Source organism: Salvia splendens, chromosome 17 (assembly GCF_004379255.2).
Source record: "Salvia splendens isolate huo1 chromosome 17, SspV2, whole genome shotgun sequence".
NCBI lineage: Eukaryota > Viridiplantae > Streptophyta > Magnoliopsida > Lamiales > Lamiaceae > Salvia > Salvia splendens.
This window is the reverse complement of record NC_056048.1, coordinates 19,714,120-19,858,298: the sequence shown is the minus strand read 5'-3', so window position 1 is coordinate 19,858,298 and position 144,179 is coordinate 19,714,120. Positions and strand designations below refer to the sequence as shown.

At 37.7% G+C, this 144,179-nt stretch overlaps 10 protein-coding genes and 1 long non-coding RNA gene across 17 annotated transcripts in view; 5 read left to right on the top strand and 6 right to left on the bottom strand.

Annotated features, from left to right (window-relative positions):
- LOC121773694 (8-hydroxyquercetin 8-O-methyltransferase-like) overlaps positions 1-300 on the top strand; it is a 1,265-nt gene extending 965 nt beyond the window's left edge. The window contains exon 2 of the mRNA XM_042170599.1: positions 1-300. This exon is cut by the window's left edge and continues 98 nt beyond it. Coding sequence (XP_042026533.1) covers positions 1-211 — 211 coding nt within the window. The 3' untranslated portion in view covers positions 212-300.
- Positions 301-468: 168 nt separating this feature from the next.
- Positions 469-1,929, bottom strand: LOC121773695. Of its 2 annotated transcripts, none has more exons than XM_042170600.1 (4): positions 1,380-1,929; positions 1,087-1,299; positions 837-995; positions 469-753 (listed from the first exon to the last, which is right to left on the bottom strand). In XM_042170600.1, exons 1-4 carry the CDS (start codon positions 1,902-1,904, stop codon positions 673-675), a joined length of 978 nt encoding a protein of 325 aa, XP_042026534.1. In that variant the 5' UTR covers positions 1,905-1,929; the 3' UTR covers positions 469-672. The 2 variants fall into 2 exon arrangements, with proteins under 2 accessions (XP_042026534.1, XP_042026535.1); XM_042170601.1 differs by having other exon boundaries at positions 1,087-1,296.
- Positions 1,930-18,592: 16,663 nt separating this feature from the next.
- Positions 18,593-19,421, top strand: LOC121774439. Its single transcript, XM_042171316.1, has 3 exons — positions 18,593-18,844; positions 18,965-19,289; positions 19,402-19,421. The coding sequence occupies exons 1-3, from the start codon at positions 18,593-18,595 to the stop codon at positions 19,419-19,421; spliced, it is 597 nt and encodes a 198-aa protein (XP_042027250.1).
- Positions 19,422-55,457: 36,036 nt separating this feature from the next.
- LOC121774041 lies at positions 55,458-57,354 on the top strand. The gene is made up of 3 exons (XM_042170958.1): positions 55,458-55,902; positions 56,005-56,118; positions 57,020-57,354. The coding sequence occupies exons 1-3, from the start codon at positions 55,474-55,476 to the stop codon at positions 57,185-57,187; spliced, it is 711 nt and encodes a 236-aa protein (XP_042026892.1). The 5' UTR covers positions 55,458-55,473; the 3' UTR covers positions 57,188-57,354.
- Positions 57,355-58,096: 742 nt separating this feature from the next.
- LOC121774678 lies at positions 58,097-59,299 on the bottom strand. The gene is made up of 2 exons (XM_042171531.1): positions 58,817-59,299; positions 58,097-58,328 (listed from the first exon to the last, which is right to left on the bottom strand). Exons 1-2 carry the CDS (start codon positions 59,281-59,283, stop codon positions 58,172-58,174), a joined length of 624 nt encoding a protein of 207 aa, XP_042027465.1. The 5' UTR covers positions 59,284-59,299; the 3' UTR covers positions 58,097-58,171.
- Positions 59,300-60,689: 1,390 nt separating this feature from the next.
- On the top strand, positions 60,690-63,125 carry LOC121774438. The gene is made up of 5 exons (XM_042171315.1): positions 60,690-61,265; positions 61,452-61,752; positions 61,921-62,033; positions 62,583-62,767; positions 62,825-63,125. Exons 1-5 carry the CDS (start codon positions 60,690-60,692, stop codon positions 63,123-63,125), a joined length of 1,476 nt encoding a protein of 491 aa, XP_042027249.1.
- A 10,843-nt stretch (positions 63,126-73,968) lies between these two features.
- Positions 73,969-80,561, bottom strand: LOC121773545. Of its 6 annotated transcripts, none has more exons than XM_042170424.1 (15): positions 80,187-80,561; positions 78,830-78,988; positions 78,576-78,692; positions 78,379-78,463; positions 78,000-78,111; positions 77,828-77,895; positions 77,628-77,753; positions 76,639-77,561; positions 76,355-76,555; positions 76,196-76,256; positions 75,295-75,408; positions 74,939-75,052; positions 74,767-74,856; positions 74,536-74,600; positions 73,969-74,443 (listed from the first exon to the last, which is right to left on the bottom strand). In XM_042170424.1, exons 1-14 carry the CDS (start codon positions 80,306-80,308, stop codon positions 74,574-74,576), a joined length of 2,319 nt encoding a protein of 772 aa, XP_042026358.1. In that variant the 5' UTR covers positions 80,309-80,561; the 3' UTR covers positions 73,969-74,443; positions 74,536-74,573. The 6 variants fall into 6 exon arrangements, with proteins under 6 accessions (XP_042026358.1, XP_042026359.1, XP_042026357.1 ...); XM_042170425.1 differs by having other exon boundaries at positions 73,969-74,436; XM_042170423.1 differs by having other exon boundaries at positions 73,969-74,364.
- Positions 80,562-100,023: 19,462 nt separating this feature from the next.
- On the bottom strand, positions 100,024-102,237 carry LOC121774436. Its single transcript, XM_042171314.1, has one exon. The coding sequence runs from the start codon at positions 102,235-102,237 to the stop codon at positions 100,024-100,026; it is 2,214 nt and encodes a 737-aa protein (XP_042027248.1).
- Positions 102,238-107,261: 5,024 nt separating this feature from the next.
- LOC121774435 (glycine-rich protein 5-like) lies at positions 107,262-107,645 on the bottom strand. The gene has a single exon (XM_042171313.1). The coding sequence runs from the start codon at positions 107,643-107,645 to the stop codon at positions 107,262-107,264; it is 384 nt and encodes a 127-aa protein (XP_042027247.1).
- Positions 107,646-122,024: 14,379 nt separating this feature from the next.
- LOC121774817 lies at positions 122,025-126,284 on the bottom strand. The gene is made up of 4 exons (XR_006045031.1): positions 126,178-126,284; positions 126,007-126,089; positions 125,553-125,608; positions 122,025-122,041 (listed from the first exon to the last, which is right to left on the bottom strand). It is a non-coding gene; the product is annotated as an uncharacterized LOC121774817 (long non-coding RNA).
- An 11,688-nt stretch (positions 126,285-137,972) lies between these two features.
- Positions 137,973-141,778, top strand: LOC121774434. The gene is made up of 5 exons (XM_042171312.1): positions 137,973-138,154; positions 138,234-139,129; positions 139,259-140,353; positions 140,578-141,666; positions 141,765-141,778. Exons 1-5 carry the CDS (start codon positions 137,973-137,975, stop codon positions 141,776-141,778), a joined length of 3,276 nt encoding a protein of 1,091 aa, XP_042027246.1.
- Positions 141,779-144,179: the final 2,401 nt, after the last annotated feature.

The following is a 144,179-nucleotide window of genomic DNA, read 5'->3' as shown; positions in this document are numbered from 1 at the left end:
GATTATTGTGGATATGGTTGTGGATGTGGAGAAGGAAGAAGAGAAGGGAACTGGAACTCAGCTGTTTATGGATATGGTGATGATGGCTCATTTTACTGGGAAAGAAAGAAGTGAGAAAGAGTGGGCTAAGGTGTTTGAAGCTGCTGGCTTCAAAGATTATAAGATAACTCCTGTTTTGGGAACAAGGTCTGTCATTGAGGTGTTTCCCTAATTGTGTTGGGCTAAGGAGAGTATATTTTACAAGTTTCGCATTAATGTATTTTTATCATAAGGCATACATTAAATAAAGTTATTGACTAAGATATTTCTTCTTTGGAAACCCTAATCTAACTAATATACCTAATCACAGATAAAAATGATAGTATAAATATCATGAAGATTAATTCAATAAATTCTATATATATCATGAATCTTAATATAAAGAAACAGAACCAAATTAGATCGGAGAAATTTAGAAATCAAACAAACAATAAAATCGAGCCTCCTCTCGAAGCAGTTCATCAATATAATAAGGTCATGACATGAAAATTATGAAGCACACAAAACATCGAGCCTCATTAAAACCTCTCAAAGCAGCTCAACATAAAGATGATCGAGTAGGAAAAAGAGTACTCGTCAACATAATAAACATCCAAAAATAAGAAATGACATTACATTACAATCCAACTATAGTCACATGATAGTGCACATGCTGGAAAGGCTGGCTATGGTGAGGGCCATTTCCACTATTTTGAATGTGGTAGTCACCATTTTCTGGGGGAAAAAAACAAGAAATTAAACATGCATATTTTTATAATATATAAGAAAAACAAAACAAACAGCAACATAACGCTAACCAGTGGAGATATTGTTCCACTTGAAGAAGTCTGCATGTTCGGACCATAACTCGAAGGAATATGAATAGGATGATTCGCGTAATATGTGTGGGGAGTTGAAGGTGAAGCTGTATGATACGCAGTTGCTGTTTCTCGGGTTTGTCTCATTTTCATTGCCAACTGCGCCACATAATTATTAAGCTAATCGTAATATCCTGAAACTAGATTGCAAATCAACTTTTGTGCTAGTTTAAGTATTACTAATACCGACCGTGTTCTTCATATAATTAGTTTCCGGCTCAGAATCTGGTCTGGGAGTAAGGAATTTCTCTTGCTGTTTGGTGAGAGTCGATGAAAACTTTTTAATATCGATGCGATTGTTGGATCCCATGGATTTGAAGTAGTTATCTGCCATGCCCTCCACGGCCGGGGAGGCTGTTCCAGCTTGGCACTTGGCTTCCTCCCACATTTTTTCCAACTCCTTCTACATATATACATAAATCTTCAATATATTAATTAGCCATAACAAAAATGTAGATATTGATATTAATGAAAAATGATGACCTTGGATGGAAAGGTTGATGGATGAGCAGAGATGAGGTCGCTAAACTTAATAAGAAGAGCTTGGTCGCGCGACAAAGAGGAGGAAGATGAGGATGAGGATGAGGATGAGGACGAGGAGATCAAGGGATGTCCGTGTGGGACCTTTCCTGTGGAATTACAATCATGGCAAAGGGAGAACCTGTGATCAGCAGTGTTGAAGAAGCATTGGAAGCATGAATGAGCAGTGCCATAAATAAGTATGGAACAGCCGCGACAACGGAGGATGGTGATGGCCTTTTTGATGCTGTGGTAGAAGAGCAGCAGAACATCGTCGAAGTCGAGGAATCCGTCTCCGTCCAAATCAAGTTGCTTGAAAATTTTTTCCTTGGAAAGACTAGATTCAACACCCTTGTTAAAGTCTAACGCCCTTATTTTTCCATCTCTTTTCGACTTTAGTTTCTCATAAAACTCACTCGCTTCTCTTTTTTCACTTTGGCTTGCTCTCTCATACAAACCTCTCGCAATTCTTCTATTCCCTTCCCCCATCTGTGTGTGTGTGTGTGTGTGTGTGTGTGTGTGTTTAGTTATATGTTACTTGCAATGATACGTATGGGTATGTCATGCTTTTATAGTAACGTTGAAAAGGTTTGGTATAGCATGCATTTATTATTATAGAATGATTTTTTTTCTTTGATTTGGTTTCGTAAGCCTGCTTTTATATTTTGTTATGAACTAAGCCTTTCTTAACGTGATAATTTCCCTAAAAATAATGGAAAGGTCAACTGTGGAAGTTAAACTGCTCATTTAAAAAAAATAAATAAATAAAAATGTTCAACTGCTCAAATTATTAAAACCCAGTTCTAAGTCTTTCTTTACATTTTTCCAATTTTCATGTTTATTTACGATTGAAGAGACTATGTCCGTATAGAAAGTAATAGTGGTCATATGTAACTGTAATTGCAATTCCGGTGAAATTACTTGTAATTAAGTCAATACACAAATACTCCATGTTTAATACTACCCGGTTCCTTCCTAGTTTAGAGTCTTCTTTTTTGGTAAAGAGTTTAGTGAATTGAAAAAGTTATTTTTATATATTAAGTAGTTTTATACCATCTGTCCGTTATTAGGAGTCCTATTTTTTTGCAGCACGAGTTTTTAGAAATGTTAAGAAAAGTGGGTGGAAAAAATATTAGTGAAATAGGGGTACCACTTGTATATATTAGTTTTAAATGAAAAGTGAGTGTAAAGAGTTAGTTGAAAATGAGACCCTATTACCATTTAGGGTAAAAGTGAACTGGGACTCCTATTCGTGGACGAATTAAAATGGAAAAATTAGACTCATATTCGCGGAGGGGGGAGTAATAAAATATGAATGATAATGAATTAGTGAAATTTGACATCCCTAACCCGAAACATGCATTATTTTGCATATTATCATATTATATTGTCATTGCATATTAAATTGTCATTTTTACTATAGTATATTAAGTGTGTCCCATAGAAGATGTATTTAGTGTTACGATCAATCAGTATAGTCGAATAAATAGATAGTTCCTTTCACGAGAATTTTTATGTAAGTGTATATAATATATAATTAGTATCGATTATTTCATTTGTATTAAATGATTAATATAAATGTGTATGCATGTGTTATAACGTGTGCATATGTAAATGGGATTATAGTACTATTCATGTATGTAATTTACATATATACATATTAATAATTTTAGTTTGTGGATAGACAAAGATTACATACATTAAAAAAATAAATAAATGTGTGTACGTGGCGTAGCAAATGCATTACTATGTATTATTTTGTAGTCTAATTTTTTTCAAAGTTACACGTTTCTACATTTTCCTTTTATACGTGTTTTTAGTATAAATATAAAGTACTATGATACTAAGTGACTCACCTAGTTTTGCAGTTGACTGTATTAGGACTATATAGTATATTCTTTTTTTTCATGAGAAGGGAAAAAAGAGGAGATTGGAGGAAGTTACAGTATACATGTATTAAAAGGGACGAAAGTTAGGAGAAAAAAAAAAGAGAGAAGAACAGCAGAAGTAGAAAATAATAAGGAGAAGAATATTTAGAATTTAGACGTAACAACTATGTACAATTTGTGAGTGGAAAACGAAGAGAAGGGGGTCGAGTTTTTGAGTAATTTATCTATCGTGATAAGGTATGTATAAATCACACTTTTAATTCTACATGTTTTATTTGCTTCTTTGCTAGATGTTAAACAAAATGAATGATTTGATTATATGATGGGATCCAATATGATTATGTGTTATTTGATATAGATGGTGGAATATGACATGGATATGTTATTGGTGCAAATGATATGTTTATGATACTGATTATGTGAATCATTGGATTAAAGAGGATCTGTGACAGCCTTGTACTGGATCTGAAATTTTAGAGGGACCTATGAGTCCAAATACAGAGGGACCTTCGGGTCAAATACAGAGAGACCTTAGGGTCATATAGGAATCCCGGGCAGATACCAGGCTTGACTGGTACAGAATAATAAAATGAATAGAGTGACATATGCATATGAATATGAAATGGTTTGTTTTTAAATTATGTTATATATTGTTTCTGATTATATGTATTGATAAAATAATATGCTTGATGTTTGTATCATGTGAGACTAAAGGTGGAAATTTATATATACTGAGTTGTGGCTCATATAAACCACTAAATTTTTCAGGAATAAGATAGCAGTAAAGTTTTGAGTGACGTGGGTCATAGGAACTCCACGTGTTATCAGGTTCGGCGGCTGACGCATATTGGCAACCTTCTCATCCTCATCATTTTGCATGTAGATAAATGTATAGTATATAGAGTGGTGAGAGAGTTCCACTGCTTTACAGGATATTTTGAAATATGTATCGGATAAGTGTTTGCTTGAACTTATATAATATGAGTGTTCTATGAATTAGACTTGTGTATTGATTGATTTTATGTTAAGGGATTTATTTATTAAAAGAGTATACGTCAGAGGGGTTGAGGTGTGACAGTTTAGGTGGTATCAGACCAGGGATAAGGATCCCGCTGGGACATTGCATCCATGCATTGCATATGATACGTATTGGTTATAAGTTGCATTTGCATTTGAATTATCAGGAACATGGATATTCCTGAACATATGTCATCGAGGAGAGAAGGGTCAGCCGCCCCGCATAATTCATTAACTGCAGAAGCATCTCATTCACCTGTTGCATCATCTGGGGGTAGCCAGCCAATACATAGGCGGGTTGAACAAGAAGTACAGGGACTAGAAATGAGACCAAGGGGTAGAAATTTAAAGAACTACGAAAGATGGGAGCCGTTGACTTTGTTGGGACTACTGATCCTGCCGAGGCTGAGATATGGTTGAAGAGGACAGAGCGTGTGTTTAATCAGATGGGTTGTATTGCAGAAGAACATTTTGATTACGCAGTGTCTCTTCTTCAGGGCGATGCTTACTATTGGTGGGAGACTGTCCCACGAGCTATGATACATCCTCCAGTACTCAGTTGGGATGACTTCTTGAGAGAGTTCAGTGATAAGTATATGCCACCAGTGTATCGTGATGAGAAGCAAAGAGAGTTTTTGTCCCTTAAACAAGGATCTATGTCAGTTGCAGATTATGAAGTGAAGTTTACTCAGCTTTCTCGTTATGCATCGACATTGCTACCTACAGAACAAGATAAGTGTAGACGTTTTGAAGAAGGATTGATATATGAGATAAGAAGCAAAATCACACCTTTAGACCTTCGTACTTATAATGATCTACGTGCAGCAGCTATACGAGCAGAGAGACTAGTGAAAGAAAGACATGTGTATATTCAAAGACAAAAGAGGGGGTCACAAGAGTATAGGGGTGAATCAAGCTCGAGCATTTCAAAAAGGCCTAGTTCTTTTTCTTCGGCATCGAGTTTCAGTAGAGGAGGTCCATTGGGTCAAAGAGGCGGACGTGCACCACCTTTCAGTTATGAGTGGGGACGTGGATCTGGTATGACAGCACGTGCACGACCTTTATGCGTGCACTGTGGACGACCACATACAGGGGAATGTCGAATAATTACAGGAGGTTGTTTTCACTGCGGACAGCAAGGACACTATTATAGGGAATGCACACTGGGGTCTAACATAATATCAAGTGGAAGAGCAGCAACGGAACCAACAGTACATAATGTGCGACCTTCAGCATCGAGTGCAAGTATTAATCGAGGTCGTGGAAGAGGACAAACTATGAGTGCACCTATGGGTCGAGGGCGAGGACAGTCAGAGGCACATGGATCTACACCCCAGGGACATGCTCGTGTGTTTGCTATGACACAGGAGGAGGCATCTAGAGCACCAGAGGTCATTACTGGTCCACTTTATTTAGTTGATGCAATGATATATACATTGATAGATCCAGGATCTACTCATTCATTTATATCACCTGTCATCACACCACATATGCATAAAGAACCTGAACCTCTAGATCACAGACTAGGTGTACACACACCCTTGGGTTAAGTTTTTCAGTATATACAGTATATCGAGATTGTGCTGTGAGAATCAATTCAGTAGAACTATTGGCAGATTTGATTCCCTTGTTCATACATGAGTTTGATATTATCTTGGGTATGGATTGGTTGTCACGTCACCGGGCTAAGATAGATTGTTATGCTAAAGAAGTGGTAATAGAGTCACCAGGACGAGATCGAGTGATATTCTACGGCAATTGACAGATTGTTCCCTCCTGTCTTATATCTGCTACAACGGCTTTTCAACTGATTCAAAGTGGATGTGAAGCATATCTTGCCCATGTTGTAGATTGTGCTACGGTTAATGATCAAGTTAAAGACATTTCCGTTGTTAAAGAATTTCCTGATGTTTTTCCTGAAGATTTACCTGGATTGCCACCTGATCGAGAAACAGAGTTCACTATTGAGTTGTTACCAGGTACTGCACCTATTTCAATTCCTCCTTATCGAATATCGCCGATGGAGTTACAGGAGTTGAAGAAACAGTTACAAGAGTTGTTGGATAAAGGATTCATACGGCCCAGTGTTTCACCTTGGGGAGCGCCAGTGTTGTTTGTGAAAAAGAAAGACGGTACATTGCGACTTTGTATAGACTATCGGAAATTGAATCAAGCGACGGTGAAGAATAAATATCCATTGCCGAGAATAGAAGATTTGTTTGACAAACTTCAGGGGGCACAAGTGTTTTCAAAAATAAATCTCCGATCAGGGTACCATCAGTTGAAGATTGCTAAAGATGATATTCCGAAAACAGCTTTTCGAACTCGATACGACCATTATGAGTTTTTGGTTATGCCTTTCGGACTGACGAATGCACCTGCAGATTTTATGGCACTGATGAATAAAGTATTTCAACCATTTCTGGATCAGTTTGTGATTGTTTTTATCGACGACATATTGGTCTACTCGCGAAGTACAGGGGATCATGTTAATCACTTGCAGTCAGTATTACAAGTTCTACGAGATAAACAACTTTATGCAAAGTTGAGTAAATGTGAGTTTTGGTTAGATCATGTGGTATTTTTGGGACACGTGGTGTCAGGTCGAGGAATAGAAGTGGATCCACAGAAAATTGAAGCAATTGTCATCTGGAAAGTGCCAACTACAGTTACAGAGGTTCGAAGCTTCCTGGGTATGGCTGGATACTATAGACGTTTTGTGGAAGGATTCTCGATTATTGCGGGATCAATGACAAAATTGTTACGGAAGAATGCCCCTTTCATATGGAGTGAAGAATGTCAGAAGAGTTTTGATGAGTTGAAGCATCGATTGACTACAACACCTATATTGACTATTCCGACAGGTATAGGAGGATTCATTGTGTACAGTGATGCTTCTCGGCAGGGACTTGGTTGTGTTTTGATGAAAAATGGAAAGGTTGTTGCTTATGCGTCACGACAACTAAGAGTACATGAAGTTTCATATCCTGTTCATGATCTGGAATTGGCCGCTGTTGTTTTTGCTTTGAAGATTTGGCGTCATCATTTATATGGAGAAACTTTTCGAATCTTGACAGATCACAAGAGTTTAAAATATTTAATGCGTCAGAAGGAGTTGAATATGAGACAAAGACGGTGGATGAAGTTGCTTAAAGATTATGATTGTACCATTGAATACCATCCGGGGAAGGCAAACGTTGTTGCAGATGCGTTAAGTCGGAAGTCAAGCAGTATGGTAGCACACATGCAGATGACCCCATTGTCAGAATTGATTGCTCTTCGAAGTTTGAATGTAAGATTACAACTAGATACCAGTGAAGGGTTAATAGCCACTCTTGAAATCCGACCAGTGTTGAGACAACGAATTCAAGATGCGCAAATGAAAGATGAAAAGTTTGTAGAGTTTATTAATGAGGTACGAAAAGGTAAAGACACACCGTTCATTCTACAAGATGATACATTGATGTTTGGCACTAGACTGTATGTACCAGATGTCGATAATCTTCGGCGAGAGATTCTAGATGAGGCACATAATGCTCCTTATGCAATGCACCCAGGAACAACAAAGATGTATCATACTATGAGGCAACATTATTGGTGGCCAAAGATGAAGAAAGAAGTGGCAGAATTTGTTTCAAAGTGTTTGACGTGTCAACAGGTAAAAGCAGAACATCAAGCACCTGCCGGTTTATTGAAACCTTTATCTATTCCAGTTTGGAAATGGGAGCGTATCACGATGAATTTTATAACGGGTTTACCGAGGACACAGAAAGGGAATGATGCTAGTTGGATTATTGTAGACAGATTAACTAAATCAGCACATTTCTTGCCTATACGATGGGGTTGTTCGTTAGACCAGTTGGCTGAAATGTACGTGAGGGAAGTAGTACGCTTGCATCGTATTCCGATATCCATTGTATCAGACAGATATCCGCGATTCACATCCCGATTTTGGGAAAGTTTTCAGATAGCCATGAGAACCCGACTACATTTTAGTATTGTTTTTCATCCCCAGACAGATGGTCAGTCAGAAAGAACTATTCAGACATTAGAAGAAATGCTTCGTGCTTGTGTTATTGACTTTTAGGGTTCATGGGATAAGTATATTCCGCTAATGGAGTTTGCTTACAACAACCAATATCACAACAGTATTGGAATGGCACCGTATGAAGCATTGTATGGCAGAAAATGCAGAAGTCCGGTATATTGGGACAAAGAAGGCTTGGAGATTCTAGAAGGACCAGAAATTATCCAGGAAACTGTTTCTAAGATTGATATCATTAAAAGCAGACTGAAGGCGACACAAGACAGACAGAAGAGTTTTTATGATCAGCATCGGAAAGAGATGGAATATGAGGTTGGAGATAAAGTTTTCTTGCGAGTCTCACCTTGGAAAGGAGTAATGCGATTTGGACATAAAGGTAAGCTGAATCCTCGTTATATTGAGCCATATGATATTGTCGAAAGAGTTGGACCGTTAGCGTACATGTTAGCATTACCTCCAGACTTAGAGCAGATTCATAATGTTTTCCACGTCAGTATGCTTCGACGTGTCGATCTGGTCCTTCCCATGTTCTGAAAGATCCTGATATACAGATTTATGAGAATCTAAGTTACATAGAGGATCCAGTTAATATTGTAGACTGACAGGTTAAACAATTGCGAAGAAAAGAGATCCCAATGGTAAAAGTTATTTGGCAAAATCACGGAGTCGAAGAAGCGACTTGAGAAACTGAAGAAAAAATGAGAAAGAACTATCCACAACTGTTTACGGGTTAGTGATTTTATTGGATGCATTAACTCATGGGGAAAGTGAATTTTGCGGACAAAATTCTTAAAGAGGGGAAGAATTGTGACATCCCTAACCCGAAACATGCATTATTTTGCATATTATCATATTATATTGTCATTGCATATTAAATTGTCATTTTTACTATAGTATATTAAGTGTGTCCCATAGAAGATGTATTTAGTGTTACGATCAATCAGTATAGTCGAATAAATAGATAGTTCCTTTCACGAGAATTTTTATGTAAGTGTATATAATATATAATTAGTATCGATTATTTCATTTGTATTAAATGATTAATATAAATGTGTATGCATGTGTTGTAACGTGTGCATATGTAAATGGGAATATAGTACTATTCATGTATGTAATTTACATATATACATATTAATAATTTTAGTTTGTGGATAGACAAAGATTACATACATTAAAAAAAAATAAATGTGTGTACGTAGCGTAGCAAATGCATTACTATGTATTATTTTGTAGTCTAATTTTTTTCAAAGTTACACGTTTCTAAATTTTCCTTTTATACGTGTTTTTAGTATAAATATAAAGTACTATGATACTAAGTGACTCACCTAGTTATGCAGCTGACTGTATTAGGACTATATAGTATATTCTTTTTTTTCATGAGAAGGGAAAACAGAGGAGATTGGAGGAAGTTACAGTATACATGTATTAAAATGGACGAAAGTTAGGAGAAAAAAAAAGAGAGAGAAGAACAACAAAAGTAGAAAATAATAAGGAGAAGAATATTTAGAATTTAGACGTAACAACTATATACAATTTGTGAGTGGAAAACGAATAGAAGGGGGTCGAGTTTTTGAGTAATTTATCTATCGTGATAAGGTATGTATAAATCACACTTTTAATTCTACATGTTTTATTTGCTTCTTTGCTAGGTGTTAAACAAAATGAATGATTTGATTATATGATGGGATCCAATATGATTATGTGTTATTTGATATAGATGATGGAATATGACATGGATATGTTATTGGTGCATATGATATGTTTATGATACTGATTATGTGAATCATTGGATTAAAGAGGATCTGTGACAACCTTGTACTGGATCTGAAATTTTAGAGGGACCTATGAGTCCAAATACAGCGGGACCTTCGGGTCAAATACAGAGAGACCTATGAGTCCAAATACAGAGGGACCTTCGGGTCAAATACAGAGAGATCTTCGGGTCATAGAGGAATCCCGGACAGATACCAGGCTTGACTGTTACAGAATAATAAAATGAATAGAGTGACATATGCATATGAATATGAAATGGTTTGTTTTTAAATTATATTATATTTTGTTTCTGATTATATGTATTGATAAAAGAATATGCTTGATGTTTGTATCATGTGAGACTAAAGGTGGAAATTTATATATACTGAGTTGTGACTCATATAAACCACTAAATTTTTCAGGAATAAGATAGCAGTAAAGTTTTGAGTGACGTGGGTCATAGGAACTCCACGTGTTATCAAGTTCGGCGGTTGACGCATATTGGCAACCTTCTCCTCCTCATCATTTTGCATGTAGATAAATGTATAGTATATAGAGTGGTGAGAGGGTTCCACTGCTTTACAGGATATTTTGAAATATGTATCGGATAAATGTTTGCTTGAACTTATATAATATGAGTGTTCTATGAATTAGACTTGTGCATTGATTGCTTTTATGTTAAGGGATTTATTTATTAAAAGAGTATACGTCAGAGGGGTTGAGATGTGACATGAAATGTGGGGTTCACTATTAAAAATGGTAAAAGTGAAAGGTGACAGATTTTTAGGGACAAACGAAAATGAAAATAAGTGATAAATTTTCAGGGACGAAGGAAATAGATGTTTAGTCTTAAGTAGGAAGGTAATAAAGATAAAAGTAAGAAAAAGAAAAAATAGAGAGAATAAAGTGTAGAAAAATTAATAAAGTATGAGAGAGAATGAAGAAGGATATAAAAAGTGAGTTCATTATTATCATATATGGAAATGAGTCAATTATAAAGGAGTTTCTTAAAATGAAAAAGTGACTCGACTATAAAGGAACGGATTATGTACCATATTAATAAACAAATAATGGGAACTTCATTATAGATTAAAAATTAGATCTACATCGAATTGTACGTTATATATTTTGATTTAAAATGTTCAATTCATTGGAGTTTTCTCACCATTAATTATTTAATATTCATTATGTATAATTAAAAATGAAATGTTTTTCTTTTAAATTCTCTCATTAAAAATGAAACATTTCTTAATATTAAACTAACATCATCTTTATTTTTTCTTCTTTTTTACTTTATTCTCTCTTCGTTAACTCACAAAATAACGCGACATAAAATTTTGTGTCAAAAACTAAATTTTACATTTACTCCATCTGTCACATAGAAATATGTCATATTTCTTTTTTCAACCGTCCCTTACAAATAGTCCATATCCATTTATTGCAACCCTTTCATCATTATCTTTTACTTTAGAGTGAATTACATTTTTAGGCTCTATACTTTCAGCGACGAACATTTGCGGTCCCTATACTTACAAAATATCATTTGCGGTCCCAATACTATACCAATTGCTAGTTTCAGGTGTTTTTTTTTCACTTTTTGATCCAATTTTTAGATAAAAACACCCCTAAAAGTCTAAATGATATTTTTGTACATTCACTCTCCAAAAGTAGATACTTATTTTGATATTTATGTTAATTTAGGTACTTTCCATGTGATTTATATTTTATTCGAATAATTTTTTGTTTGGATCGATAGTATAAATATGCATAGTTTTAATCCTGGGTTTTAACTAAATAAAAAGATTTTTACTATAAAGCACATATTCTATTTCCTCAAACTAAGATGAATCAATTAAAATGATGATTTATAAGGAAAAAAGGGGTTCACATTTTAAAAGTCTTTAGAAATCTTTAAAATATTGTGGCTTTTAAGGATAAATAATTTAATATTTTAATATTTCAAAAGTAGAGTGATAGCAATTAAAAATATTATACTGCTATTACTTTATTTTTATTGCCAACTAGGCAGCTTCTTCATAAAGCTCTCGGAAATTATTTTTAATCTCTGTAAGTTTATACTCTCACAGATTCAGCCCTTCTCATTTATTCAACAATGACCATTCTGCAGCAGAATTTCTATAAGGGATAAACATAATTTATAAAAATCAAGAAAATTTTTGAAGAAGAAAAACTAGAAAAAAATTTGGTAGAGGCTTAAGCCACACCCTTCTTTTTACTAGTTCCGCCCTTGTGCACACATTAACCAATGCAAACAAAAATTATTCGACGAATAAAACAAAAATCATAGTTAAAGTACCCAAACTAACGTAAATATCAAAATAAGTACCTACTTTTGGAGAGTGGGTGCACAAAAATACCCTTTAGGCTTTTGGGGGCGTTTTTGACTGAAAATATGGTCAAAAAGTGAAAAAGCACTTGAAACAAGCAAGTAGTATAGTCTAGGGACACCAAATGATATTTTGCAAGTATAGGGACATCAAATGTTCGTCGCTGAAAGTATAGAGCCTAAAAATGTAATTCACTCTTTACTTTATTGTTTATGGGTCTCATTATTCACTTCAAAATTTCAACTATTTTTTTTCTTCTTCTCCTTCTCTTTTACTTTATCAATTACGCATTAAAATCCGTGTCAACTCCAAATGATCTATTTCTATGAAATAAATGAAATATAATGAAACAGTGAGAGTACATTATTTATTTTGGGCAGCAAATTATTTAATAAAGGAGTATGCAAGATATATGCTACTCCCTCCATTTTTTAAAAATAGTAATTATTTCTATTTTGGGCCGTTTCTTAAAAATATAAACTTTCGAATGTTTCTATTTTAGGACATGAACCCTACAATCCACTAACTCTACTTTCATTACTTTTTCTCTTCATCTCTCTTACTTTACTTATTTTTCTTTTTCCTCTCTCTTACTTTACCAATTCTTCTCACTTATTTACCAATCGTGCATTAAAACCCGTGCCGTTTCAAATGTTTCTATTTTTTTAATACGGAGGGAGTATAAATAAAATACCAGGAAATTACGATGCAAAGCCTTACAATCCCGCGCATTTTCTAAAAACTATACCTCAAATTCTCCATTCTGTACCCAACTATAAAAAAAAATTAAAAGATCACTATCTATTGGACTAAACGGCTGACTAGTTCATATAAATATTGATGCAATATATGTTTATACAAGAAAAAATAAATCAATCTGGGCCTTTCGTCTACTAAGGTGCCTTGTTAACTAGATAATTTGACTACGAGAATTTGAGACAAACATATTCCAACGCAATCCATACTGAAAGGAACGGGGTTTCGCACGCGTGTCGTAGGCGCGTGTCCCTTCCTATTCAACAAGATTTATAAGTTCCCACTTTCCAAAATACTATTAATTAGCATATGGTAAGTTAGGGTGTCGAACCCACGAGGAACGGTAGCATCCGTTATGTATTTCCACACTTAGAAGCTTATTTTGGCGATGCCGCCACGCTCTAAATTGGGGGTGGGAACTAACTACGAAATATAAACAACACTTAAGCTAAGGTGGGAACTAAAAGTACAAATAAAATGCAATTAGAAGAAAACTTTTAAACTGGAACGCAGACTGGGCAATCTGATAAACTGGGCAACTTAGCAGAGAAATAGAGCAGTAACGAGAAAATTACAACGCTTAGCGAAAATAAGACCATTCGGAAATAAAAACAGAGCAGCTACATGTTAGAGTTTAGTATATTGAAAGCATCTTTCGAATGCTTGTATATGTAATAACTCTTTTATCCATCCATTTGTTACCATTTTATGAGAAAGAATATTTTGTTACAATGTATTTTGCTTATGTATTGCTTATGTATTTATGAGATGTTGAAATGTGTTTTCCATTTAAATACATAGTTTAAGCAAAATGAGTCTAAGTCTTCTGCATAGTAGACGAGTTGTGAGCAGCGTTCACAGTAGGTAACTTGTCGGTTCTTGCAGAAGGAAAATTGTTTCACAACCTAGATAGGCTTTGACCACCTATCGTGAAAGGTTGCGACGTCAGTCCGAAAGTTTCCTTACCTAAGGAAATGAACGACGTCAGTGTGGTATAGCACTGAAAGGATCAAACAGTGAGATAAGTCTTTCTTGGCTATTTACTGAAAGACGAGGTCTCGGTGATTGTCGTTTCTTAATCATTGTTGACATAACATTGAGCATACGATATTAATTGAAAACTACTTTGACTTATCAAATGGTGAGGGAATTTCGTTGCCCAAGAATCCTGATATATTGGGTAATGATCATTAATGTCTAAGTGGTGCTAGTATTGTTATTGCAATGAATCGTGTGTTGGGATAGGCCAATATGATAATATCCTCAAGAGGTGTTTAGAAAATGGTTTTATTATTCAGAAAACTGGTCAGTTGGAATTTATTCCATGAATAATAAATAATATTTCTAAACTAGACCACTCTTGGAAAAAAAATAATTAATAATAGTCAGATAGCAGACTTGGTATTAATTAATGGATATTTATATCTTTAACACGGGAAATGATTTAATTAAAGAGGAAGTCCCCGGAATACTCGTAATTTCGGTTTTGGACGGGCAGTCAGTATTATATCTATAGTGGATGATAATAATATTTAAGTTTGGCCTTGAATTAAATTGATTTTAATTTAATTAGTGAAAGCCTGAACTGTGGCCCAATCCAATCCTCCACAGATCCCTGGTCTGGCCCAAAAATAATTAACTTAATATAAAAAGGGAGAAGAAGAGAAGAAAGATTAATTTTTTTTAGCGTAAAAAATTCGTTCTCTGCGATTTCTTCCGTAGAGATTTCTGTCTTCAAATTCTTCTCCAGCTTTTGAGAGTTTGACAAGCTTTGCCCACACAAAGGTCAATTCCGAGTTAAAGGGAACAGATCAGAAGATCCGTGGTAGAGACGATTGAAGAAGGAGTTCGAATTCAGTTACTTGAATTCATACGGTAAATCATTGTATTTAATTGCAAATATATTCAGTATGATCTGAGATTATATGTTTATAAACATGTTTCTAGTTTACAATTGAAAAAAAACACATGTTTAGATGTAAATCGTTCAATCAAACTAAATTGATTTCCGCTGCAAAACCAACAATTGGTATCATAGCCAGTTTTTAGGCTCTGATTATTTGATTTACTACGTGCTTTGATTGTATGAATAGCATGTTTATTGTTTTCGATGCATGTTTTAGTGTTCAATTAATTTTTTGTTGAATCTAGAACTTTCGAAAAGAAGTCAATTGATCGTGCCCTAGGGTAAGACGATTAATTATGCATTGATCGAGGTCATGGCATGACAACCATGACCTAAGTGATCGTCATGGCTGAAAGCAGCCCCATGCCATGGAAATTCAGTGGGAGCTGTCGGTAAAAAGCCTAGGGCAGTTCCAGATCACACACGTTTTGTTGACGGGAAGCAGGCGCCGATGGTCGACAAGTTTCGACCATGTTACGAGGCTGGCTGGTCGACAAGGAAGCGGAATCAGTTGGAGATGAACGGCGTTGCTGGCTGATTTTCAGGCCGAGAGCGGCGCCGCCGATTCCCGTGGTGTGTAGCTGACGGAGGAAGTTGCTGGTCATTATTTCTGGCCGAGAGCAGCCTCTTGCGGCAGACACGGGTCGATTGGTGGTTGGTGCTGCTGACTGAGTCTTCTCGGGCGAGAGCAGTGTAGAAATCATGGTATTAAATATGCCCGGTCAATGGATTTTGACCAAATAATAAATGTGACGAGACATTTAATTTTGTGAAATTAAATGACATAGCGTCGATCTACATTTTACGTAGATAAATGTAGTATATTCACTTTCTCAAATCCGATTTCCGGTGAGTGAGAAATAGTGGATTAAAGTTGGGCATAATTAGCTTTTAATTAAAAGCTTGGAGTTGGAGCTTAGGGAATAATTAACTAGTGTTAATTATCCCACATTGGAGGATTAACACATCTTTTAATGTGTATAAATTAAGTGACTTTATGTTACTTAATAATTAAAGTTGGACTTGGACTTGGATCTTGGCAATTGGTCTTTGGGCTTGGGGCTTGGCCCAAACTATTCTTTTTGGACCACCGCCGAGTCAGCAATCCAAGTGGCTTGACACGTCGTCAAGCGAGGCACAGTCACGGCTGCCACGTGAGAAATCCACACGCTCCACATGCGAAAGGCACACGCCTGCCACACGCTCGTAACCGACGTCGGTTACAAATCTGCCATGATGAGCCTTCATGGCTCGGTTGACCCTGCATGGTGGCTTGGCCTATAAATAGGCTAGCCATACCACTGCATTAGGACACACGATTCCAAGCATTCTCTGCATCATAAGCTCTCTCCCTCTCTGCATTGTCTTTCTGTCGAAGCTCTGCCCTCTCCTCCATCCAGTTCGCCGGAGTTCTACTGATTGCGGTGCTGCATCAAAAGAGACGTAGTCGTTTTACCTTTGGGGACGAAACGCCAAACCGAAGAGCACTACCGGGGCGTATCTCGTCTTGCGGGAAGAGGCCTCCTCGACTCGGCTAAACATTCACAGTTTATTTGTTTCATTGTAATTCAGTTCAGTTTCGTTTCTTGTATTCCTTCTTTTGGGTTGTATTACGCCCGGCTTTTATCTCTTGTAATCAGTAGAATCAACAAGCAGCGCCAAGGCTGCCTGAACGACGATCATTTTCAAACTCCGACGGAAGCTACTGCTGGACGTGCTTGACACATCAGAGAGCAGCGCTGAGCATTGCCGCAAGATCCGGAATTCTTTGAAACAGATGAAACTGATTCAGTTTCTGGTTTTACTAGAATTAAGGATTACGTGAATTAATGGTGGTATTTGTTTGCATGTTTTGTGAACAAGTGCGTTTATTGCGCGAATTTGAATCTGACTACGTGTTTAACTGAATGAGACTATTTTGTTTCATGTTTTTTTAAATAATGGGATTAGGGTATCATTATTTGTGTGTTTACTGAGTGTAGCCGCAAGATCCGTAATCTGTTTGTGTGTTTACGTGAATTATGGTATCATTATTTGAATAATGGGATTGCACATTTTATATCATTATTCAAGTAATGGAATTATGTTTATTCAATTGATTTCTTGCGTAAACAATGATTGAGACGTAAATTAATTTTAGAAATTTTGGATTCCTATCCAAAATTAAAATTAATTATATGGAATATCATTAAATTAATTTATTAAGATTTACATGTGTTTGAATTTTTAATCTATATCTTATGGATCTTGATAGATTATATCTATCTAGATATATTCTAGTTAGATTAGATTTGGTTATTCAAATAAATCCTATAAATCTAGGATTCCATATTTTTTATGGAAGAAATAAATTGAAATTTAATGTAGATTATATCCATAATATATACTTATCATGATATAGATAGGTTTAAATTATAATCCTTATCTATAAGATATTGATAAATTTCATTTATCTAGAATATATCTTAAGATGATTTGGATAAGTATTTTTCAATTAAATCATATTATATCTAGGTTTCCTAAGCCTAATGGAAAAGGATAAGTATTATAATAATTATTATTATTTAATAATAATCGATTAATATTAATTAAAGAAAATGTTTGATTAATTATTTATAATTTATTAATTATTAATTAATCAAATTATTTAATTATCTTAGTTTAATTTCATGGATTTAATAGAACTACCTATTAATTTGAAATTAATATAAGTGAACTTTCTGCCTAATTCACTTAAGTGATAATTAAAAGAAAAACCATACCTTAAAATAACTAAGCGATAATTACGATCCCTGTCGTATATGGTCTCCAAAGAATTAGTCTATGTATGAAGCAGTTTCTAATATTAACGCGACTCACCTTAGTGGGAGCCTTAATCCTAAGAAATAGCAAGTTAATTGGTTAGACTTCTCAAAATAAAGTTCAATATTATCTAGACGTGATTTCCAATATTATCGCGACCCACCTTAGTTGGAGCTTTAATCCTAAGAAATTGCAGAGTTCAGAAGATTAAATTAACTTGTGAGATAACTGTAGAATTTTGTTTGTGGCGTGCGACCTTCCCTAGAAGGAGTATTAATACGGAAATGAAACCCTTGGGGTGAATATTCAATGGTACAGGCTTAGGCAACGTTTGGTGGCCATGTCACCTTAGTGGTCTCTGGACTATTCGTCGATGTTGTGACCAGAATTTTGTTAAATATGAATCGTTTACTTGACCTCCCTAGAGGCGTACTTAATTCTATTTAACTGTTGTGAGAATCTAAACTTTTTTTAATGGTTTTTACTCTTTAGAATCTTACATAGTTTGTAACAATAAGCTATTCATTTTCTCAGCTAAATCCAAATCAAGATGTCGTTCAATCCTCTTTCCGCTATTCTCAAAGAACACAAACTCGAAGATCATAACTATATCGTATGGAAACAAAACTTGGATATCGTTCTCACTGCCAAGGAGCACAAATATGTGCTTCACTACTGAATTTCCACCTGAACCTGCTGCAAATGCTTCTGCAGCAGTGAAAGAAACATACAGAAAGTGGTGTAAAGCCAATGAGATGGCGAAGTGCTACATGTTGGCTTCTATGTCAACAGTACTTCAACATCAGCATCAAGGCATGAACACTGCTACTGAGATTATGAACAATCTTAATAACCTTTTTGGTACCCAGAATCGAGCGGCTAAATCTTTAGCCTTTCGGAGCATCATGACTAAGGTTATGAAGGAGGGCACATCTGTGAGGGACCATGTCCTCGAGATGATGAGCCACCTCAATCAAATTGAGGTTTTGGGAGGGATCATTGATCCCGAGTCCCAAGTAACTATAATCCTTCAGAGTTTACCGGCTAGCTATCAGCAGTTCAAGCTCAATTTCGAGATGAACAAGAGGGCTTACACCCTAGCTGAACTGTTGACTGAGTTGCAGTCAGCGGAGGATCTTATGGTCCAGACAAAGGCTGCTATGATGAGTTCTAGGTCGTCTTCCTCAGGCTCTAAGCCAGGTAAGAGGAAGAAGAAAGCCCAGAATGTTGTAGCACTAAAGACAGCTAAGGGAAAAAAGAAATGGGTGAACACGAACAAGAAGCAAAGTGGCAAGTGTTTCAAATGCGGCGAAAAGGGGCATTGGAAGCCGGATTGTCCTAAAAAGGCCAATGGCTCAGGTATGCACCAAGCTTTCGTTGTTGAATCATGTTTAGCAGTTGTATCTACTAGTAATGGATGGTTGATACTGGAGCTATTGATCATGTTTGCTTTGATCCTGATTTAATGCAGGTAACAAGACAGTTGAATGAAACAGAGATCGAGATCCAGCTGGGCGATGCTACGAGAGTGGCAACCTTTGCAGTGAGAGACGTTTATTTACGTTTTTCTAGTGATAGAGATTTAGTGTTGAACAATGTTTTGTTGATACCTTCGTTTAGAAGAAATTTAATTTCAGTTTCTAAACTTGTTTCTGATGGATATTCGATTACATTTGATGATTCATGCATTATCAAGAAATGTGGTTCTTATATCTGTCGTGGTATCACGGAAAACAACCTTTACACTATAATGTCTACACAGTATATGCAACATAAAACTGAATCTAACTCAACATAGAAAGTTTCTCGAAAAAGAAAATCTCCTTCTGTTTCAATGAACGAAACGTACTTATGGCACCTTAGACTTGGTCATGCTAACCCTACTAGGATTCAAGCGTTGGTAGACCAAGGTCTACTTAAGGATCTAGAAATAGAACCTTATACAACTTGTGAATCATGTTTGGAAGGCAATATGACTAAGAGACCATTTAGGTCAAGGGTAATAGGGCCAAGGAAGTACTTGAGCTCGTTCATTCTGATGTGTGTAGTCCAATGACTACTCAAGCTAGAGGCGGCTTTCAGTATTTCATCACCTTCATTGATAACTACTCGAAAGTTGGATACGTCTATTTGATGAGTCACAAGTCGGAATCTTTTGAAAAGTTCAAAGAATTCAGGGCACTTGTGGAGACGCGACATGGTAAGACAATCAAGGCTACGGTCTGACCGTGGAGGCGAGTACCTTAGTAGTGAGTTCTTGGACTACTTATCAGAAGCGGGAATTGAATCCCAATTGACTGCGCCTGGCACACCCCAGCAGAACGGCGTAGCTGAACGAAGGAATAGGACCCTCTTAGAAATGGTTCGATCGATGATGAGTTATGCTAAGTTACCTATTTCGTTCTAGGGACACGCGTTGCTCACAGCAAGCTATACCTTGAACAACTTACCATCCAAATCAGTACCTACAACACCACATGAGTTGTAGACTGGACGAAAATCTAGTCTAAGATATCTTAGAGTGTGGGGTTGTCTAGCACACGTGTTGGAGAAAGATCCAACGAAGTTGGAATCTCGTACTGAGGTATGTTTGTTTGTAGGGTATCCCAGTGGAACGAAAGACTATGAATTCTATACTCTACGAGATAAGAAGGTATTTGTTAGCACAAACGCTAAGTTCTTAGAAGAAGACTACGTGATGAATCATAAGCCCAGCAGTGAAGTAGCTCTTGAGGAACTAAGAGATACTTCAGTTTCCACAGGCAAAGAACCAATAACACAAGTACAATCTATACCTGAGATATCAACTTATGTACCACAAATTGTAGAGCCTCGTCGTAGTGGAAGGGTTCTTAGTGAACCAGAAAGGTACATTGGTTTGGGTGAGTCATCTGACTTAGACCCAGACAGCAATGTATCAGACCCATGGAACTTTAAAGAGGTGATGGCAGATTCAGATAGTCATTCCTAGAAAGAAGGAATGGATTCTGAACTACAATAAATGATAGACAAAGACGTTTATGATTTATTAGTCCTACCTGAAGGTTGTACTGCCATTGGGAGCAAATGTATTTACAAACGCAAATGAGGACCTGTCGGACGAGTTAAAGTCTTCAAAGCAAGACTAGTAGCTAAGGGTTATGCCTAGAGAGAAGGTATCGATTACGATGAGACCTTTTTGCCAGTAGCTATGCTCAAGTCAATCCGAATTCTTTTGTCTATCACAGCCTACATGGATTGGGAGGTATGGCAGATGGACGTCAAGACAGTTTTCCTAAATGGAAGTCTTGAGGAGACCATCTACATGGAACAACCCGAGGGATATGTAGCCAAGATCAAAGAACACATGGTGTGGAAGCTTAAGGAGGCCATTTCTGGCCTCAAGCAAGCATCCCGATCATGGAATATGTGTTTTGACCAAACTGTTAAGTCTTTTGGCTTTGAGCAGTGCCTGGATGAGAGCTGCGTGTACAAGAAAGTTGAAGGTAAGAATGTAGTGTTCATGGTACTCTACGTAGATGGCATACTGTTGATTGGAAACAGTAAGAAAATGTTGTCAGCCGTAAGAGATTGGCTTTCAAGTCAATTTGAGATGAAAGATATGGGAGAAGCTGGATACATCCTAGGCATTAAAAGTTCTTAGGAACCGCCAGAAAAGGATGTTGTGCCTATCTCAAGAATCTTATATGGATACGATAGTTAAACGTTTTAGTATGCAAGATTCCAAGAAAGGTTTTCTACCTTTTAGCCATGGAATCACCCTGTCTCAGGATATGTGTCCCAAAACACCTATTGAGATAGAAGCTATGAGAAGGATCCTTTATGCATCAGCTGTTGGGAGTCTCATGTATGCTATGTTATGCACAAGGCCTGATATTTGCTTTGCTGTTGGCATGGTAGCAAGGTATCAGTCAAACCCTGGTCAATGAGACTGGATTGCGGTAAAGAAAATACTCAAGTATCTGAGAAGAACTAAGGAGTATTCTCTAGTTTACCAGGCATCCGAGATATATCCTTTGGGTTACACTGATTCAGACTTTCAGTCGACTTTCAGTCTGATCGGGATTCAAGAAAATCAACCTCTGGTTATGTGTTTACTTTAGGAGGTGGAGTCGTAATTTGGAAGAGTGTGAAGCAGAAATGCATCGCAGACTCTACCATGGAAGCTGAATATGTGGCAGCATCAGAAGCCGCAAAGGAAGCAGTATGGTTCAGAAACTTTCTTATTGATTTGAATGTGATTCCGAGAATGCCCAAGAGCATCACTGTGTATTGTGATAATTCTGGTGTTATGGTAAACTCAAGGGAACCACGAGCCCACAAGGAAAGCAAACACATAGAAAGGAAATATCACATTATTCGTGATATAGTACGGAGATGAGACATTAAAGTGGTCAAGATCGCATCAGAAAACAACTTGGCAGATTCATTCACAAAGGCACTTCCAGCCAGGACGTTTGAACGTCATGTGAAAGGATTAGGTGTTCAATTGACCTAGACCCGCTTTCAGTATAAGTGGGAGGATTTTGCAGTTTTGGTATACTCGAAAGCTGTTTTGAGTATAAGTGGGAGATTGTTAGAGTATAGTATACTGAAAGCATCTTTCGAATGCTTGTATATGTGAAAGCATCTTTCGAATGCTTGTATATGTAATAACTCTTTTATCCATCCATTTGTTACCATTTTATGAGAAAGAATATGTTGTTACAATGTATTTTGCTTATGTATTGCTTATGTATTTATGAGATGTTGAAATGTGTTTTTCATTTAAATACATAGTTTAAGCAAAATGAGTCTAAGTCTTCTGCATAGTAGACGAGTTGTGAGCAGCGTTGATAGAGGGAAAAGATGAGACAATGACTTTTTGTGTGTGTGTCAACTGGCTAGGAGGGTACCTAGACCTAGTGTGTCGTTGGGTCTGTGTCTATCTTCCCTATCAATAAAAAAATACCTCAACCCACTTCTACTGGCTAGTATAGTGGAGTAAGGGTCGAATCCCACAGAGATGGACGTAGGCGAGATACACTTGCGATGACATTCTGGGAGCGGTTGGTTAGCAACCACGCTTTTTTGGGATTGAGTTTTACCTAGTCGGAAAATGAAATGGAACCTATACCCCTCCTGACCAGTAGGTCAGGGTGGGCTCTAAATGCTGCATGCTAAAAGAAATTAAAATGCGTGTGTAAACTAAGGTGCGAGTGTGCATGTGAGAAGCTACTAGACGAAACTTACTAAAAATGGCTAGACAAAAGGTAAAGGGAATCAAAGGACATGCTGGCAGACTGTCTGCTGGGAATCAAAGGACATGCTGGCAGACATTCTGTGAGGGACCATGTCCTCGAGATGATGAGCCACCTCAATCAAATTGAGGTTTTGGGAGGGATCATTGATCCCGAGTCCCAAGTAACTATAATCCTTCAGAGTTTACCGGCTAGCTATCAGCAGTTCAAGCTCAATTTCGAGATGAACAAGAGGGCTTACACCCTAGCTGAACTGTTGACTGAGTTGCAGTCAGCGGAGGATCTTATGGTCCAGACAAAGGCTGCTATGATGAGTTCTAGGTCGTCTTCCTCAGGCTCTAAGCCAGGTAAGAGGAAGAAGAAAGCCCAGAATGTTGTAGCACCAAAGACAGCTAAGGGAAAAAAGAAATGGGTGAACACGAACAAGAAGCAAAGTGGCAAGTGTTTCAAATGCGGCGAAAAGGGGCATTGGAAGCCGGATTGTCCTAAAAAGGCCAATGGCTCAGGTATGCACCAAGCTTTCGTTGTTGAATCATGTTTAGCAGTTGTATCTACTAGTAATGGATGGTTGATACTGGAGCTATTGATCATGTTTGCTTTGATCCTGATTTAATGCAGGTAACAAGACAGTTGAATGAAACAGAGATCGAGATCCAGCTGGGCGATGCTACGAGAGTGGCAACCTTTGCAGTGAGAGACGTTTATTTACGTTTTTCTAGTGATAGAGATTTAGTGTTGAACAATGTTTTGTTGATACCTTCGTTTAGAAGAAATTTAATTTCAGTTTCTAAACTTGTTTCTGATGGATATTCCATTACATTTGATGATTCATGCATTATCAAGAAATGTGGTTCTTATATCTGTCGTGGTATCACGGAAAACAACGTTTACACTATAATGTCTACACAGTATATGCAACATAAAACTGAATCTAACTCAACATAGAAAGTTTCTCGAAAAAGAAAATCTCCTTCTGTTTCAATGAACGAAACGTACTTATGGCACCTTAGACTTGGTCATGCTAACCCTACTAGGATTCAAGCGTTGGTAGACCAAGGTCTACTTAAGGATCTAGAAATAGAACCTTATACAACTTGTGAATCATGTTTGGAAGGCAATATGACTAAGAGACCATTTAGGTCAAGGGTAATAGGGCCAAGGAAGTACTTGAGCTCGTTCATTCTGATGTGTGTAGTCCAATGACTACTCAAGCTAGAGGCGGCTTTCAGTATTTCATCACCTTCATTGATAACTACTCGAAAGTTGGATACGTCTATTTGATGAGTCACAAGTCGGAATCTTTTGAAAAGTTCAAAGAATTCAGGGCACTTGTGGAGACGCGACATGGTAAGACAATCAAGGCTACGGTCTGACCGTGGAGGCGAGTACCTTAGTAGTGAGTTCTTGGACTACTTATCAGAAGCGGGAATTGAATCCCAATTGACTGCGCCTGGCACACCCCAGCAGAACGGCGTAGCTGAACGAAGGAATAGGACCCTCTTAGAAATGGTTCGATCGATGATGAGTTATGCTAAGTTACCTATTTCGTTCTAGGGACACGCGTTGCTCACAGCAAGCTATACCTTGAACAACTTACCATCCAAATCAGTACCTACAACACCACATGAGTTGTAGACTGGACGAAAATCTAGTCTAAGATATCTTAGAGTGTGGGGTTGTCTAGCACACATGTTGGAGAAAGATCCAACGAAGTTGGAATCTCGCACTGAGGTATGTTTGTTTGTAGGGTATCCCAGTGGAACGAAAGACTATGAATTCTATACTCTACGAGATAAGAAGGTATTTGTTAGCACAAACGCTAAGTTCTTAGAAGAAGACTACGTGATGAATCATAAGCCCAGCAGTGAAGTAGCTCTTGAGGAACTAAGAGATACTTCAGTTTCCACAAGCAAAGAACCAATAACACAAGTACAATCTATACCTGAGATATCAACTTATGTACCACAAATTGTAGAGCCTCGTCGTAGTGGAAGGGTTCCTCGTGAACCAGAAAGGTACATTGGTTTGGGTGAGTCATCTGACTTAGACCCAGACAGCAATGTATCAGACCCATGGAACTTTAAAGAGGTGATGGCAGATTCAGATAGTCATTCCTGGAAAGAAGGAATGGATTCTGAACTACAATAAATGATAAACAAAGACGTTTATGATTTATTAGTCCTACCTGAAGGTTGTACTGCCATTGTGAGCAAATGGATTTACAAACGCAAATGAGGACCTGCCGGACGAGTTAAAGTCTTCAAAGCAAGACTAGTAGCTAAGGGTTATACCTAGAGAGAAGGTATCGATTACGATGAGACCTTTTTGCCAGTAGCTATGCTCAAGTCAATCCGAATTCTTTTGTCTATCGCAGCCTACATGGATTGGGAGGTATGGCAGATGGACGTCAAGACAGTTTTCCTAAATGGAAGTCTTGAGGAGACCATCTACATGGAACAACCCGAGGGATATGTAGTCAAGATCAAAGAACACATGGTGTGGAAGCTTAAGGAGGCCATTTCTGGCCTCAAGCAAGCATCCCGATCATGGAATATGTGTTTTGACCAAACTGTTAAGTCTTTTGGCTTTGAGCAGTGCCTGGATGAGAGCTGCGTGTACAAGAAAGTTGAAGGTAAGAATGTAGTGTTCATGGTACTCTACGTAGATGACATACTGTTGATTGGAAATAGTAAGAAAATGTTGTCAGCCGTAAGAGATTGGCTTTCAAGTCAATTTGAGATGAAAGATATGGGAGAAGCTGGACACATCCTAGGCATTAAAAGTTCTTAGGAACCGCCAGAAAAGGATGTTGTGCCTATCTCAAGAATCTTATATGGATACGATAGTTAAACGTTTTAGTATGCAAGATTCCAAGAAAGGTTTTCTACCTTTTAGCCATGGAATCACCCTGTCTCAGGATATGTGTCCCAAAACACCTATTGAGATAGAAGCTATGAGAAGGATCCTTTATGCATCAGCTGTTGGGAGTCTCATGTATGCTATGTTATGCACAAGGCCTGATATTTGCTTTGCTGTTGGCATGGTAGCAAGGTATCAGTCAAATCCTGGTCAATGAGACTAGATTGCGGTAAAGAAAATACTCAAGTATCTGAGAAGAACTAAGGAGTATTCTCTAGTTTACCAGGCATCCGAGATATATCCTTTGGGTTACACTGATTCAGACTTTCAGTCTGATCGGGATTCAAGAAAATCAACCTCTGGTTATGTGTTTACTTTAGGAGGTGGAGTCGTAATTTGGAAGAGTGTGAAGCAGAAATGCATCGCAGACTCTACCATGGAAGCTGAATATGTGGCAGCATCAGAAGCCGCAAAGGAAGCAGTATGGTTCAGAAACTTTCTTATTGATTTGAATGTGATTCCGAGAATGCCCAAGAGCATCACTGTTTATTGTGATAATTCTGGTGCCGTGGTAAACTCAAGGGAACCACGAGCCCACAAGGAAAGCAAACACATAGAAAGGAAATATCACATTATTCGTGATATAGTACGGAGAGGAGACATTAAAGTGGTCAAGATCGCATCAGAAAACAACTTGGCAGATTCATTCACAAAGGCACTTCCAGCCAGGACGTTTGAACGTCATGTGAAAGGATTAGGTGTTCAATTGACCTAGACCCGCTTTCAGTATAAGTGGGAGGATTTTGCAGTTTTGGTATACTCGAAAGCTGTTTTGAGTATAAGTGGGAGATTGTTAGAGTATAGTATACTGAAAGCATCTTTCGAATGCTTGTATATGTGAAAGCATCTTTCGAATGCTTGTATATGTAATAACTCTTTTATCCATCCATTTGTTACCATTTTATGAGAAAGAATATTTTGTTACAATGTATTTTGCTTATGTATTGCTTATGTATTTATGAGATGTTGAAATGTGTTTTTCATTTAAATACATAGTTTAAGCAAAATGAGTCTAAGTCTTCTGCATAGTAGACGAGTTGTGAGCAGCGTTGATAGAGGGAAAAGATGAGACAATGACTTTTTGTGTGTGTGTCAACTGGCCAGGAGGGTACCTAGACCTAGTGTGTCGTTGGGTCTGTGTCTATCTTCCCTATCAATAAAAAAATACTTCAACCCACTTCTACTGGCTAGTATAGTGGAGTAAGGGTCGAATCCCACAGAGATGGACGTAGGCGAGATACACTTGCGATGACATTCTGGGAGCGGTTGGTTAGCTACCACGCTTTTTTGGGATTGACTTTTACCTAGTCTGAAATGAAATGGAACCTATACCCCTCCTGACCAGTAGGTCAGGGTGGGCTCTAAATGCTGCATGCTAAAAGAAATTAAAATGCGTGTGTAAACTAAGGTGCGAGTGTGCATGTGAGAAGCTACTAGACGAAACTTACTAAAAATGGCTAGACAAAAGGTAAAGGGAATCAAAGGACATGCTGGCAGACTGTCTGCTGGGTGTGCAGAAAAGCAGAAAAAGTGCAAGTACAAAAGCATAAAGCAACAAAAGCAACACAAGTGGTCCCATTCTTTGATTGTGACATTTTCTTCTTCACCAAGCTAAATTAACAAGATCTGACAAACTCCATTGATGAAAGCTCAAGCTTGAAAATTCGTGAATGCAATATTTAACTTGAAATCAAGAACGAAAGCTAAGAAAATTGAGATCTACGCAAACTGGTCAGCTGAACAGGGTGACAGAAACAAGCAGAAACGAATTCCATGCATTTTTTAGGAACTTAACCTAATTAAAACTTGTAAGCACTTGAGGAAAAACTAGATCTAACTAAGCAAATCAGATTCAAGCACTTAAACAACAGAAATCAACGTAAAACTACCAGATCTAGCTACTAGGCAGAAAGAGATAATAAGCAAGCTGAAACACAAAATAAAACCACAATAAACTTCATTGCATTCAAGATTATCACCCAAAAGATGTTCCAACTAAGTAGCTACTGGAATCCAAGTCAAAGGCAAGCAAAAACAAGTACTTAAACTAAGAAATCTTAAAAACAAAGCAAGTAAAAGATTGTTTGGCTCATCGGAAACTGAAACTGGAGGAATTTCTGGAACTGTGGTGGCTGGAATGAATCAGGCATGATGCTCCTCGCCGGCAGGTGGCCGGAATCTTCAAGTCAGGCTGCTGGATTTAGATGGAACTAAGAGTTAGTGGAGCTATTCTCCTCAAAAGTGATGTAGTAGTGATGATAAGTCCTAAGTGAAGTGGTGTCAAAATTCTCTCTTTTCTTTATGTTCAGCTCCTATATATAGGGTGTCTTGCCCTAATTTCTAGGGCTTTCTCTTCATGTGGAATGACAATTTTGCCCTTCTTTAGATAGGTGATTATTCCAAGCAAGTCCTTCCTTCTCGTGTCCAGTACTGTAGCATCCATCCTGGCCAGTTTGCGTATTTTCTGCTCATACTAACCAGTTTGCACACTTTTCGCAGCTTTTTCACTCGAATTCCTTCTGAACCCTTCCTCCTGATTTAGTACTTCAACCTGCACACTTTAACAACTATTTTGCAGATATTATCCAATAAAGCACCTTATACTGACCAGTAACTAAGGCCGAGAACGAGATTCATCAAGCGTTCACAGTAGGTAACTTGTCGGTTCTTTCAGAAGGAAAATTGTTTCACAACCTAGATAGGCTTTGACTACCTATCGTGAAAGGTTGTGACGTCAGTCCGAAAGTTTCCTTACCCAAGGAAATGAACGACGTATGTGTGGTATAGTACTGAAAGGATCAAACAATGAGATAAGTCTTTCTTGGCTATTTACTGAAAGACGAGGTCTCGGTGATTGTTGTTTCTTAATCATTGTTGACATAACATTGAGCATACGATATTAATTGAAAACTACTTTGACTTATCAAATGGTGAGGGAATTTCGTTGCCCAAGAATCCTGATAGATTGGGTAATGATCATTAATGTCTAAGTGGTGCTAGTATTGTTATTGCAATGAATCGTGTGTTGGGAGAGGCCAGTATGATAATATCCTCAAGAGGTGTTTAGAAAAATGTTTTATTATTCAGAAAACTGGCCAGTTGGAATTTATTCCATGAATAATAAATAATGTTTCTAAACTAGACCACTCTTGGAAAAAGAAATTAATTAATAATAGTCAGATAGCAGACTTGATATTAATTAATGGATATTTATATCTTTAACACGGGAAATGATTTAATTAAAGAGGAAGTCCCGGAATACTCGTAATTTCGGTTTTGGACGGGCAGTCTATATTATATCTATAGTGGATGATAATAATATTTAAGTTTGGACTTGAATTAAATTGATTTTAATTTAATTAGTGAAAGCCTGAACTGTGGCCCAATCTAATCCTCCACAGATCCCTGGTCTGGCCCAAAAATAATTTACTTAATATAAAAAGGGAGAAGAAGAGAAGAAAGATTAATTTTTTTTAGCGTAAAAAATTCGTTCTCTACGATTTCTTTCGTAGAGATTTCTGTCTTCAAATTCTTCTCCAGCTTTTGAGGGTTTGACAAGCTTTGCCCACACAAAGGTCAATTCCGAGTTAAAGGGAACAGATAAGAAGATCCATGGTAGAGACGATTGAAGAAGGAGTTCGAATTCAATTAATTTAATTCATACGGTAAATCGTTGTATTTAATTTCAAATATATTCAGTATGATCTGAGATTATATGTTTATAAACATGTTTCTAGTTTACAATTGGATGTAAATCGTTCAATCAAACTAAATTGATTTCCGCTGCAAAACCAACAACACTACATGCATGAACATTCCTAACATTAGAAAGCAAAAGAGACTAAGCAAAAAGGCTAAGGAAAATAAACTAAGTGTTAACTACTAAAGAAATCTAGAAACTAGGATAGTAACATGCAAAATGTTGTCAAAAGCAAGCTAAACTAAATTAGATGTAAATGGAAGGTGGAGTGCAGAACTTAACTAAACTAAAAGGACCAAAAGTGAAAAGGAATCATGTACTTGTTGTCTCCTTAACCTTATTACCCAAGGTGTAACACCATTGGATAAAAGATTACAACTAATGGTTCTTTCTCTTACTTCTAAAAGCTGATTTTAACTACTAATCCTACACTAAAGGCACATAAATTAAGGAGGAGAAAGAGAGTAGATGGCTGCTACATAATTAAAAATGCTAGAGAAACACAAGATCAACAATTAAACTACCTAAACATGCATTGAAAACATCAAACTAAAAGCTGAAACATAAAGACTCATTGAAGAAGATAAAGAAAGCTTAAGAACACTTAAACATGGTCCAAGAACAACCAAGAACCGAGTTCATCAAACTCATGCCAAATCATACGAAAATGACACCCGACGAGGCACCGAAAACACACAATAACCATGGCTGATTTTTTTGAAACTTTGCCAACTCTTTCTCCACGTTTTTAACTACAAACTAAGAAAATGTTTGAGAAACTGATTTTAAAAGCTTGAAAGAAGTTTTAACTAAACAAGAACATCACCAACACTAGAACCAAGCAACAAGCTAAAACCAAAAATCAAACAAGAACTAAACTTGAAAACATATTAAATACACCAACACTTAGAGCAATTACTACATGACATAAGCTTTTAAAACAAGAACAACAATAATAACTAAGAGTGAGATTGATGCAAAAGAACTCCAAAAGTTAAGAACAAACAACTAGAGAAAATAAACACTACAACTAAATTACTACTACTTCAACCCATGGAGAACAAAGATTTTGGCAGCCTTGAAGTTGAAATCTCTCTTCTTAAGGAAGAGAGGAAAGTTTCCTAGAGAGAGAATAATTAAAACTAAACTAAAGCTAAGTGATAAAGTGGTTGGTGGTTCTTGGGAAGTTAAGTACTTTTAATACATACATCAAATAAAACATATTTTCCTTTCTTTTTTACTTCCCAAGGGCAGAATGGGCGTGTGTAGCAAGTGAGAGTTGTCATTGATAAGTGTGTGGGAGTGGCTTTAATCATTTTCCTGTCGGGTTCAAACTGGCCAGTCCAACAGCTTGGGCAGTTTGAGTCTTCTTTGCCTTCTTCCTTCACTTTCCTCCATTTCTTCTCATTTTGCCCTCTTTCTTGCATGTTTTCCTTTTCATGCCTTCATTAAGCAGCTTCCAAACTTAATGATCCATTCCCTGCCAAAATAGCATCTTCTCATGCAAATATTCAACTAATAAGTGCGAAATGTGATCAAATCCGAGTGATGAAAACTAGCCTATCAAACCTCCTCACACTTGGATCATACTTGTCCCAAGTATGTGGTTTGACTTTTCACTTAATTGCTAGTTTAAGTCACTCCCATGTACTTTCTACACACACACACTAAATTAAGCAAACACAAAACACAAAGACATTTATAAGACAACACACAACGACTCAAGAAACACACGAAACATACCAAGCAAGTTGTATGAAAAGCGTAATGATACCCCCAAGAACCAAGCTCAAAACAGATTTTTAAAACATAATTTTCTTCATCAAACAATGTGGTTCCAACCGTCGGTCTCATCAAGATAGTTAGGCACATATCACAGGCAAAAGATTCACTCCCTATCCCTCTCTAATTGTAAGGACAATTCTCTCAAGAATAATGATTAAAATGCAATCAAGGAAATATCACTTTATCACATGTAGCTCAAGAGGGTCTTTTACGGGATGTAATGGGGCTTTGGACCATTTAAATATTGTCGGTTAGATCCTAGGGGTCCTAAGCTAGTGAGTATAGTACAACAAAAAACACTTGTGCTTATTCTCCAAAGAGGTACTTAGAAACTCCAAACACAATCACCCACGATCAAACCAACACTAGAGAAGCACTTCATTTTCTTCTTTGTCTTCTTCTTCTTTTTTTTTCTTTTTCTTCTTCAATCTGTATCTACCTTCCCACATATTCCTTGCCTTTTTCTCTTTGTTTTGCTTCCTTTCTCTTTTTCCATCTTTTTCTGTTTCTTTTTTTTTCTTTTGTTGTTTCTTTTTCTTCTCTTCTTTTTTCTTTTTCTTCTTTTTTTTTGGTAGCCACTGTTTTTTTTTCTTTTTTCTTGGTGGGAGGTGGCAGATTTTTTTGAAGTTCACAACTACTATCTCTTTCCCAAAAGGTGGTGATTATGTAGGAGCAACTAAGCACATTTATTTTGCACAAGAGGAAAACCATTTTCTAACTTGGAAACAAATGTAGGCTCAAGGTTTCAAAGTGGCAACTAGGGGTAGCTCTTTTTGGTTGATGTAATCACAAAGAATAAGGCTCAATTTGGCTTTTCCTAGTGCCCTCTATCTATGCCATAGTGACCAAGCGATATCAACTATCATGCAAGGCAATGTCATTTCACACTCGAGTACATGTAGAAAGTGTTCTACTTTGAGGCTTTGAACCATACCATTTATGGGGTTTTATGCAAGTGATAGTACTTCACATTTCCATCATAATCAACTTCATTCAATCAAAACCACAAGTTCATGATATTTCAAAACAAAGCAAGCCTCTCTCTTTTTTTTGCTACGATTCAATAGGGGGATCATTACCAAATCATGCATCAAGGCTTGGGAAAAAGATGAAGCACAACACTTTACAAAACGACACATGACAACACGACCGAACAACAAAACAAACCCCCGCCTCACACTTAGACCCTGCTTGCCCTCAAGCAAGTTTGGTTAAAATGTTGGAAAAGGAAACACATCACATAAAACTTAGAAAACCAAGAACAACACAAAAGAATCCCGCCTCCTCACACTTGGGAATTGCTTGCTCGAGAGCAAGTAGACCAAGTGTTTAGAGAGAGATCACTAATAACACGAAACAGTCACAAAGGTCGGCAAGGCCACAAAACATGCAAAGCAAGGCCGACAAGGCCACAACAACAAAAAACTTTAAGTAAACACATACATCACACATACAAAATATATACACAACATATAAAAGAGAGGGTTGGATAGAAATCACCTGCCCCGCCATTTGCGGGGGGTACGGGCTGTTGCGGCAGGTGGTGGCGGAGCTGGTGCAGCTGCCTCCTTGGGTTTCGATCCCAGCCTCATGTGCTGGCTTGGCGGCTCCTTCGCATTCAACTACTTTATCCACTGTGGCATCCAGATTGCCTTGTTCAACAAACTGGGCAGGATACACGTGTTCTTCCAAAAAAACATCATCAAATCTTGCTTTCCAATCCTTCCAAGTAGATGCATTCAACTTTCTTTTAGGATCCCTGTAGAGTTTGGAACCCTTCTCTGAACTCATGTAAAACATGCACACATGGGGACTTATAAACAATATATTATCGACCGAGGTCCAATCGGTCACCTCCTTATGCCTCTTCAAAGCTTTGATTAGCTTGTCCTCTCGACTCTTGTCCAGGCTACTATTGCTGATCATGTGAATGATCTCCTTTTCTTCCAAATATTTGAGGTTGGAAGGAAATGCGTTTGGCTTCAATTTAGGTGGATGCATCTCCAACGGTAGCAACTCTTCTTCCACTTTTGGACTGGGTAGCACATTCTGACTCGGCAGTTCAATAGAATCGGACAGTTTACATCTCTCAGGCGGGTTTGTGTGATTCCTCTTCTTGCACCAAGTCATTATTTCAGCCTCTATCTCCTCATCACTAAGACATTGAGTGTTGAAAAATTTGCATTCACTAAGTTCTTTGAGCTCAGCTTGTTCTTTAATAGAGGGCAATGGATACATATCTTGCAAAAACTCGGCATCAAGAAAGACGGGACCTTTCAACTCTTTGATCAACTTCCCACCTTAGCCATTTTCCAACTCACTATTGATAATGATTGGAAGAGTCTCATTTCTCCCCAAGTAGGCAAACTTGAGGTTGTCGGGTGACTTCAACTGCAATTTTAGTGGTTGAACTTCCGATGGCACCAATTCCTCATCTGCCCTCAAACTAGGCAGTTTGCCTGGATCGGGCAGCTTGCTGGCAGACTTTGCATGCTCTAATTTTTTGCACCCCTTCATGATGGCCGCTTTTGGTCCCAAAGGTATGGGTGTAGGCCTATCGGGTTGAATGATGACATTCTCTTCAATCTCCTCATCACTATCCTCTTCATCTTCAAACCAAGTAGTCTTCTGACTTGGGCAGTGTGCTGCACTGGGCAATCTGGGCCCCTGTTCCAATGTTTCCCTTGGTCCGCTGTTTGAGTTATTGTCGAATGAAGCTTTCAACTCTTTCTCGGACCCTAAGGTAATCTGATTAAGAAGCTCCTTCCTTGGTGGTTGCACTTGAGCCGAAATTCCTCCACCATTCCCACGCATATCATTGATGGATGTCGCCAATTGTGCCATTTGGCATGCAAGATGATCAAGACTAATCATTTGCTCGTATTGTTCCTCTTGCATCTCATGCACCACATTGTAGTTCACTTGTAAATTGTTTTGCATGAGTTGTTGGGATGTGATTAGATTCTCCATCATATCTTCTAAGCACATGGACGGCATTGGCGGATGATTTGATTGATATTGGCCGAATTCTTGTGGCTGGAAACACGAAGGGAATCCACTTTGATCCAGAGGCCAATAAACATGATTTCCGTCTGACCCTTGGAAAGCTTGGTGATATACTTGTTGTGGTGAACCTTGATATTGTTGATTCAGATTGGTCCATAAAAAATCAGAGTGATCACCCCATCCAAGATCGTATGGGTCTGTGAAATAATCCATGCTGCCCTTCAATGGTGCACCACTTTTCTCATTGCCTCTTGAATTGGTTTCCACGTCGGTTAACTCCGAACCTTCTGACTCTTCAAACTGGACAGTCTGGTGAACTGGGCAAGTCGATGGACTGCCCAGGCCAGAAAGCCTAGCTTCAGCTTGTTTTGTCAAACGTGCATCCTTGTGCAACCTCTTCGTCGTTTTCTCGATTTCAATATCGAACAACAGCCTTGGAGAAGAGGACCTGCTCATAAACTAAAAATAAAATAAAGAGAAAAAAGAAAAACAACAAAAAACAAGTCAAAAACTATATACAATAAATGTAGGAATACATAACGAGACAAAAACACCTTTCCCCGGCAACGGCGCCATTTGAAAGGAACAGGGTTTCGCACGCGTATCGTAGGCGCGTGTCCCTTCCTATTCAACAAGATTTATAAGTTCCCACTTTCCAAAATACTACTCCCTCCGTCCCGCATTACTCGCACCTTTCCTTTTGGGCACGGAGATTAAGGAATGAGTGATAGACAAAGTCAACAATTACGGCTGTAGGTATAAATTGTTACTAAAAATGGAAAGAGTGCAAATAACTTGGGACGCCCAGAAAGGAAATAAGTACAAGTAGTGCGGGACGGAGGGAGTATTACTTAGCATATGGTAAGTTAGGGTGTCGAACCCACGAGGAACGGTAGCATCCGTTATGTATTTCCACACTTAGAAGCTTATTTTGGCGATGCCGCCACGCTCTAAATTGGGGGTGAGAACTAACTACGAAATATAAACAAGACTTAAGCTAAGGTGGGAACTAAAAGTGCAAATAAAATGCAATTAGAAGAAAGCATTTAAACTGGAACGCAGACTAGGTAATCTGATAAACTGGGCAACTTAGCAGAGAAATAGAGCAGTAACGAGAAAATTACAACACTTGCGAAAATAAGACCATTCGGAAATAAAAACAGAGCAGCTACATGCATGAACATTCCTAACATTAGAAAGCAAAAGAGACTAAGCTAAAAGGCTAAGGAAAATAAACTAAGTGTTAAGTACTAAAGAAATCTGGAAACTAGGATAGTAATATGCAAAATGTTGTCAAAAGCAAGCTAAACTAAATTAGATGTAAATGGAAGGTGGAGTGCAGAACTTAACTAAACTAAAAGGGCTGCCAAAAGTAAAAAAGGAATCATGCACTTGTTGTCTCCTTAACCTTATTACCCAAGGTGTAAAACCATTGGATAAAAGATTACAACTAATGGTTCTTTCACTTACTTCTAAAAGCTGATTTTAACTACTAATCCTACACTAAAGGCACATAAATTAAGGAGGAGAAAGAGAGTAGATAGCTGCTACATAATTAAAAATGCTAAAGAAACACAAGATCAACAATTAAACTACCTAAACATGCATTGAAAACATCAAACTAAAAGCTGAAACATAAAGACTCATTGAAGAAGATAAAGAAAGCTTAAGAACACTTAAACATGGTGCAAAAACAACCAAGAACCGAGTTCATCAAACTCATTCCAAATCATACGAAAATGACACCCGACGAGGCACAGAAAACACACAATAACCATGGCTGATTTTTTAAAACTTTGCCAACTCTTTCTCCACGTTTTTAACTACAAACTAACTAAGAAAATGTTTGAGAAACTGATTTTAAAAGCTTGAAAGAAGTTTTAACTAAACAAGAACATAACCAACACTAGAACTAAGCAACAAGCTAAAACCGGAAATCAAACAAGAACTAAACTTGAAAACATATTAAATACACAAACACTTAGAGCAATTACTACATGAAATAAGCTTTTAAAACAAGAACAACAACAATAACTAAGAGTGAGATTGATGCAAAAGAACTCCAAGAGTTAAGAACAAGTAACTAGAGAAAATAAACACTACAACTAAATTACTACTACTTCAACCCATGGTGAACAAAGATTTTGGCAGCCTTGAAGTTGAAATCTCTCTTCTTAAGGAAGAGAGGAAAGTTTCCTAGAGAGAGAATAATTAAAACTAAACTAAAGCTAAGTGATAAAGTGGTTGGTGGTTCTTGGGAAGTTAAGTACTTTTAATACATACATCAAATAAAACATATTTTCCTTTCTTTTTTACTCCCCAAGGGCAGAATGGGCGTGTGTAGCAAGTGAGAGTTGTCATTGATAAGTGTGCGGAAGTGGCTTTAATCATTTTCCCGTCGGGTTCAAACTGGACAGTCCAACAGCTTGGGCAGTTTGAGTCTTCTTTGCCTTCCATTTCTTCTCATTTTGCCCTCTTTCTTGCATGTTTTCCTTTTCATGCCTTCATTAAGCAGCTTCCAAACTTAATGATCCATTCCCTGCCAAAATAACATCTTCTCATGCAAATATTCAACTAATAAGTGCGAAAAGTGTCCGAGTGACGAAAACTAGCCTATCACATACATATATCATCACACACCCATAAATTAATGTTTGGTCAGGGTTGAGTACAATAGTACTTACATGCCCCAAACTACCTATATATACTTCGAAATATTTTCAAATCATCATATAGCGTTTTTCTCTAAAACGTTTGAGCTTATTGAATTCTTTTGTTAGTTAAAGTTCGACTAATTAGTCTAATTTCTTTCTATTTTCTTGACATGTTAATCATCGTAACACACGAGGATTTTCTTTTAATTGGGAGATTAATAACTTGCGACTTCAAATTAAGTCCGAAGATTTACTTATTCTTAAACCTTCTTCAGTTAGTAGATTCGATCACTTTAAATTAATTAAGTTAGAAGATTTAATCACTCAAAATTAATTAATCTAGGGATTGTTTTTTCTTAAATTAAATTATGAGATTTAATTTCATGTTACTTGAATTATCCCAAAGATTAATTACTTAAAAAATCTAAAGGTTTAAAATGATGTCATATAAGTTAATCTGGAGATTAATTTCATACCTCTCCGCTTAACTATCCGTTAATGACGGAAATATTAGGCATCGTTTGGTAGTTATTTTATGTTTCGACTAGACATGACACAATTATAGATAATTATTATAATTTCAGTAAGTTAACATATCTTAATTTTGTGTTTAGTAGCTAAAGAAAATTGTTAGTTATCACATTCATGTGTTTTGTACAATAAGTTACAAGTAAGGAAAATATTGGTAATTATTAAAATTAACCTCATTAATTTAATTTAATGACAAAAAATGAGTATATTCTTAAGCATTTTAATTGCGTCATCTAACTGGAAAATAAATCCTAAAACTTTGATTTATAATAGGAACTCCACAATTTAATTTATAAAATTTGCTCATTTTGGCTTGGGGAGTATATACTTTTATTGAAAATTAAGTTATGAATTTAAATTTTACTTTTGCAATTTATATGGATCCTTTTAAATGCAGAATTTTTAATATAAACAAGAAGTTATAATTTTAAAATATTATAGCAGTTCGATAATTTAAACAAGAACTAATACTTTTAAAAAGATTATAGCAGTTCTATTTGATATCAATAATGAAATTTCGCTCAGTTTTTAATGCAAACAACTCGGATATTTTTAAAAGGAGTTTTCATTTAATAATATTACTACTCTATCATTAACAATTTTTTGATGTACTCTTCTTCTTCCAGGACACCGCGACCACCATTGTTATTCATTTTTTTCTGCAATTTTTTATTTTCAGATGAGGTTCAGCCTCCAATCAATCAATTTTCATTAATTTAGTCTTCAACAATAGTCATATGGTAAGGGCTTACGCCAATTTTAGACTATTTTCAGAAAAACTAGAATGAGAAAGAAAAAAAAATCAAATTGGGTAAGGGCTTAAGCCCTCCCCTCTCCTTCACTGTGTCCGCCCCTGGGAGTAAAGGAATAGCAGCCAAAAATTGAATCAGTCGAATAAATAGAAAAATATTTGGTATTCTTTTGGGTATTGCAGAAGAGAAATTGTAATGAGTTTGAGAAGAAGAAGAGAAATTGCAAATAAATGAACATCCGAACCTTCATAGATGGAGATATGGAGTCGTCGGATATTGGAGAAGCAGTTTTCTGTCGGCTAGCTCTCTGTCGCCAAGGGGGAGAGTTTGAGGAGAAGAAGAAAGCTTCGTTTGTATTAAGAGCATCCACAGTGGTCGGCGGACAAGCAAGAGCCTAGCCATAGCCCAGTCATGCCACATCAGCAGCACTAACTTCCTCCTGCCACGTCAGCTGGACAAGCAATAGCTCTGCCACAGCCTTGCCACATCATCAGCACTAAAAATAAATAATTACCAATCACACAAAATACAGAATTAAATTTACGACACATATACGAGAAAATTCTCTAATAATATTAAAATTTTAAAAATACATTAATTAAAAAAAAGTAAAAAAAAAAATACATTACTTAAAAAAAACCTAATGCATGCACGGGCCCACCCCTTCCGGCGCCGCCTCACTCCTCGCCGTCGTCGCCACTATCCGGGACCCCCAAATCTGCGGCATCTGAGCCCGCGTCAGAGCCCCCCACCTGTGCCGCGCCGGGATTCAAATCCTGTCGCATACTCACGAGCACGGCGTGAAAAAAACTCTTCTACTCGGGGTCAGTTGCATTCTTCCATTGATCTAAGACCTTGATCATCTGAGCCCGTGCTGTTGACGCGCCAAGAAGACGAGGTCGGCTGTCGAGCTGCCAACAGGGGGGATGCCGACTGGACCTCCTAGGACCTCTGGCGAGGGCGTTGCGCCCGTCTTTGACCAACCGGGCGAGTGCGGCGAGTAAACGAGGGAGGGGACGGGGTCTCCTGAGCATCTTTGGGGAGGTCGTGGGAACCGCCGCTGCTACCTCCGGCGTAATCACCTGAATAGTTCAGGCGCTGCTTCTTCGGCCAGCCCACGTTGATACCTGCCCGAAACTTCTCGGAGTCCATTAGCACCTCGTAGCAGTTCCAGTAGGTGAAGTCCTTGTAAAGCTCGGGCACGGGGAACTCTTTCTCCGCCAGCCTCCTGCAGTCGTCGTCAGTTTGACTGCTGGACTTCATTCGGAGGGCGTTGGTGTACAAGCTCAAAAATCGGGACACCCCAGCCCGGATTCGGTCCCACCCCTTCCGGCACTCCTCCCCGCTGCGTGGCCTCCCCTCTGGGAAAAATGCCTTGTAGGTTGCTGCTATTTTAGCCCACAAGTTAACGATCCTCTGATTGTTCGAGGCGAGAGGGTCATCGCAAACACTCACCCATTCCTTGGACAGCGTGACGTTCTCCGCGTCTGTCCACTTCCTTCGTACCTCCATCTGCGACGACTCGCCGACCACCTTCGTCCCCTTCTTCTTCTTGGGCGCGCCCCGACCCCGCCCCACGGGAGTGTCCGGTGCCTCGAGATCTATACCCAACTTCTCTAAGGAGAAGGACTCAATCCCCTGAACTGCGTATCCGCTGGGGTCGATGTGTGCGAAGCAGCAGTACCAAAATCAAAGCTGGGGCGATAGACGTCAGAGCCCCCCGGCGTCCCCTGCCCCCACGGTGTACCCTGCGTCTCCTGCATCCCCGCCATCCCCGGCGTCCCCTGCATCCCCGGGTACCCCGGCGTCCCCTGCATCCCGGGTGCCCACCCCTGCCATCTCGGCATACCACCACCAGATGCCATCCCGGGCATCATCCCGGGCATCTGATTCCATCCACCTCCCACGGGGACCGCGGGAGTTTGAGACCCACTCGACCCTGAAGTTGGCTAGTAGTTGAGATCCATTTCGCGTTGTTGATCTTGTACAGAAATTAAGATAGAGAGAGTACTCGTTAAAACAAGTGGTGCGAATGAAAATGTCGTGCAAATCGCGTATATATAGTGTTTCGAAATTTAAAAAAAAAATCACTCGCCGGTTCCTTGCCGATCTGGAGGCTGCAATAGCGGCGAGCCGATTGGCGAGAGAATCGGCGAGCGCCTGGGAATCGGCGTACCCTCGCCGAAATTCTCGCCGATTTGGCGCTCGCCGGCTGCAATAGTTCGGCGAGCGCCAAAAATCGGCGAGCCGCTTGCTCGCCGACCACTGGAGATGCTCTAAGGCTAGGAAAGTGGAGGGTGAAAATGTAATTTTCTATTGCTATCTGGATACAATAATCGACACTTAGAACATCTCCAATAAGAATAGCCCCGCCATAGCCTAGCCACAAACTCCTCCTGCCACATCAGCAGCACTAAAAACTCTTCCTGTCACATCATCAGGACAAGCAACTGGACAAGCAATAGGGTCCAGAGCCTTTGTCTTAGTGACAAGGAGCTTAGACATTATTGTATGAGGCGCCGAGTTCGAGCCCTCTTGACATCAATTGTAATTTCCTCCTATCTATAGTATAGGAGTTTATTTGTAATTTCCTCTCTTATATAGGAGTTAATTTTAAAAAAAAACTGGACAAGCAATAAGCCAGCGATAGCCTAACCACAATAAAAAAATTATAAAAATAAATAATTAACAATCACACAAAATACGAAATTAAATTTACGACACAGATGCGAGAAAACTCAATGATAATATTGACATTAAAAAAAGTACATTAATTAATAAAAAATACATTAATCTAAAAAAAGTACATTAATTAAAAACTCCTCTGCCGAAAATTAAATAAAAAAAATCCGCTGGCCGATCGGGAGCCTGCAATGGCGGCCAGTCGATAGCGCATCGGCCAGCGCTCGGGAATCGGCTTGCGCTCGCCATTTTTCTCGCCGATTTGGCGCTCGCCGGCTGCAATGGATCGGCGAGCGGACCGGCGAGCGCCAGGGATCGGCTAGCCGGTCCGCTCGCCGCCATTGTGGATACTCTTAGATATGTAACTTAGGCAAAAGTAGTGTTACGTAGCTGATTGAAATATAGGCTTTGAAGTGGGTTTTATGTTTCGACATAGGCCAACCAGAAACATAACATATCTATCAAACACACAATTTAACCTTGATAACTAACACTATCTTAATAGCTACCAAACTATACCTTAGATTATATGCCTAAAAGAAATGTGCTAAAACCGTTAGAATGGAGTGATTATTCTACATCATAATTTCCTAGTTTTATAAGAAGAAGTTTATTTATCACATGTTTTGTCCATTCATTATAGTTTATAGATTTAATTAGTAGAAAATAATATACTCTCTCCGTCCCATTAAATTTAAAATATTTGCTTTCAGCACGAGATTTTATACATTACTATTTTCTGAGTTAATGAAAAGAGACTAAAGTAGCACATAGGGAAAAGTAGAGATGACATTGTTTCTATTTTAGAAAATGTTTCATTTTTAATGAGACAACTTAAAAATGAGACAACCCAAAAAAGGACAGATGGAGTATAATGGAATAAATGCTCATTCTTCTACATTGTAGACTGGTCGGTAGATTCATGGTTATAGAAGATCTTTCAGTTGGTATCTTGTTGAAGAAAGAACTCCCCCGTCCTACAATATGAGTCACTCTTATTGTGGGTACGAATATTAAGAAATGCAAAGAATAGTGGGTTGGAAAAGTTAGTGGAATATGTGACCCACTTTTTTATATTGTTTTTATAATAAAATGTGAGTGAAGTGAGTTAGTGGAATGTGAGACCTACTTATCATTTATGGTAAAAATGAAGTGTGACTCTTATTGTTGGACAGACAAAAATGGTAAAGCGCGACTTTTATTGTGGGACGAAGGTAGTAATTAAAATTCAACCTAGACAGACATGGATAATTTATTATGAACAGTTGCTAGTGTTGATCCGAAGTCACTTCCTATCTTTGATGACTAATGATTCTAGAGTGTGGTATATATATCACTGAATGAATCACATTGAGATATATACTTCTTGTTGTTTATCCTAAGTACAAGATCTCGGTGACCCTATATTTCTTAATTTATACAAGTAACATTGATTCTACGATATAGATCCTACACTACTTTGATTTCTCAATATATATACGGTGATCATATTGTAAATTGCTTTTATAATCACAATTTTGTTGGTGGGGGCGCCAATAACAAAAATATATTTTTGTAAGTAACAAATGGTGATAATACTGATTAAATACAAAATTTTGTGCTATAATATTATATGAGTGCATATGTGCTTATAATCATCTTCATAAAAAAATTTCTTGTTAACATTTTGAAGCCCAATATTCATATTGTGTTTGACATTTTCTTTATTTGTATTGGGCTTGACATCAATCTTGCCTCTCTCTCAATATCAACATTCATTTGAAACATGTACTCTCTTTATATTATCTGAACCCTTGCTAACAAGAATAGTTTTTCATTATATGTAAATGAATATAAACTTAAAGGTCGTGCCATAGTAGATTCGAATATGAAACCTTTAATTTCAGACATTACTACTTTACTGTTCGGCCAACTCACACACACTAATAACTTTTTCTATTCCTTCGTCATGGCATCTTAGTACTTGGAGGTAGAAAACATTATAAAAGTATGGAAAGTGGACGTGTATGTAACGATCATGTTGTGAACTGCTTTTCTAATCGCAATTTTGCTGGTGAATGGGCTGCCATAATTACGATAGGTTTTTGTAAGTAAATAAATGGAAATAATACTGATTAAAAACAAAACTTTGTGCCATTATATTTATATGGGCTGAATACTGATTAAAAACAAAACTTTGTGCCATTATATTTATATGGGCTGATAATCTTCATAAAAAAGTTTTTGTTAACATTAGGAAGCCCAATATGAACATAAATATTTTTTGTCAACCTCCGTCCAGTGCCGAACGCAAAAATATTTATCAATAGGGGCTGAAATTTCTAAATTTTATTTTAAAGTATACTTTTATGTAATTTAGATTATTTGTAGGGGCTTTTCCATTATAATTTACACTAAACTTGATTAAATTTTTTAAAAAAACTAGGCAAATGATAAAAAAACAATATCAATGAGGGCTTTAGCCCCTCCCTCCTCTTACTTGGGTTCGCCCATGCTTCCATCTGAAATATATACTCTCTTTGTACTGAACACTTGCTAACAAAAATAGTCTTTTTCTATGGTCAAATGAATATAAATTTTAAGGTCATGCCATAGTTGACTCAACCGAAACCTTTAACCCTAGGCATTACCACTTTACCGTTGGGCCAACGCACAAACATAAGAAATTTCTATTCCTTCATCATGGCATCTTAAAAATAATTTGATTATAGAATTTTTTACATAATGAAATCTCATGTACTCCCTCCGTTCCACTCAAGATGTCCATATTCTTGAGTGACACGAGATTTTATAAGAAGTTGTTAGGTGACAAAAGTAAAAAGAATAAAATAGTTGTAGATTTTAGTGAAAAAAGACGATATGCGTTTATTTCAAAATATAAAAAGTGGACATCTTGAGTATGATAAACTAAAAGAAAAATGCGGACATATTAAATAACATTGGGGGGAGTATTTCGTATTAGTGTAATAATCTCGTAGTGTTGAAGAATTATTTTAATATGCATAATATTTGGAGGTAGAAAACCTTATAAAAGTGTAGAAAGTGGACGTGTTGTTGTAGGTAATGGGATGAGAATATTCTTCCCATCTACGAAAAAATTAAGTTTTTCATTTTAGTGTGTCCATGAAAATTAGTTTTCGTACTTTGCACATTTTTCTTAATTATTTATAGTATTTTATTAATTGCACATTAAAATTATACTATCCATATTGAAACTATATTTTTGGACGAATATATGAATAGAGTTCAAACCTTAAGTATTATATTAATGAATTGTATTAGATCTCTCTAGCATATCGAGATTCAAGAGGTGTTTTAAACTAATAGTTTAAAATTTGATTTACCTAAAGACAATTCAATCTAATATCAACTACTCCCTCCTCCCTCCCTCCGCGAATAGGAGTCTCACTTCTTCCGGCACAGATTCTAAGAAATATTAAGAAAAGTTGGTGGAAAAAAGTTAGTGGACTATGAGCCCCACCAATATATACTAATTTTAAATAATATGTGAACGGAAGAAAGTTGGTGGAATATGGGGCCACTTTACCATTTATGGTAATTATGAACTAGGACACTTAATCGCAGACGAACCAAAATGGAAAAATGGAACTCATATTCGCAAACAGAGGAAGTACTAACTAAAAATAGACTCGATTACCTATGGCATCTCTATGTCCATAGCTCCCACTACTAAATACTACTTCCACCGTCTCATTATAAGCGAGACGTATTCCTTTTTAGTAGGGGTGAGCAAAAAAACCGGAAACCGAATATCCGAACCGAACCAAACCGAAATTTTGAAATTCGGTTCGGTTTTTCGGTTCGGTTCGGTTTTAAAAATAAAAAAAAAATTGGTTTTTCGGTTCGGTTCGGTTCGGGCGAAGAAAAAAACCGAAAAACCGAATTATATATATTCTATTAATTTAATATATTATATTATATATAATATATATATTCTTTTAATATATTCTACTATATAATATATATTATACTCCCTCCGTCCCGGACTAGTTGCACTTATTTCCTTTCTGGGCGTCCCAAGTTATTTGCACTCTTTCCATTTTTAGTAAAAATTATCACCTACAACCGCAATTGTTGACTTTGCTATACACTCATTCCTTAATCTACGTGCCGAAAAGGAAATGTGCGAGTAGTCCGGGACGGAGGGAGTATGTATTATTAATTTTATATTATATAAATATTCTATTAGTATATATAAAATAAAATAAAATAAAATACACATATATAAATATATATTTATATTATATTTATTTTTTTCTGGTTTTTTCGGTTTTTTTTCGGGTTTTTTCGGTTTTGTTCGGGTTTTTTCGATTTTTAAGTTCGGTTTTCGGTTTTTCGGTTTCGGTTTTTCGGGTTCGGTTCGGTTCGGATTTTGAACTAAATTCGGTTTTTCGGTTTTGGTTCGGTTTTGGCAAAAAGCCGAACCGAAATCCGAATGCACACCCCTACTTTTTAGGTAGTCCCACTAAAAATGAGACATTTTTTTTGCCAAAAAAATACTCCCTTCGTCCCATAATAGATGTCACGCTTTCTTTTTTAGTTTGTCCCACAAAAGATGTCGCATTTTCTTTTTTGGAAAAATCAATCCCTCACATTAATATAAATATACTATTTTTTCTCTCCACCTAACACACACAACAACATCACCTAAAATCCCGTGTCAATTCCCAAGTGTGCCATCTATTATGGGACGGAGGGAGTAACACTATATCTCTCTTACTTTTTCTCTCTACTTTTTTTCACTCATAAAAACCTGTGCCCAAAAGAAATAATTCACATAAAATGGGACGGAGGGAGTACTCCATATAGGCATAATTAAATAAGTTTGAAAGATATTCCCTTCGTTCAACCTTAAATGACACATTTCTTTTTTCGCACGTGTTTTGGCAATACGATAATTAATAGTTAAAGCGGAGAACATGTAAAATAATAGAAAATAATATAGAGGAATGGTATATAATGATAGAAGCACACAAAGAAGCAAGCAAGAGACCAGGGCTGGGTAAATATACCGAAAAAACGGAATATCGATCTATTGTACTGAAAAATATCAAAAAATATCGAATTTTTGGTATACCGAAATTTTCGGCACGATATAATACTGTATCGTAAGTTTTCGATACGATAATGATATGGATTTTTTATACTGAGGTATATCGTTTTATATCGAATATACGATATATATAGATATTATCGGTATACCAAAATATATCGAAAATTAATACGTAATGAATTATCGAAAATCGTAAACGGTATATATCGATAATTCAATATAAACGGTATGTATCGATAAATCAATATAAACGGTATGTATCGATAATTCAATACGTATTGATTATATCGAAAATCAATACGTATTGAATTATATCGAAAATCAATACGTATTAAAAGTTTAAAATCATAAATAGATATCCATTTAATTTATATATATATATTCAAAAAATATTTATTGGAAACTCTAAAATCATAAATAGATATCTATTTAATTTATTTATATATTCAAAAAATATTTATTGGAAACCCTAAAATCATAAATAGATATCCATTTAATTTCGATATACCGTTCAGAACGGTATACCGAAATTCGGTATGATATACTGAAATTTCGATACGGTAACGGTATAGATATTATCCATACCGAAATTTCGTTATACCGAAATCCGGTATACCGAAACTTTCGATACGGTAACAATATGAAATTCTTTTATATCGATATTTTCGATACGATAACGATACAAAATTTTCGGTATAATATACCGTATCGACCCAACCCTAAGCAAGACAATAGCCTAATAGATTACAAACATTGATCCATCCCCATCTCTTGAATAAAAATTTGATACAAATAAATTGAAATGTGATAAACCGGAAGATACCTCAAGTCTTGAACTTGAGCCTTCAACTCGTCACTCCAACTCCACTTTGTTTCTCACAAGTTAGAACCTGAAATGAGGCCAACTTTATAGACGTATGTATACGGAGGAGTAACAAAACATAACCAGTTAAGTAGCTTCACCTCCAGATGATGATGTGTTTGGGCAGATGATCAGTACCCATCAGATCTGGGCACTCACAAATCCGAATTTGTTCAAGGCACGACATTCCACCTTTTGCTACGCTGATACTTTTCAGACCAATCATATTTTTGAGGGAAATGGCCTTGAGGCAGGGGAACCCGTCATGCAATATCTTCATCTAGTATATCTTGTGAGAAGTTCTCAAACGCTTTAAGGTGAGATATTGTAGCTTTGGTAGCATACCCAACTCTTCCATCGAAACATCTTTCATGCTGGAAAATGTTAGGTTACATAGATTGGGAGGGAACACACTAGCAGCGGAACATGTGAAGTTGGAAAAATACGAAATAAGCTTAAGTAATGTTAGACTCTCGAGATTCAGAATTAATTTTTACAATGTATCTTGGCTACAGCCACTCCAACTTTGAAACTTTAGGTGTAGTTTCACAAGATTCGTCATCTTTTGTAGCAACGCTCTTCCCCTTCTTACCATATCATCACAATCATCATCACCAATGACAGAACCCTCTAAAATTATGTGCAATTCACAAAGATGAGAATTAGGCATTAGTCCTGAGCTCATCTCCACCCAATCCTCTAGTCTGATACCCTTCAAACTCTCTATACTTTTCCACTACGAGACTTTCATGGCTCTGCCTCTTGCATAACATGTGCCGAACTCACGCAAGCTTTCCATTTTCAGTGCAACACCTGTGAACTCTGCATATTCAACGTAAAGAAACTCGAGCCTTTAAAAGTCACTAAACCAACTTGGGAGTTTCAAATAAACCCCACTCCGATGTGTATTTATTTTCATGTACTTCAATCCAACCAAGCACAAAAAAGAGTTTGGCAATTTCTTAAACCAAAAACCATCAAGATAGAGTATCTTAAGGAGTTCAAAGTTCTTCTAGTAACGAGATGAAATATCTACACTAAAATACCCTATATTAAAGAGGAAAACAGATCGAAGATACTTATTCTGATTTGAGGAGAAGCTTTCAAAAGATGTGTTGTAGACAACATGATGAAGAGGTTTCAGATGAACATCCTCCCTCCTCTCCCTTTATAATCTTCACAACCATTTCCTCCTCTGTTTTGCGTAAGTATACTGATACGATCATATCTATCATATCTCTTAGGATCTTCTAATTATTTAGTTTTCCCTTATTCACCATATCTTTCCCATATTTATTTAGATATTTGTTTCTTATTCATTAAGTCAGTAGCATTATAAATAGGATAGACTGTTATCTTTTTTAAACACTCAATGAATATATTATTTTCCACAAACTTGTCTTGAGTAACAAGAATATCATATTTCGTTTCCAAATTGTTGTTCATCGGAGAACGTCCGAAAATCAGCAATTCGTGAGCTTTCCTTCGAGCACGTCGAAGGTTCGATCACCTTATCTCTCCGAGAAGTTAGTTAACCGGCCGCGTTACGGAGAACGTCCGTAACAACTGGTGCTTTCATCCCGTGCTCATTCCCCGTCTTAGTTCATCCATATTCCCAAAAAAAAAAAAACAGTCACAGGACCTGCCCCGATCACCTCCCACTACCGAGCTTCACCGCCGCCGTTCAACGTCATCATGTCACGCAACTACACCGGATTGGGGCGTTATGAACACCTATTCGATCAATTGGATGCCGCTATCACCAGGTTGGAAACACGTTGTGACAAAATCGAACGGCGTAGGACAAACTTGCTTGCGTCTAAAGCAACGTATGCACAGCAGACGTCCTACGATTTTTGCAGAGAGATTCGCACTCGTCCGCGGCCGGAGCCACCTCCACAGCCGGCTCAAGACCTGCCGTACTATTCGCTGCCTCCCTGGGACCCTCCGCGCCATCGGCAACAGTTCGGCCGGGCCGCATATGAGCCGCTACCTGCTCGCCGGATGTCGCACCACCCTGGTCGCCGAAACCCAATGAGATTTCCCCCCTATGAACAGCCGGATCCCTACCGACGACAGCACAACACATGTGCGTCCATTCAGCCTACCTGTCGGGAGACACAGGGACAACACACTCTCCGTGGGTACTCGGCATATGAACAGCCCCTACCTAATTGCTGGGATCCGCCGAGAAGGTGGCAGCCGCAGCGGGAATCAACCACACCCTACGGGGCACCGACTTACGGTCAGCCCAACTGTTGGGACCCGCCGAAACAGCAGGAATACTCGTCACATGAACCACCAACACATGTGGATCCCCTTGACCGTGGGTTTGTAAACTTCCGACCTTTGCCACAGCCACCACTGCCGCATCGCTTGCGGAGTGAGGTAGATGATGGCAGATGTTATGGAGAGGTCGTTACTCACACGCATTCGCCAACACTAGACGGCGACGAGAGGCTTTGTGATTCAAAGGACTCCATATTAGATGCAGAGCCTTGTGATTTAGAGAACTCCATATTAGAGGAGGAGCATTGTGATTCAGAGAACTCCATATTAGAGACTGTAGCAAGGAAACTCATGGATCGTTGCTTGCCTAGTGAGAATCGGGGATCTAGGGAAGGTAGAGATGGCAGACTCGACGACCAACAAGTTTCATCTTTTGCGGAAATCTACCCACCGCGCAGCCCCGATATGAGTAAAGAGAAGGAGGAAGAGGCATTGTTAGACGATGTAGAGGAGGACGATTCCACTGATGAAGTTAAGAAGGTCGTCGCATCTCTCGATGCTGCTCGAATGACATCTCACGATGTTGTTGAGAATTGTTTTAGTGAAAATGGTGGTGCTTATCTGTGTGCATTAGTTGGAAATAAAGTTGCACCGTCCTTTCCAATACATTTGAAAGAGATTGCCTTTATCTATGGGGATTTGCATGTTAGGGATGCTACAAGTCTGAATCCTCGATCAACATCGCTCGACACCGATGCGAGGTTGATCCCTCCGCGCAATGACACGTCATGTTTGAGCATTCTTGGAAGCGTTGACAAGCTTTTTGTTTTGGCATGGAATTTTTCTAGCCACATTGGGTCTCCGTTGTTGATTTTTGATGGAGGTGATAAAGGGAGATATTCAGTTGCTCGATATGTGTTTGATCCAGGAGGAGACGCCTCGTAAAAGCTTTTGCTTTCAACTCTCGTCAATGGTTCATGGTTCCCACCTTGAGGACAAGGTGAATTTTAACCGTGGGGGAGTTGATACGATCATATCTATCATATCTCTTAGGATCTTCTAATTATTTAGTTTTCCCTTATTCACCATATCTTTCCCATATTTATTTAGATATTTGTTTCTTATTCATTAAGTCAGTAGCATTATAAATAAGATAGACTGTTATCTTTTTTAAGCACTCAATGAATATATTATTTTCCACAAACTTGTCTTGAGTAACAAGAATATCATATTTCGTTTCCAAATTGTTGTTCATCGGAGAACGTCCGAAAATCAGCAATTCGTGAGCTTTCCTTCGAGCACGTCGAAGGTTCGATCACCTTATCTCTCCGAGAAGTTAGTTAACCGGCCGCGTTACGGAGAACGTCCGTAACATATACATCGCGAAGAAGATCATGGAGGCGAAAACTATTGACTCGACCATCGATGGTTAGATCCTGAATTTGCAGCAGGCTTCGATTAACCAACTCATTTAAATAACCTCTTCCCATGTCTTCAATACTTCTACTTCCTCTCTCTTGGATCAAACCTCGTGCATACCATATGCTTATTAACTCATTTGAATAGATAGTTTGTCTTCCTTGAAAAAGGCTAGACATAAGAAGCATGCTTTCAGTTGGGGATATAAATTATGATAACTCAACCCAAAAATATTTGTTACGTTGTTTTCCAGGATATTGGAATCTATTTGGTCGAGAACTTGCTGCCATCTACTCTTGTTTTGAGTATCCACAAGTAAGCCTCCTACCACACTTATTACTAATGGCAGACCATAGCATTTTTTCACGATTTGTCTGCCTATACTCTCTAATTCTTCTAGACATGTGATATTGGTGTTGTTAATGAATGCTTCCCAACTTTTGTTGGGGTCTTAAAGCTTCATCTTATGCTCATATTGATCGTGCTTTGCAATAATTTTGTTGCGGGTTGTGAGAATTACTCTACTTGTTTTATCTGTAAGGATAGAACTTAAGTTTTAGAAACACTCTTAACTCTACTATGTCGTCATTTGAGAAGTCAATGATCATTGTTCCAGAATATTTGGGGGAAATAGATGAGGTAAATAATATCGATATGTTGCAATACGATTGAATTGTTTGGATTATTTAGTTTTGAATTTAGAAAAATTGATTATGGTGTATGATAAATGAAGGATTACGATTAAGGGTAATGTGAAATGCATATAGTATCCAATCCATAACTAAGACCAATTTCACACTATTAGATCTTAAAATGAGTGGATAAGATTAAGGCTCGCGGATTTCAATAAATACTCCCTCAATTCCCTTATAGTTGAAGCGAAACTTTTTGGCACGAAGTTTAAGACAACTGTATGTCAAACTCTAAATTTTTCAACACAGTGTTAACACAACGTCAACACAATATCAACACTGTGTAAAATTTTAAGATTTCGATGTCAGCACAATGTCAATATAGTGTCAACACAATATCAACACAATGTCAACACGGTGTTAATATTTTCTGTTGCTGTTATTTTGTAATTTGTTGATATTTTCTAACGGTTCAAATCATAGTTTTGAATTTGTACAATGTTTAGAATTTGCATTTGTTTACATCCCTCTTAATGTAAATATTAACTCCTTAACCCCCTCTATACTAAGTTACTCCTTTCATCCCCTAAAAATAAAAAATTTATAAATAATACTCTCTCAGTCCCGCACTACTCGCACTTATTTCCTTATTGGGCGTCCCAAGTTACTTGCACTCTTTCCATTTTTAGTAAAAATTTTCACCTACAGCCGTAATTTTTTACTTTCCTATACACTCATTCCTTAATCTCCGTGCCGAAAAGGAAAGGAGCGAGTAGCCCGGGACGGAGGGAGTATGAGTTTTAATGTAAAATCAGTAAAGCAAGAGAGAAATAAAAAGTGTTAATGAAAAACCGGAAAAATGAGTTTCACTTCATCAGAAAGAAAGAAATTTCTTTAAATAGAAAATTTCTATTTTTAAAGAATGGACGAAAAATGAAAGATTTTTTTATTTCTAGAGGACATGAGTAAGTAAAATATAGACGTAATAATCTAAAGTCTCGAAATTACTCCTTGTAGGCAACAATCCTGAAAAACTCTTAAGATTGAATAAGTTTAAAAGAGGTAAATAGTCATTGAAGCAGCAACACAATAGCATATTGATTAGTACAAACAAAGATTCAGCACTATCTCTAGAATAAATAGCATTAGATATTACTCCCTAACAGGAGTCCAATGTGATTATGACCTGAGATTGAATAAATTAATAGAATATGAGTCCCACGGTTATGTACTCTCTCCGTCCAACTTTAGAGCATCCACAACCGTGCTCTTGCCAGCGGCACGGTTGTGGGCCCGGGCGGTACTATTCATGCCTGCTCTCTGGCAAGAGCACAACACCCACAACTGTGCTCTTCCGCAAGGACGAGCACAATTAATTTAAAATTCAATTAAACAATAACATTTCCATAATATTAAAATCCATTTAAAAACCACAATAAATATTACAAATGACAAATAAAATTAAACATTACATAATTAAAATCCTAAAAATGAAAAATTACATAATTAAAATCCTAAAAATTAAAAATTACATAATTAAAATCCTAAAAATTAAAAAAACCACTACTCGTTGCCGAATTTCGCCCACATGTGGTTGATTAGGTCTTCTTGTAGTTGATTGTGGATTCGAGTATCGCGCATTGTGTGTCTTGTCTCGATCCTCTGGCCAACCGTCGTATGCTCGCCTCGGCGTGGGGGAGACCTCGCTGTTGAGCTTCCGGCTTCGTCCTCGTCGTAGAAGCTAGCCGCCCTCGGCCCTTCGTCGGCTATAATCATGTTGTGTAATATAATACACGTGAACATGATGTCGGCGATATTATTCACGTACCACAGCCGAGCCGGGGCCTTCACAATGTTGAATCGAGCTTGAAGGACCCCCGAAGGCTCTTTCGACGTCCTTCCGCGCTGACTCTTGACGCTGCGCAAAAAGAACCCGTCTCGGGTCGTGCGGGTTGTGGAGCGTCTTCACGAACGTCGACCACCTTGGGTAGATACCATCGGCGAGATAGTAACCCATGCGGTATGTATTTCCGTTGATGGTGAAGTCGATCGCCGGTGCTACACCATTCATCACATCATTGAAGAGTGGTGAAGAATAGAGCACGTTCAAGTCGTTGTTGGATCCGGCAACGCCGAAATATGCATGCCAAATCCATAGGCGATAGTCGGCGACCACCTCAAGGATAAGTGTTGGGCCGCCGCCTTTGTGACCGCTTAAGTGTTACCCCCTCCAAGCAGTCGGGCAATTCTTCCACCTCCAATGCATGCAGTCAATGCTGCCAAGCATTCCGGGAAAGCCATGGACTGATTCGTGAAGACGAAGCAACCGTTGGCAATCATCGGTGGTGGGTGCCCGAAGGAATTCATCCCCAAAAGCAGAACGAACGCCCTCACAAAAATTCTTTAAACAAAGGATTCCAGTGGACTCACCGATATGCAAATACTCGTCGAAGATGTCGGCCGTTTGCCCAGTAGCGAGTTGTCGGATGGCACACGTACACTTCTGCAACGCCGTGATACTTTGCCGGCCGACTGCATCTACACCTGTTTGAAAGTATTCAACACGTGCGGACAATGTGTTGACAATTCGCATGAACAAGTGCTTTGACATGCGAAAACGGCACCTGAAGTAATCTGCCGGAAACCGCGGATGGTCGGCAAAGTAGTCGGCAACGAGCCTTTCGTGGGCTCCCTCCCGGTCACGATGGATGTAGCGGCGATTTGATCTAGTGCGTTGAGGAGGATGAGCGGGGGTATTCACCGCGACATATGCTTCGTAAGCGGCACGATGTTGTTCGTAGTATTCTTGTTCTTCGCGCTCCGCTTCCGCCATGAGATGAGTGAAATCCATTAGATGTTTTGAGTGAATGTTGAATGTGTTGATAGTTTGTATAAGAATTATAAATGAGAGATGAATGAGAGATGAATTGATGTGATAAATGAGTGATGAATGTGTGTATTTATAGATGATTTTTGGAAGAAAAAAAAAATCAAAAAAAATCAAAAAAATTCAGAAAAAACGGGAAAAAAATGGCCATATTTTTGGGATTTGGAATTTTTTTTTTATTTTTTAGCATTATTTATAATTAAATACCGATTTTTTTAAAAAAATATAAATAATGTTTAAACACAACGGCTATGCCGTTGACGAATGGGAGCGCGCCACGTGTGCGTCCGCTGGCACGGACGTGCTCGATACATCGAGCAGCGCCGTGCTAGCGGCGCAAACGCAGCGGCGGCGAATAGCGTCCGTGCCAGCGGCGCGGACGGCGGTGGCGACGGACGCCACCGCTGCGCATGCTCTTAGGAGTCGTGGTTGATCAATTTTGGGCGTCCCGCTTTAGGAGTCCCGGTTGGGATAAACTAATAAAAAATGCCTACAAAGTAAGTAAAAAAGTGTCAAAAGTGGGTCCAAACATCCACTACAATATTTATTTATTACACTCTCAATTAAAAGTGGGTCCCAACATCCACTACAACATTATTTATTACACACTCAAACACATTCTTAAAACATGTGTCCAACTCAACCGAGACTCCTAAAGCGGGACGGAGGGAGTATTAGTTTAATAACAAAATGTGAATGAAATAAGTTCGTGGAATGAGACCATACTTACTACTCTCTCTGTTCCATTACAAATGAAACGTTTTCCTTTTTGAGTTGTCCAACAAAAGTGAAACGTTTCCTGAAATGGAAACAACACTATCTCTAATTTTTCTTTTCTCTTACTTTACTCTCTCTTTATTAACACACAAAACAACACTGTATAAAATCCCGTGCCGGAAATCAAATGTTGCATCTTTATTGGAACGGAAGGAGTATTTATAATAAAAGTGAAATAAGACTCTTATTGTGGGACGGACCAAAATGACAAAATATGACTTTTATTGTGTAACGGAACAAAAGGAGTATGTTCATAAAAATGGAATGAGGAACTAGTCTGCCTAGACGAAATGACCGAAAGGCCCTTGAAGTCGCTAACACTAGCAATATATACAGCGCGAGTGTTTCCCTTTCCCTCCACTCCCAATTTATGAAAAATTCAGTTGCAGCAAAGATGGGTGATGAAGAAATTCAAGGCAACATCAGCGATCACCTCTCAACCGGAAAGAGACAGTCCCCTCTATCCCGATCGATTCTTCAAGAATCCCTCCCTAAAAGGCCCACTCTCAACCCCTCCTCCGATCACGACCACTTCGGCTACAAGAAACTCTCCCTTTCTCAGTATTTCACCCCCGCGCCGCTCCGCCGCACTATTTCGGAGCCCATTTATTCTCCTGGAACCACCAATTCCGCGGCGGCGCCAACAAGATCGTCGGAAATTCCCAATTCTCCAGCTCCAGTCAATGCTGGTCAAGAAATTGTGCCCTCTCTGCACCGCACAATGTCCGCTCCGATTCCTGTCTTCGCCGCCACTCCGCCGCGCCCATTCGCCGGGAGGAAACCTTCTAGGTCTCCCACCCGCGGAGAGAATCCCAGTGCCAAGGCTTGTTTTTTTTAAAATTTTTAAATACGTGTCGTTTTTTTTTCTCTTGGTCAACTGATTTGGGGGAAAAGCGATTAATTAGGTTTTTTTCAATTAGGACAGAGGTTGAAGAGGATGAAGGAGCGGCTGAAAGTGATGAGCGAGTGGTGGAATCAAGTTGCCAGTGAAGACGGCGATGAGGAAAATCTTGAATCTGAGAATGATAACGATCCCAAGGTCTTGATTCTTTTCACAAATTCCTCCTAGTTTTAATTATTAATTCAATATCCACAAATTCCTTCAATATTTTGCTCATAAATTTCATAAATTCAAGTATCTGCCTTATTGTTATTCCATTTTGCTCTGTGATGTTTATACAACAACCCTCAATAATGATTATGTTAGTATTTCTGTTTGCATTGTGTTTGATCAAATGAATGTTTCTTGTGTTTTCTGCTTCTTTTGAATTTAGGGGTTTGCCTTTTTATGATCAGTTAAACTGTTACGGCCTTAGCTTGTTTACCATCTCTAGTTTGGAAAGGACTTATTGATATTTCAGGATCTGTAATAATAAGTTACTTTAGTAAGTGATTCAGATTTCTGTTAAACTGCTTTGGTTGTGTTATGATGAAACTCGAAATGTTTTCTTACCTTTTAGCTTATTATTTTTCGCTTGGGTCAAAACCAGACGAATTTTTTCTAATTTATTTGGAAAACTTCTTTAAGTGTTTTTTTATTTCTTCAGCTATGTTTTGTCTTTGATACTGCTTTGAGTTCAGTAAATTCAGTCTTTGGTCCTTGTGAAATGGACCTTGGTTTTATCGATGCTTCTGAAGTTTGTTTACATGTTTCATAGGACTGATGTTGCCATTTTTTTCATACATCATATATCATGGTATTCTAATTGCTTTTATTGAATACTGGGTTTTTATACAGTTGAACACTGTTAATGTACGCTTTAACTCAGAGCATGCTTCTACCGACACTGTTTATCATCATATCTAGTGTTGTTGTAGTTTTGTTATATCATACACTCAGTTGCAACTATAATAAGGGTTAGATTTGAACAATTTATATGGCGCATTGTGATTGATGTTGATTAGCTGTTATTAAAGGAATTGGTGGTGTAACGTTGCAGGAAGAGTGCGAAGGCGAGGCTGAAATTCCTTCACAAGAAGCTGTGTTTGTGGAGAAAAGTGGAGAATCCCTAGTCCTCCATTTCAAGTGCCCTTGTGGTGATGGTTACCAGATTCTGCTTTCTGGGAACAACTGCTACTACAAACTCACTAATTTCCGAAACAACTGAGGATAAATCTTCTATCTCGAAGGTTTCTAGTGACTGACTGACTGATCAAATATTAGACATGCTCGTTCTCTTGTGTAATCTACACCTCATACATACATCTTGTGATTAATTTTCATGTATAAAGAATTTTGCTGGGGTATCAGTATATGTTCATTGATTTGTTTCTTTGCTAATAGACACGATCAATTTGAAACTCGAGTCAAGTGTTTGGCTTCACTTCACTATACTCTTACCATTTGAAAAAACTGACTACCGATCTTTATTTTATATACCTTTTACTCAGACTGAAAAATAATTACCTGTATGATCAAGAGTAACATCTACTGTTAAAACAAACTTGCACATATTCGGTATTCCTAATAATCTCCATCTTTTTAACAAATACTAATACTGATAAAAATACAGGAAACAAAACAAAACTACCCTTCATAATCGAAGTACACGTAAGTAGATGGTAAATATCAAAAGTGGTCGTGCCGGAGTGGTTATCGGGCATGACTAGAAATCATGTGCTTTTCTTTTACTATTTTTATCATACAATCTTCCAAGGAGGCATTAGTGGGTTAAATATGTTTAGAATATTTCATGATTAGTGCTCATTTTAATTCAAAAAGGATTACATATCTGTAATTCAAAAGGGATTATACTCCATATATGTTAGATTTTCATTTGTTAATAAGAATCAAGTAAACCTAGTATTAATCTGATCTGATGCAAGTTATTTTGCTTATCGCAGTAATCACTACTAACATTCTCATGAAGCTCAACTGCATCATTATTGGCTCATGTGCCTAATCTTTTTATCTCACTGTTGCATTCAATCTCATATGCTTCTTATCTTCATGTTTAAGGATGCATTCAACTAAATGTTAAAAATCAATAAAATTCAGAAATACATATGTAGTAGGAGTATATATAATACTCCACAACAATTAATGCCTCATAGTAAATCTAAAAAATCATATATAATCAAGAGTTGTTATTTTATGCCAAGAGCCAGAAATTTTTATGTGTTTTACTATTAAGAAGATATCCTCCTCCGTTAGCTTTTCTCTGCACTGCAACACATGTGCATTTACTATTCTCAACCGCGTACTCCGCCGTGTCGGCCAATCCTTTCAGCGACAAGCCTCTTCTAGCCCTACATAACAATACCAACATTCATTAAGGGCTGCATTATACATTTCTTAAATTACTAACTTGCTAACTTATCCGCGCAGTATATTAAAAATGTCAACACAATCACATTAAAATATCAAATAAATTTGTGTTGACATTTTAATATATTTTATTGACATTTTAAAATATCAATGTCAAAACAGTGTATTAAAATTTAAACTAAGTTTATGTTGACATTTGTAATACACCACGGTGGTGTTCGGTTTGCAAGATAAAATAATACCAAGATACAATCTATGATTGAGTTGTGAGATTACTTTAGTTATAGGGGGGTTGAATCTCATGAATCAAACACACAACAAATGTAATCCCTAATACAATCTTGCAAACCGAACATCCCCTACATTAATGAGTTAACAGAATTAACAACTTAATAAAGTTAGCAACGGATTACACCACCGTTCATTAATCAATCAACTTTCAAACTTTTGATTCAAATCAGAAACTCACCCTAAAATCGATTTGGAAAAAGAACTCCTCTTTTGGCCTATAATAAGAAGCTCAACATTGCTAGCGGCGCTGTGGGCAACAATGACCGCGCCCTTCTCCTTTCCTTCCGCCACCTCCGCCTTCTCCACCGCCACCTTCACCATCGGCTTAGCAGCCGCGCACGCGCGCTTCATCCCATCGAGAAAATCCACCTCTCCTCCTCCTCCACGTCCACTACGACCACCGACACTTCCCTCACCGGAAGAGGTGGGCACCCCGAGACGGGGGGCAGCCGGGGATATTGGATTCTTTAACAAGCCGCCGAAGCCGGTCTTGGGGGGTGGGGCCGCGTGCTCGACGTGGAGGAGGATCAAGGTGTCGTTGTCCACGACCGCGTGCGAGAGGGCGTATTGTAGCGCTCCGGCGGCCTCGCGGCTGCCGTCAGCCACCACCATTACTCGGCGTGCCGCCGCGGTATCGTCTCCCATTGTTCGTCTACCTTGATTTTATCTCTCCTTTTTTTATGGGAATTGATAGATTGGAAGGTTTGTGGTGTGCTAATCAAGAGGTCCTCATGCATGCTAACTTTTTTTTTCTCTCTATTCTATATTTGCATTAAACTTTCAGTCTTTATTAGCTATATTTGTGGGAGTTTATGCTTCACGTACCGTTAAAATCAGATATCAAGGATAGCCATACAAATTCTACGAATATATTATCCATTCCACTTGATATAAAATACTCCTACTATCTCTATATTTGAAAAACAAAAAAAAATTTAAAACGGCAGAGTTTTAATACATAGTAACTGGTAAATTAAGGGAAATAAATTGATAAAGGAAGAGAAAAAAGAAAAAATAGATAAAGTAAGAAAGACTAAAGAAAAAAAGAAGTGGAAACATGTTAGTGGATTGTGGGGTCTACTTCCTAAAATTAAAAGTTTATATTTTTAAGGGACGGAGGTAGTATAATTTATTAATTTATCAATCCACTTTTTAAATAATATTGTAATCTTTTTTATGAATGAAATGAACCGATAATTAATCTATTTCTTCAATCAATGTTGACGACATTGATTTATCGTTAGATCTCTTCGGCGAGGGATCGATTTTGGACCCTGCCACCTCACCAATGCAACTTCTTCAACTCACGATTTTCGACCAGTGGCGGACACACGTTGAAGTGATGAGGGGCTTAAGCCCTCCCCAAACGTTTTTTAATAAATTTCTATTGCAAAAATTTTCATATTTTTTTGGAATGTATCTTCAGCCCTTCCCAAGGGAATATCTTTAGTGTCTAAATTATTAGAGGTTTAATGGAAGGAGGGGCTTGAAATAAAATTATAGTTAAAAACTAACTACAACAATGGCGGTGAATAGAGATAGAGTTGGAAAGAAGGAAGAAGATGAACTAATTAACAGCTATCAAACCCTTTAACTTAAAAAAATAAAAATAGAAAAAGTTAATGCCTACTCCCTATTTAAATGGCACGTGTTAGACGTGTTAGCTTTACAAAATAAAAGTGTCACCCCATTTTAAAGTTATTAAATAACACTTTTAAATATTGATTTTACCCAACGCTTTATCACTAAAAATAATTAATTAAAAACTAAAAAGGATTTTGTCTTTGTCCAGCCCTACACCATTCAAAGTTATTCCAAACAACAGAAACAAAAAACAAAACTTCTCCCACAAATTCCAAACGAGAATTACTTGTCTTCTTCCAACTTTAATCGGTGAAGGTCAGTTTTTCCTTTTCTTTTCTCATAGTTTACACAATCACAATGTGTTAGATACTTTAGATTCATAACTTTTATTCACATAGTATTTTGTGATTTATTGAACTATTTTGCTAAATTGCTAATACAGAAGATGGAACGTTACTTTAAAAAAAATGCAAAGTGGTGGTTCTTCATCTGCTCCAACTACTAGAATTGTTGAATCAGTAGAAAATCAGTCTACAATAGAAGTTGAATTGGATTGGAATGATATTGATGCTGATCCAGGAAAACGAAAGTCAATAGAGGCTTTTGATGTTGCTATTCGGGATAGAGTACGGAGAGAGTATTTGGTTAGAGGTCCTTGCCAACCAATTAGGAATACATATCCGAAAAAGAAATATGGTATTCAAGAAAGAAGTTTTCAAGATGCTTGGTTTACAAAATTTCCATGGTTAGAGTATAGTGAATCAAAAAATGCAGCCTTTTGCTTTTGGTGCTATCTTTTCAAGCAATCGGATAAAGGAGGTCGATATGTAGAAGATGCTTTTACAAAGACAGGCTTTAACAATTGGAAAAATGCACTACAAAAATTCAATCAACATGTTGGGGCTGCAAATAGTTGTCACAATTATGCTCGAATTCAGTTTGAAGCTTTTCAAGATCAAAGGCACAGTGTGGCAAATGTATTTCGAGCAAATACTCGTAAGGCGGAAGTTGCATATCGTGTTCGGTTGACTGCTTCATTGGATGTGACTCGTTTTCTTTTAAAATAGGGATTGCCTTTTCGTGGACACAATGAATCAAGTAGTTCTTCAAATCTAGGTAATTTTCTTGAGTTGCTTCAATGGCTTGGTCAACATAATGTCGATGCTTCCAAAGTGTTTGGTACAAATGCTCCTGCTAATAATCAGATGACTTCTCCATGAATTCAAAAGGAATTAGCAAATGCTTGTGCTTCAGAAGTCATACTTGCCATAGTCAAAGATATTGGGGATAGAGTTTTCACTATCTTGGTTGATGAGGCTCGAGATGTTTCATTGAAGGAACAAATGGGTGTTGTTTTAAGATACGTGAATAGTGAAGGATATGTGATTGAGCGATTTTTTGGGATTGTACACGTAACTGACACTTGTTCTCGTTCTTTGAAAAATGCTATTGATGATTTATTATCGAAGCATAATTCATCTCTATCCAGAGTGAGAGGTCAAGGATACGATGGAGCTTCAAATATGCGAGGTGAGTTCAACGGATTGAAATCTCTAATATTGCAAGAAAATCCTTATGCAATGTACATCCATTGTTTCTATCACCAACTCCAATTAATAATTGTTGTTGTTACTAAGTGTGTTAGAGTTGTGAAGGATTCTTTTAACTATATCTCTATGATTGTGAATATGGTTGCAGCATCTTATAAGAGAAAGGATCAACTTAGGAAGTTGCAACAGGAAAGATTAGTTGTACAACTTAATGATGAAGAAGTGACTAGTGCAAGAGGTCAAAATCAAGAAAGTAGTTTGGTCAGACCAGGAGACACTCGTTGGGGCTCACATTACTCTACATTGCTTCGTTTATGCTCTATGTGGCATGTGGTTGAGAAAGTGTCATAAATTGTAAGAGATGATGCCACTATCCTTGATAATAGAAGTACTACTGAAGGCTTGATCGAAAGGATGGATAATTATGAGTTTGTTTTTACTTTGCACTTCTTGAAACACTTACTAGGAACTACAAATGAATTGTCTCATGCCCTACAACGGAAAGATCAAAACATTGTACAAGCTATATCATTGATCCAAAGTGTGAAACATCAATTGCAAAGTTTTAGGGAGGATGGATGGGAAGCCATGTTAGACCAAACAAATAGATTTTGTGAGTTGCATAATATTTCACAAGTTAATATGGAGGACATCATACCACGCCCTGGTCGAAAAAAGCACGGAGCAGAGTTGATCACAAACTTACATCATTATCGGGTAGAGATTTTTTATCAGGTAATCTAGTATTTTTATTCATATTTTTATCGATATATTTACTTGCCATTAACTTATTGTGGCTGCAATATTAAGGTTGTTGATTTAATTATACAAGAGATGAATAATCGGTTTTCTGAAGCTAGCACCGACTTGCTAAAATGCATAGCGTGTCTTGATCTAAGAAATTCGTTCTCTGAATTCAATGAGCATCAAGTCATTCATATTGCTACTTTATATCCCGATGACTTCTCTGCTAGCGAATGTTTACATCTTCCACGGTAAGTTAGTAATTTTATTGCTAATGTGCGGTGTGATCCTCAATTTGTTGCGCTTAGTGATTTGGGAAGTTTTGCTATGAAAATGGTCAAAACTAAGAAGCATTTAGTTTTTCCATTGGTCTATCGGATTATTGAGCTGACCTTGGTTTTACCTGTTGCTACTGCTTCTATTGAGAGAGCATTTTCTGCAATGAAGACTATCAAGACTGAATTACGAAATCGAATGGGAGACGAGTGGATGAATGACAGCCTAGTTGTGTATATTGAGAAGGATATTTTTTCAACGATTGATAACGAGCCGATCCCGCAGCGTTTTCAATCGACGAAAACACGTAGAATTCAGTTGCCGCCGCTTTAGCAAACTGTATTATTTTTTTTGTCAAACTTGTTTTGGATTAATTTTATGTATTATATTTATGCATTTTTAGAATTTTTATTATTGTTTTTTTTATAATATATATAGAGCAGTGATATAGGGCAAGTACTCCTTAAGTATATAACTAGAGAATAATTTCAACCGCAAGATTAAGAAATCAAGCGTTAAAAAATTAGCTTAGGATTTCAAAACTGATCCAGAAAATGACTTCACAATATAAGTAGGCGGGGTAAAATAGTCATTTAACAAACAAATCTAGGTAAAACATGAATCTCTCTCATTTAGAGAATTTTTCTTCAGCCCTCCTCTTCACCGCCGCCTCTAAGTGATTGGGGCTTCGCCGCCTCCACTAGAGCCGCTCGTGGCGGACGTCGTCGGCATGTCCTCTGGCCCCAACTGGCCAGACCCACGACAGAGATTGCGGCGGTACTCATCAGATTTGGACTTTGATCGATTTGGTTCAAATTAAATGCTAGTAATTAAACAAACAAGCATGAATTCTGATTTTCTTATGGGTGTGACGTGTTCGCATCAACAACCCAACTTCACATTGCATATCTATTCTAATGGGTCCCGCCGCTAAATTAAAATTAGCCTTTAATCACCAGAATTCGTAGAATTTGTGCCTTTGTTGCTTCTGGATTGCGGCGGAAATGGGCGATTGAGATTTGAGCAGCATCTGGACGGAAATATATTTGACAAACTAATGGAAACTAATGGAAACGGGTGATGTTTCTGTGATATTTTGTTATAGTGATCTATTTTGTTAACATCAGTGAAGTAAAAACATGGTTAGAGTGATGCGTTCCAGGGTTAGAGTGAGGTTTCTTTGATTTTTTGTTATAGTGATCTATTTTATTAACATCAATGAAGTAAAAACATGGTTATAGTGATGTGTTCTAGGGTTATATTGATGTTTCTTTGATTTTTTATTATAGTGATTTATTTTGTTAACATCAGTGAAGTAAAAACAGGGTTATAGTGATGTGTTCCATGGTTAGAGTGAGGTTTCTTATAGTGATCTATTTTGTTAACATCAGTGAAGTAAAAACATGGTTATAGTGATGTATTCCACGGTTAGAGTGAGGTTTCTTATAGTGATCTATTTTATTAACATCAGTGAAGTAAAAACATGGTTATAGTGATGTGTTCCAGGGTTAGAGTGATGTTTCTTTGATTTTTTGTTATAGTGATCTATTTTGTTAACATCAGTGAAGTAAAAACATGGCTATAGTGATGTGTTACATGGTTAAAGTGATGTATCTTTGATTTTTTGTTACAGAGATCTATTTTATTAACATCATATTTTGGCGGGAGTTGTTGTTCGGTGACCCTAACCGCCCACTTCAATGGTTTCACCTGATCGGCGGCGCTTCTCAACAGAACTAAGGCTAAGCTATTGGATTTGTGCTTCCCAGCTGCGCGGGAGAAGGTCGGTGGCATAGGAAATTGGCTGTGCACCCCAACCACTGCGTTGAGATGCCCATTTCCGGCAGTTTTTGGTCGTTGATTCATTGTTATTGCTTTTGTTTATTGAATTATGCGGCTGTGGTTCTATCAAGTTGCAACTTATCTTCTGTGGAAATAATTCATCTTCAAAACTTTGTTAACTTAATTACAACATATTTTCCTCCTCTCACCGAAAATGTCTGTACCTTAATTATTTGGGAAACAAGTAGATATTCCACTATTTTTTCTCTCTTATTTTCTTTTTATATTTTAAAATATTTCAAATTTTATTTCTCTTGATTGCACAGTAACTATGAATTTTAGAATCAGTGAAAAACACAAATTTGATTAAAGTTTATAATTTTAGAAATGAATATCCATTATTCTATTTAGAGACGAATATCCATAACAAATATATATATAATAAATAACATATTAAATCACTATAAGGCATGCAGAATATACTTCACTATATGAACAATATACTTCCCTAAAATGAAAAACAATTCACTATAAGCATGCAGAAATATACATCACTATATGCTCAATATACTTCATGTCAAGGCATGCTCAATACACTTCACTGTAAGCATATTGTAGTTCACTAATTGCTCAATATACTTCCCTAAAATGAAAAATAATTCACTATAAACATGCAAAAATATACATCACTGTAATACACTATATACATCACAGTAATGCACAATATACATCACTATATGCTCAATATGCTCCATATCAAGCATGCTCAATACACTTCACTATAAGCATATTGTAGTTCACTAATTGCTCAATATACTTCCCTAAAATGAAAAATAATTCACTATAAGCATGCAGAAATATGCATCACTGTAATGCACAATATGCATCACTGTATGCTCAATATACTCCATGTTAAGGCATGCTCAATACACTTCAATGTAAGCATATTGTAGTTCACTAATTGCTCAATATACTTCCCTAAAATGAAAAACAATACACTATAAGCATGCATAAATATACATCACTGTAATGCACAATATACATCACTGTAATGCATAATATATTTCACTGAGACACCTGCGGGCTGCTTAACATTCCCATTGACCTGAAACACCTGAGGGCTACACTCGGGCTCTCCATCGAACAAGAAGACAAATCTGGGGTGGGTGCAACAACATCATCGATTAGAATTTCGTAATTATCCCATAAATCTCCTCCCCACCGCCATTTCCGACTGAATTTCCGATCTTTTTTTCGCCACCGAAAACGCCGCTCTCGCAGTCGGAGGGGCAAGAATTGCTGTTGAATACATCACTATTCGAATTTACAGCGTCTGAATCCTGAAGAAGATCTTCAAAGAGTGTCAATTTTTGGCCCTTCTTTTCAGCTGAAACGTGATTCGATCCAGAAACCAAATTGCCATTGTTTTTTTCACTACACATCGCGACAAGAGTTTGTTTGCTTGATCGACACTCAGATAAAATTCGAAGAAGGTAGGAAAACTAGAATTTGCTAATCGATTTGAAAAAGTCCAATCTTCAAAACAAGTCAGCAAACTAATAAATTAAAATTAGCTGGAATACAACCATAGCACAACTCTGAAAACGACACCTAAAAAATCATTACGAAGAAGAAACGAAGCAAACAATCAACGAGGAGAGGAGGTGCAAGCTGCTCCGCCACCTCCTTCGTGGGAGAAGGAGAGAGTGTGTGTTTGTGTGTGAGCGTGAATGGTGTGTGTATGTGAAAATATGAGAACAAGGTTGATTTCCTAAAATACCCCTATGCAATTTTTATTAACTAAAAATGCTTACTTATTTTAGTCATTGGATTAAGATAATGTGTGGCTGAGATTTGTTCTCTAGTTATTCACTTAATATTAGTTATGCTTTGTTCATCTCCATATATATATAGGGATGCATTCATTTCCTTTTTGTATCTTTTGTTATATTGTTCTTTTTAATCTCAGCCCCACGATTTTGTCATCCGACGGTTAGATTGATGCCACGTGTCATTTAATAATGCAGATTTTCAGTTGAATAATGCACACCGACTAATAATGCACCATTAAAATGTAATAATGCAGATTTTCAGTTGAATAATGCACACCGACTAATAATGCAAATTTTTCATCAAATAATGCAGATCATCACAACCATCCAATTCAAGGATCGAAGGGTTGTGATTAAAAAGAACATTGGACTGAAAAGCTGCGAAGGACCTTAACACACCCATATATATATAGGTGCGTTATAATGATAACCCATATTTATGTGATAACCCTATAACTAAATCTCCACCACACATTTTTAAAATATGTGGTCTAGATTTAATCTAACAAAACTATCATTTTATCAAATAAAACTATTATATTTCAGATATATTAAGGGCAAAATTATCATTTTTCTGTTTAATTACTGGAACACTGTTAATGGTGATCCAAGATGGTGCTGCACGTATCTTCTAGATCCTTCTGATCCTTTATTTGTACAAATTGGAGAAGCGTTCATGATACAACAGATTAAAGGCAATTTACATATAATGTATGCTTGTGACTTGTTCCAATGTTATGCCCCTGTGCAAAGATTTTGCGTCTTTAAGTGTAATTTGAATGACTGTTCGTTTGAATTTGTCGGGAGTTCATTGGTAGTTTAAATCAATATAAAACCATCCTTTTTGTATTCTCTCTTCAAAGAGTTCTCTTATGTTTATTTTCGTTGCTTTGTAATTTTTTTTCATTTTGGATTTTGTGATGTAAAAACCTTTTGGGGTTGCATCGTGGAGAAGAAGAAGAAGAAGAGGCAAAACTGGTGGTTGTAATAGTGGTTTCGAATACAAGATTATCATTTTATCAGTCAGAAGTATCATTTTATCTGCTGTGAGTATCATTTTGTCATTTTATAGGTCAGAAGTATCATTTTATATGTACATACCTACAAATCAGTAAAAGTATCATTGTATCAACTCAGAGTATCTTTCTATCCGGCAAAACTATCATTTGATGTACATACCTACAAATCAGTAAAAGTATCATTGTATCAACTCAGAGTATCATTCTATCCGGCAAAACTATCATTTTATGTACATACCTACAAATCAGTAAAAGTATGTATCAACTCAGAGTATCATTCTATCCAACAAAACTATCATTTTATGTACATACCTACAAATCAGTAAAAGTATCATTATATCAACTCAGAGTATTATTCTATCCGGCAAAACTATCATTTTATCAACTCAGAGTATCATTCTATCAGGCAAAACTATCATTTTATCAACTCAGAGTATCATTCTATCCGGTAAAACTATCATTTTATCAACTCAGAGTATCGTTCTATCCGGCAAAACTATCATTTTATCAACTCAGAGTATCATTCTATCCGGCAAAACTATCATTTTATCAACTCAGAGTATCATTCTATCCGGCAAAATGACATATTTACCCTCTGCGCCTTTTTTATGAAGTAAATCTAAGTTTGAATCTCAGCCACAAGATTAGAAAATATGTGTGCTCCAGATTTGGTTATAGGATTATCACATAAATTGGGGGTTATTATATGATCACAACTCTATATATATATATATATATATATATATATATATATATATATATATATATGGGAGCATTATTCTCCTTTTCATCCCTAAGATCCTTTGTCCTTTTTAATATTAGGCGTTAGATCTTATGCATCAACGAACTAGATTGATGCTACAAATCTAATTCCGCGTTGCATTATAGGGGAAGCCATTATGCATTACAGGGGTAATATAGTCACTCCGTGGAAAGTGAACCGCTATATTTTGGTAATTGTGAAATTAATGGGATTTGAAACAATCCGTCTATTCATCCATTCTCATTCATTACTCACACCTCCAAAACCACTCGCTCCACTCTCTCCACTACGGAAAACCCTAGCTCTCGCCGCCATTCGCCGTGTTTGAAGGTTTAGCAGCAACTTGCCAAGAGATCGGCGACAACTATCCACCGGTGCTAAAATCTACCCCAAACCACCTACCCGTTTCGACTAGGTATTTTTGAAAATTGATTTCGACGCCTATTTTTCGTGATTATGTTACCCAAAAATTAAAAATTGAATCTTTGAGTATTCCGCGGCTCATATAATGCAGAAATAACTTGTTGTGTGTTTATGGTTTTCTCTGAATCTGTCGTGTAGACATTGGGTCGGGTTAAATAGGCATGAATTCCGGTTTCTAATGTTTTTTGTTTTCTGCAAGATCCAAAATGCCTAAGAGAGGTCGACCGCGCTCTCAAGCATCACATGCTGTAGGTAAAATTTGACTCGCAACTTATGCAATTCAATATCTTGTTTGTTGAGTGTGTGAAAGATTATTTGCAACTCTGTTGATTGCGCATTATCCATTTTAAAAATGGAATAACTGTACCATGTTCTTCAGTGTTGTTGATGAAAAGTGGTGTGTTAAACTTATGTAGGTGTTTATGGTTTTTGAATATGCAGTGCATTATGTACATGTGTAACGTAATTATTTGCAGTATAGCAAGCATTTTAGGGGTATTTTATGTAGTGCTTGTGCAGTTTAGTCAAGAGTACATGCGTATATTGTTTGGTTTGATTAGTGCATTATGAGTATTTGTATGTTTAAAGAGTCATTATATGCATTATATTATGCATTATTGGGGGTATTGTGTATCTGGCTTAATCAACTAAATTTCATCATAAATATGTGCATTATTTACCCGAGTCTATGCATTATGTATCAAGTAGTTGTCATTGTTTGCCATCTAGTAGGCATTATGATAATTATTGTGTAGATAGGTGAATTGCTGCTTACCACATCTCAAAAGTTTACTTGTACATTATTTGTTTGAAACTATACATTATTTATGAGGTATTGTTCCATAATTGTCATTTATTATGCAATATTCGAATGACTCTGAACATTTTGGTTGTAGTAGTAAATATTATTTACCTGGTATTATGCATTATTAGATTTCATGCGTACATGGTTCAAAAGGTTTTAACGAGAGTTCAAAAAAATATTTAGTATTACTCATTTGTGCATTATTTTAAAGAATCTGTGCATTCTGTAACCAGTAGTATGCATTATATAGCATATATTATGCATTATTGTATTTTATAATAGTAAAAGTCTGATATTTAATTTTGATGATTCCATATCAGAGAAGCTGCTACGACTGGAAATCGACGAAGCAGTCAATGATGTTATTCCAGTAGCCCTAGCACAAAAATATAGGGAACGATTGGCCGAGGCAGGCCCAAGCACGGCTCCAGAACAGAGTGAGCAAAAGAAAGCCAGGGGGAGAAAGGTCGACCATCTCTATTGTCGACAAACCACGTATAAGTTTCTAAACTGTAGTATATTATTATTGTACATTCCATTAAGTGTGTGCATAATAATGAAAACCTTCAACGCTAACAATGTACAATGTCAGTTTCGTAATATGTTCTGGGATGCATTGTTTGTCAAGTATTTTGCATTATTATGTACATACTACACCACATGGTAACGAGTAATGGATATTAATGACTATATAATGCACAATATGTGAACTGCAATGCATACGAACAAGTTGTACCGTGTTACGATGTTTGGCACACGTTTCTTGTTTCCCTAAGGGTTTAATAAGCTTAGGGGATAGGGTATAGTACGTAGACATTAATAACAAATTGTAAACCGATACGAATAATGCACCAAATTGTAACGAGTAATGGATATTATTGACTATATAACCTACGCACTATGCATGTGTACCCCAGATGAATTATCGCAACTCGTGTATCTGGACAACGTTTTTTAGACTTAAAACATACTACACCCTAGCCCCTAGGCTGGTTAAACCCTTAGGGAAAACAAGAAACGTCCGCCAAACATCGAAACACGGCACAACTTAAATTAAACGCGCCAGGATAAATGTTCATTACATATCACAAATAATGCATTACAAAAACTAAACTACGCATTATACTATAAAATATGTACATCATGTATATCAGTTAAAAAATAACTACGCGCTATGCATGTGCAACCCCAGATGAATTACCGCAGCTCGTGTATTTGGACAACGTTTTTTTGACTTAGAACATACTATACCCTAGCCCCTAGGCTTGCTAAACCCTTAGGGGAAACAAGAAACGTGCGCCAAACATTGAAACTAAGGTCAAACTTAAATTAAATTTGTGAGTTAAAAAGTACATTATATATAAAAAACGTGCATTACAGAACCTAAAACAAGCATTATATAGTATCATATGTACATTATGTATATCGGCTAAAAACTACTACCTAACGGATATGATTTCTAAACCTTAGATGAACCTTATATGAATGACCGAAACTCGTGGACTCAATGCGTACCACAACCTAGTCCCAAGAATTCCTAAACCCTTGGAAAATATAATAAACGTGCACCGAGCAATCAATCTCAGCTTACTATTTCTACATAGATGGAAGCTACTTGGTCTTCTTGTATTAATGGGCCAAACGGTGAATCAAGCTCTCCACCAAAATCAACCTGAACTTGGAATCCTTATTCTTCTTGTTCCTCTCCAAATGCTTCCTGATGGCCACGGCCTTCTTGATCAAGTGGTATAGCTTCCTGGAAGCGGTCCTTCATTAATTCCTCCAACCTATACATTGCAGATCACGTTTTATGCATTATACAGACAATAGAATCCATTATGCATAATCATTTGGTGCATTATTTGTACCGGGTTAACGCCCAAAGGTATGATTCATACTCGCGGGCGATAAGTTATTTTCTCCATCATATACATTGCCGATCACATATTATGCATTATATAGTCAATACAATTCATTATCCGTCATCTTAAACGTTTTTTTATGTGTACGTACCATACCCTACCCCCTAGGCTTATTAAACCCTAGGTGAAACAAGAAACGTGTGCAAAACATCAAAACTACTAACCGATATTTAAGACCTAAAGGAATAAGGCATACTAGCGGTCCTTCAAATATTCGTACAACCTATACATTGCAAATAACAGAGTATGCATTATACAGACAATATAATGCATTAGGCATATTCATTTGGTGCATTATTTAAACCAACTTTATTGAGTACAATATGTACATTGGAAACTTACGTGATTTATTTGTAGGTCAAACACAAGCTATTCTTATACGTTTTTATTAATGGGTATGTACTATACCCTAGCCCCTAGGATTATTAAACCCTAACGGGAAACAAGAAACATGTGACAAACATCAATACTACAACTTTCGAGAGAAAAGTGGATCAAATCTGGGGATAGAAACACCACATACTACCATGTTGTGGCCCTATGTAAAAGAAGATTCAACTACTACCCTAGCCACGCCAAAATCTGGGGATAGAAACACCATTATCTATTAACAGTTGGTTCATTATGTGTATCGGCTTAAACTACTACCCTAGCCACGCCAAAATCTAAACCCTTAAGGACGGACTAATACTCGCGGTCTTTCGTAGAGGTTGTGTTGCTTACACTATACTACACCCTATCCCCCGGAATTGGGCAACCCTAGGGGAATGAATGAACCCTAAACCCTTAACGACTGACCTATTCATGAAATTCTATAACATATACAAGCAAACCCGGTCATAAAACCTATACATGGTCGTTCACATATCATGCATTATATAATCAATACCATCCATTATCTATTAACATTTGGAGCATTATTTGTAGCGGTTTAAACTACTAACCTAGGCACGCCGAAAATAAAATCCTAAAGAATGTCTCATACTCGCGGTCCTTCGTAGAGGTTGTGTTTCTCACACTATACTACACCCCTAGCCCCCAGAATTGGGCAACCCTAGGGGAATGAATGAACCCTAAACCCCACATTATCAAAAACTGACAATCATGTTTCAATACATTGCAGTTAACATATCATGCATTATATATTCAATAACATGCATTATCTATTAACAATTGGTGCATTATGTGTATCGGCTTAAACTACTACCCTAGCCACGCCAAAATCTAAGCCCTTAACGACGGACTAATACTCGCGGTCTTTCGTAGAGGTTGTGTTGCTTACACTATACTACACCCTAGCCCCTGGAATTGGGCAACCCTAGGGGAATGAATGAACCATAAACCCCAAATAATCAAAACCAGACAAAACGACTACGAAGATCAATACATTGCAGTTAACATATCATGCATTATATATTCAATAACATGCATTATCTATTAACAGTTGGTGCATTATGTGTATCAGCATGGGGTAATGGGTGATCGAAACAGGGCATAAGTTAAATTAAACGGGTCAAGATAAATGTTCATTACATATCACATATAATGCATTATAGAAACTAAACTAAGCATTATACTATACAATATGTGGATTATGTATATCAGTTAAACAAACTCCAACGAATTAAACTCCAACGTGATTAAACTCCAACGCGATTGACGATCTCCACAAACTCGTTCCTAATTACTCATCGTCGATTGGCCACTACAATCCGGCAATCGCGCCGAATCTGGTCGCAGATTATACGTTGCCCAGGTTGTTTGGAATGCCGGCGGCAGCGGGCGTAGCAGCAGCAGCAGCGCAGAGCGATTGGGCGGCCATGAAAGCCATGGTGGTTCCCGTAGTGGCGTATTCAGAACAATTGTGGGAGTGGGGTGCGATATCGGAATCGGAGGCGGGGAAGGAATTGAGCAATCTGTTCAATCTGTGAAAAGAAAAAACAAATCGCACTATATTCAATGGAAGAAATCAAGGAAGTTTCCATAACCACCAAAATATTCATTACCAAATTTGTCCTTTTCAGATTTTAATTGAATTAATGGTAAAAGCCAATAATTTAGGCCATAGGATGGAGGAAATCAACGGCTGAGATCAAGAAGGAAATAGGAGAAAATATGGGAAAAGGAAATGAATACATCCCTATATATAATATGTGTGTCCCCTGCCAAGATTTTTTAGTGAAGCCCCTGCCAAGATTTATTCCTGCGTCCACCACTGTTTTCGACGACCAAGACATCAATTTTACATTTATAGAAATGAGACTATTTTTTGGACATTCCAAAATGACAAAATGAAATTATTTTTTGTGGACGGTGGGAATAGTATATACCATGTCAATCTATCATCGCCTTTACATTTGCTGGAAATACGATTTAGCAGATTCGATCTTCACATATATTTTGTTGCTCTCTCATACAATGATGAAATCTCTATTTTAGCAAACCCTAATTTCGCAATACGCTTGATGTTTCATTTGGCCTTAACTTCCAAAATAAAAATAAAAAACAAATAAACTTTACGACCATTTTGTCAAATAAAAAATCGTGCTATGCTCTCCTAAAATTGTTAATTAGCCACTCACAAGAAAATTGAGATATAAATTTTGCAGTTGAAGCATGTGTTGATGATAAAAGCAGAAGATGTGAGTGTGAATGAATTCCACACACAGTTTTTAATTCATCAGAAACCAGAATGTTGATATAAAAGGGAATATTAAGATTAGTCCCTTCCTCTCAAATCAATAATCAATAAGGCATTCTGCAGAATTGCCCAAAGAATACACACTCACAGTAGCTAAATTAGCCGGTGATCGGCAAAATGCAAAATCGACCACCGCATCAGCACAACCTATTCCTTCTCTACTTCTTAGCATTCCTCTTTAGCAAATTGTCAACTTCGCGACTTGTTAGATTGGGAACCAGCCTGCTACAAACAAGAAACACCGTTGAGCTTGTTAGAGCAAATCCTCGGCCTTAAAGACATATTTGATGACAGCTTCCGCGTCATAATCCCATGCTTCATGAGTCTGGATTGTGCGAATAAGAAGCTGGTTATCATTCTTTTAATAGAGCTACCTCAATTTTATCCAACACAGCACCTGAGTACTGAACCAGGTGTTTATTACATTGAACATTTATCCTCGCACAAAATTGAGTTCACATCATATACTATACTAAAGAAGATAGATCTAACTAACCGTGTGAGTTCTAGGGTGCATAATGTGAGATACCACGATCAACTTTCCCATGCCGATGTTGGAACCTTCAACCAAAACAAATAAAATTATACTATGATATAAGCAATTGAAGAGGAAATACATGATTTAGGTATGAACATGCTATAATCATTAAGTGCTTCAACTAATGGATTGCCAAAATCATAATTAAACCTATACATTATTATTGATTAGCACACAAGCATTCTCTACCTCCACCATGTTATTATCATCTGGAATGAGGGATTTCTTGGAACTGAAGCCGAGCGAACCATCACATTGAAGGATCCTCAGCTTTCCTTCCTGGCACGTTAAAAAAAACATATTTAAAGTAAAAAACAGATTCATAAACTTGAAAAACATACGAATTAGTTTTCTTCTTTACCTTGGTTCCGTATACAAGCCCGCCTCCAACTAAAGGGTGGAAACATGCTACATTAACCTCATCCTCTGCACTTGGAAGAACTCGCACAAGTTTCATATCAGAAACTCTATAGATCTGTAAGATCACCAAAGATCTCAGAGACATGGAAAACACAATACGTAGTAATAGTAACACTCAATTCTATGGCCATCATGTCCTTGACAAGGCTTTAGCAAGTAAATCTTGTGATGCAAGTATTTCCAAATTCACAATTGATTGTACAGCATAAAAAATAGAAAGATAAACAGCCGGTGCAAATCATGTGAAACCTGCAAAAGCAAAAGAACATCAAAATTATAATTCATGAAACAGCTTACCTCCAGAATAGTGTATATGGGTACTGTTGTATCTCCACCAATGACAACACTTTTAAGAAGTGAACTATGGCGCCGACCATAGGCAAGTAAAAGATGCTCAGAGTTTGGAGAAAACTGCAAGCCAATAAAAAAGGACATAACACATCGACTTCCCATGGAAAACATGCATATTAATAGTATAAATTTGAGCAAACAATAAAGATTTCAATACACCAGCGAAATCGACATCATCAAATCAAACAAATGACTTTATCTCCAGCAGAGAATGCATATAAAAACAGCTTGATCGAGAAAAGCACAGTGCCATAACTGGAAGCAAGATAATGGAACATCATGCACCTGTAGAACCTAGCCCAAGAGACACAAAGATAGGATATATATTTATGTAGGTACTGGCAATTAATGTCATTGGCCTACTCCAGTTATACCCAGCTTCTCCTACATTTATTTTATATAGCAACAAACTAGATCTCTTCAAAAGTATATGCAAGTACCAACTAACCCAAAAGAATTACCTTACAGAGAAGACCAGCACAAGTAAATGGGTAAGAATATTAGCTAGATCTGAGAGCCACATATGCACTATTTCACCAACCTACTCAGTAAATATTGTGCATCCATATTCTACCATGAAACATAACAGTGTAGTGTTTGCAGAATCTGTATCTATTACTAGCAGTTTCAAAATAAATACTACTTATCTACTTTAACTGGACAACCTCAAACTTCATAAAATCACTCGAAAACAATAGAGATATCTGAACTAAATATCTCAGAAATTCGTTTTTGAAACAGACCTTACAACAGATGTTCAATATACAATATTTAAGAGCAGGTTGCACCCAAAACAATGTTCAATTTCAAGCTCATAATTTCGATTGAATCCTGCAATACAACTAACCTGTATTGATGTCAAACAGTGAGCAGCTCTGATTGCCCGAGAGGCCAGAACAGATCCAAATCTACAGGAACAGAGTCATCATCCCTTTATGAATTTATTTTATTTGGTTGATTATGTAAGATTGCACTATTGCAGCAAAAACAAAAGAAACAGACTCACGTGCTCTTTTCAAGGGAATATATCCTTAGCTCATACATAACCCGTTGAGCTGAAATCGGATGTCGAGTAGGTGATGTTGAGGCCTCGATTACACCATGAATTGGGCTATTAAACCCTGGATCAACATTCATTGTTGGTAGAATGCATGCTACACAGACTGCCAAAAACCTTCCACAAGGTGAAAAATGAGCACCCATTTCACTGCAAAAACATATTCCATGTAAGAATATAGAACAATCCAATTTTCAAAGCTAATAATTAGGTGAATTCTGCAACATCCATACCTACAAAGTACGGCATGAGGAATTATTAACTGACATCGTCCTGAATCAAGAGGTGCGGATGGATTTTTTAAATTATAAGACCATATTCTAAGCTTTACGGTACAAGGCAACTCAGCAGCCGCAGCCAGTGATGTGGCAACCTCAGACTGGATTTGGTTCATGAAAGGCTGTGCATTGCTCTGATCAGGTTGGATATTGTTAAAAGCAGCAGTATATCCAGATCTTGCTGTTGATATTGCACGGGTGCGTCGAGACTGGTTGCGCAAGCCAGATCTTCTAGGAATCCTTAAATTACTGCCTGTACTAGGAGATACTGGACGAACGACTGTTGATAGGTCCCCTATAGTACTATGGGAAGGCAGACCTTCATTACTGTCTCCATTTTGTGAGTGCATTGTACGTTGGCCAGCTTGGCTTTGACCAATCAACCAACCCTGCAAAAATGGCAGCCCCCAATTTGCTGGGTCACCAAATGGGAAAAACTGATTGCTTCTCGCTTGAGCTAGCATATCTGTGTCCGTTGCATCCCTTGCATGCTCAGAAACAGCATTTCCAATTTCCCTTGTTGAATAATTATTTCGCCGCTCATCTTGAGAGCTACTAGATTCTATCGGAGACAATACCAGCTCATATTGACCAGATGGAGTTGAATATGTGAGCAATCGCACAGAGGCAGAAGTATCCACCCTTTGTTGTGAAGCATAAGAGCTAATATCCACATCACTTTGTTGTGAAGTCCCATCACCTATGCTGATTGAGGGCCATATTAAAAACGGTACAGGCATGGCGGGAACATCATTTCTTGAATTTGACTGATAGTTTGTATGTTCGTCTGCCAAATATATAGTAGGGGGAGGGTAGTGCAAGTAGCCACGCGAAGTTGCAGGGATCATTGAAAGGTCAGATGAGTCAAGATCATTGACCTGGAAAAATCCGTATTACATACTGATCACCGATAATAAATTTTGTAACACCACCAGAACAAATACCTCAGCAGTCAGAAGAAATGGTGTAGCATGTGGGTGGAAATGCACAGCCCGAAGCGTACGGCGAGCCTTTAATATAGTCGTTGGTGAGGAAGCGTTGCGTCCCTTGGTGTAATGCCACATGTAGAGCTGCCACATAAGCAAAGGTTAGCGGCATATAGCCTCAAAATCTGAATCAAAGGTGCGCAATCTAGGTTTCTAACCTTGTGACCAGAGGCAACAGCTAAAATTTCCCCTCTGGCATGGAATGCAATTGAAGCTATCGGACGATCTGCATGAAAGGTATTTCAGCAAGAAATTTGATAAGGTTTATATTATAACTGAACAGAAACAGAAACTGAATAGCTTAAATTTAGAAAAGTCTTCAAAAATTACGAAAATTCCGCGATCCTATACACTTGGCAGCTTTTGCATCCCATAATCGAACTTCATGGTCAAGACTTCCACTAGCGAGAATGTCAGGATAAAGTGGATGAAATCTAACCTGCTAGAAGTTCATATAAATGATCAGGCAAGTATTGCATGTAGGACATGCTCAAACTTGAGCCAAAAATGAAGAGCTTACATGACCTTAGGCTAACAAATAAAAGCAGCGTCTACGTAAAAAATCAATCTATCAGCAGTCCACTTCTCTAGCACCCACATCTCTTATCATATTTCTTCAATAAATAATAGTCCATACTCCATGCATTTTCAGCTATCACAATTCACGAATGTCTCATTAACAAATTGGCAGATCAGAAAACAGCCTTACCACCCAAGGAGTCCTCCGATGACCACTTAACACTTTCAAGCATTTTCCAGTTTGACAACTGATTATTTTCACAGTATGGTCTCCGCTGCCACAATCAAAGATCTTACTTTTAAATTTGCACCTGAGATTTTGTATATAACAACATAATACTACATACAGAGAAGGAGAGGGAGAGAGAGAGAGAGAGAGGCAGTAACTGTGTCGATGCAAGTGTCTTTCCGTCAGGACTAAAGGCTGCAGCAATTGTTGACCTAGGTCGAGGCTGTAGAGAACAATACTTGGCTGATATATGCAGCAATGACCCTGACTCCACCCTATAGTCCAAATAAGATGATTCTAAACGATTAGCAATTGTTTACAGTGACCCTGATTCAACCCTGTTGCTGATATATGCAGCAATGACCCTTGATAGCAACTATATTCCCTATAAAAACAGATAAACCATAGATACCATGAACGAAGTTCTTGTCTAGCATCTTTGGCTGATTCACATCTAGTTCTGCAGGCACCAGCACAGTGACTGGAGTCCTGGCCCCAAAATTTTCTGGCCGAACGCTTTCTGTGAGGAGATACCTCTCTCTGAGCTAACAACTGGAATACATTACTGAAACTGCACTTGGAAGAAAAAATAGAGAATCAACATGATAATAGAATCATCTTGATTAAAATGAATTTCTCAAATGTCATGAAAGTCTAAGTCACTGCTTGTAACTTTCTTAATACGAATCCTGGAAACAAGTCATCCAGGCCAGGCATCTTTTGCAAAAATGCCAAACTTACCAAATAAGTGAAAAAAGAGAACTGTTATAAGTTAAGAATAACAACATAGGTGCAGTGTAAAATAGTTATAATCCCAGGATACGGTCTACATCCAAAATGTAATAAAAAAATGTGTTACTTATAAAATGCACATATAATCACATTTTAGCACCTAGAATGCGAGAATCAAAGCCCCTAGAGACTATCCAAAAGACTTGCTAAAATATAATAACACGCAAACAGATAATTTGCTGAAATATAATAATCACTGTTGCACGCCTGCACCACATCCACAAGATACATATATAGTACTCTTCATGTCCCAATCAAGATGACCACATTCTTGAGTGGCACGAGATTTTAGATGGAGTTATTGGGTGAGATATAAAAGTAGAGAGAAAAAAGTAGTTGAATATTTTAATGAGGAAAGAGAAGAAAGAAGGCTTATACATTATACATATATATGTGTAAAGATCTGTTATCCGGTAAGCTGAAAATAAATTACCATCATATTTATTCATTGCATAGAATGTCTAGCATATATTTAGCTAAACATACTAGCAGACGAAAGCCTTGTAGCTCAAACCCCTTCTGCTTTCACAAAAGAAATCATGCCAATACCATAAGCAGAAACATTCTTGTTATTAAACCCTCAAAAGTGATCTGTGATTAAACAGAGGGCTTGACGCCCATTCTCAACTAGCGCTACATATCTTTCGAACAGTTATTAAACAAACATATGATAGAGATAGATTAGTTAAATTCAACAGCAACTATAACATTTAAACACCGAATTATGCTGTCTTACAGAAAAAAACAACAACTGATTTATCGCACCGCATCTTAATTAGCTCATTGCCTCCAATTTATTAAATTGCTTTAACGAAAAATTTATCTTGAGTTTTCAGCAAACACATAAAATCAGCTCAATTCAATCATGCACCAATAAATTGCGAGAGAGGAAAAGAAAAAGCAACAGAGTACACCGATCGAACTCCATGCATGGAAATAAGGCAAAATTAAGGTAGGATTGGGGTACGAAATTCAACCTTTGCCTTGGACGAAATTTTTCGGGAGTGCCTGTATCCACAGGCGGAGGCACGAGCTGCTGGAAACTCGACGACGAAGACGCGGCAGAGGCGGAATTATACGGCCAGATCGAAGATGACATGATCGCAAGCAACGATTCGCAATTTCAAATCAACAATTCTGGAATGCTGATACGCTTATCATCCTAATACGATTCCAGCATAAACGACGCTTACGTCTACCAATGAAAATGCCGAGGAAATGCTCGTCGATTACGGATAATTCAAGGGATCCAGGAGGGAGATCACAGAGGCAGGGGCAAACGAGCAGGGAAGTTCGGTGGTGGAGGCGCAGCGAGATTTTCCGGCAAACGGGGCAATGGGTATTTTTCAAGTTTTAATATAAAAAAAGGGTTTGTTAATTGCATTATATAGTTCGAAATTTAAATTATCTAGGTTATCCGCATTAAATTGATTTCGTCGCTGTCTGATTCTATTTGAAAAATAAATTTGTTATGCACAACCTACGAAGAAAATGTACTCCATCTATATCAAAAAAAGTTGAGTACTTGTTTTTATTGAAAAATTACATCATACATACAAAACATTTTACAAATACTTCATATTTCAATATAGTACTCCCTCCGTTCCGGCTAAGCGAGACGTTTCTATTTTGGCACAAGAATTTAGGTAGTGGTGTTTAGTGAATTAAATTATTAAAAGTAAAGTAAGAGAGAGGAAAGTAAGAAAAAAAGGAAGAAAAAAGTAAGAAAGATGATAAAGTAAGAAAGAAAAAGAGATAATAAAGTAAGAGAGATGAAAAAGTAAGAAAGAGAAAGAGAGAATAAAGTAAGAGAGAGGTAAAAGTAGGAGAGATAAGAGGAAAAAGTAGGAGAGAGGAATGAGTTGATTGTTGCCAAAAAATGAAACGTCTCACTTAGGTTGAGACGTACCAAAAAGGAAAACATCTCACTTAGGCTGCGACGGAGGGAGTATAAAATATTTTAAGTTAACATAAATCATATAAAATATTACATTCGAGTTTTAATTTAATATATTCTGTTAAATTTTCTTTAGCACAATTAATTTTTTCTATATGTATCATCCTACTACATATTTTATGTCATATAGCACGGGTGGGGAGTGTTATATTGTTAACTCAATACTTAATTGCTAACTACAATTAAATAATAGTCATTCGATATTCAAATCAAGGGTCCACATCATCCGCCTATGTCAATACGATCAACAAAAAAACGTCAATAAGGGTATTAAGGTCAATTTACAACAAATTAGTTGTAACTAACCTTTGAAAAATATCTCATGACATTAAAACGCATATAACTTTCTCGATTTAAATTATTTTTTCGCACAACATATATCAAATTAAAGATAATTTCATAAGGATTTTAACGAGATCTCACTTGCATATGTTCCGATGTCAAAATTTGAATTTTTTCTTGAAAATTTTTATAAATTTCGTTAACAGCTTTATATCAATACACGACATATAATATGTGAATACAATACTTGTACAATGTCAATATGAAATTGTATTGACATTATCATGTCTTTGTGTTGATGTATTTCATACACTATATTGACATTGTGTTTCTAAACCCTAAATTTGATAGTTGCTATTATCTTTTTAATATTAAAAAATGAAAAATGAAATTACACATGACAAATTGTAGACCACAAGATTTCTAAAATCCTATGATCTTAAATTAGTTGTAGTTAGCAATTAAATGATGAGTTAACAATTGATCATTCCCCTAGGGTTGCATTAATGTGCTAACTAATTTACAGTAATAACTAATAACTTTCAATTATGTGTATTAAAATTATCAACACAAAGACATAAATAAATCAATACAATATGTAAATTTAAATATCAATACAAATACATAAGTTTATCAACACAAGAATATTGATAAATTTATGTTTGTGTGTTAATATTTTTAACATACAAAATTGATCTTAGTTACTCCCTCTGTCCCTGAAAATTTGTCACTTATTTCCTTTTTCGTCTGTCCTTAAAAATTTGTCACCTTTCACTTTTACCATTTTTAGTAGTAAACCCCACATTCCACTAGCTCATTCCCACTCACATTTTATTTTAAAACTAATATATAAAAGTAGGACCCACATGCCACTAACTTTTTCAACTCACTTTCTATTACATTCTTAAAACCCGTGCCAGGTCAAATGGTGCCAAATTTTAAGGGACGGAGGGAGTATTAGTTATTACTATAAATTAGTTAGTATTAGATCACACACCCATATAGCAGCATTCGAGACTCGGTGATGGGATACTATAATTACTCGAGTTGCCAAAATAGTTAGGGTGGATTCTTATTTTGTAGGTGATATTCGAAGGTGTATTCTCAATCTCAAGAGGTTGACTGACGGCTGTGGATTCTAAATTAGCCACTGTTCCAACACGAGCGAACACGAGCTTCTTCAACAACAACATCCTCCATGCGTCTCCGTGTTGGTACGAGGCGTTTCCAACCCAAATCTGATAGTTTAGCTACTTATAGACAAATAGCAAAAACCATAAATTAAAGTACAAAACATAAAGAAAAAACGAACAAAACCCAATGATGAATTGTTGTGCAATCTTTAGTCTTCTCTTGCCTTGTTCCAATCTCCAAGAATGGTGATACACTCGGATTTTGCACTATTTTAAGGCCATTTTGTGGTCCGTTCTGAGTGTCAAAGTTGCATTACATGTCTATTATTTGCATATTTTATCTATTTATGTATTTTGACGTGTTTTGTGAGAAATGTGCAAAATAGAGCTAAAAATGGCATAAAACGTCAAAGTTCGGAAGCTGGAGTAGAAGGCAACTCAGCACGCTAGCGGTCGCTGAAAATCACTCCAGAAGGTTCTGACTCTCTCCAGCGCCCGCTGGGCATGTTCGCGCACGATAGCCCATGTTCAAACTCATTTTTCACCATTACTGAAGTCCGATTAGGGCTTTCTACATGTCATTCTCTTCTTCTTCGAAATAGCTTAGCGTTGGTACCAAGATCATCTCAATCGGAGTTCTGTGGAGAAAGTTCTGTGCAAGCAATAGATCATCAAAGAGCTACAAGGATTCAACCTTTGGGTTTTATTTGCTTTAGCACTTATGTTCATTTTGTCTTCCCTACAATCTATGTTATTAGCTTATTCAATTATGTGTAACTAAACTCATAGGATTTTTAGGAATGTGTTAGTAACTACTTTGGTTATACAATTCCGTTTTGCTATTTAATATCCGTTTTGTTTTTACTTTGTTTCTTCCCTAAGTTGTTGGATAACGCTTCACGTTTGAGTGACGCGTTCGGTGATGAATTAATATAACTTGCTACATAATCGTGAGTGGAGGTTGGCGAGTTAGGTCCACTTAGTAGACACTACAATTAACTTCCCTTAAAACGGCATTGTTAATTGAGAGTGAAGACTTTATAAGGGTCTTAGGAGTTTTTAGAAGTTACGAATCTAGGATTGAAGCCCCTAGTGTTAGTAATCTACGCTTGTGTCGCATGGGCAAAACTTATGTGACTCGTTCTATCGAAGTAAAGACTGTGCTAGGGTATTGTAGTAGGAATTTGTATAACCATAACTGTAAACGCGCATCCCTAGAATTCCCTTATCTCTCATATTTTATCTTTGTGATTTACTTGCAATTTGTTGTTTATTTGCTTTAAATTGTTTTTATTTTCAAAAATCTAAAATTCTCTGGTTTCTCTAGATAGTATTTGACGCTTAGTACATGATAGCCAGTTGCAATTATATTCCCCGTGTTCGATATCCCGGTACTGACCTTTAGCTATACTAGATCTACCCTGTATACTTGCAGGTAATTTTAGTGCTAATAAAAAGTGCATCAAGTTTTTGGCGCCGTTGCCGGGGAATATTATTGCTTTAAGCTGATATTGTAGAAAGGTTGATAATACTAATTTAGAGTATAATATTATTTAATTTAATTTTATTTTTATTTTGTTTTATTTTCCTAGGTACTTGAGGAAAGCAAGGAGCGCAACAATGACTTTGTCCTGTTTTAGTAGACTTTTGATATGGGCAAGGACATGGGAATATGAGAGCCTTGAAGACTTGATGAGTGGGCTCTTAGAAAGAAGCAAGAGACGTGCAGAGGAGGTGTTTGAAAGCAAACATAAATTGGACACTGTTATGGAAGCTTTGACAACATCAATAGAACAGTGGGAGAAGAAGGAACACGATATGATACTCGAACTAAGTTCTCATATACTCAAAAAATTGGTGAATTCTTTCAAACCTTCTCTCTCTTTAATTTAATTCCTTGTATTGCTGACGAAACTAATTTTGATGAAGATCTACAATTAAGTCATGCATCGGGGAAAGTAGAAGTAAAGCTCAAAAACCCAAATTGAGAAATCAGTACAATTTGTGTGGGTACAATTTTATGTGTCCTTTGTCAAATTCTGTGTTTGCACAATCTTCTGCCAAATTCCAGTTTCCAACGTGATTTTTCGAATTTTTCTAATTTTCGTCCAGTCTAACCTCTACGCGAAATTTTTCAAGGTATGTTTTATTTTTTGTAGTTTCCTCACGTCCTAAGTTTGGGGGGATGAAGTGGTGGATCGTGAGTTTAGGATTTTTGTTTTAGTTTTTAGTTTAGGTTTTGTTTAAAAAACCCGAAGGTGAATCCATGTCACGAAGTTTTAGTATTTGACGATTAGTACATGATAGCCGGTTGCAATTATATTCCCCGTGTTTGATATCCCGGTACTGACCTTTAGTTACACTAGATCTACCCTGTATACTTGCAGGTATTTTTAGTGCTAATAAAAAGTGCATCACTTCTCTCTCATTCCCGGACCCCAGTCGATCCATGGTTCACGTCGAAAGAGTGACTCTTGATATTCAACACCCTAGGTCATATCATCCTTCTCTGATTGAAAGGATTTGCTCTAAAATCCGGATTCCGTATACCTAGAAAATAGAATGAGAGAGAATCAAATATCAAAGTACGATGATAAAGATTATGACCACCAACGGCCCTAAAAGATGTTACCACACCAAAACGGTGGGCGTGCTGTAACAAGTTCAAAATCAATACATAAGCTATGGGGAAACAACAAGCTAAGCATTCTTTGACATTGAAGCCCCAAACAAAACCACTTGATACAAAGTCTTTGATAAAATGACAATAAAACATGCAAACCCCGTTGAACGGCTTGATTGTCATGCAATGAAAGCAAAGATTATGCCAAGACACATATGCATCAAACACTTTGTCATCTTTGCTCTGAACCTTTCCCACACTACTTATGACTATTAACTTCTTCACAAAATAATTGATATTCTTAATAGTGCTAGGACGACATAAGAAAGGATCCTCCTAATAAAACACTTCAAGCCCATCAAGATATCCTTCAGACCAATGCTCATACAAATCCAAATCATATAAACTAAATTGAGGAGAACATAAGCGTGGACAATCCCTCACAATGTAGTCCTAAACAAAACCATTTGATGCATCACTCTTGCTAAAATATGAACTAGAACCCTCATGAAGCTTGCAATAAGAATTATCATTCAACAAACAAAGTTCCTGACAATGGATTTCACTCACTTGCCCCAATAATTTCAAGAAGTTGTTAAAAATATCTGCACAATGTATTCATAAACCTTTATGCTCTACATGTATAATAAGGTTCCTTGCCGGTGAAGTACTTGGGAGTGCCCCTCGCGTCGAGCAAGCTCAACATCACGCACTACTCGCCGTTGATTGACAAGATCGTATCCCTCACCAAAAAAATGGACAGGTAAGAATCTTTCATATGCGGGTAAATCTGAACTTATGCGCTCTGTTTTGCAGGGAGTTGAGTGCTACTTGCTACAAGTCTTCCCCCTGCCACCGAACGTCAGGGACCGGATCATCTCTATCAGCCGTGAGTTCCTTTGGGGTATGAAATACCCCCCGGTGTCTTGGAAGGATCTCTGCCTACCTAAGGATGAAGGGGGACTCGGCTTTCGAGACCTCGGGGCGTGGAACAAGGCTCTACTTGCGCGGAACCTGTGGAACATTCACGTGAAGAAGGATTCCCTTTGGATCAAATGGATCCATAGCGAGTTTCTCAAGAATCGGACGTTGTGGGAATGGACGGCAAGAACGCGCGACTCACCACTCTTCAAGAGGCTGCTTGAAATCCGAGACGAGTTACTTATCGACCGACCGAGAAGAGAAGTGGAGAAGATGCTGGGACAGTGGTATGGGAGCAAGGGAGCGGTCGAGACGTACGAGTGGTTCAGGCCAAAAGGTGAACGGCGACTATGGCACCAGTTCGTGTGGAAGGACTTTGTCCCGCCAAAGTACTCCTTCACTACTTGGAAAGCTCTCAGAGGATGACTTCCAACGAGGGACAGACTGGGCTACAAGAACATTGATTAATGCTGCCCCTTGTGCATGGCGCACACGGAGTCCGTGGACCACCTTTTCTTCAAATGCCACAAGACCTGGACAGTTTGGAAGGAAATCAAAGATTGGCTGGGGATGCGGAGGAACATCACCACCATACCGAGTGCCATCAAGTGGATGCCTAAGGAACGTAGCGGTGCGGCAATCGCCCGGAAGGCTAGGCGACTAGCCCTCATCGCAATGGTCAGCTTGATGTGGCGAGGCAGAAATGCCTTGATTTTTGACGGATCGGCATTTGAACCCAAGCACTTGGTGTTTGAGGTGAAGAAGGTAACATACTCAATTTTATACTCCTTATATCCGCATGAGCAAGTGACCGAGCACTTGGGAGTCTAGCGTTGCTCTCGCCCACGGGGTACTCTTTTTCCTCCTAGGGATTTTTTCCCATTGGGTTTTATCTCTAGAAGGTTTTAACTAGGCCCTACCCCTACATCCATTGGGGTAACGTGGACGGTAGCAACGAGTACAAGCACACACCGACGGAAGGAATTACCAGAGCATTTCGTGAGGACCCCACCGTGAAGACTTCTACGGATGGAAAGCTTCTATGTTCGACCGTACTCATGTATTATCTTTGTATGATTTCTGGATTACTTTACCGACCCTAAGGGTGCCTTTGCCCTAGAGGTTACATCCCCCCACCGGCCTACATATCTTCGGCTTTTAGGCATGTATCCCTCGGGTATGTCCGTGTCCTGCTTGTACTTTATTTTATGTCGTTATATTCCATTAATTGATTCATCAAAAAAATGAAAAAAGAACAACATCATACATATGTACATTGTGCAAAGCCACAATAAGCATCATACGATTCTTGGCAAAACATGTCCCATGCACTTGCTCCAACACGGTTAAAACATGTGCACAAATATGAGAATAATGCATTTTTATGCCATTAATCACAACACAACCCCCAAAAGACATGTGAGTGGCAAAATCCTTCACAAAACGACCATAGAACATTCCAATCTCATTGAAGGTTTTAACCACTTTGAAATGAAAACATAGCAAACATCAAGTTCTAAAGTTATTATCTATTTCACTCCTCTTGGTCTTACTATTCCCATCCACATTTCCATGAAGCTCAAAATTACCAACAAATGAGCATCTAGTCATCTTAGCATGCAAGGAAGTCATTTCAACATTCAAGGTAGAATCCACAAGAGAAATGTCATGTCCATTAGTGCTTGGATTTATCAAGAAAGAATCAATATATGATTCAAAGGTAGATTTAGCATTCAAAGATTCAAGTTCATGAGGTCACTTATCAAACAAGTCATCAATAACAAATCTATCAACACAAATGGGATTCTCTAATCTAATCATATTCAACGGAGCATCATAGAGAGACAAGGATAGTGCACTTGAACCTTGGGAAATGAGTTCCTCGACTTGCCCTTGTTACTTTTAATCCATCGCAGGTAGAGAGATTTCCAAACCATGTGCAACATGATGCGTCACTTCCATGTCTCGTCAATTAAACCTCCTACAAATTCATCAACACAAAAAGATATAGAAGAAGTGTGAGTGGGTAATAGGTTATATTGTAACACCCCGACTTTTCTATCTACTTAGATGTCAATTTCGTAGCCAGATTTTTTTTAAACTTTCAAGGACCTAAGTACACTCAACGTTTTAGATCCCCGAATACAGATATTCGAAATTTCGAAGGAAATGAAAATTTCTCAAAGGATCCAAGAAGGATATATGTTTAGTAAATTCTTTTACAAGACATCTTTTTTTTTTCTTTCTAAGGTATCTGAGCTAGGATCTATCTCTTTTACCAAACACACTCTCTCCTGATTTCAGCCCAATTACTAAAATGATATACTTAGAGCCCAAATTTTAGTCCCCAAATCTTCACACTAATTTTTCTGCAACGCACGTCCCCTCTCCTTCCATAATCAAAGCTTTTCAGTTAGAGCATCCACAATGGGGCGGACGATGGACGATGCGTTGTCCGCGCCCTAAGCTTAGTCCGCGGACGAAGCGCGAACGATAGGGCATCGTCCGGTGGATACTCAAGTCCTGGTAGCCCGATGCAACGCGTTTTAGTTTTTTTTTTTTAATTTGAAAATTTTATTTATATAAATACCCCATCCTCAGATATCATTTGTAACTTTTCGATTCACTTTTCAACTCTCAAATTACGCTATAAAACAGATTCCGGTGGATACTCAAGTCCTGGTAGCCCGATATTTGGAGATGGCTCATGGTGGCCGGGTACACAACCTGGTGAATATCGGTCGTTCGACGACAATACGTAGTACGACCCCGACTTCAGTACGAATTCGTACGGTCTCTCTGACATGGAGCTGTCTCCAACTCGCCCTACCCGTCGCGCCACCGCCGCCTCCGCCCCTGCAAGAAAGAAGCGGACCAATAACCACGCGTACAAGTTTCCACCTCCGGCAACGAATGAAGAGTACGGCCCCGGCTGTACGAACTACCAGCCGGATGAAACACTCGTCTTGGCGAGGTGTTGGGTGGATATATCGGAGGACCCAATATTTGCGAACAACCAAAAGCAGCTCGCGTACTGGGAGCGCATCTGGCGGGCCTAACGATCACGACTTTTTCTCTTGGATTCAAGTTATATGGAAGAGATAACTGAACCGGATGGATCAGTTAGCAAATGTCGTTGCCACTTGATCAAGTTGATCTCGCTATCGCACGCCACCAATGTAATTTATAAACTCTCAATTTTGCACTACTTTAACAGTAAAGCGGCAAGTTCGGGGTCGATCCCACAGAGAAGCTAGTGTATCAAGTGTGTGAGTAGTGAACAGCGGGTTGGCTGCTGCCACGCTTTAACTTGGGAGGTTTTAACTATTGATTTTTACTCTAGACAGAATTTAAGTCACTAACTTGATCAAGGAAATTTTAGCTACTGGGTCAAGTGAATTTCAGACTGGAATGAAAATTAACTACCTGAAACAGTAAACACCATGATGAAAACGAGAACAACTTTGATTAAAACTAAAACTCAGAATAGTACAACGTGAAATTTAAACTAAGCTAACACTTCGGAAATACAAAAGCAAGTAAAACTGGGGAGATCCTCGGCGGGAAACTTAAGAATACGCCGACAAATATCAAGTATTCTGCAGCGCTCCTTCGATCGCCCTCTCTAACTAAGCGTTACTTTATCTAAGCTGTCTAGAGAACTGAACTAGACTAGAGAGCTAAACTAAACTAAACTAAAGACGAAAAGTAAAGGATCGGATCTGCTTTGCGTGGTGGCACATCCTCTATTTATAGGCTTGGCATGACTTCCAGCTGGATAACGATCTTGGCAGGGAATATTCGCTCATGCTGAGAGTGAGCAACTCATTGATTGCTGCGTGCTTTTCTTCTAGAATGAAGACGCTTTTCTGTTACAGATTCGTGACTCAGCTCCATCCTTGCGTCTCATATATCAACACGTGTCTCATTCTAGAACGTTGTCCTTGATAACAGAATGTTGTGCACCATCCAGCTCATATCCTCATGTGTCCTTCTTCTGGAAGCCAGCGGTCCCCTCCTTGATGCTTGATTACTCCCCTTGATCAACACCCCTTCTTTCTGGCCTTTTTCGCCTACTGTACTTGCTTGATCAGTCTGACCTTGTTTCCTTGGTCAAGTGGCATTTCTGCACATTTAACACATGTTTTGCGCGATAAAACCGATCAAGTAGCGTACATTTTACCCCCAAACCGATGCATGAAATGAGCCTTATCAGCATCGCCGAGCGCTACAATGAGGCGAAACCGCTGAGCGCGTACAAGCTCCAAAGGGAGCAGCTCCGCAAGCACTGGGATCAGGTGAAGAAGCAAGTCAACCTGTTCGCGGCGGAGTACGAGAAGTGCTCGAGGGATCAGGGAAGCGGCGAGAGCTTGAGTGACGTGCACGATAGAGCGCTGTTGTCGTACCAGTCCATGTACGACAACTTCAAGCATTTCAGCATCTGGGCGCTCTTGAGGGACAAGCAGAAGTTCCAAGGTGGGATTCTGCACACCGGTGCAACAAAGAGGACGAAGACCACCGACACTGGTGGTTACACGACCAGTGAAAGTGGAACTCATCCGGTGGACCTCAACCGAACGTGCACGGAGGAAGAGAGTTCCGGCACACCGATGTCCTCCGGACGGCGTCCCATAGGCGTCAAGGCTGTGAAGAACAAGGGAAAGGAGAAGGCGACATCCTCCTTGGCCGTCGCCCCTCCATCGCCGATCCCGACCCCTACCCCGACCCCGGCGACAATTGCCTACTCGGATTTGGCAACGGCCTCGATGGCAAAGATGTTGTTGGATACGCACAACGCCCTTTTGAAGTGTACGGATCTGACCAGAGCCGAATACCTCCAGGGGTTGATCGATGAGTTGCGCCGGAAGTTGGGGCTTTTGTAGAATAGTTAATTTTTTATTTATTTATAACCATTGTAACTTTTTTTTAATCAATGTATTATTTACCATTTCTATTTAATCATTGTGTTTTTTAATTAGTTTGTATTTATATATTTGAAAACATTTAAATTAATTAACAAAACAATAGTAAAACCTATAGGGAGCCCTTTAGGGGGCCCAGTGCAGGTGGAAGGGCAGGAGGATAAAATGCTGACGTGACGGTGCATAGGGCAGGCTTTGGGGCACCCCACTGTAGATGCTCTTACATGATGTCTAGCAAATCTTCTTTTAAATCCTTAACAAATCCCAATCTCAATCCCCACATTGTATATATATACATACATATAAGCTCTAATCTATTATTGTGGCATTCACGCAAACAAATTCAGAGAGTGAGAGAGGGCAGTGGCGGCGCCGACGACGTCGGGTGCGAACAATAGCGCTGCACCGTGACAGCAGCAGCGCTACGTTCTGACTGAGGGACAAGAGAGATGATGTGAGGCGGCGGAAGCCACGTTCCATCTTGATCATGGCTACATGGAAGCCACGTTCCATCTTGATCATTGGGCGGTGGATTTGGTGGATAACATTTGTTATCTTCTACATTAAGTAAATAGGTGATGTAGTGTATATGTATATCATAGTTAGCAAATATTTACCTATAAATAGACTAGTTGTGTTCATTATAATATATCAAGCAAAAAAATAGAATTGAGTGGGTTTAGAAAGAGTCGTAACTCAAGTTAAAAAAATTGAGAGTTTTGTTGTGCTGAAGCACATCCTTTTGTGAGAAGCTTAATTATACTTATTCTCTGTATTTCATCCTTGTTGAGTGCTCCTATATTTTGTGTGTCAAATACTCCAACAAATCTGGTCTCTAGAGCCACTCGATCCTACCTATGGAGGCAACGTTGGACATGGTTCAACCCCAAATTCCCAAATTAGAGAAGCACAATTATGGGAACTGGAGTATTTAAATGCAAGTCTTGTTGCAATCACAAGAGTTTGTGGGATATTGTTCAAGAGGGATACACCGAACCTGCCTCCCAACAAGCCGAAGATGCCCTGATGAACAACCAGAAGAACGCTCTTAGAGACCCAAGGAAACGAGACAAGAAGGCATTGTTCAATATCTATCAAGGTATTGACGAAACCACGTCCGATAAAGTAAGTGCAGGCACCACGCCAAAACAAGCCTGGGAGATTTTGAAGAATTCTTTCACCGGTGTTGATACGGTGATACGAGTTCGAATTCAAATCCTACGTGGCGAGTTTGAAAGTTTGGCGATATTTCAGACTATTTCACAAGAACATTAGTTATTGTGAATCAAATGAAGAGGCAAGGGGATATAATTGAAGATATTCGTGTCATTGTGAAAATTCTTCGTTCCTTGACGTTGAAATTTGAGCACGTCGTTGCGGCTATCAAAGAATCAAAAGATCTCACCAGTTGAAGAGCAGTTTGGAAGTTTATGAACAACGTATGAAGAAAAAAGCCACTGCTTCACTTGAGCATATGCTACAAGCGAAGATGTCAATCCAAGAAGATAAGAAGTCTGAGCCTGAGACATCACGTGGTGGATACAACTACGGTCGAGGTCGAGGCTGAGGTTATCGTGGTCTAGGAGGACGTGACCAGAATTACCAATATGAAGGAGGACGAGGCCAGACTTATCAAAATGAAGGAGGACGTTAAAATTCCACCTATCGAGGCAGAGGTTGAATTCTTATGGACAACGAGGACGAGGAAGAGAACAATACAGAGGCGGTTATTCTCAAACCTACAATCAACAATGGTTTGATAAAGCAAATGTTGAGTGTTATACTTGTCATGAATTCGGTCATTACAGTTATGAGTGTCCAACAACCGGAAATACCAGGTCCAATCAACAAGTCAATTATGCCGATGGTGGAGACGAAAATGAGCAGGTAATTTCAACCTCTCTTTTTATTCATAAAGGACTTGAAGGTGATCAGTGCAGCACGTGGTACTTGGATACTGGAGCTAGTAACCACATGTGCGGGAACAAGGAACTCTTCGTGGAGCTGAAGGAGACATCTTATGGGGATGTGACTTTTGGAGATTTCTCAAAAGTTGTGTGCAAGGAAAAGTTAACATCTTGATTAAGTTGAAGAATGGAAATGGTTTTATATATGACGTCTATTATGTGGCTGCCATGAAAAGCAATATTTTGAGTCTTGGTCAGTTGGTGGAGAAAAGAATTGACGTTAGTATAAAAAATTCTTATCTTGCTATTAATGATGCTATGGTAATTTGGTTGCCTATGTGAAGATGTCCAAAAATAGATTATTTGCATTAAATATGAAACATGATATGTTGAAGTGCATGAAAGCTATTGTTAAAGATGAATTGTGGTTATGTCATTTGCGTCTTGGACATCTAAATTTTGGTGGTTTAAAGCTTCTGTCCACAAAGAATATGGTGAAAGGCTTTCCGCATATTGATCATCCTAAAGAGATCATCCTGAAGAAATTTACGAAGGATGCATACATGGAAAACATCAGAGGCCAAGTTTCTCCAAAGAAATGAGATGGAGAGCATCATGCCCATTGGAGATCGTTCATACAGAAGTCTGTGGTCTTCTGAAGCCTATTTCTTCTAGAGGTAATCAATACTTTTTAACTTTCATTGATGATTATTCCATAAAGTCTTGGGTGTATTTTTTGAAAAGGAAATATGAGGTGTTTGATATTTTCAAAGAGTTCAAAATCCTTGTTGAAAGACAGAGTGGGTCACTATATTAAAGTTGTCAGATCTGACCAAGGTGGCGAGTTCACATCCGATTTGTTCAAAAAGTTTTGCAATGAGCATGGAATCGTTCACCAGCTTACACCTCCATAAACTCCTCAACTGAATGGTGCTGCTGAAAGAAAGAACCAGACAATTCTTGATATGGCGAGGAGTATGATCAAAGGGAAGGACTTACCTCGAGAATTCTGGGATGAAGCAACAGCAGTGTATCACTTGAATCGATGTCTCACCAAAAGTGTTCGCAACATGACGCCCGAAGAAGCATGGAGTTCTTTCAAGCCCATTCTTGCACACCTGAGAGTTTTTGGTTGTATTGCTTATGCCAAAATTCCTGAAGCTCGAAGAATCAAGCTAGACGATAAAGGTGAAAAATGTATCTTTGTGGGATATGGCGATAATGGGTTATAAATTGTATAACCCACTCACGAAGAAGGTAATCATAAGTCGTGATGTGGTGTTTGAAGAAGATCAAACATGGAGCTGGGAGGATAAATTGTAACTGATCAACAAGAAGATGCACATGAAATCGAAGAACCAGAGTCACCAACATCATCTCAAGGTCCAGTGGGAAGGCCACGAAGAATGCACAATCTGAATGATATATATGAAGCTACTGAAGAAGTTGATGGAACTGGAGAATCTTATTTGTTTTTATATGGATGCTGATTCTATTGCTTATGCAGATGCTGCGCAAGATAGAAAATGGATGATTGCAATGGATGAAGAAATCAATGCAATTGAGAAAAATGATACTTGGTCGTTGACTACATTGCCGGAAGGCTGAAAAGTAATTGGTGTGAAATGGGTGTTCAAAACAAAGAAAAATGTCAACGGTGAAGGGCAAAGATACAAGGCGAGGTTGGTGGCAAAAGGATACAAACAGAAGGCTGGAATCGATTATAGTGAAGTATTTGCTCCCGTTGCTCGTCTTGAGACGATCAGATTGTTTATCTCACTAGCTGCCCAAAACAACTTGAAGATCTATCAGCTTGATGTGAAGTCGGCATTTCTAAATAGTTTTCTTGAAGAAGAAATTTACGTGGAGCAACCCAAAGGTTATGTAAAACGAGGAGCTGAAGATAAAGTCTACAGATTGAAGAAAGCTTTGTACGGGCTCAAGCAAGCACCACGCGCATGGAGTTCTAGAATCAATGAATATTTTCTGAAGAATGGTTTTGAGAAGTGCCCCTATGAGCGTGCTCTATACTTGTAGAAAGACGCTACAGGTAATATGTTATTTGTGTGCCTATATGTTTTTTTTATATGTTGATGATCTAATATTTACTGGAAATTGTGAAGCAATGTTTCATAAATTCAAGAAGAGCATGATCAAGGAGTTCGAGATGATAGATATTGGCTTGATGGCACATTTCCTGGGAATTGAGGTCGTGCAAAATAAAGATGGGACATTTATCTATCAAAGCTCATTTGCAAAACAAATCTTGGAGAAATTCAAAATGGAGTCTTGTAATCCTGTTAATACTCCCGTGGAGATTGGTCAAGAGTTGAGGAAGCATGATGGTGAAGCAGAGGTGGATCCAACTTACTTAAGTCTACGATATCTAACGTGCACTAGGCATGATATTCTCTATGGAGTTGGATTAATCAGCAGGTACATGGAAACGTCGTCACAATCTCATTTGAATGCGGCCAAGAGGATTTTGCACTATATTAAAGGTACGTTGAATGAAGGTATACTTTATCCCTCTAATCAAGAAGTTAAGCTCATTGGTTATTCGGATAGCGGTTGGGGAAGAGACTTGGATGAACAAAAGAGCACTACCGGCTACTATTTTTAAATTGGAGATGTTGTCTTTACTTGGTCGTCAAAGAAACAAGCTATAGTGACACTCTCCACATGTGAAGTCGAGTATGTTGCAACAAGTTCAACTGTCACGACCACAACTCCCTAGTAATAGAAAGTGTAGCTATATTTCGCAACTAAACTAATTCAATGGTCACAAGCTCGTCGTAAACAAGTACTCAATTCAAGGAAACAATTGTCTCATAGTGAAAGGGGTACAACCTCATCGAAATCAGAGTAATTAACGGAGTGCATAGTATTTTCTAAAACGATTCTTAAACTTACAGCGGAAGGTTCCAAGACGAAGTAATATGTATGAAGACATATTAAATCAGCTACCTAGCCACTTATTATAAGATCTTTCCCAACACCTCCTCCTCTTCGACCACGATCAAGCTGCACATTAAGAAAACAATATGCAGGGCTGAGTATTTGGTATACTCAGTGGGCTCATTGCCGAAAACATTTCTTATTTAGTCGTCAGCCAAACTTGAGTGAGCACGGGGTTTTTCTGAAAATAATTCCCGGTCACTAAAACTTTTCTCTTTTCAAAAGGTTGATTGCGCAGTCACATAACATCTCGTGATATACCATATCTGATCTGTGTGAACCAAGAAAGTGGCCACATTCCACGACGGTCACTGGACCGGCCAACTCTAGCGCTAGCACACGGTCCCTATGTGTACACTAGTCCGAGTAGGGTTTGCGGCCCTACTGGGACTCGAATTCGATTTAACTTGCTTGGCATAGCCAACAGATAGGTAATCATAAATAAAACAAGGCATGACAACTCATCTCAAAATATTCACGTTTTCACATAAAATCACGTTTTGAAAGAAAAGCCCACCTTGTTCGCTTAAACTTTCAAATGAGCGTTCCTTGACTAGATTTTACTTGTCGTGTGACGACGCCCCTTCATAATCAAATAATATACTTAATTTAGACTTAAGTAATTATTTATCTAGCGTGTATGCAATCATAAGCGTGTGCTTATTTTTATCTCCTTCCTTCTAAATTCATAAATCTTTAATCATTAATTAAATCAAGCGATTTAATTTATTTTGGACTTTGCCGAATCATTCGAGCTTTAGATAAATTTTTGAAAATTTTAACTTTATTGCCTTGAACATCAAATAACGGCTACTCACTATTTAATTTGGGCATAACTTTTATTTGGGCAGTGGCCCAGTTTATTTAAGAGAAACTGCGGCCCTTTAGACACCAACATGGCCCGAAATTATTTATTTTAGTGGCCTAACTTATTCAATGGCAGTGGCACTATTTAACCCCTTTTTTTCCAAGAGAGTCCAATTAACAAGATGGCCTAAGGGATATTTTTAAATCCAAAGGCCCACAGTGAAAGAAATGGAACTACCCTATTCATTCCTATCGGTCTCTCTCTCATCTCTCAATTCAATTTCTCAAATTTGGGGAGGAAAGCCCTAATCCCATATCTGCCTCTCTTCGTGGACGCCGAGGGGTTTCCCCCACCGCCGCCGTTCTCCGTCGTCGTCGCCAACAACGGCCTCTCTACTCATTTTCTTTCTCCAACGAGGCCATCGCTCGGTCGGAAACCGCTATCGCGCCATAACCGTCGTCGTCCGATAGTACCAGGGAAGCCCGCCATCGCGGTCGTTGCGGCGATACACCGCCTGTCGCCCGCGAGTTCTGCGTGGTTGGGTGGTGCGGAATCGGGGTCACCGATGATCGGAACAGTGACCGGAATTGCACCTACTTGTATGGAACCTCGAGAAGGAGAGTAGAATGAAGAAGAAGTAGTGTTTTGCATTAATTTCGATGATGAATTACAAATTGAAGAAGCTACAGATTATAAAGCTATGAGCTAGCTAACTACTTCGATTGGCAGTTGTAACTAACTCGTTCCTAACTAATCTTCATGCCACGTGTCAATCTTCTCTCAGCTTCCCTTGAGTGTACACGTGTCATTTCAGCTCGTCTTCGGCAGCTCGTCTTCGGCTTTTACGTGTCATTTCAGCTCGTCTTCGGCAGCTCGTCTTCGGCTTTTACGTGTCACTAATCTCATTTCCATGCATCAAATCTCCCCCCCTTCAATTAACCTTGTCCTCAAGGTTGAAAATGCGGAAAGCGTTCTTGGATATCATGAAGAAATTCCCATGTAGCATCCTCCGGGAAAGAGTTGGCCCAATGGATTAGGACCTGCGTTGCTGGTTTGTTACCCCGTTTAACCAGGCGTCGCTCAAGGATTTGTATTGGTTCGAGAAAGGTGGAGTTACCCACGGCTGGGAGCGTGCCGTGGAGCTGTGATAGAGGACCCATTTTCTTCTTTAGTTGGGATACATGAAACACGGGATGAATCTTGGAGTCAGCTGGTAGGGAAAGCTTGTATGCCACTTCACCAAACTTATCGACAACCTTGAAGGGACCAAAGTATCTCGGGCTGAGCTTATGAAATTGTCGATCGCGTAGTGTATTTTGGCGGTATGGCTGTAGCTTCAGATAGACCCAGTCACCCAAGGCAAATATGCGATCGGACCTATGCTTATCATGTTGTTGCTTCATACGTTTCTGAGCACGTCCCAAATGATGTTTAAGTACCTCTAACATTGCTTCCCGCGCCATCAAACTTTCATTCACATCATGGACTGAGGAGTCGCCTTTGAAGTAAGGGATGTGGATAGGTGGAGGGTACCCATAGAGAGCTTCAAAAGGAGTGGTTTGGATAGCTGAGTGGAAGGAAGTGTTGTACCAAAATTCTGCCAAGTTGAGCCATTTACTCCAGTCGATTGGTTGATCCCCGCACATGCAACGGAGATAAGTTTCAAGGCAGCGATTAACTACCTCTGTTTGCCCATCCGATTGTGGATGATAAGCTGTAGACATGTGCAATTCCACACCTTGAAGCTTAAAGAATTCAGACCAAAATTTACTCATAAACACCTTGTCTCTATCACTGATAAGGATGCTTGGTAACCCATGCAGCTTGAAGACATGATCGAGGAAAGATTGAGCCACTGTGAGAGCCGAATAAGGATGTGTAAGGGACATGAAGTGAGCATATTTGGTGAGGCGATCCACAACAACCAAAACGGTGGACTTCCCATGAGAGAGTGGAAGGCCTTCAATAAAGTCCAAACTGATTTGAGACCAGGCTTCTTCTGGAATAGGCAATGGTTGTAAGAGGCCCGGATATGCGCTGTTGTCATACTTATAGCGTTGACAGATATCACATTCCCGGATGAAGTTCCGAATTTGTTTTTCCATGTTCACCCAATAGAATAAAGAAGAGAGTCTTTTGTAAGTGGCTAATACGCCTGAGTGACCTCCTGCACTTGAACTATGAAAAAGTTGAATAATCTTGAGTCTCAATTCCTGATCATTCCCCACTACCAGCCGGCCTTTCCTTCTCAATTGATTGCCAATCCAGGAGAACTTAGAGGGTGCATCAGGATCGAGTTGAAGCTCAGTGATCACTTTCTTTAGCTGTGGATCAGATTCCCAAGTAGCTTGAATCAGAGGGTATATGTCAGTAGAAATTGTTGTTAAAGCCATACAAAAAATCTCAGAGGAATGCACCCGGGAGAGAGCATCAGCAACTACGTTTTCAACTCCCTTTTTGTATGTGATTGCAAAATCAAAAGCCATTAACTTTGACAACCAACTGAGCTGAGCAGGGGTTGATAGCTTTTGCTTCAATAGATGACTCAAGGTTTTATGATCTGTTCTGACTTCAAAGGGTTGTGTACTCAAATAGTGGCTCCACTGTGTGACAGCAAATACAATGGCCAACAATTCCTTATCATATACTGAAAGAGCTCTATTCTTTGGAGAGAGTGTTTTACTAATGAAGGCAATTGGATGGTTATTTTGCATCAAAACAGCACCTATGCCATAGCTGGATGCATCAGTCTCTACCACAAAAGGTAATGAAAAGTCAGGCAATGCTAATACTGGAGGCGATAGCATAGCCTTCTTTAGCTGTATGAAAGCTGACTCAGCTGCTGCATCCCAACAAAAAGCATCTTTCTTGAGCAAATCAGTTAAAGGTCTACAAATAATACCATAACCCTTGATAAATTTTCTGTAGTAACCCGTAAGTCCAAGAAATCCTCTGAGTTTTGAAACATCAGTTGGTGTAGGCCATTCTCTCATAGCTTGAAGTTTCTTAGGGTCAGTTGCAACACCCTCGGCTGAGATAATGTGGCCCAGATATTCCACTTTTCCTTTAGCAAATTCACATTTACTTTCCTTAGCAAAGAGAGTATACTCGTGTAATTTCTGGAAAACCAATTTCAAATGATTCAAATGAGCATCCAAATCAGTGCTATATATCAATATGTCATCAAAAAACACAAGCACGAACTTCCTCAAGAAGGGTCGAAACACATCATTCATTAAGCTTTGGAATGTGGCTGGGGCATTGGTGAGGCCGAAAGGCATCACCGCGAATTCATAGTGACCATCATGTGTACGAAAAGCAGTTTTTTGGGATGTCCTCAGCTTCCATTCTGATCTGGTGGTACCCTGCTCTTAGATCAATTTTAGAGAAAACCGTAGCTCCTTTCAATTCTTCAAGTAGTTCATCAATGAGAGGAATGGGATACTTGTCTTTGATAGTGATCTTATTCAAATGTCTATAATCCACACACATTCTCCACGTACCATCTTTCTTCTTTACTAAGACCACCGGGGAAGAAAACGGGCTAGAACTCGGTTGAATAAATCCTTGTTTAAGTAAATCAGATACCTGCTTCTCAATCACATTTTTCTGTAAAGCAGAATGTCTGTAGGGCCTTGAATTTACAGGTGAAGAGCCCGGTATGAGAGTGATTCTATGGCTATGAGATCTCAAGGGAGGTAAGGATGTAGGCTCAGCAAAGATAGCCTTCTGATCCTCCAGAAATAGCTTGATACTGTTAGGAGTTGGCAGTTCAGATTCATCTGATTTCTCCACAGAAAGCAGAGTAGTGTTCCTTTCATTATCGACTTGTATACAACACAATTGAATTCCATCATTATGAGTAAGGAGTTTAGTCATTTCCTTTTCTGAAACCGTGTGGACTGTTAGCTCTTTCTGGCTCCCTCTCACCAAATGTCTTTGACCATTTAAAGTGAAGTCCATTGTTAAATTCTTGAAGTCCCACTGGATAACTCCTAATGTCTCCAACCATTGTATGCCTAGCACCATATCACAATTTCCCAAAGGAAGTAGAATAACATCTGTGACAAAAGGGGTACCTCTCAACCACCAACGCATGCCTTTGCACATAGATTTACACTCCAACCTGTTACCATCAGCAACATCGACCATCACTGATTTTACTGGAGTGAGTTGGAGGCCCAATTTCTTTGCCAAATGTAAATCTAAGAAGTTGTGAGTACTGCCTGAATCGATAAGAATGTGGATAGCTTTCTTACTTACACGGCCAGTGATGCGCATAGTACGAAAGCCTCTGGAAGGAGAGCCATTTATAGCATGTATTGAGATCAGGGGATTTTCATCATCATTAATTTCCTCTTCCTGAATCTCATCATCAACACTGAAATCTCTCACTCCATCATCTATTTCCAGTAAGTATAATTGCTTCCTAGCACAGCGATGTCCCCTTTCGAACTTTTCATCGCACCCATAGCACAATCCCTTAGCTCTTTTATCCGCCATTTCTTCCTCAGTTAATAATCTCTTAGTTTTAACAGCAGGCATAGTAGGGGTGGGGAGTAGTGGTGTAGAGTGTGCTGTAGATCTATAGTCACTGCTATTAAATCGCTTAGAATTCTGAGGAGCGACATCTTTAACAGTAGTAGATAGATCTTGAAGTCTAGCTAAGGCATAAGCGTGTACTAATGTTTGTGGCATGAACATTCGCACAGCTTTTTGCACATGTGGTTTCAATCCATTAATGAAATGGCTAATAGCATAAGATTCAGATAAGGACACGCGACCAAGGAGCAATTCAAAACGGTCATGGTAATCAGCGAACGAACCTGTTTGCTTGAGAGTGAGAAGCTCAGTCATTGGATCTCCGAGTAGTTGATCACCAAATCGACCTTCTAGAGCTCGCAGGAACATCGGCCACGGCGTAGTCATTGCTCTATCTTGATATTTCGCCCAATTTTGGAACCATTGAAGTGCACGGCCCTCGAAATTGATCACCGCGAGACGCACTTTCGACTCTTCCGGTGTCAGATCCACCGCGAAGAAATGATCACAACGAAGAATCCAACCAGTTAAATCCTCTCCGTTGAAAATAGGAAAGCCAACCTTTGATTGACGAGTAGCAAAATATTGTTGGCGAGGCTGAGCTCCAACACCCGCACCATTAAATTGGGCGTTCGCAGCACCATTCGCCGGTGGAACAAAATGAGAAATCAGTTCGTTTTGTTGCAATTGAAGAGCTAGGAGCTCTTCTCGGAATTCTTTCATAGTGAGGTCGCGTGCTTCCTCAGATTCAGTAAGTTTTGCAGAGAATTCAGCCATAGTAGCCTTGACTGATTCCTCCAGACGTCGCATCTCACCGGAGCGGGTGTCCACCATGACGGAAGTCGGATCGTTTAGGATGATACCACTTGGTGCGGAATCGGGGTCACCGATGATCGGAACAGTGACCGGAATTGCACCTACTTGTATGGAACCTCGAGAAGGAGAGTAGAATGAAGAAGAAGTAGTGTTTTGCATTAATTTCGATGATGAATTACAAATTGAAGAAGCTACAGATTATAAAGCTATGAGCTAGCTAACTACTTCGATTGGCAGTTGTAACTAACTCGTTCCTAACTAATCTTCATGCCACGTGTCAATCTTCTCTCAGCTTCCCTTGAGTGTACACGTGTCATTTCAGCTCGTCTTCGGCAGCTCGTCTTCGGCTTTTACGTGTCATTTCAGCTCGTCTTCGGCAGCTCGTCTTCGGCTTTTACGTGTCACTAATCTCATTTCCATGCATCATTGGGACTCGCCGTCCACTTGCAAACGGGATTCGAAAGCAGGGTCCGATGCCAACCGTGAGGTCTCTGCCTCAGTCGCCGTCGAGCGAGGCTCGGTGCACACCTCCGTCGCTCCATTCGCTAACGCCCACCGCCTCCTAACCATCAGCGTCGTCGTTGATAGCTTTGCGATTGCCTCTACGGCCTCAGCAAAGCTTTCGCTCATACTCTCTCTTGGCTCCGTTAAATATGGCAGATTTGCTATGTTTATTTGGTTTTGTTGTAGTTTGGGTTTGATTGTACAACTCTACCACAAGTCTAAGTTCAACTTATCATTCATCAAGTTATCTGTGAATTTAGGCCGCCTCTTATGGAAATGCGATTCCTTTGAGTTGGGGTTCATAAGTGTTCATGCTTTAGGGAGCTTATATGTTTCAGTTGATAAGGCAACTATTCTTCCTTGTTAATCTGATGTGATTACCGTGCCTGAGTTCTAACTATGTATCCTAGCGTGTTCGTGTTTGCTACTAAATGTGGGATTTCTACTACGTGATGACATGACTTGTATCCGAGCTTGGGAGTGAGTGAGTTTACCTTCACTGAATTGTTATGCTGCTCCCTACTCTGGCCTTGATCTCCCTTACTTCCCTACTTAATGCCAGAGAAAGGGGTCCTAGGTTGCCCTTTTGTTGGCTGGTTTTCCTGCAACGTTGCAGACATGTACTCGTGCATTAATTGGGGTTATAACCTCTTTTGTTGCCACATTGCAGGTCCTCTCCGCCCTGATTCTTGGTTGTACACTTACTGGGTTTGTGTGACTTTTGCAGGTACAACAGTGAATGGGGGCCGTTGAATCTAAGGGGGAAAAGCTTTGTTACGACCGCCCTTACTAAGGATAGTGAAGACGGGGAAAACGTGACGAGGGGAGGGACTAAGGAGCGGGGAAGAAATGGGGGACACAATAAAAGTTGACACTTAATGCAAAAATTTGATTAACTTCCAAAAGGGAAAATACTATAGTCTACAAAAACATTGTAGTTTATCAAAAGTAAGCAGCGGAATAAAGTGTCAAAGTATTTGACACAATAAAGTCATACGAAGTAAAGTAAACTCTTGTGACATCAGTTTTCAATAGTAGCAGCGGAAATAAATTATCAAAGAGAGTCATAGGATGACGCCTATGTATGAAGACACAACGCATCCAAATTTCTTAAGCCGACTCAACATCCATCACAACACCCCGCTCAACCTGCACATAAAGAAAACATATGCAGGGCTGAGTATTTGATATACTTAGTGGACATACGCCAAAATATTTGATAAAAGTTATGTCATCCATACCATAGTGAACTCGAGTTTTAACATTTTAGAAAAGAAATATCATCGAGTATCACAAAACATTTTCATAGTCTAACCAGACAAAACCATCTCCCCACTTTTTCAACAATCAATCATTCACATCCTCTTACCATAGTGCGACGAAAGTGTGGCCACACTATTCGCCTACGAGACCGGCCGACTAGCAAGGACGGCTCACGATCCCCTCTGTGTACACAGCCTGATAGGGTTTGCGGCCCTATTCAGACCCGAATTCATTTATCATAGCCCTATAGCCTAATGGAGTGAACTCACAAACTAGGCATCAAGCACAATCTCAACATATCCCTATAGCCTAACGAAGCAAGCTCAAACGAACTAGGCATCAGACACAATCTCAACATAGCCCTATAGCCTAACGGAGCAAGCTCAAACGAACTAGGCATCAGGCAACAATCTCAACATCAAAACAATCACGGCATGACATAACACTTTAAACCACCCTTATAGCTCCACAATCATACTTTTGAAACGTAAAAGAGTTTAGTAAAGAAATCCCACCTCGCTTGCTTAGACAACACAATACACAACTCAAAAGCAACCTTCGTTCCTTGTGCTCACGTATGCACAACAACCCTTGTCAATATCACCACACAATCAGGTTTTCCATTATTACAATTATCATGCATGTCCTATCATTCCTTTCATCGTTTTCTTAGATTGCCCATCCCCAAACGTTCATCAATAAAAACGAAACGAACACTCAAGCATACATCAACGTGTAACACATAGCCACATCATAGGATACGTTTCTTATTCACACATGTATCATTTATTCACTCAAAACTTGACAACCAGTATTATTTTAATATGACAGAAATCTGACAGAACTGCACAGTCATTTTGTAAAAATCATTAAAAATCCATCCGACTTCCGTTGGGGTTGAAATTTTATCACAACACAGTAGACACATCAAAATCACATCTTTAGATCGGTCAAATCAAAAACGAAACTCACTAGACGAGAATACAAATTCTGACATAACTGCGCAGTTAACTTTAAAAATTCATTTAAAATTCATCTTTCGTTAAAAGAGGCTGAAATTTATACACAACACAGAAGACATCTCAAATTTTACTCAGTTAAAAATTCGTGCCAAAATAAGATCGTTTGGTCGGTCAAACACACGTCGGAATCTACTGTCTGAACACCACAGTTTTTATGCTTCACAAATTCGAATTAGGGTTTATCTATCATTCATCCAAACACATATATTCATGCTTCCAACACATAATCATGCTTCAAAAATATCTCACCACCAAGTTCTCATATATTCACATATCATTCACCAACGAATCATCCACAACCTCACACATACACATACATAAACGCATATCCACATACTTTCTCATGCAAAACATCAATCCCAACCGATTAATTTTTAGATCTATGATTTACACACTCACTATATGCATGAGGGGATCTTGAAACATGGGTTCAATGGAAAGGATGACAAAGAGAATTCAAATTTACCTTTCTTGTTCAAAAACAATCGGTTGGAAAGATAATTAATGCGATTCTTCGATAAATCTTGAATTTCCAACTCCAAATTGATGCAAGAACAAATGATTGGTGAAGAATTGGTGGAGAAGGAGAGGAAGAGAGGAAAAGCGTGTGGGAGGAGAGAAGAGAGGGAGGCGAAAAATATGAGGGCTAGGGTTAGGGTTCTTTTAATTTATAGTCTAGGATAAATCCCATAATTAAATAAAATAATTAAATTGTGGGGGAATAAAATAAAATCTCACAATTAAAAATGAAAGTAGGCGTGTGGAATGGGAGAGATCAAGGAAAAAAAATACTTAAATCCTCAAATAAAATAGGAATAGGATTTAAATCAAGGAAAGAGACAAACAAGATACCAATTAAATCCACAAAATAATTCCTTCTCCTAATTTGGATGGCATAATTTGGTTTGGATTTAATTTGGATAAATATCCCAAAGCAATTAATTATATCCAAGAAAGAAAGTATTATTTCCAATAAATAGGAGGGCTGAAAATTTCAAATAAAATGGCTAGAATGATTATGCATGATCCCACTTAATTTAATTCACACATTGCAAGCTTAATCACATTAACTCACATAACCCACAACAACTAATTTCACATAACTAACTCAAACACATAGAGATTCAATTTCCACAAAAGAAATTCTTATTCAACATCCACATTAATAGAAATAGAAGTCGCAAAATTTCGGGGTGCTACAAGCTTCTGCAGCTGCTGGAGGTGAGGGGCCGACTGGACTGCCTCACTGCAGTGCTTCAGTCCCCTTTTTCTGATTGCTGCATTCCACTGCATTCTGTTGTGAAATCGCAGGTACGAGCTGGTGTAAGGGTGGTTAGGATTGGGGCTTCATTCCCAAGAAAAGAGTATTTATAGTTAGGGCTTCATTCCCAAGAAAAAGGGTCCACAAAATTTAAAAATTAAGGCATCGGATAAAACGCCAGGTCGGGCCTTTCAGACAGCGATAAATCGCCCGAGTCGGGCAAACTTTCTGGATTCCGCAAAGCATACTCCCAATCGCCTGGTCGGGCGTTCCCTCTCTTCAATTCGCCCGACCGGCCGATCGGCCGAACTCTCTGATCAAATTTCCAAAACAGTGCAAAAGCCCCAGTCGAGGGTTTTTCCTCCCTCATTTCGCCCGGCCGTGCGAATTCTCAGTACTTGCCCTCTCTTCTGCGCGGCTTTAGTAAATCGGCCATTACTCTCTCCATCGGACTCCGATTGAGGCGTGCAAGATACTCATGCGAAGATATTTTGAAGGCGAAGATAATGGTCGTCTTTGGAGAGTATTTGCACTTCATATTTATTTAGATATTACTGATTGAATCCAACTACAGTTGGCATCTTTGATGCACGGCTTCCATAATTGTATCATATCGCAATTCGTTATGGTTTGAATATAGCCCTTTTGCAGAATATCTCTAAGGTATATGTGCAATGCGATAACCAAAATTTGATTAGGGGACTACATGGTTATGTTGATCTTGATCCATACAATGAGGCTGTGAAAGATGACATCTTCGCTATTGCGAGAAGAGTTGGCATCATCGATTTTCAATTCATCCTTGTAGCTTGTAAATATGTTGCTCACTTATTATTTAGATGTCCAAACTTTGTAGGTGTAAACTTTATTGCAAAATATATTTTGTCTATTGTATCCGAAGAAACATCTTTACCTTATTTCACGAAAAAAAAAGATATTGGCAAAAGAGGCAAATCCAAAAATAAACTGAATTAAAGCCAACATGCATGCATTGATTACACCAAGAAATAAAAACAAACTACTTGGAACACAACAAAACTATGCGAACGAACATTTTTAACACAAACTAGCTAGGAATTAAACTCATGAACAAAAAAAACATGCATGCATGCATTATAACTCCGCCAACAACTTCAAGGCACAATGCCGCCGCCGACGCCGATGCCTCCTACTTTCCCGATCCCACCCCCGATGCCGATCCCGCCTACTTTACCAATCCCGCCGCCTAAGCCGCCGAGTCCACCTAGGCCACCAACCCCCCCTGCGCCACCAACTCCTCCCACGCCACCGATCACCGGCAGCACTCCAACGTAGCCGATCCCGCCCCAGCCGCCTACACCACCACCATATGAAAGGAAGTTTTTTTCATCGGCCACGGCGCCGGCCGAATTTTGTGAAGGGGCTAATGCATTGAGTTTAGGGTTTTCTGTTTGGTGATCAGTTGGAATGTTTCTTGCGGTTGCATGAGCTGCGACTAGTGCAAGTGCTAACAAAACAATCAAGGACAATTTTGCCATCTCTCTCTAGGGGAATATACTATTTGTATAAGATATGAATTATGAGATAAGCATACGAGATCTATGGGTATATATAGGCAACTTGTTTGTTTTCATTGAAACGGTGGACAGTTGTGAGAATTAAAATTGAGTAAATATTGGTAATAAATTCTGGTTGTGGCAATCTCGAGAAAGGCGTTGGATTCTGCATGTAAAAGTGAGGGCATGCAGAGGTAGGTGAATCAAAGGAGAGATCAATTAAGGAATTGGTCAGATAATTGGTCAACTCACAAGAAACAAAATTTGATTTTACTTTTAGGTCATTAGCAATGGGGCGCCCTAAGGCGCCACGTCACTATGGCGCGTCCTATGGTGCGCCCTATGAATTTTCATTTTATTTAAATATTTAAATAACAATAAAAATTGGGAAAAAACTTCATTTCATTTATAGAAATTAATACATTACAATACGAATTAAAAAATACGCAAACTCAGCGACGACGGTAACGGGCCCACATTTCTTCAATCATGTCGTTCATGAGCTGAACATAGTCTTGTTGGATGGGCATTGAGGCCTGTCTAGCTAGAACCTCATGGAAGCCCGTCGGTAATCCTCTAGCGGGGGGCTCGGTCGCCGTGCTGGACGAGCTAGATGCACCGTCATCATCGTTCCAGTCGGTGATGCTCCCACCCTCATGCTCGACTATTATGTTGTGCATGATTATACATGCATACATGACATCGGTGATGAATTCCTTGAACCAGAGACGAGCCAGCCCCTTCACAATTGCCTACCGTGCTTGGAGCACACCAAATGCCCGCTCGACATCTTTCCGCGCCGACTCCTGCTTTTGCGCAAATAAAGCCCTCTTCTCACCAATTGAGCAGCTGATCGTCTTCACAAAAATAGGCCACCATGGGTATATGCCATCGGCCAAGTAGTACCCCATGTGGTATTGGCGGCTGTTGGCAGTGAACTCAATGGTCGGGCCGTTGCCATTGCATTGCTCGGTGAAGACGGTGGATGAGTTGAGGACGTTAATGTCGTTGTTCGACCCGGCTACGCCGAAGTAAGCATGCCAGATCCAGAGCCGATAGTCAGCGACGACTTCGAGGATCATCGTCGGGGTGGCTGCCCTTGTATCCACTTGTGAATTGGCCTCTCCACGTCGTCGGATAATTCTTCCACTACCAGTGCATACAGTCGATGCTTCCTAGCATCCCAGGAAAGCCGTGCGCCGTCTCGTGCATCTTCATCAGGCCCTGGCAATCAGCGGCAGTCGGCTTGCGCAAATATGTGTCGTCGTAGGCCTCCACAACTCCCCTACAAAATCTCTTCAGACACTCCCAGCCTGTTGTCTCCCTGACGTGGAGGTACTCATCGAAAATGTCCGTCGTGGTGCCGTAGGCTAACTGACGGAGTGCAGCCGTGCACTTTTGCAACGGTTTAAGGCCGGGTCTGCCGACGTCGTCTTCCCGATACGTGAAGTATTCATCACGTGATGACAACGTCTGGACAATGCTGAGAAAAAGGTAACGCGTCATTCTAAACCGACGGCGGAAAACAGTGTGTCCCCACCGTGGTTGATCGGCAAAATAGTCTGCAATCAGACGTTCGTGAGCTGCCGCGTGGTCCCGTCGGACAGACCTCCGACGTCGAATAGGCCTGTGGATCAGCTCCGCTGCCGCCGCCGCATCGCGCTGCAATTGGGCTAAGCATTCCGCCATGGCCTTTTCAACAGCTGCATCTAAGGCTTCCGAGGTGGCCGAGGTCGAACTACCCGACTCCAAGGAGCTAGAACTAGTGGCGTCATCGTCGTGGTTCATTTTGGTATTTGAGAGAGGTAGAAATGTGACAGATGAGCGAAATGAGAGAGGTGTGATGTTCGTACGAACAAGTGAATGAGAAATGAGGTTTAGATAGCCATCGAAAACGCGTGCCATCGTCCACGACCATCGTCCGCCGATCCCGCAATGGGGTGCCCGATGGCGCGGACGATGGCCTATCGTCCGCGCCATCGTCCGCCGATCCCACAATGGCGCGGACGATGGTGCGGGCGATAGGCCATCGTCCGCGACGTAGGGCACGCCCTATGCATCCACCGCGGACGTAGGGCGCGGACGATGGAGGCCACCCACAATGTGGGCATCGTCCATGCCCGAGGACGATGGACGCCATCGGGCGTGCCATCGTGCGCCCCATTGCGGGTGGCCTTATCATATTACTCATTCCGTCTCATGACATACTTGGGAATGCCACGAGATTTTAAGAGATGTTGTTTTGTATATTAGGTGTAGAAAGAAAATAATATATTTATATTAATGTGAGAGAGTTTTTTCTACAAAAGAAAATGTGACACATTTTGTGGGACAAACTAAAAAAGAAAGTGTGACATCTATTATGGGACAGATGGAGTAGTATTTTCGTATTGAGATATTCAGCATGTCTCATTTGATTTTTATTGTATTTTATAAATAGATACTTCATTCATTCATATTTTATTATTGTTTTAAATAAATATTCTTTATGTTCTCCATTTATAGTATCAGTTTGAATTAGCACGTATTTTATGAAATATAAAGAAAAATGGGTGAAAAATTAGTGAAATAATGTAGGTCCTACTTCTAGATATTAATTTTATGAACTACAATAAAAGTGTAATGATTTAGTGGAGTATATGGTCCACTACTATCTAAAATAAAAAAAAAAGTAAGTAAAATTTTAAATTATCGACGTCCCAAAATGCAAAATGAGATATTGTTTCATAGACGAAGAGAAGCGTATATATAATATAAAAGTGAAACTCCCTATCCCACTAATTTTTCTTGCAAATTTCTTAAAAACTGTGGTGTATAATGATAATATTTAATCATGATTCAGAATATCGTTTGTTAAGTCAAAGGAGAAAGATGGGATAAAATGATCTGATAATTATTTAGCAGCCTTAATTGCAATTATGCGATCAAATTAGTTTTGTTGATCTTTTCTGGAGCGAATTGTTGATTGTTTCGTATTTTGAAGAAATATTGTCGATTTGTTTTTATTTAATAATTTTTGAGCCTATATTAATATGGATCAAGCAATGCAGTAAGCCATGCAATTCATGCAGCCTCTGATGCGTACACTTGTTGCAAGACCATGCAGGGAGAAATTTATTGTTGGTTGTCTACACTTAATTAATTGCTACTTTATTTAATGGTTGGCACCTAAAATTGGTTGTCATCTATTATTAAGAGTTTGTGACATAAATTCGAGTCAGGGTAATCATCAATTTTTCTGAGAAATTTACTTTCTTAATAAATTACCTTTAATCTTTTGGCTGCATTAGGGTTTGTATATTGCATTACGATCTTACTTGAAGTAACAATAAGTAGGGACATTGCGTATAATGATTAATGGGAGTAAACTTCGTATCTTAAGTCCTTAGAATATACGACACTTCTACTGAGGTTAGATGTGCTAGTTGGGTGCGGACTAATAGGATTGTATTTTATCGGGTTATAAATATTCAACCCTAATCTTAAATGTTCGAATTTCAGGCTAGCCTAGCAGGCTAATTGGGTTGCTATCGATTTTTCGCTCAGGTAGGAGATGAACCTACGACTTTCTGCTTAGGAAACATTTATTTATGATGAACCTATGACTTTCTACCGATAAAATAAACATGTGTTCAATCAAATGTATATTGATGAAAATTAGTCTTATTTAATTCATTTGATGTAAAATATTATGATAATTTTGAGGTATATGCTTAAACTTAAATATGATTAAATATAAATATTAGATTTATATATAAATAGAACATAAACATATTTTGAGAAATTTTAAAGCAAGTTTTAAAAATTAAAATACTGCTAATAGTGAATTTTGAATTTTCTAATTTATTTACTTGCTAGTGTTATATTAGTAACAATCTAACATATATGTATATTTAAAAATAAAATCGAAAGTCATTCTTTATAGTTATTTATTTTATAAAATTATCAATAAAGTGTTAAAATATGTGTCAAACAAGATAGAACAATAGATAATAGTTGTGCATAACTCTAACCCATCGAGTCAGCCCTACTCAGATTGCGGGTTAATTTGTTTAAAATTTTATTGGGATATAAATTTTCATTCCTAACCCTCTACATTTAGCGTAATATATGGATCAACCTACAAGTTATGGCCGTACTGATATCCCTATTTATAAAATATAATGATGTACTGATATCCCTATTTATAAAATATAATGATGAATGCATCATTGAATACGATGTTGATCAAAATATGTGTCAAACTATAGAGCTTGAAAATTTTCTTGTAGAATATCAATCAAACGATAGAGTTTGTATAAGAATGGTTTAGTAGTGAGCAAACTATTCGGGTGACCTACGAATTTCAGGCTGTATTCACATCCGTAATGTAGGTGTCCAAAAATGAAGGAAAATTTGTCATAATGTGTTAGAAATGTGTGGATTTATGCGAGTCTTTTGGATTTTCACATTTTGTATCCACCAATTCCTCAATGTTATGGTTTATGAGCTTTTTGGCTTTTCATATTTTGTAACCACCAATTCCTTAATGTTATGGTTTATGGTGTCTTAATGCCATGACCTTCCATGTCCATTTTTTGTGCCTATAAAGGGATGGAGTTGTAGAGGAATGAAAAAGATATACCACAACATGCATTCTCACTTCTCTCTCTAGTTATCTGCATCATAGTGTGCATTTTAGGAGCATTGTCTAGCTCGATTCTCGGAACTCCATCAAGTTCGCCGGTGCCTAGCGGGTTTGAGGTGCTTCTACACTCTAGGAGGAAGTCGTTTTATCTTTGGGGGCAATACGTCATTCCGTGAGCACTAGCCGGGGCGTAATTTGTCTTGCGGAAAGAGGGCTTCCCTCGACTCGACTTATTGTTGGTTTGTTTTATTTTATTTCCGTTGTAATTTCCATTCCACTTGTTGTTGGTATTTTCCTTCTATTATAATAGTTCGAGTACCGCATGTACACAACTTGGGCATTTTATCCCATTATTTTCTAACAATCGCAAGACAAATTATGTACTCTTCTAAGACAGGATTATGCCAATCGAAGTTGGACTTTAAAATGAATCTAAAACTTTCGAAACCAATACCTTAGCATGGAGAAGGATCGCCATCGCCATTTTCCCCGACTCCAACACCGCGTGCCCACTGTTCCCGCCGGGTCCCTGCCGGGCCACCGCCATGACCACGACTCCCGTCGAGTCCACATCATTACCTATGACTACCCATAACGCCACGAGCGATTCTAACCCGTTTAGGTTGACTGGTGCATCAACCTTGGGTGGCACCGATGGTTCCACATTAAGTGGTTCCATGGAATCCTTGATAGGATCGAGTGTTGGACCTTTCGAGGTCCACACGGGTGTTGGGGCCTTCGGGACCAGCACGAAGAATGACGGTTCCACTTTTTGTGGTTCCGCAAGATCCTCCAATGGATCGTGTGTTGAGTCCTTTGGGATCAACGCGCGTGTTAGGGCCTTCGGGGCCAACACGCAAATTGACGGTTCCACTATTAGTGGTTCCTTGAGATCCTCTAACGGATCAAGTGTTGAGGCCTTCGGGATTAACACGTGTTGGGACCTTAGGGGCCAACACGAGAACTGGGGGTTCCATTTTTTGTAGCTCCGTAGAATCCTCTAATGGATTGAGTGGCCGGGTCCAACACGAGAGTTGATGTCTTTGGGATCAACACGACTAACTCCAATGTGGGGAAGATACCTCGTGAATGTGAATGGTCGGTAAGTCCTACGGGACGTCTCCCGTCGTTCCCATGGATAGGGTCATTGGGCGTGTCCTATTGGTCTCAAGGGACGTCTCCCGTTCGTCGGGAGATATGTGAGACATTCTGCTCCTGTTCGTGCCTTAGAAAATTTTCGAAGACATTTGGCACACATTGGTCCCAAGGGACATCTCCCGTTCGTCGGGAGACATGATATATCGACACGGGCGTCACTGCCCATGTGTGTGCCGATAGAAGTAAGTTCTACACTTACAAGACTGTTGAGGGGAGGAAGCTCAACATGGGGAACCAAGTCTCGTCCAAATGTGTTGACTTTGGAGATGTGGTCCTCAAGATGACATCAAACGTGACAATCACTATAAGAAAATGGTACATGTCCCGGATATACGCAAGAACATAGTTTCTAGATCAATACTTGTAAATAGAGGTTTAAACTTATATTTCAATCTGATAAGTTCTTTGCGTATAAGTTTGGAAAACCCATCGAAAAATGTTATGTAACCGAGGGTTCTTTTTAAACTAAGTGTATCGGCTATTCGCCGCGTTGAAAAGCCATTGGCTAATAATGAAAATGCAAATACTTTCTCCTATTTGAGGCATTATAGATTAGGACATGTGAACCCTAATGCTATAAAAGTTTAGTAAACTTGAATTTACTAAAGACAAAAGAAGTCAATACGCAAAACAAATGTAAGACTTGTCTTGAGGTGAAAATGACTAGATTATCGTGTTATTCTATTGAATGAAACATGAAACCCCTTGAAAATTCACATTCACGTATGTGATTTAAAATTCGTGCAAACTAGAAGTGGTATAAAATACTTTATCACGTTCATAGATGATTGCACAAGATGTTGCTATCTTTATTTTTTAAGAAGTAAAGATGAAGCAATTGAAGTGTTCAAAAATTATAAGAACGAAGTCGAGAATCAACTTGGATTGTAAATCAAAATGATTCAAAGTGATAGAGGAGGCAAATACGTAGCCCCGTTTGAGGAATTATACAACACAAGTGGTATAATTCTTCAAACGGTTGCACCATATTCACCACAATCTATTGGTGTTACAGAACGCAAGAAACTGAACTCTTAAAAAGATGATAAATGCGTTACTGATTAGTTCAGGGATGCCCCAGAACATGTGGGGGAAAGCTGTTTTGACAACTAACTACATCCTAAACAAAAACCCACTCAAAAGTAAGGATGTCACTCCTTATGAGTTGTGAAAGGGAAGTAAGTCATCCTACAAATACTTCAAAGTGTGGGAGTGTTTGGTAAAGGTGATGGTTCCTCCACCCAAAGAGATTACAATCAGTTCTAAAATGGTTGATTGCATCTTTATTGGGTATACACTAATAGTAGTGCATATCGATTTATTATCTACAAGTCTGAAATACCGACTGTGACCGTGGGAATAACAATCGAGTCAAGAAATGTTGTATTCCTTGAAAATATATTTCCTCGCAAAGATAAGGAAAATATTGCACCCAATTCTGAGACGAGAATTGAGGATGAAGCCACTAGTTCTAAATCAACGGATGAAGAGCCAGAATCACGCAAGCGAACAAGGCCTGATCCAAACGATACATACTAAGACGTGGTAGTAGTGGCAGTACACCAAAGACATTTGGTCCTGATTATATTGCATTTATGTTGGATGAAGAACCAACATCAATAAAAGTAGCCTTTGCTGACCCAGACGGGTTGCATTGGAAAGAAGCTGTTCAAAGTGAAATTGATTCAATTTTGTTAAACCACACGTGGGTGTTGGTTGATCTACCTGAAGGTACTAAACCTTTAGGATGCAAATGGGTCCTTAAAAGAAAGTTTAAGGCCGATAGAATAGTGTACATGTATAAAGCTCGACCGGTAGTCAAAGGCTTTAAACAAAAGGAAGGGTACGATTTCTTCGATACCTACTCACCTGTAACAAGGATTACATCAATTCGAGTGCTTCTCGCGATTGCTGCTGTACACAATCTTGAGATTCATCAAATGGATGTTAAGACTGTGTTTCTAAACGGTGACCTTGAAGATGAAATCTATATGGAACAACCAGAAGGTTTTGTAGTACCTGGACAAGAGAAAAAGGTATGCAAACTGGTTAAATCCCTCTATGGATTGAAACAAGCGCCGCTGCAGTGGCACTTGAAATTTGATAATGTGATGTTATCAAATGAATTTAAAATCAACAAATGTGACAAATGTGTCTACATTAAGAACACTGGTAATGGATACGTTATAGTGTGTCTCTATGCTGATGATATGTTAATCATGGTAGTAACACACAAGTGATTAATGACACGAAAGTCATGTTAAGTAGATACTTCGACATGAAGGATATGGGTCTGGTCGATGTAATTCTTGGAATGAAATTTCTTAGAACATCCGAGGAAATCACCTTAACACAATCTCATTATGTTGAGAAAGTATTAAAGAGGTTCAACGCCTATGATGGCATCCCGGCTAAGACGCCTATAGAGCTCAATGTTTACTTGAACAAGAACAGGGGTGAGCCCGTTGCACAAGAAGATTATGCACGGGTCATTGGATGCATTATGTATCTTACTAATTGCACTCGACCTGATATTGCTTGCGTCGTGAACAAGTTGAGCCGTTATACGAGCAATCCAAGCAAAGAGCATTGGAAATCTCTTGTAAGAGTTTTGAGGTATCTCAAGTATACTCAAAATCATGGGCTACAATTTTCGAGATACCCCCCCGGTACTTGAAGAGTACTGCAATGCAAACTGGAAATCCGATAACAAAGACTCACTTTCAACAAGTGAATATGTCTTTACTGATGGGGGTGGTGTTGTCTCGTGGAAATCCACGAAACAGACATGTATAGCCCAATCCACCATGGAATCATAATTCATAGCTTTAGATAAAGTTGCGGAAGAAGCCGAATGGCTTAAAAACTTCCTTGAAGATATTTCATGTTGGTCAAAGCCCGTGCCTCCAGTGTTAATTCACCGTGATAGCCAAGCCTCTATTGGGAGGACAAACAGTGGCTTGTACAATGGTAAGCCTCGACACATTCGTCGACGACATAATACCGTGAGACATTTGATCACAACAAGGGTGATTACAATTGACTACGTGAAGTTATTGGATAATCTAGTGGATCCGCTAACCTAAGGGTTAAATCGTGATCAAATGAATAAATTGCTAAAAGGAATGAGACTGAAAACCACATCTTAAAAGATGATTGTAGTGGTAACCCAACCATACGATTGGAGATCGCATGGGCTAGGTTCAATGGGAAAACGAAGCTATATGATTCTAGTTGTAACACTCGGAAGATTTTTAATCTTCATCCATTCTTTAGAAAGCATTGAGTGTTGTAACATGCATGTTGTAAGAGGCTAAGTTTTGACTTTTAATTATTCTTAAATACCTCGAGGAGGTGGGTATTGCAGGATACCTGGAAAAGAATCACCTATGTAAGTGAAGAAGTGTGGGATGCTTCAACATGTGAATCAATTATGATTCAAAGTGGTGTTCCATGGCTAGTAAAGGACACAAACATGAGAACTGATGAGTTTGTAAATAATATTGTGTCAATATTATTGTCTCGGTATACACCAAGGAGGAATGGTTCAAGGCATCACGTCCACCAGGCCACCGGTATGCCCGATAGTGTTGACTATGGAAAGTTCAAAGCCTCAAGCTACTATTCCAAATGCAATATTGTTTCTCGAGGATTGAGCAAAGAGTCTGCATGCATGCATACACGTCTTGTGTTGGTTTGAGCTTGCAGTGCTCTAACCAATGTGGGGGATTGTTGGAAACGTGTGGATTTATGGGAGCTTTTTGGCTTTTCATATATTGTAACCACCAATTCCTTAATGTTATGGTTTATGAGCCTTTTGGCTTTTCATATTTTGTAACCACCAATTTCTTAATGTTATGGTTTATGGTGTCTTAATGCCATGACCTTCCATGTCTAGCTTTTGTGCCTATAAAAGGATGGTGTTGTACATGAATGAAAAAGATATACCACAACATGCATTCTCACTTCTCTCTCTAGTTATCTACATCATAGTGTGCATTTTAGGAGCATTGTCTAGCTCGATTCTCAGAACTCCATCAAGTTCGCTGGTGCCTAGCGGGTTTGAGGTGCTTCTACACGCTAGGAGGAAATCGTTTTATCTTTGGGGGCAATACGTTATTCCGTGAGCACTAGTCGGGACGTAATTTGTCTTGCAGAAAGAGGGCTTCCCTCGACTCGACTTATTGTTGATTTGTTTTATTTTATTTCCGTTGTAATTTCCATTCCAATTGTTGTTGGTATTTTTCTTCTATGATAATAGTTAGAGTACCGCCTGTACATGGCTTGGGAATTTTATCCCATTATTTTCTAACATAATGTCCTTATATAATGTAAAGAAAAACTGAGGCTCGGGCCGATGTTATGGATGCTTTGACGAAAATGTCTGTTACTATTTCATTTATTTATATTTTCTCTATCCGGTGATATTTTTTCAGCAATGCAACAGTCCGTAAGACAGAAAAGAAGTTATTGCTAAGATGGCTTAGTAATTGATTTGTTAATAACTTATGATTGTTCATTCCTATTTAAAATACATCATCATTTCCTTTATTAAAATAATTTTGTTTGGAAATAATTTTAAATGGTGATTTGAATTCATTAGCTATAGGGAATAGCTATTGTCTACTCATGACACGATTACATTACACAAACAAATTAAAACACTAGCATGTATGATATTCATAATTATATTCTGGCTAACTAACTTTGTTTATGCAGTCTAGATATCACAAAAATTATTAAATTTGTTTAATAAATTAAAGAATAATAGTCAATTTGGTTATATTCAGTTTCACAAAGTTTTAAAATAGAATATAAAATCAAGGTGTTACAATTTTCGTTAGTTGTTTTATATAGATACAAAATTACGGATATTTAAAAATGTTACTCCCTTCGTCCAAAAAAAATAGTTTCATTTGTGGATCGCAAGTTTTAATGAGAAATTAATAAAATAAAATAGAGAATGAGAAAAAGTGGATAAAGTACAAGAAATGGGGAGCAACAGTAGGTAAAGTATAAAAAAGAAACTCTTCATTTTTAGAAATGTGACTATTTTTTGTGGACATCCTAAAATAGTAAAGTGAGACTATTTTTCGTGCATGGATGGAGTATTTCACTAATGTAAAATATTTTTTATTTAGTTTCGCTTATTTTAATTAAAAACACTATTTTAAATATCATTTAAAAAAATTGTAGATTTGTACGACTAACTAGAATTTGACATTATTGAAAAAAGGACAATAGCCTAAATTAAATTGTAGAAGTATAAATTGTTATTGCTGATTACGCAAAACTGTATTCGCAGATCCTTAAATCCTCATCACAAAGCAACCGAAACTTCTGCAAAGAAAGCATAGTTTGTTTAACATATGTCTTCCCCAAACCTATAAAATAACCAACTCAAATCATCGCAAATCTATCAATATCTAAAGTGGGAGTTTTTTGGGAACTTTTTAAAATGCCAGTTTAGCCCTTTTTGGCGGGAAACTGGGCAGTATAACAGCTGTATTTTTATGTTTTTTTTCATCACTTTTGTGTTAATATCATAAATCCCGTTAAATATAGATTGATTGTAGTATTTTGTGGAAAGTTGTGTAGAGGCAGGTCTATATCTGCCATCTTGAAGGCCTATTTTTTATATACTATTACAATATTTACTATTTACTACCATTACATTATGTATTTCATTCTTTCAAGCCGTTCCAATGCTCATTTAAGCCACTTTGCAATCCATCCCTGAAAAATTAAATACATCATTAGTTAAAATCTAAGCAAACTTTCAGGAGTTATGGAATGGTGTTACTAATACAACATTTAAAATAAAATGTATATCATTTGCTTAATAATAATAATATAATTAGTATCCACTTATCATAAAAAGTTATATAATACTAATCTATTATCTTTTTAATCAAATTTTCATCTAATCACTTATTAAATGCAAATAATCACTGTGAACAAATTTTGTGTGTAGACTTGAACAGATTCTCTTTCATTAGTATTTACATCATCTGTGAATAAATATGTAAATTTCTCTTTCATTAGTATTTACATTATCTGTAACCAAATATGTAGTATTATCAGTATGAAATATAATTCAACGTTAAATAATTTATTTCACATTTCTAAGTTATAAACTTATGCTGAAGGTATACATTATGAATTCATAGTTAAATCCATATCAAAGTATTTGTAGAGATAATAGGCTGAATATATGGCATACCTTTTGTCTGTCTTTTTTCTCTTTTCTTCTTATTTTGAGGTCCTGTTGTAGACTCTAACTCCAAGCTGCCAAATAAGGTTGCAACATACCATATCTGCAAATGAGTTTTAATTGCGTTTCTAAGATAATACAAAGTTATGATAAAGATGATATAATGAAATGGAACGTTTGTAAAAAATTAAAGTACATCCAAAACATTTCATTGAATGGCTAATTTGATTCATTCAGAATAACTAACTAAAAGAAGGATACTAATATAATTAGTATCCACTTATCAAAACATTTCATTGAATGGCTAATTTGATTCATTTCATTGAATGGTTAATTTGATTCATTCAGAATAACTAATTTGATTCATTCAGAATAAACAGTAGTGAAATAATTACCATGGAAATTTATGTAGTTACCTGATAAGTTTGTTTGCCCTAAATCTCCTTATAATCTTTGCTGATTTATACTGTATGTGTAAACTGTGTCTCTTCCTTAGATGACTTGATAACCTGTGCATAAAAATCGAGTTATTAGTTTTTCAAATATGTATAGTTGAAGTTCCACAATTTTATAATGCACACTTTGTTAGATGAGTAATATGCAATGATTTACATTGGTGTCCTTCCCCTATTATAGAGGTCGTTTATCTCTAACTCATAAAACTGCAATGGTCATTCTGACCTATTTCTCTTATAATCACATACAGAAAGGGTATGAGGATAGTTAGATCTATTTTTTTGTATGATATTCTTTTGTTTATTGCAATACACATTAATCAGATCCAGAAAGGGAATATGATAGTGATATTATAAGTAATCTGAATATTATGTAATCTAATATAAAAAGGGTATTAAGATAGTTAATGGACTTTATTTAAACTAATTATTAGTTATGAAATGTGTTACCTTTTAATGTGCACTGTTTTGGATTTCTTCTGACTTCAGATGCAGACTTGAAGAGTTGGTTATGGAAGAATCACTTTTCAGAACTTTTGCAGTCTCTGTGTAGGTAGCAGTCTATGTTAACCTTTTTGTCTCTCTTTTTCTCTTGGAGAGGATGGCTGGCGACTACTCTTTTAGGGTTATAATGAATCCCTTTTGCATTCCTGTAAAATTGGATTAGTTTAAATAGAGAAATATCAATCAGCAAACTCATTTATTGGGCAAGTCAAATGGACCATTCAATTAATAGCTTTTATTGTTTCATTCATTTCCCAAGATACAACTGTCACTCATTTATATTCCTTATTATTAATTCGGCTAATTTGAAACCTAATATTGGTAATGTAGTCTTAACACCCTTTTATTGTTTTTATACTTATTAAAAACTTATTAAAATATTATTTGATATGTATTTTAAAGGATATATGTGAAAGGTTTTAATAATCATTCTGTTTTTTGGAATATGTAATGGTTTACATGTGTGCAGTCCAGGCTGGTTTCCTTCCTCTATAAATACGTTTAATCACTTAGTTTACAAATCAGCTAGCAACACTCTCTTACAAACTTACATCCCACTTCAACTCACAGTAGTTAGCTCGGTTTATTGGTAGTTCTATCTTCATTCCTTTCGTATAAAATCAGTAGACTAAATGTGTATTATCTGTTTCTATTAGAATAGTTTTCATTGCTGTAATGTACATTCTTACCATTTTGGTAAAAGATTTTCTTGGCCTCTCTTTTCTTTCACGAATATCTCCTCTTTTGTTGCATTATTACTGCGCATATGTGGAGTTTATATTTATTGGTTGTTGTATAAAATCAGTAGACTAAGTGTTTCTATTGGAATTGTTTTGATTGTTGTAATATACATTCTTACCATTTTGGTAAAAGATCTTCTTGGCCTCCCTTTTCTTTCACTGATATCTCCCATTTTGTTGCGTTATATCTGCACATATGTGGAATTTATAGTTATGGGTTGCTGTAATATACATTCTTAACAAAAGATCTTCATCATTTGTTGCTATCATCTTTTTAATTGTTTCTGACCATCTATTTGTCACTTAATTAGTCTTTTTCAGAGGTTATAACTTGGCCAACATTTTGAGATCAATACTCTACATAAATGTTTATTGGCAGGAAATATTACTATATGGTTTATAATGAATAGAGGGTCTCATTACCTTTGTTTGTATCTTTCATTTTAGGACTACCCTCCTGCATTATTGATAGATTGATAGATACCTGCAGATCAGTGAGTTAGAGAGTTAAATAATAGAGTTGTATGAGTTGCATAAGTCATTATATATGTATGTAATTGAACCAACTTTTTGGCTTTTTACAGGAGCACTTCTGAAATTATGGCTCCATTCATTACCTGTGTTAACAATCTCAGCAAGGAAATTACCAACTCCGTGTGTTCGTGCATATCAAGGTTTACCTGAAGATAATAATGACAAAAGCTTAGAATGTGTGTTTCATGACTCCAAGGTAGATAATCTCTGGAGAATATGCAAGCTAACACCATCTATTATTTGAACTACAATTAAGAACCAATGTTATTCTATATAACATATAATTTGGTACTGATTTTCAGGGTACCAGAATTCAAGCTACATTTCCAAACAGTTTAGTCAAGAACTTTGGAAATCAACTCAGGGAAGGAGTGATATTTTGTATTAAAAATTTCTTTAGTCCAGAACTTTGGAAATCTACTCAAGGAAGGAGGGATATTTTGTATTAAAAATTTCTTTGTCAGACCTAATACTCTTAGAAACAAAGCATCAAATCACCAGTTTAGATTTCTAATGAATGTGAAGACGAAGATGGTTGAGGTTAATGATCTTAGGTTTTTGAGAGAAATGTTTGACTTCATTCCCTTTGCTGAAATATCAAAATATGAAAATGTTGATGATTCATCCTTCTTTGGTATGAATTTTTTGTTATTGACATTTACTTTAGTGTACTTATTCAATCTACTACCTATTGTACTGTATGTATTGAAGCTATTTTCTGTCAACCTTAATGAATTACTTTTAGATGTCATTGGTGTGATAACCGGACCTGGTAGAGTTATCTCTCACTCTAAGTATAGATTGATTGAGATTGAAATATCTGATGAGAAGTAAATTCATTACTATTTGGATAATCACATTTTATAATCTACTTTTCTATATCTTTCTTAACAGCCATAACAAACTATTTTGTACAATATGGGAATCAAATGTTGACTTATACCTGGATCAACTGAAAAAGAGTGAAGGAACAATTCCAATTGTGATTATTCAGTTTTGCAAGCGCAATCTATTTAGAGGTTATTTATCTTTGATGTTTTGTTACTGTTTAAATTTTTTATTTTTCATTATCTGTGTTAATCTTTTAGTGTTTATGTTTTAGGTGAAATTCGCATTTCTACATATTTTCAAGCTTCTAAGGTTGTGATCAATGCTGATGTTAAAGAAGTTAAAGATTTTAGGATGAGGTAGTCATTTTTATTTACTGGATTTTCATGACAACTGTTTGTTATAATATTTACCTATGCACGGGTGTTACTTATTACTCAGTTCTATTTACTTATTACAATTTTTATTTTTTTTATTTAGAATAAGAGATGATATCAGTTTTGTTCAGCAAGTTTCTGTCATTCAAGGAGGACAAAGGCTTGGTGGTGAATATGATGATCTACAAGTGAAGTCCCTTGAGGATTTTTCTTGCCTAGAGGTATTGAATAAGTATCACATCTGTCTCTTTTATGTTCTTATTTTTCTTGAATTTTATGTGTAATATTTCAATAGTTTATTTCATTTTGTGATTCACAGGAAGGTTCATGTTGGGTATTCGGTAAAATCGAGTCAGTTAAGTGCCATTACAGTGAATGGTATTTTTTGGCGTGTAAGACTTGTGTTAAGAAGGTCAGAGAAGTGGATAATAAGTTTAACTGTTCTGGATGTATAAAAACTCATTCTTATGCAGTTAAAAGGTTAGATACTAGGTCTCTGAATTTATGAATTTATATATATATAAATTCAACTCCAATATAATTAAGTAATTTATATCAATAATTTTGTCTTATTCAGGTTCAAGTTTGTGGTGAATGTTGTTGATCATACCAGCAATGCATCTTTGTTATTGTGGGATAGGGAAGGCAGCCAATTGTTAGGGAGAAATGTGACTGATTTTTTAGGAAATGGTGGTCAGGTTTGTATATGTAAACACTGAAATTTAGTCTCTTTTTTCTATCATGGTGAGTTCTAATTTTATTTCTATTTCAGCAGGTTGCTCCTGAGAATTCCATTCCTGCACTTATTGAAGAGATTCTTGTGGGTCAGAATGTACTGTTTAAACTTCAACTGAAAAATCATATTGAGTATTACAGAAGTTACCCTTTTACTGTCAACAAAGTTTGTAATCTCCCTGAAATAGTTGACAAGTATACTCCTAAAGACTTGGGTGAACAGATCTTTAAATTTGATACGAGATTATCTGATCTACTTTTTGGAGCTGATCTTGCTGAGGTATTTATATTTTCTTATTATTCATTAGCTATATTTTTTATTTTGAAAAATTTTGCATTGTTTTTTATCTGATTTCATTTTACTTATAGGTTTCTCAGAAGGCCTATGTTACAACTGATCTGTCCACTCTTGCTAATGAGAATATCAGTGAATTGTTTGTTGAAGGATCTGAATTAAATTTTGGAGTTCATATTGCTGAGGTATTTTTGTTTATATTTTAGCTATTTTGATTATTTTGTAATTGTTTTTCCTGTTTTATAATTAACTTTCGTTATTAATATAGGGTTCTCAGAAAGTGTTTGTTACACCTGATCTGTCCACTGTTTCTAATGAGAAAAATCATGGATGGGTTGTTGAAGGCTCTGTAAAGCGATGCTTGGATTTAGAATTTGACTGATGTGATGATACTGATGAAGTTCAGATGAAGAAGAAAGAGAAAATTGCTGGTTCTAATTAGATGGGCAATCATACTTGGTGTTTATGTTTTGCAGTGTTTTATTTTTTTTGCATCTTAAAAGAATTCTCATCCTTTGTTTTTTTGTGTTGGTTTTGGATTTTTTCACTGAACTTGACAATATTTTGATGCTGTTAGGGCATGTGCATGTTTTCCATGTAGTCAAGTTAGTAAGATGAGATCTTCATCAAGAATTTTTAATGTTGAGCTATCCATTCATTTTATAATGAAGTTTTTAAGTTATTGTTCTGTTTTTTCCCCTTATTATGTATTTTAATGTTTGACAATGTTTAATTTTGAAATATATGATGAAGGTCAGTAGAGGAGTATTAATAATTGAATAAACATAAAGGCAATTCTAGAACTGGATGAGTAAAATAATCTTTTTGCATTCTGATTCATGAGGTCAAATCATGACCTCAAATCCTATATAATTCAAAAGAAATATATAACTCATTCATAAGCTAACCTGATGGAGTCAAATAATCAAATAGATTTTCCTTGATATATGTAAAATCAGAGTTTTATCCATAATCTAACCTAATGGAGTCCATCAGAGTCTTACATATATCAAGAATCATAATCAAATAATCAAATAGATTATTATTGATATAAGTTTTATAGATTATTTGACTCCATCAGAGTTTTACATATATCAAGAATAATCAAATAATCAAATAATCTAACCTGATGGAGTCCATCAGATTATTTGACTCCATCAAAGTTTTACATATATCAAGAATAATCTATAACAATAAATAGTTAACCTGATGGAGTCAAATAATCAAATTGTCCAAATCATACACAATGAATTATGAGGTCAAATCATGACCTCAAATCCTATATAATTCAAAAGAAATATATAACTCATTCATAATATACAACAGTGCAATTATTAGAGTAGAAATGAAATATTCCAACACCAAAAATATAACAGTTTAACCAAAGTTAACAAAAAGATAAATAAATGGAAGTAAAGTTACCTTCCAACTACTCTAAAAGAAGCTAAAAGGTCATCCCCTTTTCTATCTCCATGTTTCTGCGGACAAAAAATTACTATTAAACAGTGAACAAAGTTGAGTTTACTTTAATGCTTATTCAAATAGTGTTAGTTATGACCTAATCTTCTACATCATCTTTTTTCTTAAAGTCCTAATATGTAGCAGGTTCAGGAAATTAACAAGATTTTTTTTCCATTATTCTAAGTTCAGTATTAAGCTTAATCTGAGAATCATGTTAGTGAAAAATCTTTTGGGTTTCATCCTTTTAATTTCTGAAATAACAATTTAAATAATCTGTTTTGTGGGATAATCTGAAAGGTCTTCTTGGTATTTGTGAAGTTTTAAAGCTTTAAATATGCAGTTCTGCAGAGATTAATATGTCCTCACTATACTCTGAAGTTTTTTTCTTATTAAGGCACATATAAGTTGTTATTACCTTCTTTGTCATTCAAGTTGAGATTCTTAATCAATGAAGAAGATCTGTCATACTTAAGAGTTCTGCTCATCAACAGTTAAAACCTACAACATCAGGTAAACTATGTAACTTTTACTGTTCTGAAATTTTCCCTGAAGCTCTATGATGTTTTTCTTAAAACTCATTTAGTACCTGTATGTTCTGTATTGCATCTAATTTTTTTTGGATGCCAGTTAAATAGAATACCTATACATTATAATATGCAAATCACAATCTCATAGATTAGCAAGGAAATCAATATATTATGATTCATTATGAAGCCTAATTAAGTGATTTCTTTCCTATCAGTGTAAATTTTTTTAAATTTACTTGAATTCGACAAGCATTACAGATGTCAATAGTCACAATTGTAGATCTGCTTTAATAGAGTCTATCAACAACATTTCCGAATGTAATAGAGAAAAATATTCCATAAATGAACTTTGTGTGAGGAAACTTATCTCATCAGGTAGCTTAAAATGGGGTTTTCCCAAATATTTGTGGTTTTTTTTTCCAAATTTTCGATCTATTTGTTGAATTAACTTCTTCTCCGATTCTGGAAAAAAAGACAATGAAAAAAGTCAGAATACACCTAATCTTCGACCTTTTTGAATATTAGTCTAAATTTTGTTGGAATATACCTGTAATCGAAACCGAATTTGATCTGATTTAGTAGCATATCAATGGCCTTTTGCTGTGGTTTACTGATTATACGCCACTCTCTGTCGTCTATTTTGAACCTACGACGGAGGCGTCGGTAAGCTGTCGACGAAGAAAATGAATTCGGGGATTTTCAGTGTCAAATTTCTAGGATTTGAGATTGTTAGGATTTTAGTTGCAAATCTGGAGAGGAATCGTAGTCCGGAGTTGTAAAGGTGTAGTGTTGTCCTCCGCACCGGCGCTTCAACGGAGCATGTGATTTTCGGCGGAAGATATGAGTGTTTAGTTAGGGTTTCTCGAACGGCGCCGACAAGGAATGAGGAGAAAATGGCTTATATATGTTGTATAAATTATGGTTTTGTTTCTTAAGTGGGTTAATTAAAATAAACTATAGTCTAATTAAATCAATTAATTCCCCACTTATCTGTTGTATAAGTTTGGACTTATACTTTGGGCATGCATTATTTAGATGTATGGACCAATTTAAGAAATCAGATTGGGCTTATATATTCTCTTTTTGGGTATGTGTTTTGAAGGGGTTGGCAGCGGAAGCGTGCATAAGATTCGATCACATAAATTTGATCTATTTAGCAGATTATTTAGACAAATTCTATTCGCGTAATTATCACATGTATCATGCTCATAACTTGAATTAAAACATGCTTTAGCATATTAAATCCCTAAAACATGCACATACGGAATTAGCCAATTTACCTCGTTGTTCAATCAAGAATCGATGATGGCTTGCTCCGTCTCCACGTGAAGATCTTCAGTACTCGACCTCTGATCTTCTGACTCTTGTCCCGGACTGTATACTGATATTTAAGTGGTCAAATCTCATCAGAATACTAAGACTCGAATAATGAAGACATAACTCAGCTCACGCAGTGAGCAATTTTCGAATTCTCTCCCTTTCTCTAGAGAGGGACAAAAATTCTAGCACTAATAATTATGTTTTCTGTCTCCTTTATTCTCCTATTTATATTAAGTCACATATTGAGCCAAGTCAGGGATCTAAGGAAGAATTTGGGCATGGCCTCACCCAATTAGCTTTTTACTAATCAAATTGGACCAACAATTTAATATAAGCTTATATTGGAATATTACAAGCAGCCACTACAGAAGTAATATTGCACTGCCTTTCCAAATCCGAAATTACAAGTATTCCGAGTTTCCTTTTATTTGTTTAATTCATTTCCCGCGCTTAAGATAGAAACATCAATTAATTAATTAATGTCTGCTATGGACTTAATTAATTAACATATTTTATTCTCCAAGAGTGGACTTAGCAAGAAACTCTTATTTATTATTCATAGAGTAATTAAACTCCAACTAGCTAGGTTCCGAATAATAAAACCTCGTTTCGAGCTCCTCTTGTGGATGTTATCAAACGAGACTCTCCTCGCGCACGATTCAACATAATAGCAATCCTAACACCACTAGACAATGATCACCACTACCCAATATACCTGGATCATTGGGTGACGAAAAACCCGCACCTTTGGTAAGTTAAAGTAGTAGATACTCAATATCGTATGGTCAATGCTAATGTACATTGATTAAGAAATTAATTATCAAGACCTCGTCTTTCAGTAGATAGCATAAAGACTCGTCTTGCTGTTAGATCCATTCAGTGCTATACCACACCAACGTCATCATATTTCAATAAGGCTTAGAAATAATCGGACTGACATTGCAACCTTTCACGATAGGTAGTCTAGGTCTATCTGGGTTGTGAAATTCTTATTTTTCGTTGTTCAGAACTGACTGCGTACCTTAAATTGAGCGCAACCCACAACCGGTCTACTAGAACAAACACTTAGACTTATGTTATGTTCGCTTATACATTTAAATATGCAATAAACATCCATTAAATGTAAAACATAACAACAGTATGACAAAAATAATCTGTTGCATTCATTGGAAAATAATTATTAGAGTTTTACAGTATTCAATCACTGGAAAGGTGATTTCTAGTATAAAAACCCTAACAATCTCCCACTTATACTCAAAACAGCTTTCGAGTATACAAAATAGTGTGCACACGTCAAATTTCTCCCACTTATACTGAAAGCGTGTTGAGGTCTTGAATGAGTCGAACTAACATCCCTTCAACGTGGCCCTCGAACGGTTTTACCACCAATGCCTTTGTAAAAGGATCTGTCAGGTTGTTCTCTGACGCAATCTTGACCACTTGTATGTCTCCTCTCTGCACTATATCCCTTATGATATGATACTTCCGTTCTATGTGTTTGCTCGCTTTGTGAGCTCTTGGTTCCTTCGAATTTGCCACAGCACTAGAATTGTCACAATAAACCGTGATGCTCTTGGGCAGATTCGCAACCACACCTAAATCCATAAGGAAGCTCTTGAACCATACTGCCTCTTTTGCAGCCTCCGAAGCGGCCACATACTCGGCTTCCATGGTCGAGTCCGCGATGTATTTCTGCTTCACACTCTTTCAAATTATGGCTCCACCTCCTAAGGTGAACACATATCCTGAAGTAGATTTTCTCGAGTCCTGATCAGCTTGAAAGTCTGAGTCAGAATATCCCAAAGGATAGAGCTCGACTGCATTGTAAACTAGAGCATAGTCCTTAGTCCGTTTAAGGTACTTGAGTATGTTTTTTACCTCAGTCCAATGTCCTTGGCCCGGATTCGACTGATATCTTGCCACCATGCCAACAGCAAAGCAAATATCAGGCCTCGTACAAAGCATAACATACATGAGACTTCCAACTGCCGAAGCATATGGAATCATTCTCATTGCTTGTATCTCAGACGGCGTTTTGGGGTACATCTCTTGAGATAGATGGATGCCATGTCTAAAAGGTAAGAAACCTTTCTTGGCGTCCTATATGCTAAAGCGACTAAGTACTGTTTCGATGTAAGGTTCTTGAGATTAGCACAACATCTTCTTTTCTCGATTCCTAAGAACCTTGATCCCGAGGATGTGTCCCGCGTCTCCCATATCCTTCATCTCGAACTGGTTTGACAACCATGTTCGTACTGATGACAACATCTTTTTATTGTTTCCAATTAGAAGAATGTCATCTACATATAAAACTAAGAACACTACATTCCCCCTTTCAACCTTCTTGTACACACAGCTTTCACTTGGGCATTTTTCGAATCCAAACTTGTGAACAGTTTGATCGAAACACTGGTTCCATGATCTAGATGCTTGCTTAAGGCCATAAATGGCCTTCTTAAGCTTCCAAACCATGTGTTCCTTGCCCTTTATGGCATAACCTTCGGGTTGTTCCATGTAGATGGTCTCCTCAAGACCGCCATTTAGAAACGCAGTCTTAACGTCCATCTGCCATACATCCCAATCCATATAAGCTGCTATAGACAATAGTATCCGGATCGATTTGAGCATGGCCACTGGAGAGAAAGTCTCGTCGTAATCGACACCTTCCTTTTGGGTATACCCCTTAGCCACTAGTCTTGCCTTGAAGACTTTAACTCGTCCATCGGGTCCAAGTTTACGTTTATATATCCACTTGTTCCCAATGACAGTACAGCCTTCAGGTAGGACGGACAAATCGTAGACGTCTTTGTCTATCATAGATTGTAGTTCCGAATCCATTGCTTTCACCCATTCGCAATGATCGACATCTGCCTGCGCTTCCGCAAAGTTCCAGGGATCTAATACATTGCTGTCTGAGGAGTGATCCATAGATTCCCCCAAACTAATGTATCTTTCGGGCTCATGTGAGACCCTCCCACTGCGGCGCGGCACTACAATTCTTGGAATAGAAGTTGAAGTTTCTGGAATTGTTTGTACACTTGGTATTCGTTCTTGGTTAATGGAATTTGTGACAGAAGTTAGCTCATCAAGAGCCACTTCACTGCTGGGTTTATGGTTCATTACATAGTCTTCCTTTAAGAATGTGGCGTGAGTGCTCACAATACTTTCTTATCTCGGAGACTAAAGAATTCATAAGCTTTCGTTCCTCTGGGGTACCCTATAAACAAACATACCTCTGTCCTTGATCCTAGCTTAGTTGGATCTTTTTCCAATACATGAGCCGGGCAACCCTAAATCTTGAGATGTGCTAGATTGGGCTTGCGCCCTGTCCACAACTCATAAGGAGTAGTAAGTACGGATTTTGACGGTAAATTGTCTAAAATATGGCTTGCAGAAAGCAAGACATGTCCCCAAAAGGAAGTAGGTAGCCGTGCATAACTCATCATCGATCGGACCATGTTTAATAAGGTCTTGTTCCTTCTTTCAGCCACGACGTTCTGCTGGGGCGTGCCCGGCGTAGTCAATTGGGATTCAATTCCCGACTCTGACAAGTAGTCCAAAAACTCAGCACTGAGGTACTCGCCTCCATGATCAGATCGTAGGCTTTTGATACTCTTACCATGATACTTCTCCACAAGAGTCTTAAAGTCCTTGAACTTATCAAAAGACTCTGACTAGTGGCGCATCAAATAGACGTATCCAATTTTCGAGAAGTCATCAATAAATGTGATGAGGTATCGAAAACCACCTCTTGCCTCAGTAGACATTGGTCCACATACATCGGAATGAACGAGCTCAAGTACTTCCTTGGCCCTATTGCCCTTAGCCTGAAAAGGCCTCTTGGTCATCTTGCCTTCTAAGCATGACTCACACTTATGAAAAGGTTCCTCCTCTAGACCTTTAATAAGGTCTTGTTTAACAAGAGAATGGATCTTCCTTTCATTGGCATGACCAAGTCTAAGGTGTCATAAGTACGTTTCGTTCGTTGAACTTGAAGGTTCCTTTTGTTTCTTTGAAATTTTCGATGTTGTATTGAGTTCTGATTTGCGATTATTAAACTGTTTAGATGTTCTTGTGTACAGATTGTTTTCCATGATACCACGACAGATATAAGAACCATCTTTCTTAATAACGCAATTGTCATTAAAAGAAATCAAATATCTATCAAAAACTAATTTAGAAACTGAAATTAAATTTCTTCTAAAAGAAGGTATCAACAAAACATTCTTCAAAATCAAAAATATATCACTACTAAAATGCAAATAAATGTCTCCCACTCCTATGGCAGCCACTTTTGTAGCGTCGCCCAGCTGGACCTCGATCGCACGATCACGTAGTCGTCTTGTCACCTGCATTAAGTCAGGATCAAAATAAATATGATCAGTGGCACCAGTGTCAATAACCCAAGTGCAAGTAGACTTCGAAGCCAAACATGGCTCGACTACTAAAGCTTGGTGCATACCTGTAGCCTTGCCCTTTTTAGGACAATCTGGCTTCCAATGCCCCTTCTCTCCGCACTTGAAACACTTCCCCGTGGGCTTCTTGTTTGCCCTCTTCTTCTTCTTTCCCTTAGCTATCTTGGCCGGTCCTAAGTTCGGTTCCTGTCTTTTTCCCGCGCTAGGCTTGAAGCCAGAGGAACGAGGCGCCGAAGTCATCATGGCCGCCTTAGCCTGGACCATAAGGTCCTCTGCCGACTGAAGTTCAGTCAACAACTCTACCAAGGTGTAGTTCCTTTTCTTCATCTCGAAGTTGAGCTTGAACTGCTGGAAGCTAGGGGGAAGACTTTGAAGGATAATAGTCACCTGGAACTCGGGATCGATCGTCCCTCCCAAGACCTCAATTTGGTTGAGGTGGCCCATCATCTCGAGGACTTGATCCCTCACAGATGAGCCTTCCTTCATAGTCTTCGACATGATAGTCCGAAAGTCTTGAGACTTAGCCGTTCGATTCTGAGTACCAAACGATTCTTGAGATTCTGCAGGATCTCGGCTGCAGTTTCCATGGCTGATTGCTGATGCTTGAGTACTGATGACATAGATGCCAACATATAGCACTTATCCATCCCATTCCCCTTATGCCACCGTCTGTGTGCATCTCTGACTCCTGCCGCAGCGTTAGCTGGTGGCACTGGAGGTCGCGGGGTTGTGAGTATAAAGATGTACTCATCTGCTGTGAGAACGATGTCCTAATTTTATTTCCATTCTATGTAATTTTGGCCCTCGAGTTTATTTTCTTTAAGTATTGCAGAAAGAGGATTGAACGACATATTGACAATTTGATTTGCACTGCAAAACAGAATATTTACCTTTTGTTATAAACTTATGTAAGAAATTTGATTAGATTAACCATAAAACTTTTCAAAATCTTACAACAGTAAAATTAAAATTTTGTATCCTCAAGAGGAAGTTAATACGCATTAAAATCTTATAATTTTTACTGGTCACACAACACCGACGAATAGTCCAAGGACCACAGAGTGGCATGGCCGCCTAAAGTTGCCTAAGCAAGACCACCGAATTTAGCATTACAGAATCTCATTTCTACAACACACTCCCATAACAATGCTCATGCGCTGCTAACAAGATCAAGCTATCCCATAAATTCTGTGTGAACTTCTGAATCTCGTAGTTTCTTAGGATTATTGTCCTCACAGTGCAGGTGGCGATAATATTGGAAACCACATTCTAGTTCATGCTATTTATATTTGAGAAGTCCGCCTTATGAACTTGCTATTTCCTAGGATTATTGTCCCCACAATGCAGGTGGCGATAATATTGAAAACAACTTCATAAATTACAGACCAATTGGTGGAGACCATATACAAACGTTGAGTTCGTAATTACAGCTTAGATATTTTGGGTTATGGTTTTTATTCAATTATCCTTATCCTTGAGGTAGATTAAGGCTTAATTAAATTTTGTTGGTATTTAATATGCTGAATAATTGAATCCTTTATATATAATTGGCGTCTTCCATTAAGATAATAATGTTCCAGTATTTAATTCTTATTCATTTCTACTATAAGATATATCTAAAATAATTAAATTATTTAATTCTTAATAAGACATAAAAAAATTAAATTCAAATTATTTCCGTGTTTAAGATTAGGAAGAGAAGATTTATTATTTAATGTATTCATACATATCTATCCTAATTAGGATTCTAGATATATAAATATTAGGAAACTATTAAATTATTCTCATCCATATCATCTAGGAATAAATAATATTATTTATTTCCATAGATATAGATAATAATAAAAATGTTCCTAAAATCTAGGCAAATCTTTCAAAAAGATTTTATTTCCATTAAATAATAATATTTTAATGATATCTTTTAATTAAAAAATTAAATAATCATTAAAATAATCTTTCATCGTTATCTCATCGTACGAGGTTCACACGAACGATGAACGACGAAAATCCTACGAGTTCTTCATCGGACCACGACACACGAAGCATCTCGGCCACCAGCGCTGTCACGACGGCACTTCCTAAGGATAGAAAGCACGATGGGTCGCGACTAAAGGGGGAATTAAGAAGCGGGGAAGAAGGGGGAAACAATCAAAAGGGGTACAACATGTAGATCAACAGTCGAATCTTCATTATCAAATCATAGTTTTAGATCACGAAGCAACATAGTTCGAATGAAAATAATCCAACGGATTAAAGAAAAAACATAGGAGTTCGTAAAACTTAGAGTAGCGGAAGCATTGGAGAGTTAGCTACTACTATGTATGAAGACACAATAGCAACCGGAACGTTTATTGAATATGGTCTCGGTCCAATGCTCAACATCCTCCGTCTCCCGTCCACGCTCAACCTGCACATAGAGAAAACACATGCAGGGGCTGAGTACTTGATGCACTCAGTGAACTCATGCCCGAAATACATTTTATATCGTCTTTAAACGAAAGTAATTCGCGCGTATGACTAGCCTACATCTATGGCCTTTGAAGTCTACATCTCAAACATATCCCATTCATCATCACATTCAACATGCCTCGTTTCAAAACATTTTACCTTCTTTCTTGTTGAGCGCGGCGAAACGGAATGTTGAGCCTTCAATGAAAACTCTTTTTAGTCTAGCGAAACGAGTCTAGACTAGATTGAATAAAAGACTCTCGGTCCAGAGAGGAAGGAAAATTTGCTCTGATATCATTCTGTCATGACCGCACTTCCTAAGGATAGAAAGCACGGTGGGTCGTGACAAGTGCGCAGGTGGCGCGCCAGCGTCTCGGCTAGCAGCTCGTCGGGTGTCGCATCCTCTCGGCCAGGAGCGCGCACGTCGGTGCCGCTCCTCTCGGCCAAGTGCTCCCCGCCCGTCTCGGCGCGTCGATCCGTCGGGTGTCGAAGCTTCTCGACCAGGCACGCACGCAGCGGTGCGCGCCTCTCGGCCAGTGTCTCGACGCCCGTCTCTGCCATCCGAGCTGTCGGGGTGGCGCGAGCTCTCGGCCAGCAGCGCGCACGGTGGCGCGCCCGCTCTCGGCCAGCAACGACCACCCTTCCTTCCGCCTAGGGTTCCAGCTCTCGGTGCCTGGTGTCTCGGTGGTTCTCGGACGAACCACCACTCTGTGCCATTCTTCACGTCGGCCTTGGTGCGGGGGCTGCCTGGGGTTTGCGGTCTCGGCCGGCGTCACGCTCGAGCCCACGCTCGACTGCACGTCACCTCGTGATCGTGATCCCTCGGCTTCCACTCAATCGACAACCCTATTTCACGATTGCGCGTGGTGCAATCTGTCTCGGTGCGAGCGTCGACGGATCGCACGTCTCGTATGATCGAGTAGTTTAAGTTCTTTGATTCGATAGTTCTTTGAGTTCATCATGCATAATAAATTAAACAAAACACCAAGAACATGCTTCGAAATCAAACAATACATGCATACATGAATTTCGCAAATTTAAATCCAAATAATCAGAGCCAAAACCTGGCTCTGATACCAATTGAAGGGGTTGGCAGCGGAAGCGTGCATAAGATTCGATCACATAAATTTGATCTATTTAGCAGATTATTTAGACAAATTCTATTTGCGCAATTATCACATGTATCATGCTCATAACTTGAATTAAAACATGCTTTAGCATATAAAATCCCTAAAACATGCTCACTACGGAATTAGCCAATTTACCTCATTGATTAAATCAAGAATCGATGATGGCTTGCTCCGTCTCCACGTGAAGATCTTCAGTACTCGACCTCTGATCTTATGAGTGGTGTCCCGGACTGTATACTGATATTTGTGTGAGCAAATCTCACCAAAATACTAGGACTCGAATAATGAAGACAGAACTCACCTCACGGAGGGAGCAATATTCGAATTCTCTCTCTTTCTCTAGAGGGGGACGAAAATTCTAGCACTAATAATTATGTTTTCTGTCTCCTTTATTCTCCTATTTATATTAAGTCACATATTGGGCCCAGTCAGGGATCTAAGGAAGAATTTGGACATGGCCTCACCTAATTAGCTTTTTACTAATTAAATTGAACCCACAATTTAATATAAGCTTATATTGGAATATTACAAGCAGCCACTACAGAAGTAATATTGCACTGCCTTTCCAAATCCGAAATTACAAGTATTCCGAGTTTCCTTTTATTTGTTTAATTCATTTCCCGCGCTTAAGATAGAAACATCCATTAATTAATTAATGTCTGATATGGACTTAATTAATTAACATATTTTGTTTTCCAAGAGTGGACTTAGCAAGAAACTCTTATTTATTATTCATAGAGTAATTAAACTCCAACTAGCTAGGTTCCGAATAATAAAACCTCGTTTCGAGCTCCTCTTGTGGATGTTATCAAACGAGACTCTCATCGCGCACGATTCAACATAATAGCAATCCTAGCACCGCTAGACAATGATCACCACTACCCAATATATCTGGATCGTTGGGTGACGAAAAACTCGCACCTTTGGTAAGTCAAAGTAGTAGATACTCAATATCGTATGCTCAATGCTAATGTACATTGATTAAGAAATTAATTATCAAGACTTAGTCTTTTAGTAGATAGCATAAAGACTCGTCTTGCTGTTAGATACATTCAGTGCTATACCATACCAACATCATCATATTTCAATAAGGCTTAGAAATAATCAGACTGACATTGCAACCTTTCACGATAGGTAGTCTAGGTCTATCTGGGTTGTGAAATCCTTATTTTTCTTTGTTCAGAACTGACCGCGTACCTTAAATTGAGCGCAGCCCACAACCGGTCTACTATAACAAAGACTTAGACTTATGTTATGTTCGCTTATACATTTAAATATGCAATAAGCATCCATTAAATGTAAAACATAACAACATTACGACAAAAATAATCTGTTGCATTCATTGGAAAATAATTATTAGAGTTTTACAGTATTCAATCACTCGAAAGGTGATTTCTAGTATACAAACCCTAACAGTTTTAATGTGTTGGGCCATTTAATTGTGTATTAGTATTTATAATTATTATATAATAATTGTGTTAATTATTTTTATATAAAAACGAAAATTATTTTTTTATTATATTTGGTTAAATATGTTTAATTAATAATTTATATATTAATTATAAAGTTAGTTGTATTTATTTTATTCATAATCTCATATAATTAGGTATATCATGTACAATATTAATAAAATTATGTATGAATTTTATTGTTAATAAGTATGAATTTTTTTAATGTGTTGTGCCATTTAATTGTGTATTAGGCATATTCTATTTATTTTTTTACCAATTTTACCTTTATACTACTATTATTTATAAAATGTTTACATTACTCACATATGTGTATTTGTATATTTATCTTAATATGTTGGGCTATTAGATTTGGGCTCTTATCCTATATGTAAAATGTTTGGCCCTGATGTAATTTATTTGGGCTCTTATTTATTTGTTGGGGCAAAGATGTTAATTTGTAATATTGTTTAAATTATTTGAGTAAACTTTTGGTAATTATTTTTAAATTTTATTAGCAATCTATTGTATTTCTTTTAATTAGGAAAGTAATACTCTACTTATATATTGTGTACTATTTTTCTACTAATTTTCCTTTATATTTTATAGTTGATGTGTGTGGATCGTTTGACAATCTTATTGTTATAAATGATGATGTGCTTGATGAACGCAATCGGTCTATTGTCAATGAGAGCTCTTTCGATTAATCCAATTTTAATGAAGATGGAGGTATTTTTTATCGTAGCTTGGTTACTTTTTTTTCTTATTTTCTTGATTATATATTTCAAATTATATCAGTTTTTTGTTTATGCTTTACTAACATTTTGTTTTTATATAATTTTGGGATATTGGTAATCCTTCGTATATGTGTACACATTGTGGGGCATTATTTTTGTATGAGGAATGTCTTGGCAAACCAAATAAGGCCACTAATCCAAGATATTCAGGTTGTTGTATTAATGGAAATATTGAGATTCCTAAATTGACTTCTCCACCCAACGTTTTGCACCAATTAATGTTCTCTAATGACGCCAAAAGTAGTCACAATTTGAAAAATATTCGTTCATATAATTCGATGTTTGGTTTTACCTCCATGGGAGGTAAAGATGATAATAGTGTGAACATCGGTGGTGGTCCCCCTGTATTTCGTTTACACGGGCAAAATTACCACTTGATTGATAGTTTACTACCATTAGATGGTTGCGAACCGAAGTTTGCCCAGTTATATGTGTATGATACGGACAATGAGATCAATTACAGAATAACGTCCGTGAGGTAAATATTTTTCATTTTTTAACACATTAAATTTATATTTTTTTGTTAAAAAATAAATTTAGTAATTTTTATTTTACAGGCAAAGGGATGCTGTGAATAATCTTCATTCGGGGATTGTTAGTGATTTGCAACATATGTTGGATGAAGAAAATGCGTTAGTAAAGTCTTTTCGTATGGCCAAAGAAAAGATTGGACATGAAAATCAAACCAATGTAAGTTTGAGGTTGCTTGGTATGAGAGGTAGGGATGGAAGAACTCATAACCTACCTTCTGTTTCTGAGGTTGTTGTGCTTGCCGTTGGGGATTTTGATGAAGCTTTGGGTGACAGAGATATTGTTGTTGTAAAGAAGTCAGGGCAGTTGCAGTGCATTAGTGAACTGCATCCTCCTTATCTTCCACTTCAGTATCCACTTTTGTTTCCTTATGGGGAGGATGGTTATAGAGAAGATATTGGATTTTCCAGAAATTCTTCTTCTTCATCGACCCATAGAAAAAGTATTAGTCCTAAAGAATTTTTTGCGTTTCGCTTACATGAAAGAATTTCTGAGTATTCTATTCTTTTATTTGGAAGGCGATTGTTTCAACAGTTTGTCGTTGATGCCTATACGATGATTGAGACTGGTCGTCTTACTTTTGTACGAACCCATCAGAAAAGGTTGCGGGCTGAATTGTATAGTGGTTTAGCGGAAGCTGTTCTTCGTAGTGAGACAGATGGTTCAAGGCATGGGAAACGAATTATCTTGCCTTCCAGTTTTGTTGGTGGAGCTCGATATATGGTCCAGAATTATCAAGATGCTATGGCGATCTGTAGGTGGATTGGTTATCCAAATTTGTTTATTACCTTTACGTGCAATCCTAAGTGGCCAGAGATATGTCGATATCTTGCATCTAAGGATTTGAAATCAGATGATCGTCCTGATATTATTTGTAGGATCTTTAAAGTCAAGTTGGATAATTTGATAAGAGATCTTAAGAGTAAAAAAATATTTGGAGTTGTGAAAGCAGGGTATGTTTGAGCATTCTTTATCTAAATAAAGACATTGCTTTATAAATTTATTGTTAGTTGTTTTTGAAAAAGTAATTTATTTAAATTATTTTGTGCAGTTGTGTACATGGTTGAGTTTCAGAAACGTGGATTGCCTCATGCCCATATTTTGTTGTTTTTAAGCAATGAGGACAAACAGCCTAAGCCTCAACGCATTGATGAGATCATTTCAGCTGAACTTCCCGACCAAGTAATTGATCCTCACTATCATGAGTACGTTAAAGAATTCATGATGCATGGGCCGTGTGTCATTGTTCGAAAATCATCTCCTTGCATGCTCAATGGACGTTGTTCCAAATATTTTCCCAAGAAATATCTCGCGGCCAAAAACTTTGATGATGATGGCTATCCTGCTTACAGACGTAGAGATAATGGTCGTGTTGTTATGAAGGATGGTGTGCCCTTAGATAATAGATATGTTGTTCCACACAATCATTTTCTTCTTATGAAGTATGTCGGTCATGTCAACGTTGAGTGGTGCAATCAGTCGCAATCTATTAAGTATTTGTTTAAGTATATAAATAAGGGTTATGACCGTGTGACAACTTCTTTTTTCCAATCTGGTGCGGATGGTGCTGAACGATGTATTGATGAAGTAAGTTTGTACTACGATTGTAGGTATATATCTTCTTGTGAAGCTGCTTGGAGAATTTTTGGATTTGAAATTCAATATAAGGATCCTCCTGTTGAAAGATTGAGTTTTCATCTTCCAGATCAACAACATGTCATTTTTGATGAAGCTGATGACTTGGATACTATTTTGAATCGTAAGACAATTCATGAAAGTAAGTTCTTGGCTTGGATGGAAGCAAATAAGATATATTCTCAAGGTAGGGATCTCACTTATGGTGAATTTCCGACGAAGTTTGTATGGAAGAAGAATCACTGGGAACCTAGAAAACAAAGATATTCAATTGGAAGGTTGTTTTATGTTGCTCCTTGTTCTGGTGATATGTATTATCTCAGATGTTTGTTGAATATTGTTAAAGGAGCGTCTTCCTATGAAGACATCAAATGTGTTAATGGTGTTCAGTATGATACATTTAGAGATGCTTGTTTTGTTTTAGGATTGTTGGATGATGATAAGGAATATGTTAAATGGAATTGTAGAGGCTTCTTTTTGGGCTTCAGCTCACTCTTTGAGATTGCTCTTTGTGAGTTTGTTAACATCAGAATTTATTTCACGCCCGGACTTTGTTTGGCAAAGTTGTTGGAAATATTTGTCCGAAGATGTTCTTTATAACCACCGGAAATTAACAAATTATCCTGATAAGTTATTTTTTTAATTATTATCGTTGCATGTTTATTATGTTATTTGTTATTATTTTCAATTTATAATATAAGTTTAATTCTAACAACGTATTCTTAATTACTATAGGTATGATCTTGAGTGAGGATGAAATTCAGAATTTTGCATTGGCAGAGATTGAGAAATTGTTGCAGAATCTTGGAAAAACTTTGCGTGATTTCCATGGTTTGCCGTATCCTGATAATCAGTATTTTGAATCAAGTGAAAATAGACTCATTACTGATGAGTTGTGTTATGATCGTGAGGGTTTAGAAAGGGAATATTTGGAATTTATTTCCAAATTCACTGATGAACAACTTTCTGTGCATGTCACTATAATGTCGTCTGTGCATTCTAATGATGGAGGAATATTTTTTGTTTATGGCTATCGAGGTACTGGGAAAACTTTCATTTGGAGATCATTGTCTGCAGGGATTCGTTCGAAGGGAAATATTGTTTTAAATGTGGCGTCCAGTGGCATAGCTTTTTTATTATTTTCTGGTGGTAGAACAACTCATTCTCAGTTTAAAATTCCCATTAATGTGAATGGAGATTCTATGTGCAATATTAAACCAGGCGGTGCACTTGCTGAGTTGATTGTGAGAGCTAAGCTTATTATATGGGATGAAGCTCCGATGATTCATAAACATTGCATAGAAGTCGTGGATAGAACTTTAAGAGATATTATGCGTGTATTCAATGAGTTACATAGTAACAAACCGTTTGGTGGTAAAACTGTTATTTTTGGTGGTGACTTTAGACAGATCTTGCCTGTTGTTCCTAAAGGCAGCCGTCAAGATGTTGTGAATGCTACCATTAACTCATCTTATCTTTGGAAGAGTTGCACAGTTTTAAGGCTGACAAAAAATATGAGGCTTTTGAATGTTGAAAATGTTGATGAAGCCTCTAAATTGAAGGAATTTTCCTCTTGGGTTGCTTCTATTGGCGATGGTGTTATTGGTGGTCCAAATGATGGTGAAGTGGCTATTCAACTTCCTATTGACATTGTTTTGTCAAATTCTGGTGATCCTCTTAGAACCATTGTTTCAAACGTCTATCCTTCTTACATGAATCCTGAAGAATTGATTAGTTGTTTGCATGGTTGTGCTATACTTGCTCCTACTTTAGAGGTAGTTGACGAGGTTAACCAATTCATGATTTCTTTGGATCAGTCTCAAGGTCGAGTTTACTTTAGTTCTGATAGTATTTCAAACTCTGATTCCACATCAAATGGTCTTGCTGAGATACATTCTGTTGAGTTTTTGAATAATTTGAAGTGTTCCGGTTGTAACATCCCAAACTTTTGTGACTCTTTTATTTATGTTTTTGAAATTTTCGAATATGAGACTTTTGTTCTATGTGATTAAGTGATTTACGTGAAATAAATTATCGTGGTTGATGTGGAATGATGAGCTTAAGTTTTTATATTTTTTTCCATTGAGGAAAAAATAAATTAATAGGATCATGCATTTATTCTTTTTCGAGTCAATTCATTAAAATTTTCGGCCCTTCCTAATTATTGAGATAGTATTTCATTTCTTGGATTTAATAAATTGTTTTGGGATTTTTCTTATCCAAATTAAATCCAAATCAATTGATCCCTAAATTGTATCACATGAAATTCGAACTCTAGCCTATTCATCTTGGGAGTTTCGAAAATCCCATATTTAAATGGGAGGATGAATTAATTTCTTTGATTTAATTAGGTGCTTTGTTGACTCCCTTCCTTTGAATTGAATCCAATTAAATCATGTCATATTTTATTTCTTCTCCCAACTTAAATAAAGAGTTGAAACAATTCCTTGGCCTTTTAAGCCAAATTTTCGACCCCCACATGATTTTGTAGGGGAGAATTTATTTGTTTCCTATTTTGTGGAATCCCTTTTTATTCAATTAAATACCATACTAATTTCCTATGTCTAATTAAATGGGGATGTGAATTTTTTCCTTTTAATTCTTACCCATATCACACGCCCCATGCTCCTATTTTTTTTCCCTTGTGGAAATTTATTTAATTGTTACCTATTATATGGGAGTCTTTTCCCATAAAGAAATTACCAAATTCAAATCCTATTCTATTTAATTGAAGATTTAAATAATTTCCTTGTGCTTTCCTCTAGTTATTTTCGGCCCCACCTTATTTTCTTACTTGGAGATTTAATTTATTTGTTTCCTTGTATTCATTATTTTTATTTCCTAAGTTATGAATATATTCTCCAAGTAAATACCAAATAAATTCCTTGTTGTGTGCTACATGGAATTTTCAAAATTCCTCCCTCCCCACAAGCCTATTTTATTCTTTTAATTGTGGGATTTATTTAATTGTATTTTCCCCACAATTACTTAATTAATTAAATATTAAACATAACCCTAGACTTCAAATACCACCTAAACAAACCCTAGCCCCCATTTCTCCCTCACAAAAATCGTTCCTCCCTCTCTCCCTCACTCTCACACGCCTCTCCCCTCCCTCTCTACAATCTCTCCAAAGATCCCCCATCAAATTCGTGTTCTTGCATCCGTTGAAGCCTATTTTTGCAAGAGTCTCCGACGAATCGCATTGTCTCTTGTCCCTACCGATCCGTTTTCGTCAAAGAAGGTATAATTGCTTCACTTTCCCTCATCCTTTTCGTTTGAACCATGTTCTTGAGTCCTACATGCATGTAGTGGGTGTAGGATTGATAGACCGCAAAATCTAACGGTGGGAAAGTGTGATTTCATAAGAACTTTGATAGTTATGTGTTTTTGATTGAATTCATGTGAAGTTGGATTGGAATATTTGGTGAATGGTGTGAGTCTATGTGCAAACATGTTTATGAGAAACTTTTAATCATGACTTTGTGTGTTTCAAGCATGAAAAATTGGTGTTTGTTCGATGGAAGAGGAAAACCCTATTTTTGAAACTATGAACCTGAAATCTGTGACGTACGACCAGTAGCTTCTGATCTATAATTGACCAATCAAACGATCGAATTTTGATATGAAATTTTTACTGGGTAAACTCCAAGATGTTTTCTGTGTCTCGTGTGAATTTCAGCCTTTTTTGTCAAATAATGAATTTTTAATAAATATTTGAAGTGGAATGCGCAAATCTGCCAGAAACTTGTGTTCTCGCCAAGAATGTTTCGTTTTCTGTTTGACCGACCAAATGACCTCTGACTAATGTGATTCTTGAACTAAATGTAAATTTGAAGTGTCTTCTGAGTCGTGTAAAATTTTCAGCCTTTTTGGGCATTGGATAAATTTATGGTGAATTTTTCAAATGAGCTTTGCAGTGCTGTCAGAAATTTTATGTTCCGACCAGAGAGTTTAGTATTTGATATGGCTGACTAAATGACGTGATTTCAGTGTGAAAATTTGTATGGATTAACTTGAATGTCGCTTCTGTGTTGTGAACAAAATTTAGCTTCATATGAGGTCGGGTGAATTTATAGTGATTTTTACAAAACGGTCGCACAGTTCTGCCAGTTTTCTGCCGTGTTAAAATAACTCTTATTTTCAAGTTTAAAAGTATTATATGATGCATGTATGTCCAAGGAACGTGTTTAATGATGTGATCACGTGAGATAAGTTGAAATATATTACGGTGTGTCTTTCCATCTTTGTGACGTATGTTGGGGTTGGGTAATTGAGAAAAAACGATGAGAGAGAAACGATAGGACATGCATAGTAATGTGTTTTTGGTGGAAGGC

Bases quoted from the DNA above. Each gene is read 5' to 3' on its own strand.
- LOC121774436 (XM_042171314.1), bottom strand. From the start codon at position 102,237: ATGCAAAACACTACTTCTTCTTCATTCTACTCTCCTTCTCGAGGTTCC.
- LOC121774435 (XM_042171313.1), bottom strand. From the start codon at position 107,645: ATGGCAAAATTGTCCTTGATTGTTTTGTTAGCACTTGCACTAGTCGCA.
- LOC121774438 (XM_042171315.1), top strand. From the start codon at position 60,690: ATGCAAAGTGGTGGTTCTTCATCTGCTCCAACTACTAGAATTGTTGAA. The intron at 61,753-61,920 runs GTGAGTTCAACG...ATATGGTTGCAG, and splicing joins TGGAGCTTCAAATATGCGAG to CATCTTATAAGAGAAAGGAT. The intron at 62,034-62,582 runs GTCAGACCAGGA...TGCAATATTAAG, and splicing joins AAAATCAAGAAAGTAGTTTG to GTTGTTGATTTAATTATACA.
- LOC121773545 (XM_042170424.1), bottom strand. From the start codon at position 80,308: ATGTCATCTTCGATCTGGCCGTATAATTCCGCCTCTGCCGCGTCTTCG. The intron at 78,693-78,829 runs GTATCTATGGTT...TTTGGACTATAG, and splicing joins AGACAAGAACTTCGTTCATG to GGTGGAGTCAGGGTCATTGC. The intron at 78,464-78,575 runs GTTACTGCCTCT...TGATTGTGGCAG, and splicing joins AAGACACTTGCATCGACACA to CGGAGACCATACTGTGAAAA.
- LOC121774041 (XM_042170958.1), top strand. From the start codon at position 55,474: ATGGGTGATGAAGAAATTCAAGGCAACATCAGCGATCACCTCTCAACC. The intron at 55,903-56,004 runs GCTTGTTTTTTT...CAATTAGGACAG, and splicing joins GAGAGAATCCCAGTGCCAAG to AGGTTGAAGAGGATGAAGGA. The intron at 56,119-57,019 runs GTCTTGATTCTT...GTAACGTTGCAG, and splicing joins AGAATGATAACGATCCCAAG to GAAGAGTGCGAAGGCGAGGC.
- LOC121774678 (XM_042171531.1), bottom strand. From the start codon at position 59,283: ATGGGAGACGATACCGCGGCGGCACGCCGAGTAATGGTGGTGGCTGAC. The intron at 58,329-58,816 runs GTGAGTTTCTGA...ATTGTTATGTAG, and splicing joins TTTTCCAAATCGATTTTAGG to GGCTAGAAGAGGCTTGTCGC.
- LOC121774434 (XM_042171312.1), top strand. From the start codon at position 137,973: ATGGGAGGTAAAGATGATAATAGTGTGAACATCGGTGGTGGTCCCCCT. The intron at 139,130-139,258 runs GTAAAAAAATAT...TATTTTGTGCAG, and splicing joins TTTGATAAGAGATCTTAAGA to TTGTGTACATGGTTGAGTTT. The intron at 140,354-140,577 runs GTGAGTTTGTTA...TAATTACTATAG, and splicing joins ACTCTTTGAGATTGCTCTTT to GTATGATCTTGAGTGAGGAT.
- LOC121773695 (XM_042170600.1), bottom strand. From the start codon at position 1,904: ATGGGGGAAGGGAATAGAAGAATTGCGAGAGGTTTGTATGAGAGAGCA. The intron at 1,300-1,379 runs GTCATCATTTTT...GTATATATGTAG, and splicing joins CATCAACCTTTCCATCCAAG to AAGGAGTTGGAAAAAATGTG. The intron at 996-1,086 runs GTCGGTATTAGT...TATGTGGCGCAG, and splicing joins CTAATTATATGAAGAACACG to TTGGCAATGAAAATGAGACA.
- LOC121774439 (XM_042171316.1), top strand. From the start codon at position 18,593: ATGTGCTTCACTACTGAATTTCCACCTGAACCTGCTGCAAATGCTTCT. The intron at 18,845-18,964 runs GTTATGAAGGAG...ATAATCCTTCAG, and splicing joins TTCGGAGCATCATGACTAAG to AGTTTACCGGCTAGCTATCA. The intron at 19,290-19,401 runs GTATGCACCAAG...GATTTAATGCAG, and splicing joins TAAAAAGGCCAATGGCTCAG to GTAACAAGACAGTTGAATGA.